The 143,678-nt window shown below is 43.0% G+C and overlaps 3 protein-coding genes across 7 annotated transcripts in view; 2 read left to right on the plus strand and 1 right to left on the minus strand.

Annotated features, from left to right (window-relative positions):
• Positions 1-41,262: 41,262 nt before the first annotated feature.
• Positions 41,263-111,902, plus strand: SMAD3 (SMAD family member 3; the record flags this gene model as incomplete). Of its 3 annotated transcripts, XM_080350928.1 has the most annotated exons (9): positions 41,263-41,468; positions 93,975-94,168; positions 95,043-95,177; positions 95,870-95,944; positions 97,746-97,796; positions 104,645-104,857; positions 106,205-106,342; positions 108,686-108,830; positions 111,779-111,902. In XM_080350928.1, 9 exons carry the CDS (start codon positions 41,263-41,265, stop codon positions 111,900-111,902), a joined length of 1,281 nt encoding a protein of 426 aa, XP_080207054.1. The 3 variants fall into 3 exon arrangements, with proteins under 3 accessions (XP_080207054.1, XP_080207056.1, XP_080207055.1); XM_080350930.1 differs by lacking the exon at positions 106,205-106,342; XM_080350929.1 differs by lacking the exon at positions 95,043-95,177.
• A 6,662-nt stretch (positions 111,903-118,564) lies between these two features.
• Positions 118,565-137,814, minus strand: AAGAB (alpha and gamma adaptin binding protein). 3 transcript variants are annotated; one of them, XM_080351527.1, is made up of 11 exons: positions 137,724-137,814; positions 131,394-131,584; positions 130,357-130,453; positions 129,475-129,564; positions 127,080-127,163; positions 122,498-122,580; positions 121,700-121,793; positions 120,821-120,925; positions 120,255-120,304; positions 119,683-119,771; positions 118,565-119,000 (listed from the first exon to the last, which is right to left on the minus strand). In XM_080351527.1, the coding sequence occupies exons 1-10, from the start codon at positions 137,794-137,796 to the stop codon at positions 119,685-119,687; spliced, it is 954 nt and encodes a 317-aa protein (XP_080207653.1). In that variant the 5' UTR covers positions 137,797-137,814; the 3' UTR covers positions 118,565-119,000; positions 119,683-119,684. The 3 variants fall into 3 exon arrangements, with proteins under 3 accessions (XP_080207653.1, XP_080207652.1, XP_080207654.1); XM_080351526.1 differs by lacking the exon at positions 118,565-119,000 and having other exon boundaries at positions 119,283-119,771; XM_080351528.1 differs by lacking the exons at positions 118,565-119,000; positions 119,683-119,771 and adding an exon at positions 120,496-120,544 and having other exon boundaries at positions 120,266-120,304.
• Positions 137,815-137,938: 124 nt separating this feature from the next.
• Positions 137,939-143,678, plus strand: part of IQCH (IQ motif containing H) — a gene marked incomplete at both ends in the record, with an annotated part of 65,898 nt that continues 60,158 nt past the window's right edge. The window contains 6 exon segments of the mRNA XM_080351017.1: positions 137,939-137,972; positions 137,975-138,036; positions 138,680-138,796; positions 139,131-139,228; positions 139,573-139,666; positions 143,549-143,671. Coding sequence (XP_080207143.1) covers positions 137,939-137,972; positions 137,975-138,036; positions 138,680-138,796; positions 139,131-139,228; positions 139,573-139,666; positions 143,549-143,671 — 528 coding nt within the window.

Consider the following 143,678-nt stretch of genomic DNA (forward strand, 5'->3'; position numbering starts at 1 on the left):
CCCCCGGTTTGAACCGAAGCTTCTGCTACCAGGAAGTTTGCCTTTTGTTTGATCTATTTTGCACATCCCTATTAAATAACTAATTATTTAACATCTTTTAAAGCTTTGCTATATATTACAGCAGGCAGGACACAAATGGCTGCTTTTAATAATATAAAAGCCCATTAGCTTCATTTACTGTTAATGTTAAAATAAACATGAGGCAATTTAGATATACTATTCCAATTTCACGGAAACTTTGATGTTTTTCTTCTCCACTCACATAATTAAGGGAAAAAACTACTAATGATATTAAGTTTGTACAGTGTTAATGACAGAAACAAGCTGCAGTAGAAATTGCAGCCATTAATATGGAAAAATAAAATATTTAACACGGGAGATAAATGAAAGCAATTTTAATAAAGTAAAATGAAGAAAATTAATTCTAGAAACTTTCAGCATTCTTAAAATGCTATCAGCTTATGACATGCCTTGCATATTTTTCTGGTTGGGATTATTTATGGGTGGTATGGAAATTTATCCTTATTACTATTTTTAACTCCTACCTGTTTTCCTATTTCCCATTGTTTTCTCTCAAGGCCAAATTCTGCCCTGATTTACACCCCGCAGTCTGCCAGCAGCTAAAGGTAGGCTCAGCCCTATGGGATGCTTTGCCGTAAGCTTTTGTTGGGAGGCAGAAGCCCTTCAAGCATCTCAGACCTCCAAGCGTGATGCTGAGATTCAGGATTGTGCTGTCCCATCTAGATGGGGCTTCTCGGTTATTTGTCCTTGGTGGCATCGGCAGCTTTCCAGCACGGATATACAACGTCCAAAGGGAGCAATGTCTGTGTGCTGCAGGGTTTATGGGTCTTTGAGAGTTTTTGCAGTCAGGAGTTGTGTGATGCTGCAGGTTGGAGGCACCGGTAACACAGGGAGCAGCTAACAGGTCTCTGCTGCTGGTGGATCTGGACCAACATCTACTTTACAGGGCAAATTTGAATCCTCAGGGCAACCTGGAGCTTGCACAGGAACAAAAGAGTTTGTGCTGAGGTGGGTTGGAGCAGAGATAACCCATTGGGTCGGGTCCAGTAGCTGGGCATCAACCTGGGCTCCTGTCCCCAGGGAAGCCCTGGGGCTCTGTTGTGATGGAGACAAGACCAGTGAGGAACATCTCACCGGTTCCCAATTAAATGTTTCCTCCAGGAGAGAGGCAGGGAGAGCTCATACTGAAGGAGAAGAGCTGTTGCTACATGTCTCAGCCACCCTGTCCCCAGTGTCCCACTCCCTTCAGAGCCCTTCGGTACCTAAAACAAGCCCATTCCCTAAGAAACTTCCCACATTTCCAAGTTTGGAGGAAGGACTGCTGGCATCCACTTAATATTTCAGCCTCACTGGTGTCTCTTCCACGCCATCAGCTCCATCATGCTAACATGTGGCAGCCTTTTACAGAAAATTATTTTTAGAAACAACACAGTGATTTATTTTATTCTGATGTGTTTATTTACAGGAAATGATTAATTAAATAAATTCTTTTCAGTGCCATTAATTGTTTTGCAGACAACCCGAAGAGATAATCATCACACGCTGACAATCACTTGCCATCAGTTATCCACATGCTGCTGCTGTCGATGAATCACAGCCCCTACCTGGTGGGAGAGTCACTGCTGGTGCCACTGAGGCATTTCACCAATAATGTATAACAAGGGGAGATATTAGATGCTTTTTTCAGACAGGCTGAGAGATTGATATGCGAGCCAAAGGGAAATGCATTAAACTATTTAACTGCCTGGAAATCCAGTATAATGAACATCCAAAGGTATCTTATTACTAGTTCACTGTAGCTTGCCTTTATTTATTTGTTAACATTTAAATTTTCTTCAAATTTGTTCTTGTGTTGGAAACACTCTTGCTGCCAGAGTGAGTTCAGCTCTTGCTCTGCTGAAGACCCTCAAGTCTTGTATTTGTTCAAGCCACTGAAACATGGGGTGGAAAGGGAGAGGGGTGGCACACCCTGAGCACAGGTGGGTCGAGGATCGTGACAGCACTTGTGTGGACCCGGGTCATAGTATTTGTGTAGACGGGGTGAGCATGTCCTTGCTTCTGAGTCTGATTGTCCCTTGAAGTGACGCTGCACAAGATGCTGCACTTTGCTGGGGCAGCGTCTGCCATGCTGCAGCTCAGGACTTAGAGCTGAGGCTTGCTGGGCACTGTGATCCTGCACCCAAGGAATATTTCTTCTTGCTGCTCGGGGATGAGGGAAGACAGCAAGTGTCCTGTGCCCTCACGCCATCATATCCCTGTCAAAGGCCCCATGAGCTGGGCTGGGGCTCATCACCACCTCCAATCCCCTTCCCCAAGTTAACCCTGGACTAGTTTTGCTGGTGCTGCTTATCACAGCATCGTGCCTGTGAGATGTTTTAGAAAGGAATCAAAAATTTCCTCCTGTGGCCAGTCAGGGCTGTGTGTCACCCCGCAGGGCAATGGAACACTGGGGACATACAGTGGCCTCCTGCACACCCCAAAGGTCCCACAACAGGGAAAAGTGAGGCACCCAGTGAGCAAAGTTTTTGTGAAACTGGACCAATGTGCTCAGTGTTGTCTGAGCTGCTTAAACATGCCAGAAGGACATTAAATTGGATGTATTCAGTGCTAAGAATTATGGTATCTTTAGAATCTAAAGTGTATAATTAAATTATAGCATCTGAGATTGGAATTGCTTTTTCACTTGTAGGGAAAAAAATAAGATATTTTAATAACATGTCATAAGTTTTACAGTTATTGGATTTTCAAATTGTTTACAAAAGCAATATTGTTAAATTGCATAGTTGTTGGGGTTTTTTTCTTAAGTCTTTTGATAAAAAGAATAAACTAACAATAATGTTCCCAGGAGGTAAAACAAAATTGCATTTCACTTTTGTTATTTGTTTAATTATCCATTCAGCCAGACAATATATAAAACTCATTTTCAGCAGATTCGTTCTGAAAGTCTCCAGCTCCAGCTGTAACTGCAAAGAGCATTCAACTTTTATTTAACATTAATAAGGCAAGAAAAAGTCTGGCAGCTAAGGTACTACCAGCACCTTGCCTGCAATTCCAGCAGCCTTTAAAAGTGATGTTGGTAGGAGGAGACATCAGGCTGGTAATTCCCAATTTTTAGGACTTGCAGGAACTATGGATCACGGTGTCCCATTTATTTTCAATAGGGAACCACTGGGGACTCCTTCCTAGAAATCAACAGTCCATAATGGCCTAATAGCAATAGCGTTTTACAAACCATAATGTCAATTAAAGCTGGGTAAATCTTGAGCAGTTTGAGCAGGTTTGTGAACTCTCTGGCTGTTTTGGGTGGGTGTTAAATGTTTGGTTGGACGGGGCTGCAGGAGGTGGATTCCCTGTGCCGTACCCTGGGCCAGGTTCATGTTTCAAAGGTGCTGTGGCTCAATATAGAGACAGGAGCTGGTTTGGTTCATTCTGTCTTGGTTTTGAGGAGATTTAATTAATAGATCTCTGCCTCCATCGATATTGTGGCATTTTTGTGCAACCATCCCTAGTTAAGTGTGTCTTTTTAGCAAAGGTGGTTTCCATAGCCTGTAAACCCATGATCTGCTTGCCAAGGTGAGGTTTTGGATGGCTGGCAGCCCACCGCAGCACTCAGAAATCGCTCTCATGCAGATGCTACAGGATTAGTTCCCACTGCATGATGCTTCTGTAGATTATTCTCTCTCAGCATTTTATCCCAGAGGCTGATTGTTGCTGTGCTTGAAACATCAATGCTGATGTGCAACATCATCTTCCAGCCTCAGACAACACCAGAGAGCTGATTTCAGGAGTTTACCTGTTCCTGGCAGCTTTGCAGGACACCCTGCTGAAATGAGCTTGATCTTTTGGACTTACCACCACGTAACCCTCACAGAGCAGCACCTGAGCTGGGGGCTGTGGAGGAAACAACCAGAAACAGGTTATAAAGAAGCATAAAATGGAGCCGCCTTCATTCACTGCCTGCAGCCAGTGGGATGAAATGAAAGAAGAAAGTATTTAATCCTTCTGGATGGCCAGTCTGCTCCTCCTGACAAAGCTGATAAATGCTTACCCAGCAGTGGGAGGGAGGTTACTAAGAACAGCGAATGCTTTTGGTAAGTTCTCAAGTCATAAAGATGTTTGACTTCTCATTTTCACATTTCTCTTAGAATCAGTCAAAGAGGAAAAGCCAGAGGATAAAAATCAGTAAGAGAAAACAGGTCTGTGCAAGGCACGGTAAGACATAGATACAGATGTGTAGGTGTAGGGCAATCATTTAGTGCACTAAAAAGTGGGAGGATGACAATTCAGAATTGATCAGATGCTGCCTAAGCCGATGCAGTTCAGCAGCTCCAGAAGCCCTGATCTGGATGATCTCGCAAAGGGATGCCTGGATTAGCCACACAGTTCCCAGCCCACTGAGCTGCAGGTATTGACAGGTATATTTATAGCACAGAGGAAAAGTAAAATGAGACTTGCTCTGGGTGAAATACCTAATAAAGCAAAAGCAGGACTTTGCTAATAAGGGCTCTCACTACTCCAGTAGATATTCATTGCCTACTCTATCTTGCCCAGAATGGATTCAGAGGCTGTCACTGCACCCACGTGTGACCCACAGCCTCCTCCTGCTCTTGAACCTGAACTGTCACCTTCAAGCAAGCTTTACCTCCCACCAAAGCATCCCAGAATATCGGGGAATTAATTTTCCTGACACCCCTGTGGGCTGGAATTGGGTCTATCCAAAAGCCTCAATGGGGAAACCGAGGCACAGGGAAAGTGAAGCATCTCAGTCTCATTCAGAGTGTGGAAAAGACCTGGTTGCTTTTCAGACTCACCATGAGAGAAGTTCAGAAATGTGCACCACAGCTGTTCCCCACAGGCTGCACGTTTTTTGCAGGTTGGTCCCAGGCACAAGGCAAAGCTGGTGTGGGATGAGACAGGATCTTCCTGCCCAAGGCTGCCTTTAAGGGCACAGATTTGACATTCCCAGTAGGTACTTCTGCATGAAACTTAGCTTGAAAACAGGAGGAAAGCCTATGGACCCATTTTTTCCTGTAAGCATGCAATGTGATAAATCAGATACATACCAACTATGTGTAACCTCAAGGGAGGGGATTTTGTGGCAGGGCTGTGGGCCAAACCGTGCTCTGATTCAGGACCCAGGTAACTCTGCTGTTGGATGGTGCCATCCGTGCAATTCATTGGAACAAATTACTCTTTGAGGATAATTTCTGGATGATCTGCCCTTAACCTGAATGGTAGGAAGGTTTTAGCCCCCAAAAGTGCGTGGAAAACCTGTCTCTGCTCGAGCAGCCACCCCACAACAGGAGCATCGGTGTCAGCTGGCTTCTAACCCTGGAAATTTTGAAGCCCAGGTCAGGTAGATGTGTCCAGGAGAGTTTAGACATGGCTGAGCAATGTCAGGGGCAAGGGGGTAGTAGGTGACCAGGCAAGGTCATCCCGAGCCTGTGCCCCTTCTTTGGCTGCAAGGTGCTGCCCAGAAAGAGGATTTGCAGGTGCCCAGGTACCTCGGGCTCTTTCTCTGCCCTGCAGCCAAAGAAAAAGGAAAAACAAATTTCTTGGTAACAGCTGTGTTTCCTTAACAAACAAATGTTCCCTTACAACATCCAGGATGATGAGTTGACAGTAATGAAGTAACATCTGTCCAATCAGTGTACTTTTTGGCAGATCCTGAGCCTCCGAGTGAATGTTCCCTAATGTTCACCAGACACTCGCAGCACCTGCTCTTCACCCCCAGCCTTGTACCGCTGCCTGCAAACACAGAACAGATGTGAGAGCTGAGATAAAAAACTTCCCCAAACAATCTATCAGTTTAATAGCATTGATCAAACAAAACAATCTTGGAACATCAATTGTTTTGCTCCTGGCACCTTCTGCCTTGCTGGGGCATGAACCCAGCCATTAACCCTTGCTGGGATGCTGGGAGGGAGCTCTGGGGCTCTCAGACTATGGCAAGGCACTCAAACGGGGCCTATTATGGACTGTTACCAGCGCTGGGACTGCCGCGCATCGGGATGGGTAAGAGTTGCTGCAAGGGTCTGTTGGGGGTAATAGCGGGACAGAAAGACTATTCATGTTGGCATCAGCTCCAGGAGGCTCTGAGCCTGCCCATGGCTGAGAAAATGCAAAGCATGGACGCATCAAGAGAGAGATTTTCCATGGAGGCAGGAGAATGTTGTTGGCATTGCACATGGTGCTGTGGAGACCTGACATACCCAGTGGGATTCCAGTTGCTCACACCCAAGGCCAATGAGAGCAGCCTGGAAGGGCAGCTTGGACGCTGCTGCAGCTCTGAAGTTCATTTTCTGAGAGGTACCGTCTCCTGATGGCACCCAGTGCAGGTAAGAGCAGTGGTGCAAGGCTGCGATCTGGAGAGAGGGAAGGAGCTATTTGCAGGATAAGGCTGGTCCAGTCTTACTGTCTGCATCCCCCAGCACTGCACGAGGTGCTGCACAGACAGAGCAAAGTGATGCCCTGGCTGCTGGTGTTTCTTGAGCTTCATGGCTCATACCTGCTCCACCTAACTCAGCAACAAAGGTGTTCTGCACCCAGATTTCATCAATAAGCCTACACCAAGCATGTAGGAGCCATAAAGCCGTAGCCAGCACGGTTATCCTCCCCACAGCCAGCCATGCACGGCATCACCACCGACCCCATGTCTCCTGCTGTCCGGTTCCATTTTTCAGCACATGAGCCATTCTTCACGACGGCAGCCAGCCTGCTCGGCCAAGTGGCACTTCAGGCCTGTTTATTTTCTATTTAATTAGCTCAGCTCCAGTCTGCAGCTCAGGGGTCAGCAGGTCCCAGCCCTGAAAGGTTCTGCTGTTACTGGTTAGTTGCTATTCATTTCTCAACAGCCTCTTTCAACCCCTTGGCTCAAAGTCCCTCCGGGCTGTCCTCATCTCTAGTGGGGACACTTTTATAGACTTGCAGAGTGACAAAATGAGCAGCTCACCTCCTCACTTCTTCCTCTGGTCTTGTCTTGAAAGGAAAGAGCAAACTGTGTGCTCCTTCTGAACAGCGAACACATGAAAGAGCCTTGAGTGTGTTGCTGAGAGGGTCCTGGGGACATCCCATGGGTCACCCCATCTCCCCCGGATGGAGCTGCTCCCATGTACCCAAGCCCCATGTCATGGCACAGCAGCACCAACATGGGGCACTGGGGAAGGGGGCTGCACAGGACATGGCCAGCAATGGCATGAAAACAAGTCCCAGTGCAGGTTAAGTAAATGGAAGCCTTATTAGTCATAAAAGATGTGATACGGAAACACTTAAGGCGACTGCTCAAATAGAAAGCGCCAATTTAGAAATCTATTAGGTGCAAAAAGCACAGCATATGTGGTGCAATAAGTGAAAGCGATGCAATCACCAAAGCATATGGACACCTTCCCGTGTCTAAACATATCTATTAGCCCAGTATATCAGTTCCTGCGAGTGCTGTCACTCAGGATTATTAATGTGCTGTCTGAGCACTTGCAGGGAACAGCCCCCGGCTCTTCTCTGGGTCACAGCCACAGCTCGGATCTGTAACCAGCCTGGTCCTGAAATCTAGAGGGGTGGCTGAGGTCAGAGAGCTCTCGAGTACTCTTTGCTGACACAGGGTGATGTCCCTGCCGTGTGTGCAGCAGTGACCCAGTCACAAGTACATCCTAAACGGCATCTGCTCGATTCGGGAGCCCTGCCCCAGGCAGCGGCAGGTGGCAAAGGCTGAGTTGCTCTGCATGATTTTCCAAAGTTTTGCCTGCAAAATGGTGATGGCAGCTGTAGACAGTAGGTCGTTGTACCCACCAGCCACTCATACTGTGTTATTAAGCCTCTTTTATTTGCTGGGCTGTGAGAAGCAGAGATTGACAACGATACCTGGAGATGCTGCCTTTGTTCAGCAATTAGATGGGAACTTTTCCTGCGTCCCGATGCCTTTCTTTCCAACACCATCTTCTGCCTGTGGTCAGACTTGGCACAAAAACACCCAGGACCATGAAAACAGCAGAGACCACAGCCACAGCACGTTATGCCACGACATCGTTTTGTGCAGTTAATGGCCCCGGCTGCCTAGAAGGGCACTAATCTGGGAAAAATCTGCTGCTACCCTCTGCAGCAGGTGCTGGGAAGTGCTGTAAGCAAATGTTCATCCCCACGCTCCTGCCCTGCCCAAGGGTTGTATCTTCAGCAGCATCTCGGCCCCTCTTGCTTTGGGGCAGGTGGGGCTGTGGGTGCAGCCTGGGGGGTGCCCAGCTGCAGGTACCTGTGCTGGTTTGACTGAAATCCAGTTAATTTTCTTCATGCAGTTAGAAACACTTCTTTTTTCATAGCTAGCACAGTCATTGGATTTAGTATGAGACCAAAAACATAACAGCCCGGGACAGAATCAATGTCTTTTCCAAGTAGCTTTCCAGTTGTTTTGAGTCGGAACAAAGAGAATGGAAGAACTTACTGTTATCTTGTTGTTGTGTGGAAGCCACAGTCTTTCTGGGCTCGGTATCTACAGGTGTGAGGCAGCTGGGAAGGGGGACAGAGATGGGACAGACCTTGACTGACATCCAGGCTGATCAGTGATAATATTCCATGTCATTAGCGTCATGCTTTGTATTTAATGAGTTGGGTTTTCTGGCTCGGGAGACCTGTTCTGGTTCTGCTCCATTTCCGTTGAGTTCCCTTCGGGAGTTGCTTTAGTTTGGCCTTTTGCCGTTTTCCAGTTGGGCTCTGGGCCTTTCTGCCTTTTTGACCTTTTTCACTCTCTCCCCAGGGTCGGCTGTTTGGGATCATGGTGTCTCTTCCCAGGACTGGCTTCTTGGCATGGATAGAATTCATGAGGAATTGCATTGAATATAACTTATTTTATATTTTCTTTTCATTTTCTAGATATTATTAGTTGTAGTAATATATTAGTATTATTTTGTTGTTTTACTTATCTGGTTTTATTTCAGTCCATGAGTTTTCTCCTTCCCCTTTTAAGTCCCTCCCCTATTTGGGGGTAGGAGTTGGGGCAAGCGAATGGCTGTTGTGATTTTGATTGCTATCTGGGGTGAAACGCTGACATGTGGGGAACAGGAGAAGCTGCTTTTTGTCTTGTGGGGAAAACAGCAAATCCCAAGGGGATGATGTGTGCACAGAGCTGCCAGAGCCCCCACATCATGGTTTTGGGGTCAGGGGGTTGCCCAGGAGGGCTGAGCACCGAGCCCGTGTGCTGTGCACAGGCAGCCACAAGAGAGAGCCCGTACACCGAGCATGGGCAGCCCAGGCCGGCTGCTGATACCGCATCTGATTTTCCTGGTTTTGTTGTGTTGTCTGAGTATACGGAATGACGCGGTAACTTGAAAGAATTTGGTTGCGAGTTTGTGTTGTCACTTCACAAAGTTCACAGAGTTTCTGACTTCCCAAGGCAGGCTGGTTTTTTGAGCAGTTGTCCTGTTACATTGGCTCCTCTCTAACCGTTATCTTCTTGCTTCACTGTTCTTTGTAACCCAAGAAATTACCTAAACCTGGGCCACTTGTAAAATACATGGATTATTTAAAAATAATACAACCATTCTTTAAAAGTCACTGGAGCCACACTGATTTATTCCAGCTAAAGGTCTGGTTAAGAGCACATGTGTGGACATACTACATTGTCTTTTGAACTGCAAGGAAATTTAATATCGAAATAAAATACCCTGCCAAAACCTCCCCAGCTTCTGGGACAGGGATTGTCCTCCTGGGCTGACCGCAGTGTCATCTCCCATGCCTGCGATGATTAGGTCCATTCTTGGGACAAAAAGCTGAATTTGTTGTCCCGTTAACACAAAGCAAAGATGAATTAGCGAAGGTGGAAGGTGAAAGGTCTGTCTGCAGCCTCGCCTGGAGTCAAATAGAGAGGTTTCAGCTCATTTTGAATGAAGCATAGCAAACTAAATCTTCAGCCCTGGGGTGTACGGCCATTGAGTTTATGTATATTGATTTCACACCTTCACTCATTTGCCTCAGCTTTCTGTAGAGCTTTCATGCGGATAAATTTAAGGCCCAGAAGAGAAGGAACATCCTTAGCTGGAAAAATCAACTGTGGCAAATTTGCGATAAAAGTCAATCTTCCATGCACCTTTGTTTTACTACGTGTTGTAAGAGATTAGACATTTACTTTATCCAGCTGGATTTTCACCCTGGGCACACTGAGCTTTCCTTGGTGTGGATGAAGTAGGAGGGAGGTTGCTGTGCTTCGCTCTCCCAAGAGCCCAGCCCAAGAGCAACCCTGTTCCCTAAAAATACTGATAAAAAGGATACTGGGAGCTGGGTGGTATTTCTTTTTAGGCAAATTTCAAGTGGCTGTGATTTCCAATTGACTTTAATTAGCCATGTAAGTGCATTTTCTGGTGCTGTTCCTAGAGCTGTGGCCCTTTTCATTCCTGGTTCTCCACTGCAAACACTGCCTTACACCTTGTTTACTCCTTCTTCCTGCTGTATGCTGCAACCTGAAACAAGTCATTGCTCTTAACACAGGACGAAATAAAGTCTGTATTGTTTCCTGCATCCTCTCCAGTCCCCATCCTCTTTCCCCAGTCCGGCTTATTAATTTGGCGAATGCAACTTCAGGGCACTTCCAGCATCAAAAACAAGGTGATTTTACCGGCACCAGTGCAATCCTGGGCACGTTTTGCAAGAAGTGTCTCTCAGCACTGCGGGTCCAAAGGTGGGTGCTGTTGGCATGAGCTGGGTCCTGTCCTTGGAGAAAAGCCTGACCTGTCCTTGCAGAGGGGTACAGGCCACCCTCGCATTTGCTGAGTATTTATCCCACTGAATTAGTGCAGCTCCAGCTTGCAAGGCGCAACACTCAAGCTGTTTGTGGCATGTTCATCCAGCGCTGCTTTGTTTGGATTAAGCAGCGCCGCTCCCAGCTGCAGCCTGTTTGATCTTTTCCCAGGACTCAAGGAGATAAGAGCAAAATCATGATGGAGTCAGGAAATCCTCCCTGCTCACTGGAGCTGGGGGTGAGGCAAGTGCTGTGTGCAGGGCTGTGACCCCCTGAAGGACAGGATGGTTTTCTTACAGAACCATAAATCAGGGGTGCAGGGCCAGTGGAGCAGGTTTTAATCCTGTATCTCCTCCGAGAGCCATGAATGTGCACTGGAGAGGCTGAGTTCGGTCCATGTCTGGGGCTCCAGTGTGCTAGCTGGGCTGCTCTGCAGCACACTTTTATTTATAATTAGCAATTAAGATCATGGAAGGTCAAGGAGGAATGCCTAAGAAGTCATCATGCCTTCACCCGGAATAAATACAGCTGGATAGAAAGGGCAAAGAAGGAAGAGGAAGAGTTGACTAAGGGGGAGAAGGAGGTTGGTTAATCTGGAGTAAGGAATGCCCGGGTTGGCACCACGCTGGAGCTTCTTCATTCACAAGCATCAGCGTTCAGAACAACTGTAGGAAAAGAGTGACCCAAACTCCTTCTCCAGACATCAAATGGGCTTGCTTATATGTATCCTGCAAAAATGTGCTTTAATCCTGAAGTTATGGGGGAGAAAGTCTGTGGTTTCATCCCTAGCATCTAAGTAAAAAAATTATCTCCACATACCCATAAATGGCTAATTTTATGAGGCAAGGCTGCGGGAACAGGGTGACCTGGTTAGGAGTGATTCATGCACGCTGGGGCAGTCGGCATTCCTCATTAAAGGTGTTGTTCCCTCAATCTGCTTTGTTGCTGTGTGAGTAACAGGGAACCTCGGCTCTCTGTTATTAATATGCCATTGGACCATATGTTCTCAGCCTCAGCCCATATGTATTTTTGAAAAGAACAACCTGTGAGTAATTCTGCCTTCTCAGAGTAGTGAGGAAAGTGTACTTCAGTGTGTGTGAGCTGTGCAGGGAAGGGGAACTTTGGGCTTTTACTGAATTTGTAGGAATGTCACTGTCTTTGGGTCCTCCCTGATGTGGCTCAGGGGTTACCCTGGTCCCTATGCCACCTCAACCCCTTCACTTTGCAGGAAACCAGCCCTGAACAAGAGGCTGTTGTTGTTTTACAGGCACTTGATGGTTCTGTTCATCTCAGGTTATTTTAACAGCTGCCATAATAGGTTCAGTGAAGAGCTAGTATTTCACCCGGTGCTGAGTCACCTCCGCTGCCAAGGACAAAACACAGACCTGCTCGGGGAGGCCAAGGACGAAAGGCTGACCTGCTCAGGGATGCTGGCAGTGCCCACTTACCCCAACCAGGCAGAGGTGTGTACTTGACCTTGGCCAAATTCTCCCTGTTACGTTCCTCTGCTTCATTTTTAAAGTGGATTGGGTAAACTGAGCCCTTTTCAGAGCTCTCAGGGCCTCTCATCTGCTTCAGCCCTGGGATGAACTGCTGGAGGATACCCCAAAGACAGTCATGACTTTCCCTAACCCCTAACACCAACCCTAACCCTGGACTAAAACTCTAACCCAACCCTAACCTTAACGCTAACCCTAACCCTAGACTCTAACCCTAACCTTAATCCTAACCCCAAACCCTAACCCTAAACCCTAACCCTAGACTCTAACCCTAACCTTAACCCTAAACCCTAACCTTAGACTCTAACCCTAACCTTAACCCTAACCCCAAACCCTAACCCTAAACCCTAACCCTAACTCTAACCCTAACCTTAACCCTAACTCTAACCTTAACCCCCAACCCCTGACCTCTAACCCTAACTCTAATCCCTAACCCCAACTCTAACCCTAAACCTAACCCCTAACACTAATCCTAACCCCTAAGCCCTCATCCCTAATCACTAACCCCTAGCCCCTAACCCATAACCCTTACCCTAACCACTAACCCCTAACCTTAAACCTAACCCCTAGCCCCTAACCCATAACCCTTACCCTAACCACTAACCCCTAACCTTAAACCTAACCCCTAACCTATAACCCTTACCCTAATCCCTAACCCTAAACCTAAACCCTAACCCCAACCCTCTGCTTCATTTTTAAGGTGGCTTGGATGGACCAAGCCCTTTTCAGAGCTCTCAGGGCCTCTCATCTGCTGCAGCCCTGGGATGAACTGCTGGAGGATGTTCCAAAGACAGTCATGACTTTCGCATTTTCTGAGGACATCAGGACAGAGGGTTAAATCCCAGCCCCTCTGAGCTGGTGAGGAGGGCTGGGATGCAGGAGAAAGGCAGAGCTGTTCAGAGGAACAGCTGTCACTCCAAAAGAAAATTCACCTTTTTGGTTTCGGGGAGGCAAACGCATTTAGCAGCAGCAATCACAGGCCAGTGAAAGTCTGGAAGTAGCTATTGTTTGCAGATGCAGGAGAGAATGTTTGCTAAACACGTTATGAATCAGTGTTTTAATGGATTGAAACCACACACTTGTGTTGCTGATGTGTATATTTTTTTCATGGTAGAATGTTAATGAGAAACTTTTGGGCAAGCTGGTTTCAGTAAGCCCTATAGCCTGTGTTTGTGCAATGCTGGGAACGGGTGAGAAAGGACAGATTTACTGCTCCATCACATTTAAAAAAAAAAAAAAAAAGGTGCTGTATAGGAAAGGGTGGATGCAAGAGAAGAGTTGTTTGGCATCCCTGCTGTGCCCTGCCGGTGCTGTTCCTCACCCAGCACACACGTGGCGAAGGGCAGCTCCAGCACCTGGGGTTATTCATATCGCTTCCAGGATATTGCGGAGAGAAATCCGTGCCTGTGGAAAGCTGGCACCTTGGATCACTCCCCTCCGTCTGAGTAGCCTGGCTGGAGCTCACAGAGACTTTTTTTTTCCCCTTGCAGACGGAAAATATTCCTCAGTGGAGCCCCAGTATTTGACTGACAAAACAATAACATTCCCTTTAAGCGTGTCAGGCAGCCAGGTAAATAGACTCTGCTGGCATCACCGGGGATGCACAGATGCCAGCTCCTAGCCCCAAGAAAGGGCTTTGAAGCACAGCACAACACTTTCCCACACCAGCTCTTAGCAACGGAGTTGCACCTGGAGATTGACACCTTGCCCAGTCTGGAAGGAGGAGCAGGACAACGGTGCTTTGCTGGAACCGCACTGCAGCTTGTGCCCAGGTATTTTTCCATCATAGCGTGTGTGTGGTGGGTGGTTAAAACCACCTGAAGTTCACACCCCAGCTTTTACCAGTGCCTGAAATCTCGGTTTAGGGAAAATAAAAAAGGATTGGACAAGCTGTTAGGTTTTGATGCTCCCTGCAGTCAGTCAGTGGAGCTGTTCAGAAAGGCCTGGTGCGAAGTCCTTTAGCCTATGCTTAGTGTCAAGCCCATTCAAGATTCTGTTAAGCACCTTTACTTATTTCAGTGCCTAGATGTGGCTCAGATACCAGATATGTTTGCTGTATGTGCTCATTCCCTTTCTGGACTTCCTTCCTTTCTGCATTATTTGGGCAGCAAGCACTTGCTTATCCCCTTTCTGCTCCAACTGCAAAGTTTCACTGTACCTTTTAAGAAAAGTTAGGAAGTTGTAAATTCTGCATACAGAGTGTGCATGTGTGGTGCGAGAGGTTCGTTCGTTTTAAAGAAAGAAAGAAAAAGCAAAAGAGCCCAGTGCAACTCAGAAAACAGAAGGGGGGAAATAATTTGACTGAAGATGCATTTCAGGCCAGTCAGTGTTACACATCATGTGTCAGGGTCTGGAAGGGGAATGGGTTTATCAGCTCCTCCACATTTCTTTTATCTTCCATCATCCAGGTATTATACTTCCGGTCTCAAACAAAGCTTCAAACTCACTGGGGTCTTGTCCTCACTAGAAGTGGCTTCTAGTGGATGTCATGTGATGGGAAGAGTGTCTAATGGTGAAAGAAATGTTTATTCCCTGAACTAGTATTGTACTGTTAGCATGTAGTCCTCATTAGTCTCTTTAAATAATTTCTTAAATTCCAACTTGAACATGGATAAATATAGTAGTTTCACCTATGCTGAAGTTCATATTAATGAATATACTTGCTTCTAAATGTTCTCTTCATCATGAAGTTAAAAGTAATTTAAATATTCTGCGTAATAGGGGCTCTAAAATTTCATGCTAGTGGACTTGCTAGCACTGAACATAAACTTGTGTGGAATGTTATTAAAAGCTTTCCAGATAAAAGCTACCATTTTCTGTTGAGATCAGGCATCATCCTTCTAGCAGCTGTATATTAAGATTCTTAATGGTTGGACTCGATGATCTTAAAGGTCTTTTCCAACCAAAATGATTCTATGATTCCTTACATGAGAATACCACAAGGTATGGTGGCAAAAGTCTTTCTTGTCCCAGTTGCAAGATGACGTGTGGGGCTTTGGATGGTCCAGAAATGTGGTGGGAACCCATATGCCTGAGCAGGGACGCTCTGCAAGGGCTAATTTCCAGAGTAGAACTGGCTTTTGTTTATGAATCATTGGAACCATTCATTTAATTTAATGCAAAAGGATTAACCCGGTACAGATTTTTTGAAAGGAAGCTTTAGAAAGATCACTCTCATACATTGTGGGAGGTGTTTTAAAGCAATGACTCAATTTAATCTTTTTGGAAGCTATTGTTCAATCCTGTTAGATTCCACAGGATTTCTCACGGGATTGAGGATGAGCGGGAGGTAGACAGACAGCTCATAACCAACCCTGACTATTCCAGCTGCTGGTTTCTGATCAAGGGCTCTCTTTGGTGGGGGCAACCCTTAAATGTCATGCCTTGAACAAGGAGCAGATATTTCAAGGTCCCCTTTCCTGGTGATCTCATGTCAAGGGAAACCTTAATTATAAATGGCAGTAACACCAAGGAGGATGTATCATTCCCATCCCTGCATTCCCAGCTCATCCTCCCGATATGGTCCCGGCTCCAGACGGTGTTTACAGCCGCCTCCCAGTGCCGGCGGTTGGGGCCAAGGGAGGAGCGGGGGTTTTGGCTTTAGGGATTAGGACCAAAAATAAAACCCTCTGCTGAAAGCCACGCAGCACTGGGAATCTTGAGAAACGTTCCCGCCCAAACACACAGACGGGCCTCTTCGGGTGGAAAATTAGAGATGGGTATTGGAGCAGGCGTGGGCAGCAGGTCGCTTATATAGAATTTGCAGAAACTGATGCTGCCTTGACATAGACATCTCCAGAGCTCAAATAACCAGTGACTGACACTGTTGTAGGCAAGAGCCTTCCTGACCAAGCCCAGGTAATCCAGGAAGAAGCCCCAAAGTCACCAGGGATAACCATGCAGGTGAGGAAGCTGGGCCAGTGCTGCTCAGTTTAAGATTCCCTGACTTCAAACTAGGTTATCTCAGATGTCTTATAAATGTAAGGTTTGATTCTGTTCTTTCTTGAACCCGTCTAAGAAAAGAAAGAGTTCTCTGAAGTTAATGATTAGCTGGTACAGATCATTCCTCCCTAGTGGTCCTGCTTGGTGCACTCACCACCTCCAAGATAAGACTCTAAGCCACAACCCCCACCTCAGCAAAGGGCAAACTTTGTGAAAAGGCTTAAAATGCCACTGCCAAATGCAGACATCACTGACCAACCTGGGTAGAGACAACTTTGTCCTGGCACCATCATGACAAAGTGTGTGACACAACAGCCCTTCAGCAGTGCCACCTCAAACCATCCCAGAGCATGGGTTTAACAGGTCTGGCCTAAGTCGGTGGAGGTTCAGCTGATGGTAACTGGCGTTTGGGAAAAGCAAAAAAGGAATCACTTCTGGGGAATTATCTGGTTATTCCTTCTCATAGTGTGACTTAAAACACCCTGTCTGGACAGTTTTGCATAAAATTAATCTAATTTAATTGTGTACTACTGAATACTTTGGATTTACTCTTTAACCTTAATTATTAATCCTAGTTCATTGACCTGTTCCTGTACAAAATGCAGCTGGAGTTTTAGATATTGAGTGCGAGATCAAAGAGCAAACTAGAGGTATGTTTGTATAGATTAAGATTGAAACCAAGGAAGAAAGGCTTCTCAGCTGTGACTGGCTGGCAGGAAGCCTTTTGCCAGGAACTCTATCTGCACAGATCTAAAAACCTCCTCATCTTGCAAAACTACATCTCTAAAATGGGTGAATCACTTATATTCGCTGTGAACAAGCAGCACAGTCATTCCCCTGATCAGGGCATCTCCAGAGCTGCTGGATAGTGTTTTTTCCACCCATAATTTGGTTCGATGCCCATAACAAGAACAGGTCTACTATGTGCTGTACAACTGTGTCTCCAGAAAGGTACAGACCCCAGGGCCACTACAACTGTGTTGTGTGATCTGCTTTTTAATATTTTGAAATCTTTCCTAGAGATGCTCTTCTGGCAGCTACAAAGCCCCATGCTGGACCAAACATCCCACACAGCCCCAGGTAGGTATGTGAAGCCTGCACCCCAACTCAGGCCAACCTCTTTTCTTCAAAGAGAATTTCCATGTTATTGACGTTGATATGTATTGTTTTGGCTTTGGCTTCTGGCCTTTGTCACCTATTCTTGAAAATGTCTGGTGCTACAACACCTTTTTGTGTCACCAGTTTCATAGGCAACACCAGACTCCAATGTGTCTCTCTGTTCAGGTGTGTCCCCAAGACTTTGCCCTTCCATCTGCCTCTTCTGGTGCACAAAAAAAATACCTACAGCTTTTGAAAGCCCATAGAATCAATCCCCAAATTCATATTTGCAGGAAAACATTAATGTTTGCATGTGGTGTCAGAACAAGATAAGTGTCTATGCAATTAAGAAACAGCTGTTGCTGGCAGTCTGCCCCAACCAGTCTCAACAAGGAGCAAGACAGGTAGCCTGCTTTCATCAGACCCTGGAATACCTTTCAAACCACCCCGGCATATTCACACCAAGAAAATAAAATAAGCGTTTTTATTAGCCTGTAGGAACGGCACGTTGGTTTGGGTCCAAAACATGAGATTAAGTTGTTCTGAGACATAATGCGCCGTGGCGAGGACAGCATGTTTCCACAAACAACACCTGGCAGAAGGAATTAAAAACAATGCTGAAATTGCACCAATCTAAAGATTTTCTGAAGCTGATAGCGATGCAAAACGAGGACAGGTGTGGCCATATTTTCAAAATTGCCCAGGGCCAGTGTTTCAGGAACTTGGCAGCGACTGGCAGGACCAGCTTTTCAAAGGAGGTCGGCATCCAAGATGTGGAGCTTGCTTGAAAACCTGTCCCATAATGTCTCACAGAGAAATACATACCTTGAGGGTGTCACAAATGTTTCCCTGCTGCACTGAACACAAGGAGACTTAAGACCCTTCTCCAGATCCCTGGACATGACTCGGCAGCTCTAACTCCCTCTCCTACTGCTGTTCAGGGGCAAATGAGGAATCCCTTTGGATTATCTGGCAGCTTGTGGCTTGAAAGCAGCTCGTCATTTCTCATACAAAACCTGTGCAATTCCCTTCCTTTTGTTTTCTCTCCTTACCGCTTTTCTTTGACTTTTTTTTTTTTTTTTTCTGTAGTTGGCTTGGATTTCCAAAGCATTCTGCTTTGGAATCACGATTCATTAATTGTATTATAGCAGAGAGCGCTTCCAGCTGATGCTCTATAGGAAGAGGTGCCTCCAAACCAGCTCTGTTCAGGGAGTGGGATCTCAGCCCTTGGCATCCTTCAGACTGGGCTGAACCAAACCCAGACGGTGACACCCATAAATTCTGGGAAAGTCTGGTTCTGAACTCTGTGGCTTGGATTCCTCTTTAATTGCTGGTCACTGGTTAAAGCTCGTTGGAAAAAGTTATATATATTCTCTGCAAAAATGGTTGTTCAGTTAGAAATTTTTCACAGATTTCATTCTTTGATTATTGTACTTTTTTACCAAGGCCTCACATATATTTAGTTGTCTATTTTTTACTTAGCTTCCATTTTTCCAAAACAGGAGCAGAATAACTGACAGAAAAATCAAAACCCTCCTGTGCATTTTTGCCCAAAAGCTTAGAAAATTCCAACCAAAACAAAGTAGTACTTTAGCCAAGAGCCATTTTTGTCAATGAAGTGCTCTGCAAAAAGCAAAATTGAAACCAGCCCTGGACACAAAGCTAAACTGGCTGCCACCACATCCCCAAAGTGCTGTTGGAAGATGTCACCCCAGCGTTCGCCCGTTCGCTGCTCCCCAGGGCTGTCATGCTCTGCTGAGAGACCCCATGGCACAGCTGGACATGGTGCAGGTTCTGCTGACCGCCTGCCAGCTTGTGCTCTGGGTGGTATCTTCAGGTTTTTTCCTGTCTTTAGGGATGGAGACATTCGTAGGATCTGCAAAAGCGGAGCCTGTGCACAGCGTGCAAGCGCCGTGGTGCTCGGGAAGATGATCCGAGCAGCCAAGATGTTCCCGGGAAGGGAAGGGTGTGGAAAGAGAATTTCTGCAGCACATCAGTGAAAAAAAAAATAAAGAAGAAAGAAAAAAGGAAAGGAAAAAGGAAAAAGAAAAAAGAAAAAAAAAGTGAAGGCCAAGTGTCTTAAGCAATGGTGCTTCCTGCAGAGCCAAACAGCAGTGAGGACAACCACCTTTGGGAACTGATGGTGTAGAAGTGCCTTTCTCTTGGTGGAGGAAGCGGGAGGAAGCAAGTCAGCAAGAAAGGCCAACACTTCTCAGTGGCTTGACCCACATCCCATTGAAGGCTGCGTTTTATTATTAGCATTGTTATTATTTGTATTGTGGTAGCATCAAGTGGTTCCAACTGAAAGAAAGCCTCATTGTCCTGGGCACTAAACAAACCCATAAGAAGAGACACTCCCTTCCCCATGGGATTTGCTAGCAGAGAAGACACACAGAGGGCTGTAGATGACAGGAAATTATCATTTACTGGCTTTCGTTATTACAGCATTGCTGTGCTAATGAGACTGTCGCCCACTACCCTCATTCCTGTTTAGGGCCTGATCCAAAATGTGGTGCTGTCAGTGGAAACGTGGACTTGAGTACAGCACAAACCAACACATTTCATGTGGTGCCGTCCTGCATGTCCATCCACACAGCTCATAAATATGCAAGAATTCTGGTTCCCAGCCATCACTGGCTGAATAAAGATGCAGCCTTGAGACAGAGGAAAGATGAGGAGTAATACTTACACTCCTCCCAGAGCTGGTAAATCTAATTTTAGGTTTATCAGCTTTGATTAAACCCTTTTAAAGGCTGACCCAGGAGGGAAAAGCTAGCGATGCAGCTGTGCAGAGGCCGTGCACAAGGATCACAAGTCTTTCTGATTCCCCTGCCCTTCAGCTTTGTAAGCTGGAGATTAATATAGCAGCCTCAGAAGGGAAACTTGAGAGTGATCCAAGGCTGACAGGTCTCCCTGGATTAAGGTCACTTAAAAAAAAAAATTATTTCCACATTCAACACTTTATATCTAAGTGGCTGGGAGTTACCGTGTACATGTCCAGGGAGAGTGGGGCAGGAAAGGGTATTCTCCAAGGACCTGAAACCTGAAAGACAGTGCTTGTGCTGCCAGATATGTGACAAATAATAGTTTTAATTTGCACCATTTTTCATCCTTCTATTTTCTTTAACTGACTAGTACCAGGAGTCCAAGCCTGGCAGCTGATAAACACTTTGAAATCCATTTGAAATTATGGGAGCTGCAGATGGAATTTAGCACCACAGTACTGCAGTGAATGTTGTTCTAAAGGAGGCATCACTGTTTCAAAGGCAAGGTCCAGACCCTTATAGTGGATCATAGTGGGAGATTCCTTGCACACCCAGAAGTAGTCTGCTCATGGACTGACCCAGAGGACTGTACATTCCAAATGCTCCTACTGAACCTGACAAAGTGTCTCTGCACCACCCAGCTGCTCCACCACTGCTCCCTCCGCAACATGTGGGAGTTTTGCCATTTGCCATGAGCATGATCAAGGCTGCTCTTGATGGAGGTGGAACAGAGCTACTCACGTCTCAAGCAGAAAAAAACCCAAACACATTGCTGGTGAACTCCAGGCTGTGTCAGTGCATTGCTGATGGAGAAGATGTGGGTCTATTCCTGTCCTTCACACATCTGGCACACATCTGGTGGGCAGTGTTGTGCTATTGGGGCTGGCTGGTGTGGTAGAGCAAGGGCTCCAGCCTCAGTCCAAGGCCATCCCAGGGTTTTGCTGAGTGCAGATGCATGTTCCTACCATCCATGCAGTACTGCTCTTCACCTCCTGTTTGTGAATCCTCAGTCAAACACAAGTGACCCACCACCCACTCTCCCCAGCCCACAGGACCATGACAGGGGAGGAAAATCCCAGCACCACACTGCAAAGCCTGAGCCGTGGGGGCTGTGATGGAAAAGAGCAATGAACAGTATTCAGCAGGTTGCTGCGGGAGCTGCATCACCTGGCAGATGCTCCACAAAGACTTTTAGGCTTGTTCTAGCATGGGCTGAGACCAGGCAGGTCCCCACAGCCTTCCCCAAAGCACCGTTGGGCTGTACCTGCTGATGTCCCAGGAAAGGTGACACGAGTACAGGCAAACACAGCAGCTTCTGCCCAGGTTTGTGGCAGCTCTGAGAACAGGAAACTCTCCAGACAATTGTTGGGAGGGGTGTGGGCAGGGAACCATTTGTGGGCAGAGACAGAAAAGCAAGAAATCTTTTCCAGCCCAAAATGACCCCTCACCCTTTTCATTGTGCACAATGTAGGTACCTTCTCACTAACTTGAACTGCGCTGCTTTTCCACAGGGAGACTTGTTTTGGTACTCAGGGGTCAAAATCAAATACTCACATGGTGATGAAGTCAAGTAGTCAAAAGGCAGGAATTGCCACTGAGGAAGAAGGATGCTCGCTGAGTCTATTTGAGCGTGTATGTGCCCTTGTGTGACTACATTATCTGCTACTATATAACTATGCGCAATTTTCCTCACAGGGCCTCTGTCTCTTTCCATGTACAAACTTGCTTAGTGAACCATTATTCAACCTCGTGTTCCTCCTTGTTGTGCAATGTGTGGCCCATGCCTTATTTACTGCATGCTATTCAAATCCTGCTATGAAGACAGAATTATTCATTTCCTTATGAGCTCTGTTAAGGCACTGATGACAAGCACTAGCAAATTTATTTTTCACCATTCCCCTATGAGATGTGGGGGTGGTATTATGCTTAGTTTATAGAATATATTTGAGGCAGAGAGAAATCAAGTTCAAAAGTATTCACCCATTCTGGTTTTGGACACAATGCATCCGTGATCATGGTCCCACACGACGCTGCAGCGTCTTGGAGCCCGGCTGCCTTCAGATCCAGTCGGGAGTCAGGAACTTAGCGGATAAAGAATGTATATTTAGTGACCATCTGGCAATATTTTATTTAAGTGACTTGCCTAATTCTGCTCAACAATTCTGTGGCAGTGGCAAGGATTTCACAGACATTTTTCCAGGTCAGTTTTCAGCTGCATTAACTCTTTCTAATTTCGTTCTTCATTCACTACATGCTTCTCAGCTGCTGCAACCTATGGAGTAGGGACCCATCAGGTTGTAGCCTCCATCCCCTTGCTGTCCTAATTCACCCCTTAATAGGCTCTCACCTACATACTAGTAGAATCTGAGGGGAAAACAAGTATGTGGTTATATAATTTGTAATAAATGGTTTTGTGGAGGCCACAGTAGGATGACACAGACAGATTATCAGGTCTGTGTCTTCTCTGGTTCCTTCCACAACTCCTACTCATTTCCAGTTCTAGTCTTTCTCCCCACTCCTGTTCTGCACATTTCTCCTGATCCATCCTCTAATCCACAGCCAAGATTTTTGCCCTCTCTTCTCTCCCCCACTGACATCCATTCCTAGTTCCACTGCCAAAACTTTATTTGGCAAGATTTCCACAGCTTCCAGATCTTCTCCATGTGTAATCCAAGTCCATCAGACCCACTGTGCCTGCAGCACCCACAAGCTGTGGTGACAAAGCCAGCTCTGCTCAGCCACACCAGGACATCCATGGAGCACAGGTGAGCATCCCCTGGGTCCCTTCTCAGCTCTTCCAAACTGCAGTTCTTCATAGGTTTATAATATTGGCAAACTTAAGTGTTTGTTTTTCGAAAAATACTTCCTTTACCTTGCCAAATTTCAATTTTCTTTTCTGGAGAATAAGGATGTTTTTCAGAGGAAAAGTCAACAGAGCTATTTTTTAAAAAAGGCAAAATAACCTGTTTTACTCTGTCCTCATTTCAAGAATGGCTGAATGGTTTCACTTGATTCAATTTAAAGCAGAAGAGCAAACAAAACCTCAAGGCAAACCAGACCATGGCAGGCCTTTGACATGAAAAGTTTCAATGTAAGTGATGAAAGTTTGGCAGAGATTTCAGCAAGATTTAGCATCGAGGCAGAGCTATAGAGCATCAACTGCAAGAGCTGCCTTTTGCTCAAGAAGAGTGCAGTGACCTCATACTGTTTTGCAACTAAAGAAAGTGAGACGAGACAGTGATATTAAAGGTATTAAATCATTAAAGATTGCAGAGGTGGTAACCTCTGGTTCAGAGAATTTGCTGCCAGGTAGAGATGGCTGGAGATAGGGCTGAGTGCCACGGCCATCAGCAGAGCCACCACCACACTTGGAGCTCCGTCCTGTCCAGGGGCTGTGCTGAGACTCTCAGAGAAAAAGTTAGACTGAGTATTAGTAGCTCTTCCTTTCGTTTCTTACAGCGGATTTCTGGCTGTGGAAGTATACAACAAAACCGAATCACTCCCAAGTATCTTTTAAAACAAAATAGGCGTTAAAGGGAAAAGCTCTTCTTTTGCAAAAGCTAGGCTGACTTGAGTCAGGGATCCATGTGACGTGATGTGATGTGATCAGTGAAGCAAGGGGTTAGTAAAGGAAATGTAGAGCAAGTTCTGGCTTGAAAAAGCATTGGAAATCAGGGAAGAGGGTACATTTGATCCAAAGTTTTAACTTGGTGGATGGAGCCATGGCAAGAGGAGCGTTCTGATAAAGCAGGATCTCTCTGACTTACCCAGGAGACCCTTTCTGAAGCCAGTCTCAGATGTCAGGAGGAGAGGGGTACTCACCTTCCCCAAAACTCCCCTAGTGACCTACTCACTGTTCAACAGATGGCTGGCAATGTGCTTTGGCTGTATGAACCTACAAAAAACAGAGATCAACTGGGACACAAAATTCAGATGTGATGAGCAGGCAAACCGTCTCTAGCTTCAGGATTTATCAGCATGGGTCTAAGTTCATTATCAAAACCTATAGCAATGGCTCTCTTTCTAGTGGCAGGTATTAATCATGGAAGTCCTTGATCCTACAGGTTCCAAAAAAAATGAATAAACCCTTCAAAGCTATTCTGTGCTCTCCTGTTGAGGCTCATACATGCTGCTTAGTTCAGCTTTGCATTGACACAACTCCTTCCCCATGATTGTGCTTTGGGGCAGGTACCATTAGTGCCCAGCAGTTGTTTTTTAATTGCTGTGTGGTTAAGGAACTTTACACAAGAGGATATATATCACTCATAAACTTTTCTTCTAAAAAGTCTTCTGTTTGGAGAACAGGATAACAGCCATCCCTTAATATAATATATTTAAACATCATGATAAAAATTCTTTCTGGAGAATCTGACAACATGCTATTCCACCAACGTTATAATGGATGGTTTTCTTTTTTTAAATGCCTTGCCATTAAAGTTTAATGAGCAATACTTACTTTCATTCTAAACTTATTTTTCTCCTTGACAGATTGGATACTTAGTTTGGATTTGTTAACATAGCTAGTCATAAAAATGTCTGCTTCAAAGAAACTGATAGATACTGTCTTTAGGAAATTGGGCTTTGATGCCTTATTTGATTTCCATAGTAAAATAAGTTCATATTTTCTTATTTGGAAGAAATGGACATGAAGTGCTATACAGAGTAAGTTAATAAGCTCATGCCCCTTTTATTTGCCTGGAATTTAAGTTTATATCAAGCATAACAGATTGTGTAGCTCAGAAATCTCCTAAGTCAGGACTGTACTTTCTAATGACAAGGGGGGTCATTTGTGGAATTTCTGATCTAGCTTCAGATGTTTGCAGGACTTTCCACTTTCTGATCCTTTACTTTAAAAATATGTCATGGTACAAGGAGTAACCAGAAACGAAATTGCAACTAAGGCTCACATCTTTACATAGAGGTTATTTATGGCATCACACATCTAAACCAAGTGTCTGGTAAATGTCCTTTGTAGTGTTTCCAGTCCTCACAGTTTTACTTTGAATCTCACAATATTAATGTATCTCCTAACTTTTCAATTTACTTCCAAAAATAATTTCTATTCCTACATTTAGAAAGGAAGGACTGAACTTGTGAATTCTCCTGCTTTAGGACAAGTATGAATTTTTTGAACCATAAATAAAAGAAAGATGCAAGGAAGGAGGGATGAGCCTGACTTTTTCTTACATTCAGTTTGTCCTTCCTCTGATATACCTGAACTCTCTCAGAATAGTCTCTGTGATCTTGCCCAGCTTTGTGCTTCAAGAACAAACATTTGAGGAAAATCTCCTTGACCCTCTCAGTGCTGTTGTCCCTAAGGGGTTGGTATATTTTTAAGTTACAGCAGAGAAACAAAGTGAGCGGTTCAAAGACTTGCTAGAAATATTAACAGGGAAAAAATGCTGAGCAAGGACATTCAGAATTTCTTTAGCATCATTTCCTTACAAAAGCTGCCCTAATTAACCTCATCTCCAAAGCTGAGCTATGGTACCTACGGATGAGCCTTTCCTTGCTCAAATGAAGGCAACAGGCAGCCACTTGATATTTGAAGATGCTAAAATCCACTGGAAAAGAAAAAAACAGACCACAAGTAGACGGTAGAAACCCATACAACATCACAGCAAACATTTCCTAATTTACTGCAATGCCAGATGATTCACCCCAGTGTTCCTGTTGCATAATCTTCCCCACAACTCAGGAGAGTGAAACTAGAAAAAACAAAGGTCTCGCTGGGCTTTCAGTGACATTTATGTTTAGACTGAACTTTCAGTTAGGAAAGTGTGAGTTTTTCTCTGATGACAAAGGAAGGGGAACTGATATAGTAAGGTGTTGTTTCAGAAATGATAAACTCCTGAGTGTACCAGATTGTCATCTCCTTTGGCTCGGCGTAAACCCCGAGCCAGACCATAGGCTCTGTTTGCCCTTCTCGACTTTCACACAGGTCCCATCGTAATGACAATTGTCCCATTCAGCTTGCCTGGTCCTTAGGACATCGCAGCTGGACCTCGAGAGCCGCAAAGTCCCTCCAGATAAACCAGGGCCCCCCAAGACTTGGTTATCGGGTTGGAAGGTACTGTGGGGACTCCCCCTGCACTGACCTTTCAGCAGGAGCAGGAGGACTGGAAACTCCAGGCACATATTTGCTCTGCCCAAGCATCGTGCATGTGGTAGGTCAAATAATTTCCAAAAACATCAGGCTTGCTTCATGCCTGTAGGATGTCCCAGGCTTTCGGGGAGCTCCAGGTGTAAGCCCAGCTGCCAAACTGGCTGGGTTGTCACCAGGGTAATTCCACCCAGGCAGCTACTTGTTGGAGAGAGTGGGGAGAAGGGAGTCAGAAAGCAGCAGGCAGCAAGCAACACTGCTTTAGAGCCTCTGACAGGTGTTGTATGTATATAACTATGTATTCGAGGGGGCAAATCTACTATTTTATTCCTTAAAATCAGTTTAAGTGAATCAGCGAATGCTGCACATCCCCAAAGGAATGTCAAGCTGAAGACTCTACATTCTCATTAGGCTCTTATCCTGGGTTAGTGACTGGGTGCCAGGCATTTTTCTGCGCTGATTTGGTGAACACTGTTTCAGAAGAGCCAAGTGTGAGCAGCACACGAGTCCTCCACACCTCAATGACTTTCTGCTCTCTCTTCCACCAGAGTGAACCAGGTTAGTTCCTCCTTCAGGGCAACATTACTACAGGCAGTGTCATTTCTTCCCCTCTCTGCTGAGAACAGAAAAAATTTCCTTTATTCAGAGAAGAAAAAGAAACAAACAAACAAAAACAACAAAAAAGCTGAGTATTCTGAGGGTGGCTTTGTTTTTGTCAGTGTTTCTGTGGGATTTCCAGTGTTGCTATATTTCACATCCCCTCCCTCCAGCTGATATTCAGCATGGTCTGAATGAGCTGCCTCTTGCCGGGTTGTGGGGCAGATAAGACGTATGCTGAGCACTTGTGTCGAACAAATGCCCTTTTCGGTAGGGATGGGTGCTCTTCATCGCAGCCTTGGCTTTGCAGGTGCGTGGCCCTGGTTCATGGGACAGAGCCATCTCTTTTCTGCAGCAGGGAAATTCTCTTGCCAGGTCTGAACGCACCCTCTGCATCTGAATCTGTATCTAAAGTATCCATGAGCTATGCCTCAAGAGGGAAAGTGGGTGATCCCCAGGTGATCATCAACAGCTGCTGTCAAAAGCTACGGGGAATCCCGAAACTAAAGAGGCTTTAGGGTTTGAAAACAAAAGGAAGGACTGAGGGCAACCCCAGTCAAATGGAGAACACTGCGAGCCTTGTTTTAAGGTTAGTGAAATGAAGGTTCCTCGCATTTTGCCGGCGGAGACCACAAACCCAACAGGCAGTTGCCTGTGGGTGAGAAAGGGCTGCCTGACTCACCGCCACTGAACATTTCTTCATGCCACCGTGGGATGAGAGCAGGGAGATGAAGTAGGGCTTTATCCGTATGCGCTAAGGCAAAGCTGAAATAGGATCATACGCCAAAAAAAAAAAGGAACAAAAACTCATCGACTCAACCACAGCTGTGGCTAGAGAAGGGAAGATGGGGTTTCACAGCCTCTCTCCTCTCGCATTGGGACTGTGTGCCGTAGAGGAGGGGTAACCCACATCGCTCCCACCCACCATCGCCTTGCCGTGGATAGGAGAGATTTGCGGCACGATTCCTGCATCCCACTACACTGCTCTCGGCAGCAATGTAGCCAAACAGTCGTGTGGTTTGGATGAGGATGGGGATGAAGAGCTCTGCCAGCAGGCAAAGACATCAAGGTGTAGGTGCCTCCTACATCCCACAAACTGTTGCACTAAAGGGAAAGTCATCCACAAGTGGTGAGCAGAAAAAGAGCAAACTGGGTGCATTGGTGGAAATGCAGATCTTAATTGCTAGCCTGAACAGAGATAAAAAGATGGACCTGTGTTTGTAAAGAAGACACTAAGAGAGCACACAGGGCTTACACATCACTCTGACATCCCCAGCTGCACAATACAGCAGAAGGGAAAATATAAATAAGCACATATTTAGAAGCTACCTAGAGGCCATAATTCATACCATAAACAATTCATTTGTCATGCTCTGTACACTGAAGATTTCACCTCAAGAACACAGCTTTCCTTTGTACTGATGAGCAGGACACTGTCACAGTTTACTCAGACATATGTTGTTGTTTTGAAATGATGGGAATACCCACCCAAAAGGAAACGTTATCAATCATAGCTGTTCTGCCTTAAAATACTTGTGGAATTTTCAAGACTTGTGAGGAGGGAAATGCCTTCAGAATTGCTGAAGGACCGATAATTTTCAATGTCAAGTCTCAGCTTGAAGTGAGTACTTAGGGCCAAGTAATTAAATAGTGTCTATATGGTTTCTAATGGAAAGGTTGGCACCACCATAGCTGTAGTGACTCTGGCAGGAGCTGCTGAGACTCTGACAGTAACATCAGCCCTGGCTGCAGAAATGGGAACAGCCTCGTGTTTGTTCCTCATTCTGGAGCAGGGAGGGCACATGTGCCGCCCATGAAGCACCCCTTCTTCCTCTTATATCCTCTAGTTTGTAATCTTTAATATCCTGTTTTAACTGGAAGTTGAGATTCTAGCTTCACAATGCTGCTCATGTACTGGGAGCATGAAGCTGAAGCACAGCATTGACTGCACAGCAAGTTCAAAGTCCTGTAAAACATGTGTAAGTATTCACTCAAATTCATTCTAAATTGGGAAAAAATATAGATGTTTCAGTGTTCTGATGAGCAAAGGCAGATTTAAGCATACACTTAATTTATTTGCAAAATTAGGGCCCAGGGCCAGCTCCAGATGTGTTATGTGTTCCCTTTTATGGAAGATCTTTCAGAGAATTCTCTTTTCAGAGTGTAACGTTATTATTCTATCTCAATTCATTACAAGCTAAACTTGCCCATTTCCATTAATACACAGCCATGCCTCCACAATGAGCTGAAAATAGCTAAAAGTAAATATCTAATTTAACTCTTAAAACAAAACGAATATTTGGAATGATATGTTAGCAGAGAGTGTAGGCTCTGCAGTGCTTGTTTTCTATTTGATCTGTGTTAACTGCTGCAGCAGTCAGGCCTTTGACATGCATTGTTCACTGGAAATGAAATTGCACACTGTCATAACAGTCTATTAACAGCACTGAATTTCTGCAGAACTTTACCTCTTTTCCAGAAGATAACATCTCTCCTTCCTTCCAAGGATAAAATCGCTTCCTTTCTTGCAGCAGCACATATAATGGTGCTATTGCTTGATGGGCATGTCACATTCCCTTGACTGTTGAGGAGAGGGGAAATGTCTTTTGTTACACATTTCTGTTCTCCTTTTATCCTCTTCAGAGAGGCCCCCAGCTCAATCTAAACAAAATAAAGCCAGGGTATCATTTAAAAACACAACCATTTTGAAAACTCTTTGATCTCCCTGGCTTCCTGTTAAATATACAATCAACTGTTTCTCTACATCCTCAACCACTACAGATCTTATTTTCTGTACTGTTTTTATTTCCTTTGGCACTACACAAAACTAACATGGCATTGGCTATAAAATCTCGTCAAGACAAAGAATTCCAACCCCTCCTCAGCTTTACCTTTGCCTTTCAGTGTCCTTTTCAGTGCTGCCACCCACCTTTCTGTCCAGGTACAAGGACCCTGAGGTTGGTCTGTCTGATCTGCTGAACTCCTGCTTTCCAGCCCTCCTATCAGTCCATCTGCCCTGTTCCCTGGGCCAGTGAAGATCCCGTATACTTCTTATCCCTGGAAAAACCTCAAGGCTTCTTCACCCAGTATCTGTTTCCCTTTTGTATGTACACACTGTTCTGTTGTTTGCTTTAGGATTTTTTGGGAGTTTATTTGTTTGTTTTGGGGTGGTTTTTTTGTTTTGTTCATTTGGTTTTCCTTTTTAATTTTGCTTTTGTTTTCCCCCCTAGAAGCTTCTCCTGCCCTGCTCCACCAGCACTGCTACCAGGTCACTCTGTGGACTTTGCTCAGCACCCAGCTGCATCTCAGCCCTGCCCTTCTCCCTTTTCAGAGTTTAAACTTTGCATTCATAATCCCACTTCCTTGCTCTCAAAGGCTTTATGCCTTCATCATCACTCCATTGTAATTTGAACAATTGACTTTTTTCTCTTTTTGAGGGTGGATGGGAATGAGACACTTTACTGTCAACTTTCAGCTCCTTGAGCTTATCTTGTAACCCTCCAGTGTTCCTCTGTTATGGTGTGTTAATGACTCAGGTAACATATATTAATTATTTAGGATGAGAAGGGAGTTATATCTGATATAGATGAATAGGTGGTAAGGTATTTAGGTCTTACTGTATTTGTGCAAAGCACTGCACATAATCTATTGAGCTCTGCAAGTAGCAACAGGATGTTTAATCCTCTTTGCTGACGAACTGTTGACTTGGTCTCTTCCAGAGTTAATTACACTAAAGAAAAACAAAACATTGTAGCTTTAAGGACTAACTGCTCCATTAAGTGTAACATTTTAAGCAAGAGAAAGGTTTGCACACAATGGAAAGACACAAAATGTTGCTGGGTGCACGAATCAGATAAATTGTTCTCTGGCTTTAGTGACAGCACAGACAAAAGGCTCCGTCCCCCACGTTGCAACAGAAACATCTGGGTGGATGTTTTCAAATTTCTCTCCTTACTTGAGGCTTCTCCATGTTCAAATAGCAGGGGAAAGAATATTGTTTCACATACCTTAGGTGGCCCCAAAACTGACCAAGGCCCCAAGCAGACTGTGGAAGTGTAATGGACGCAAGTTTTGACATGACAGTGCAAAAGTGGGAATTGACTTTGCATGCACAGTGGGGAGATTTGCTGTCAGAATAATAGATCTCATGGGACTTTGAGTGGCTCATCATTATTTCACAACTTACCCGATTTCCCTTCTTGCCTCAGAGGTATTTTATAAAATGAACGCAATATTTCATAAAATAAAGGGCCCAGAATATCAAACTGAATTGCTATGTAGCACAGTTGCTCAAGTTTCCAAGTACCAACCCAATGCAGAGAAAGGCCAAATTCTCAGTTTACCTGAATTCATTCAAATCCTGCCTTGCACCATGGCAACTTTGTGTCCATGCTGCCTTGCAGAGTTCACATAACCCCAGCAGCAAGGGCCCTATTCAGGATTCTTCTCCCATGGAAGCACAAACCAGTGATGAAGAAATTACATAGATATTGGATCATCTTCCTCCCTGCTCACAGCACCCATGTAGCCTCCTTCCCGTTGCTCCCCAGCTCCCAGTTTGACAGCCAGGGGGAACTGGTGGCAACTGGGTGGTGTGTAAAAGGCAACCTCCACACGATGCTGGGCTCCAGACCCAGGAGATCCCTGGGCTACAACTAAATAACCTTTGACGAAAAACTCAAAAGTGTCAAAATTTTCAGAAGAAATAAAAAATGAGCTGACTGATTTCAAATGTGCTTCAATCACCATCTCAGTAAGCTTGGTTAATTTTTTAAAAAACAACCCAGGGGAAAAAAAAAATATCAAAACCAGAAATCAGAGTTGAAAAAAAAATCTTTGTTCCAATTGCAAATTGAATTTCTAGTCTGGCTTCCTTTATTTAAGAATAGTACATCTCTTTGGAAATGATCAGTTCTGTGAACGTTTGTACCTCTGGTTTGTCATCGCCACGTCTGGTCAGAAAGAACGATGGTATAGGAGATGAATTAACCATTTCTCATCTACTGAGTCAGCTTCACTAAAGGAAAGGTCAGCCAGGAGGTCAGTCCCTATAGCCCAGAGCAGAGACACGGGCCAATTGACTTAACATGTGCTTTATCAGTACATTAAATATCCTGTAAGTATATAGCATGGTGAAATTTCTGCATAAAGTGACTGTTACTAATATTTTCTGTACCCTCTCGTTATAAAAATATTCTTACTTTCAGCAATTTGTCTACAAGACTAAAGATCAAGTGTTCTGGGCTTAGGCCATAAGAATTTATGCAGTATTACAAATGAGATGGAAATGTATATGCATTTCTTAATGCGAATGTATATGAGAAAACAGGGAATCAATGGGCAGTTAATAACTGAGTTAGAGCATTCTGTCTTTTTTAACTGAGAGATCTTCGAACTCTTAACAAACCCTGATTTCTTGCCTGTAATGGCTTTTGGATCAGGACCCCTCCAAAATAAAGAAGCCCGTTCTTTTTTATCCAACTCCTTCTCTGCACTGTAGGCGTCAATTACATTTTAGTTTCTCTAAGTGGGGAGCTGCAAACAACTCTGGTGCCTTTGGGGTAGGCGGGGAAAAGAAGTAAGGCTGATTCTAAATAAAAGTTACTTGTCAGATCAACCTTGATAGCAGAGATAATGAGGGTGATCACATGGGAATATAGATTGAGGGTTTAGTTTAATCATCGTTCCATATCAGCTGCACTGATCCAGTGCTGCGTGACTGAGTCAAATAAATGTTAGGTAACTGAAATTATCTCTAGCCTCCTTACTTTTCACTTCCCTCTTCAGTACTCAGAGCATTTGTTTCAGTTACTTTAAAATAGGTAAATCTATACGGACATGAATAAGAGCTGATAAGTAAACTGAGGACAGACTTTTCTTGCAGAGGTGTCTGAAGTTAAGCTATGAAAGAGATTTCTAAAGGAAAAAAATGGTAGTAAGGTCATAAAAATCACATGTGTCTTTGAGAATCTCTATCAAGGCTGTACCCAGGTGCCTAAATTGGCTTCCATTAACTTCACAGGGACTCTCTGAGTGCTGAACCATGTGATTTTCAATTCTAGTCCCAACTCTATGGGAGGAAAAGACCATCAATATTGAAAAAATTGCTCTTTGATACATCACAAAAGGCCTAGTAACCAGTGATGTGGCATTACCACTAAAAAAAATAATCTCAAACCCTCCTATCAAAACCAACAAGAAGCCTTATGTAGGCAGCCTGGAGCTTTGGTTTAAAATCTTGATACAGACCCAAATTATGCTGGTTAGCTCATACTAAAAGAAAGAATAAATAGTGTAAGATCCCAATGTGTTACAATAAAGCTGTACTTGAGGCTTCCTTAATTTGTTCAGTATCTCTGGTAAATTTATAATTAATTGCGTCTTCTCCACAGCTCTGGTTTCTTTTGCACTGTTCCTTCCTCTGACAAGTTTACCGCAAGCCCCACACAGGTGATGTTTCTTAAAGCCCTTGGCTCCTGTTAACGTATAATTGCATCAGAACCTCAGCCTTCATTTCATTTTGTCTCATCTCTCCTGTGGGCCAAGACAAGGTAGGAAACATGAAGCCTTTGAGATGAGCGGAAAAAAAAAAAAGGCAGAAAAGAGGAAACAGCATTATTATTTTAATTTAATTGCTACAATTTCAAGCCCTTTTGATGATATGCTAGCGTTTTGACTGAGGAGTTTTGAATGTTTGAGTTGGTAATTCTGCCTTGAGCCTCCATATCAAGTACTACTCTGTGTGCTTAAGCTGAATTTGATTTGGGTTTAGTTTTAATTTGGGGCAGCCTGCCCAGATTGCTTTCCCTCTCCTGACAGACTTGGCAATGCTTTAGTAGGGCCCTGAGAGTATTTCAGCCTCACTAGCAAAAAGCCCTCACACAAAGCACTTTATTTTCCCTCAGAACAAATAAACAGGGAGTAAACATCCCTCCTCTCACACACACAGGGCAGGAACATTTCTCTGTGATTCTTTTAGTTTTCTGTGCCAGTCTGATAGCCTAAGCAGGACTTGAGGTTTATGGAGAAAGCAAAGCTGCATTTTTTGCAATAGTAAGTACCCAGAAAAGGACTAATTAAAAAAAGAAAGCCAAGGGGTTTGTGTGTATATATGCACGGCTCATGGACTCTCTCCAGCTCAGTTGTGTTTGAGGATCCCAACATTAATGTGACTGAGATTTCTTCAAAATTTAGTGAGATTCCCAGCTGAAAAGAAGAGCAGGCAGATTGTAGTGGCTTGATTTTCCTTTTTTTTTTAAATACTTTTTGGTTTTTTGATCCTGAAGAGTGCACTTTCTTGGGATACATGTTAAACTGTCAGGAGGCAAAATCAACACTTGGGATTCTACATGGAGCTTGAAAAGTTACTCCATGAAGAATGGTCATACAGAGCTTCTCCCATAAACCCTCAAGTTGTTTTTCTTATCTAAGCAAGCTATGTACAAATATTAACATATTATTCATGGGCAAATAATTCCACGCCACTCCTTACTGCTGCTGCCTTAAAGAGGATTCTTAATTCAGATGAGAAGGACAGTCCCTTTGTGGGGCCTCAGCTGCATTTCAGGTTGAAAGAATTAAAACAAAGAAGAGGGTAATGGCACTTCTTAATTAAGTAAACCTCAAAAATGAAAAAGTAAGCAGCCTTTAACTGTTGGTTTTAATGTAGAGGAGCCACCACATAAAAACTACTGGCTGAACCCTACAGTAATTGGAATTAGTGAACTTCCATTCAAGTTTGGTGAGGCAGGGCTGAGCTCCAGGTTGTTCTCTGGTGTGTGTTAGAACCAGCCTCAGCTCTGCCCGGGTTCAGCACAAACTCTGCAGCAAACAGATGGTGTCTGAGCCGCGTGGTTTGCATCTGGATCAGGATCTCCCTGTACTGCTGGGGGGTCAGTCCCAGCACGTTGCCCAGGGATGTTTCTACCACCCAAGGCTGCACCACAATAATGGGATTTCCCCCTGCAGCACAATTGAATTTTGCCATTGAAATTTTGTCTTGTTCTTTGAGAATCTCCCTTCTGCACAACCATATTCCTCCAGGAGTTTATTCTTCCCAGAGAGGGTTTGACATGCCAGCAGTTGTGGACAAGAGGCCATTGCAAGTGGAATATGTGAAAACAAGGGCCTATTCATAAAAATAGTATATTTATATTTACTTGTTAAAGGCCTTTGCTCAGGATCTTTTTTAAAGTTCAGCTGGACATAAAATGCCTACTTCAAAAGCCAAAATGAAGACTTTACCAGATGTGCCCTGGCAAAGAAAAGGGTGTAGACACAGCAAGGAATTCAGAAGGGACAGACAGTCATATACAGACATAAGAATCTCAAATAAAATGCTTGTGGCTGGGAGCTGGAGTTTTCGTGTTACCTGTAACGAGCCTCTGTGTTTGGGGCTCTGGGGCCTGGCCTATTCCTGTCGTTTTTCTGGTTGCGGCTTTTTCACTGGTGCTTTTTGTACCACAAGAGACTATCTGTGTAGTTTTACATGGTCTCTGCTCACTCCAGCAACCAGAGGAGGGAAATGTCTTAAAAGGAGAAACTTCTCTATAACTGAGAACAGCCCAACAGCAGCTACTTGTATGCAAAGCCTGGGCAGTGCTGAGCGTTTGCAGGTGCTGCCTCCCCGCAGAGCCGGGTGTTGAAAATACTCCGTGCCTTCTGGATATCTGCACAGCCTCGTGGATGCCTGTTCGAGTAGACAGTTTTATCTCCAGGTTAATTGAAAGCATATTAATTTCAGGCTGTTAACACATTTGTAAAGATTAGATCAGGCCTTATCCAAGTGACTGTGGTTCAACTGAGGGCTCAGCCTCAGGAGGCTTTTGTGTCCCTGCACATACCTCTCTGGTCCTCTGAGAGCTGTGCAGGGGAAGATGCTGTGGAGTCCTCAGCAAGATGCTTTATTGTCTCTCATGAAACATAAAAAAAAATAACCAACCACCATACTATTGACTGGCATCTCCTGTCATTTACTCGACAAATGTAAACCATGTTAAGAGTTATCATACAAGGTATATTAGGATTTCAAAGCCAAGCCTTCAATGGCCAGGGAAAACCAGAATTAGGATTTTAAAACTGTGCTAAGTGTGTGTTTTTAAGGAGGTCCTCAAGGACCCCGAACCCAGGATGTCCCGCTTTACTGAGCAGAGCTGCCAGCAGTTTCCCGTGCAGCTGCGTGTGCCCTGCCGCAGACCAGCCCAGGGGAGCAGCCAGACCTCCCGGCAGCAAGGTGCACACAAGAAATATGCAGCATTTTGGGTGAATTTACTTTATATCACATGGGAGCAGTGGCAGAGAAGGAAAGCACTCACTGCCCTAACACCACCATTGCCCTTTCTCTCCCTGTACGATCACCAAGTATTGTCCAGTTTGTAAAATAATTGATGAGGGAATCTTACAGGTGATACATATTCCTTGGACAATTCCAGTTCATCTTTAATGCAGCTCAATTTGTGTCCTGCCTAGAACACAGGGGTCTAATGGAGGCCACTTGTGCATATAAGTCAGAAGCAGAGAGGTCTTGGTAAGTATGGCCTATCTGTGGGTTTGGGGAGATTAACCAGTTCAGGAGTGACTACACAAATAATTGCTAAAAATTGGGAAAGTGTGTTAGAAGATTCACTCTGGACATGCTGCTGTCTTGTATTTTTACCTTAGGCAAGAGGTTCTGCCAGGGTTCTAGTTTAACTAAACTTTTGCTCAGAGGTGGTTGTAAGCTTTTTACACTACTGAGCCTCCTGGAACATGCAGGTGAATTAGCTTGTACATCATAAGCATTGTGAATTCTCCACAAAGTAACATTTTGTTGTATGTGTTTTCTCACATGTATAGAATAATTGCTGTACTCTGAAAGGATTTATCTCAGCTGTGTGTTTCACAGTGTTGAAGTTAACTCTGAAGACATTAACTTAGAAGGACCTTGCTTTTTTGGTGACTCACCCCAAAAGTTATTTTCCTGTAGGTTTGTTCTGACTAATTAAGGCAGGTTTACTTGCATGTAAATGCTGTTCTACATATATATATATATTACCTTAACTGATGAAAGCTTCCACACTTTCCCTTATTTATGCATATTATGTGACATAGATTCAAAGTTAAATGTCATAGCCCTTATTTACAAGTTAATATATGAATATAACCCAATTTAAAACCATCTCGTCATTTTTACCGCTGCCTATCTCTTCCTTCAGTGTGGCTGCTACTTGTGGAACATGGAGCAAATGGAGTTGAGGAGGTCACAGCCCTCTTAGGTGCTTTAGTAAATCCCTATTTGTGATAGTCACAGGTTTCCACCTGCTTCTCAACTGTCTTGGTCAGCACCATAGTAAAATTCCCATCTACATCCAGGTAATGTCCACATTGAAAATTATATTTAATATTTTACTGAGTGAAAGAAAGATGAGGGCCATACATCAGAAGCCAGTTCCCCACCTCTCCCTGATTTTCCAACTAGCCACAGAAGCATGTTAAGACAGCCTGGGAGGTGTTTCAGCAGGCACCGGCTCCCCGGGTAGCCAGAGAACATCGTGCTCTTGCTGCACATCCTCCGGCCGGCCTGTCACAGCATGTCCCACACACGGGGTGTTGGGGAGAACTGATGGAACCAGCTTTGTGTCCACCCCAAAATTACCTCGCTCCCTTCTCACTACTTGAAGGATATTAAGGGAACACAGAGCAAAGCATGGGAGCTATTCTTCAGTCTCTGAAGCTGTTAAAAATATTTCTAATAAAGGTACATAGAAGCTTGTGTGAGCTTCAGGGGACACCTCCTTGTTTCTCATGCTAATTTTATATTGCTCCTGAATCAAAGCCAGATTTTTCTCTTTGTTAAAATAAAGTTTAAATTCCATTCCTATTCATTCATTGAGTCCACTACTGAACAAGGTAGGTAGAGATGATTTCTTAGTAATTGTTAAGATGCTGGTGTATTATTAAAAGGTTAAGAAATGCAAGTTAGCTGAAAACAATATGAGTTTTTACTGCAAGTATATGAACTAAGTATATGGTTTTGTCACATTATTGCAGAATACATATATATCTTTAATTTTCAGAAGAGCAAACTGCAGAAAGTGGAGTCCCTGAACCTGTACTATACTACAAACATAATCATTTTTACAAAGAAAAAAAGAATTATATCACAAATAAATGCATAAACTCATCCTGCCTAGGGGTGGCTTCCAAGATGTCAGACAGTTAGTAAACCAGCAAACAGATCCAGACGGTGCAAAACTGGGATGGTCCTGTGTTTTCCTGTCTGTTAATTTGTCCACTATAAGAGTGTTCAAAACCCTCTGAAATAAAGGATTCCTGTCGAGGGGTTCAGAAAGCCACATTTGCACAGAACAGTTCATTCTGCCAGGTAACCCCAGCAGGCACACCAGCTATTCCATAAAATGTAATGTCCCTAATCTTAAAAAGTAATTCTACATTCTGAAACCAAAAGTTTATTTGTTTTTAGTAGTGTTCATAGTGTTTCTGTGGCCCTGAGTTTAGATCAATTATTTAATTGCCTGCATCTCATTTATGATACTGTAAGCAAGTGAGGCCCAGTTTGGTTTAGTGTTTAACAAATTCTATTAATCCTTTTTGCCACTACATCACTGTGCGAGTGTGAGCAAGCCACTCAGCTCTTCCTCTCCTTCCCCTTATTCAAATTTACCCAGTAGATCACTTGTGATATGTCTGCAAGGGAGTGAAGATTAGCTCATGAATATGTACAGAAAATTCTGGAAGCCCTGCTGAACTGAGGTCACAGCGTGAACTCTGAGTGCGGAGATGAGATTTGAGTATTACTGCAAGTTTTATGGATGAAAATAGTATGGGATGGTCCCCATGATTTTCTAGCCAGAAAAGCTAGAAATAAATTAATACGGTCCCCAGCAGAAATCTCTGTCAGGCTGATCTCAGTGTAGTATTGACTTGCCAGGTCTGAGACAGGTCCTTCAGGCTCAGTCTTCTGGGCTTTTTTTTAGTTGCAAAATATGCTGGGCCAAGAACTAGAGAAATAGAAAAAGATTACTTTAAACTTCACCACGTTTAAAATTGTAATAAGTACTTATTTCTACACTAAAAATGTATTTAACTTCACCATCTGTGTTTCACTTGCTTCACGTATTCAGGTTAATCTCTAAAGTTGTGAGGGGAAAAAAAAATAAATGGAAATTCAGTTTCTTAACTAATCACCAGATATCAGGAACTAGGCCTTTTCAGAAAAACACAAATATGCAGCAAGGCAGGAGGAACAGTCAGTAATTTGGGCATCCCGCTTTTAGGGTAATTAGTGTCAAAAATATTTTGCATTGTTTTAGAGGTATTGAGGAACTATTTCCTCAAATGATGTTGGGATCACCTACAGGGTTTCCACATCTCTGTACTTCAGGCATCTCAACCGAGGCAGCCAAAAACTGGGTCAGGGCCATGTGCCAAAACTTTAGTGGTGAGCCTCCAAAATTAAAGACACTTGGGGAATGCATGTTGGGGAATAATATGAAAATGCTGGAGGAAAAAAAAAAAAAAAAAGAGGGGAGTATTTAATTTGTACCCAATATTGATATTTCAAAATTTGATATTGTCAATTTAAAATAAACCAGGCTGTTTGTTTTCAACCCCTGTGAAAGCCAAATCAGTTGCCTCTGAGCGTCAGACACTGTCTGAACCCATAGGTTCCTACCTTGCCACAAGGCAATCTGCACGGCTGGCTGCTTCGCATCCGCAGGCATGGAAACTTTTTGGATGCCGACTTTCGAGGAGTCTCCCCACTGGGTTGTATTGGAACCTGGAATATGAGACTGTGGGTTGGCAAGAACCTGCGCGTCTGGGAGCTGCCGAGCAGCCCCGGAGGCTTCCCAAATTTGGGCTTGCCCTCATCCCGTTTGATAGGATGGAGAAAACCGGGAAGCACATCTCAGCTCAAAACCTCAGAATCTGGGAGCTGGGTCCCCTGGAACTTTTACCCTGTTGTTCCTGGGCAGCTGTTACAAAGATCTGTGAAGCATCTGGGGCTCAGAAATGTGAGAGCCTCAGTGGAGGCACCTGGTGACTCTGCAGGTGGTCCCCAGCCCCCTTGCTGCTTGCCAAGCTGCCACATGTGCTGCTCGGCACCATTTTGGGATGGTGTGTCAGAGAACTGGAGCCCTGAGGAGCTCTTGTTTTTATTCATGTGTTTTTTGGGGTCTGGGCTCGCCTTTGATATGGAGGAGGCAACGGTAGAGACTGGGGAGTGTGACAGTCTGTCCAGTGGTGGAAAGTGAGAAACTGGAAATGTACCTGGATGCCACTGAGTCAGCGAAACCCAAAGCATCTCTACAAAACACCTAGATCTGAGCAAACTGCCATCCTCTGACAAAAATATTCCGTCTGAGAATTTCTGACCAGGTCTGGCAGTAAACATCTCCAGAGTGTCATTTGTGCCTGATACAGGGCAAAAATTATTCGGGTACCTGGTGCTCAGGGTGGAAAGATGAGGGAATGGAATAGTAAATTAAAGGAGCTGAAACAAAAAACTGCTGATAGTCTGAGCACGACTGACCAAGCTGTGTTCAGCTGTCTCTGTGTGGAAACACCTTCCCACAGAGAAAACACCTGTGGTGGGGGCGGCATCCATCCATCCCACCCTGCCCGCAGACCCTCCGTCCCTTCCCCTCACTGAGGGGGATTTTGTTGCTTGTGTTTATTTTTGCTGACTCCCCCTCGATGGGATCTCTCCAGGGCACTGCTCTTTATCTCGCTCCTGGGCTTTTACAGCCCTGTGAGCCCACGGCCCGGAGGAGCACGAACCCGCACCGCGGGTCCACCCCCAGGGGCCGCCGCTTCGGCGGGTGTGGGGAGGCCCAGGGGCCGCGGCTGGGGCGGGCGGAGAGCGCGCGGGTCCCCCGGCGCGGGTTGGGGACGCTCCTTCCCGCCGCGGCGGCCCTGAGGGACCTTCCCGCCCTGCGCTCGGAGCGAGCTCGCGGCGGGAAGGCCACTGAGGGGACTCCGCGCTGCAGCGGGGCCGCGGCAGGGAGAGCCCCGTTCCGCCCGGGGAGCCGGGGCCTCCGCCTGGAGCGCGGGGGCTGCCGCCGGCGGGGAGAGCGCGTGTGGGGGGAGCGGAGTTCCCGGCGGGCCGGCCGCCTCCCCGCCCTCCCTCGGCGGCGTGAGTGAGCGTGTTTGGGAGGGAAGGAGGGGGTGGCAGCCGGGCCGGGGCGGCCAGCAGGCAATTTGCATGAGAGACAGACTGGGAATGAACTGGAGTGGGCGCCTCTCCGCGCACACAGAGCGGGGCAGGAGGGGGAGGAGGGACCTGCTGCCGCTGGGGAGAGGCGGCGAACTCCGCGCAAAGTTTGGTGCCGCGGGCCCGAGGCGCTGAGACACCGGCGGGGAGAACGAGCGGAGCGGCGCCGGGCCAGGCCGAGCCACCGCCGCCCGGGGCCGGGCTTTGTGCTGCCCGCGGCGCGGCGGGGCCTGCGCGGAGCCGAGCGTGGGGCGAGCGCGGAGCCAGCGGCGGGGCGCTGCCGGCCCTTCGCCGGGAGAGCCAGCATGTCCTCCATCCTGCCTTTCACCCCTCCCATCGTCAAGCGGCTCCTGGGCTGGAAGAAAGGGGAGCAGAACGGGCAGGAGGAGAAATGGTGCGAGAAGGCGGTGAAGAGCCTGGTGAAGAAGCTGAAGAAGACGGGGCAGCTGGACGAGCTGGAGAAGGCGATCACCACGCAGAACATCAACACCAAGTGCATCACCATCCCCAGGTAGGGGGGAGGGGGCACGCAAAACAGAGGGTGCCCCCGCCCGGGGACCCCTGCGGGAGGGGCACGGGGCCGCTCGGGGGCCCCTCGGTGGCAGGTTTGTCCCCAGGGTCTCGGCACATGCTCCGGCACAGCCGGGCAGAGGGGGTTGTTTTTGCTTTGCAGCCTCACTGCACTTCGGTGCGGTGTTAAGTCCTCTCCTGCATGCTCTATCTTGGCTATATATAGTTTAAAGAAAAAAACCAAAACAACACACCAAACTGGCTACAGAATTGGGATACTGTCTACTAACAAAAGAGGAAGAAAGTAAGAGGGGAATGTAGGGGAGAAAATGTGTCTTCAACTGAGATTAAAAAAAAAAAAAAAGTTGGAATCGTTCTGGATTACGGTTATACTTATTGTGGATATTTATTGTCAAAAGTTTCAGCGTGTTCTCTAGTGCCGTTACATTAAGATTTTATTGTGATTAATGTATCGGGAAAATGGTTTTGTTTGAGTTGCTTGGTTTCTTCCATATTAGCTGGACAGAATTACTCTGAAGAGGTGATTTAGAGCCCTGCTGTGCGTGTGTTTTCAAATTACTTTTTATATCAAGAATACAAATGGCACAGCTGAAGGGAGTTATTTGGAGGGGAAAAAAAAGCATGTGAGGATGAATACAACTTCTTTTTAATTTATTTTTTAATTAACATAGATTTTATTTTTAGCCTCAATTCCAAGATCAATCCATTAGACCATTAAATCATAAAGGATATATATATATATATAAGTATCCCATCTAAGAAAAATTTTCCAAGTAACTTTCAAATAGCTGGCCAGAAGCGCTTTTTTATTGCTGAAGATTTGTTGATTTCTGTGAGCTCAGCCAGATGACTGCTGATTCTGTTACTGATTGTTGGTTGAGAGTACTTTTTTTTTCTTGAAACAAAGGCCAAAGTTCATCCCAAATATTTGAATGCTGCATAATTGCATGCTTCTGCATGAGAAGATATCTCTCTGTGTGTGTATTCATGCTTCTCTCTCGCGCAAACAAATGTATGCTTTCTCAGTTGTCAGAATGATTTAATGTGCAGTAGCTAACACAAAGCAGCATCTGTTGCATGAAAAAGTGAGGCAAGTAGCTTAGAAATGTGAATATTTGGAACTCTTAAAATTTTCTTCCAACAACTATAGTGGGGTTTTCTTCAAGGAAAAATAAAGTCTCCGTATCCTTTTGGTGGTGAATGACTGTGGCTGAGAATTTGGCCAGTAATTCAGATAGACATCTCAGCCTTTGTTAGAGTTACTGCCTTGGTGGAGATGAAGCAGAAATCAAAACCTGTAGAGCCACCACCTGATGCAAATGCCTTAAAACTTATATTTTTAAATTCTTGGTAAGCAGTGTGCTTTCCACATAGATAATACCCCATTAAAACCACTTTCCTGAAATCCTTAGCATTTCAAAAGAAGAAAATTACTTCAGCAGCCCTGCTGATGTGACCTGGGAATTGTGTCCAGCTGATGTTGACCTGTTAGGGAGCGGGGCCTGAAGCCTCTTGGTACTTCTTTTACCAGTAACAAGGTGGTTTAGATAAAGGAGGAAGGTTTTGATATTTTATAATTCAAAAGCTGTGTGCTTTAATTAAGAAAAATAATTGTAAAGGTTGAAAACAAGTTACAACACAAGCAGATGTCACAAGTCATAAATATTATTGTCTCCAGAGATTGTCCTGGCTGTTCCTACTGTGCAGAAGTGAATGGTTGTTCCTCCTGGACCTTGCTCTGTTAAAGGAAATCTAAACAGAAATTAAAACATTTCATGGTCAGTTATGACACGGAGCCTGTACCCTGCAGATCTTAAGCCTTGGTGTGGAGGAAGTGTCAGCATATTTTGATGGTAGCTCCTTATGGCTCAGCAATAGTTTTTAAACACAACACTTCATCTGTACTTTTGTTGTTGTTCAGTATGTGTACTGCAGGGATCGGATGAGCCTGGGTAGGTTAGTCTGTGCTGGACCCTCTGGAGCAGCATAGGAAGAGATTGATACCTGTTTATCAGACTGGGGAATGGCATGGAAATGTGCAACAGCTTGCCTAGAAGTCCATGGCAGAGCTGGAACTATTTTCAGGCCTTGTGACTTTAGGAGCTCAGTCTTCTCCTCTGGACTGTGCTGTTTGTCCTGATTTATCTGTGAATCTGATTATGGTATAAATCAAAATTAGTGTTGGAAAGAGAATTTTTATATGGTTTTAGTTAATTTTGTGTTGGGTTTTTTTGTTTGTTTTTAATATTTCTACATATGTCCTTTTACTATATACTGAAATAAGTATGTTGAGGGGGAAAAAGGGGGAAAAACCGTCATTAAGGATTAGCTCATCTTGTGCATTGTCTGTAAGGCATCAGTAGACTGAACTGCAGTGGAGTTATGCCAGTGATGACTCTGGCCCAGCAGGAGTAGGGCAAGTCCAAAATTAGCTATTGTATCCATGAGGCGAAGCAAGTTTCAGATGTGCATGTGCTTGAGCTTTGCAAGAGCATTGGTCATGGGAATAATGACTACCTAGCAAATTCCTGTAGTGATCAGGTGGGATTCCTTTAAAAAAGAAGAAGAAAAAATAATTGTTGCAGGGCTAAGGAGTTAGTATACTGATTTGTTCCTGCTGTCGTTTTATCTATGTGATACTAGAAATACACATACTACATTTTATCTCCCCATGGATTATAAAACAATGAATAGTTTATTTGCATATGTATTTGTTCAACATGTGTTACTTTTCCAAGTGCTCCATTTGTAAGGTGATGTGACAGACACCTCAGGGCCAAGGTTTTCTATTGGAAGGACTTGTAGCAACAGCAGAAGGCAAGAGAGACCTTCAGGGATTCCAGGGTAATGCTCTGTGCTGGCAGGATTTTTCTGTCTTGTGGGGGTTTTTTCCTTTTTTTTTTTTTTTTTTCTGGACCAAAAAGGAATTTCCACTTGAAAAACCTCCCAGTCTCAGACCATCCAATTGTTTCTTGGGTGCTTGACAGATTGACATCTTTAGACCTTCCTCATCTTCCTCACTGCTGCCAAAGCCCATCCTTCTCCAGGAGGTAACTGCCTTTAAACCTCTCTGCTAAACTGGTGGGCTCTGGTGTCAAGACCTGACCTAGTGAGTTGTAGCAAGCTGTCTGCATGGCAGTAAGACAATTTTTCATACTGTATTGGGTGATAAAGTTGAAAACACACATTCTTTTGCTCATTTAAATACATCTATTGTATTGACTTTGAAAACTCGGCTTTTGGGATGGTCATTTTAACCACTTTTTGTCAAAGTTTGAGGCCAGTGTGCCATTAGCCCACACCCCAGCACAGCCAGGTGTTGGAGTTTGCAGCCTCTCTGCTTTGTTCCGTGACCAAGCTGAGGTCTACTCCAGCTGCTATCAGATCTTTTTGTATTTTTGATGGCTCTATTTGCTTCGGAGACCAAAGATTACAGTAAGCATGGAATCTGATGAAGCAAAGTCTACAACTGACATTACTACATACCTGCAGAACTCTGTGGACTTCAGCCCTGGGAGAAGAACAGTGAATTTCTAATACTATTTCTGATCTAAAGAGAGGCCATACTGTGCACCTGATAAACCATCAGCGTTTTGCCTGGGAAATAAAGTGTGTTAGGCTGAACCAGGATGAGTGTTTAACTCTTAACGTACATTGAAGTCTGGAGAAGCCAGGAACCTGTGATGAGCTCTTCCTAATTTCTAAAAGCTGTATAGTATATATAGTCTTGATGATATAGGGTGAGGTAGTAAATGCTTTGTTTTTAGATTTTCAGTGGTGCCACACATATTAAGACATAAATCTCATGGCATTTTGTAATATATTTTCATATGCATATTTTTCTTTTGAACCTATTACTGTATTTGGGGTTTTTTTGTATCACCAGTGGTTTTAGGGGAGCCAGGATTCTTGTATGTAAGGAACATCTTCTTTTAAGTGGTATTGTTTTTAATTTAGAAAATAATTTTGAAGAGAAGTGGGTGTTATTGCTTGTGGAACTCATCTGATAAGACTAGAATGTACCAACTGAAATGGAAACATGGCACATCTGCTTTTCAAAAGCAGCTGAACAAGGCGTTCCTTGAATGATTTACATTTTGGTGGGGAAGACCAAGGATAATACCTAAGTGATCTTAGGAACATCTTGGGTGTGAGCATACCTTCTGTTGTGTTGGTAGCTGACTGCACAGTATTTACAATAATTGAGCGTGTTCTTAGGATTGCCTCAATAGCAGGAAAAATGAAAACTGTAAATCTAGTTAGTGGCAGAGTCTGCGAGACTGTGGAGTGTGTTCTTTTGAGACTGGTGCCCATTTGGCATCAGTAATAAGCAAAGGGCTGGTCACAGTTTTGTGTGTCCACGTGCAAATTAGTATAATTTTTTTAATGCAAATTTTAAACTACCTTGTTTTCAATTTGGCCTGTCCCTGTATGTGAGAAGCTTTAATATTGCATAGACTTGTTTAAGAGTATTTGCACTTCAGATCAGGTTGGTGGTGATCAGATGGAGATGATTCTAGTACAGTCCCTGTGTGCAAACACAGTCTTGCTGCCACAGTTACTTGGTGCCGGTAATTTTACTGCCCCAAACCCCTGTGTGCCAACTTGGGCACCGCCCCAGCTTTATGGGCAGGTTTTTACAGCCCTGTCCTAACCTTTGTGCTGCTCGTGGAGCCCACATGAGCAGGTTTCACGGTGGCACTGAGAGCGGCAGGGTAGGCTCTGCTTTACAAGTCTGTTTGTGACCAGGGTTCATGTGAGTTTGCAGATCAGGTCTAAAAGTGAAAATACAGTCAGTGTGCACAGGATTACAGTCAGGTGTGCTTTCTGCCTGCAGTCCTGCTTGTCCATCAGTACCTTTTGCATCTTCCTCCTCATCAAACCCACTCTCTGGGCACAGAGGTTTCTGCTCCCCACCCTTGCATTGAAGTTACAGTCTGGATATCAGAGTGGGTGGGTGACTTCTAGTCCACACTAAGCCATTTTAAAAAAACAGAACGCTATTGTTAAGCTAAAGCACATCAGACCCAGCCCTTGGTAAGATGTCTTCTCAAATTTGTAATTTTTCTGTCAGCAGCCAGTACAAGCCAAAACCTTTTGCCAATATATGTTTGTTTTTATTTTTTTTTTCCCCTGAGATGTCCCAGCTGACATTTTGCGTTAAAACTGGTGGTAAAACTCCTCTTGACTTGAAAGACAACATAGTAATGTTTATATAGAACATTGATGGGCTAAGGGGAAAAAATGTGGTTTACCATTTGTTGAGATGTTTTCAAGTGTTCATATCTCTGCCTCTTTTTCTTCTCTCCTTTCTCAAGAGACTAGAATATTTAAAAAAGCCTCTGAAAAGGACTCATAAGATTCTCATTATATTGTGTAGTAAGTGTTGAATCTTTGTGAAATAAAATGTTTAAAATGGTTGCTTAACTTTCATAGTATTAGGAAAAGACCCTGAACATTGCAGTCATTTAAATATAATGAGAAATAAATGCAAAAAATTGATGAAATTGAGAAATACACACTGTATGGGATTATCACATCAGGGATCCAATTAAAATGAGTTCTTCTAATAAATATTGGTTTAATAATGTAAACTTGTGATCGCTATATTATTGCAACAAAAATAAATTAACAAGATTTAATGGACTGAGCAGCCATTAATTTTCACTTGTTAATTTATTAGGAGCTTCTAATGCTGTTAGATGCACAATAATGCCATTATCCTACATGAACTACTTTATAAAATAAATAGGGCCAAACGGTGCTTGAATTAAATTGAAATCAGATTTTATTCCCAAATTATTTTTTATGGTTTTTTTTAATTATTATTATTATTTCCTAGCTTTCCTCTATTGAGTGCAATTAAATTTTCAGGGATGGGATGCAGCACTCTCTTCCAGTAAGGCTTATGAATAGTCCTAATTAACTTTTGTCCTTCTGTGCCTTGATGTGCTGTGTAAAAAGCTTTTTCCAGTCCACAGCTACTTGTGTTGATTGGCAGTGAAGAGAGCAAGGGGAATAAAGGCAGGGCAGAGGTTCTTGTCCAGACACTCCAGTTCTGGGAGACTGACTCCACCAAGCTCAGCAAATGTTTGCTAATTACACTTTGGTACATGCGACTTCAGTCCAAACATAAAGAGAAGACAGTTGGTAATAATCAAACTCTTGTACTTGTCACTGGTAGCACAACTTTCTGTGCAACTGAAGAGACAATAATATGTCAGTTGTTGGGGTTAGTACTGCTTTTCAAAGATGTTTTGAAGCCTTTCAGACCTGATCCTCATTTGCCATCACTGTCAGAATGATGAGACTTGCCCTTAGGCGAGCAGGAAAATTTGATTGCTGCTGGTACTGTTGCTCTGTAGAAACAGCGTAAAAAGCCAGAGCTTCTTCTTTCTGTATTAAAGGCTTGATCCTTCAGAAGCATAGGGCACAAATGTGAGCAGGAATAAACTACTTGTGCATAGTAATAGGAACCCTATTAACAAAAAAAAGGAACAAAAAAAGAGTAACCTTGATCTTCAGAATAGCCCAGCCAGGTAAGAAAAAATAACGCTTTATCTTTTAGAAGGTCACCCAGGAATCCCATGAGCTCCTGAACAGGAAATCTTCATTGTCAAGTAAGAAGCCCATTAAACCTGAGCTGCTGTGGCTACACTGTTTTGAGTATCCAAATGAGCTCATTTAGTGGCAAGGTAGGTTTCTCTGTCCCACGGGGCTGCGTGTGGTGCAGACTTCAGGCTGTTCCAAATGAGCAGGCAAGGAAATCCATGGGATTGTGTGTCCCGCCGGTTGCTCCAAGTGTCGAACCATCATTCCTTTCTCCGCAGCGGCGAATCTCCATGCAAACAGGCTTGACTCAGAGTGAACAGCAATTGCTGGTACTGGCCTTGCTTACAACAGGAGCACGTTTCTGAAGTAGCAGATGTCAGTGAGTGGGAGCAGCGCTCGGGAAAGGACACTGGGAAGTACGGGGAGGAAATGTTCCATGTGAGCTTGGTTCTTCAGCCTGCTTGCATCCAGAATTGTACTATTCCACGAGGAGTCAATTTCATTGCATTTTTGGGGTATTAGGATCCACTGTTGATATGGAAGATGTGATGAAATTATAAATTTCATTGGTGAGCATCATGAAGGAACACGCTTAAAAATCCAGCAAAACCTACCTGTTGGAAATGTAACCTAAGTCTAGGAAAGGTGGATAGCTGATCTTCATAAATTTTGTTTGTCACTAGAAATACCTTTATAACCCACTTGCTCTTCAGCACTGAGGTTGTGAGGGCAAGAAGTTGCACGCTTTGGGTAGTTGTTTGTCCAACCTTGTCCTCGGGCACCTGCGAACTCAGTCCAGATGGGCTGTGCCTGGCCCTGTGAATGGGAGCATCTGCTTTTTGATCTCTGGAGGAATAGACATCAGTTTATGAAAAGTGAGGTCTGTGAATCCTGGAGAGAAGATGGCAGGGGACAAGGTGTCTGCCTGTCTGTGTGGGGCCCTGGTGTCCTCCAGGCTTCAGAGTTCTCGGGAAAGAACGTCTCAGAGTCAGGGTATTAGGTGGGCCATGCTTAGCTCACTTCATAATTTGTAGTTATCTAATCTGAAATTTTCATTAAAATTCTGCTTGCAAATTTTATCAGAGGAAAGGTTAGAGATCATCTTTGAATTGGTGATGATCATTAACCATAACACGATCTTTTCAAAAAAGGAAGTAAAACCAGAAATTCCCTCCTTTGTGGTGAGGTGGCAGCCAGTAGTGGTTGAATGATGGATGCTGATACTTGACTTTCCTTTTTCACAGTAAAAGAGGAAAAACTGTGTCCTTCCTGTTCTAGTTGCTTGAACATGAAAAGAGAAATTCACTTACTCTTCACAGATGTAGGACAGTTAAAGTTCACAAAAACATTGAACTTAGTAGAAGACATCTGTGGAACACGAGAATGCCTCTTTGTTTTTATGCTTAATGTGCAACTGTTGTTTCTTTATCTACTTAGCAGCTAGAGAACACTTTTTTCCCCGAATTTCCTTTCTCTCCATAACTGGATTTTAAGCATTGCTGTGTGGGAACACAAAGACCCAACTACAAGCACCTTTAATTTTGTTGTACTCGGAAAGACCAGATGTGGTTTTTTCACAGGGATACAAAGTCTGTGGTTTCCATACACGTGGAACTGTACAGAAAGGTCCTTTTCTTCTTACTGTTTGTTGAACAAATTGTTGTTCCCCTTGAGTCAGATGCATAGCCAATTTGTAGCACACGTGTAACAGTATCCAAAAAAATCATATCAGTGTTTAAAAAGCACTCTGCCTAAAAGAAAGGCCAACAAGCAGCTGGAGTCTGAGTCGTTTCCCACTCTTTTGCATTTGTGTAATTACATGGATTTCAGTAAATTTACTTCTGATTTATATCCAAGTGAAAGGAGAGTCAGGCCGGCACAAGAAAGCAGTGAACTGAAAATGGAGGATAGAGGTGTCTGTAGGTTGAATATTACCCATTTTTCTCTTTTAAATTCAGGGGTTTGGGGCTTCTGTGGGTTTTTCTTTGCAAGACTTGGAGTCTGTGAGACCTGAGGGCTCTAGTCCCACCAGGGCTGGACTTGTCAACCCTGGGCTGGAAATGTGGCAGGAAGCCAGGCAGGATTTAGCTACAAGTTTGTTGAAAATGATACTTCTCTGCAAAGCATTTCATTTTCGGAGGAGTTCTCACTCCTGTTTCATTGAGGGTTTTCTGATGGGCACTAGTGTGGCTTGGCAGAGCCCTCCACGTTTTGTAGCTGAGATACCACCGGCAGTGGGTCGGCATTGGCAGCAGCTCCTCGTCTTCTGCGTGCACAGAAGACGGCATTTGGCTGTTCTCACTGTGTTTCTTTTTTTCTTTTTCTCTCTGTCAAAAAAAAAAAAAGAAATAATAATAATAAAAAAAATATATATATATATTTTTTTTTTTTTTTTAACCATCTTGCATACCAGCGGTGAAGCCCTTATAATGTGCTTCTCCCTGAGCCCCCTTCCCACATCCCCAGCCCTACAAACATGCGCAGGAGTTGGGTTTCCTCTTGCACGGCCTAGATAAAGCCCCCCCGCAATTATTGGCCTTGAGCTCCAATGAGCGCAAGGTCTGCTAATAACACTTGTCCTTTCATTTATCCCCCCCATAGTCAGCAGCTGGTTGGAGGAAACGGCTGAAATAGTTATTGATGTTGATCTGAAATCTTCAAGTGAAACTCCAGTGAACTCTGGAGACCCCAGATTAATTACTTTGTAAGAATTTCATAGGCAAAACTTGCATCTGATTTGGCTATTCTTTCTCCATATCTGCTCCTTGGGCCTAAATTTACCTGACTTACTGAACATAAGCTTCACCATAAGTCAAAGTTATCTTATTGGTCTGTTTGAAGTTATTGTTTTCTGTTCAAAATTTTGTGGATTTTTTTGTTTATGTTGTTTTTTGTTTTGTTTTTGTTTTGAGTTTTTGCAGATTAGGGTTACCCTGTTTCCTCAAAAACAAGACCTACCCCAAAAATAAACCCTAGCATGGTTTTTCAGGATTTTTGAGGATGCTTGAAATATAAGCCCTACTCCAAAAAAAAACCCTAGTTACAGCTTGTTAACAAAGTCAATTTAAATAGTGTCCAGGCAGCTGTATGTGTAAAAAAGTAATAAATTTTGGAGCAAAAATTAATTTAAGACCATGTCTTATTTTTGGGGAAACAGGGTATTAAAACGGTGGAAAGTAGAAACCAGCTGGTTTGAAACTACTGTATTAGAAACAAGCTTTAGAAAATAACTGAATGTATTTATTTTTTTTTAAAGTAGATAATCACTGTCTGATTATCAAAGGTAATACTACTCTGTAGTTGATTTCTGCCACCAGTAAAGGTCTCCTGGCAGCCTGCGAATTGTTTTGAGCCTTGTTCTAAATTAGATGCTGCAAGTAACTTGTGTGCAGGTTGATGGTTGATCACTGAAGCTTTTCCCCAAATCTGGTTTTGCTTGTTTGGTAGAACTATAGGCTGAAAGTTCATGTGTAGAATTGCAGTTGCATATTTGTTTTTCCCAGTCATAACTGAATTAAGCTGTGGATTGCTGCATAATGAGTGTACACTGTGGTTAGGGAAGGCTGAAAACACCAGGTTTTGTTTCATACCACTATGTAACGTTGAGCAAAATGTTTAACCTACTTGTCCCCTCCTCTGAACTACCTGGCACATGCAGTACTTGCCCCACAAGGATGCCAGAGTGTTTTATAACATTCATGGACGGCTCTTAAAACCTTGAGAGGTCGACTCTGCAAAGCCCAATACCTTGGTACGTGGAAAAGCTTTCTGTTGCTCTTCAGCATCTCATTTGTACCAAGAAAGCAGTTTTAATTTTTTTGGAAACTTTCTTTGAAAATATGTAGTTGCTACGTCAGTGAGAATATTAGAATTCCGCAGATGTTTCGTGGTAAACCTTAGCTGGGTTTGCATCACGTTTATCTGTTCATCTCTGTGCTGGTGCCTCCTGTGCACAGGGAATATTTTGACTGGTTAATACACATCATTCTACAGTGGTCTGGGACTGAGCTCCAGTTTGGATTCTGTCAGCACAAGTCCAGGGGAAACACTACACATGTAGGCTCATGTTTGCATTTAAGTAATATTGTATAACCATACATTAATTTAATGCAATACAAAATGTTAAATGAAATAAATGCGAGTCTGTCAAGCGATTGTGGACTTTTACAACCATGACTCACAGCAACGCAAGGTGGAAAAACTAAACAATTCTCTGCCTATAGCTGTGTCTTTTATTGAACATTTTGGCAGCCACTGAGGGTGCTGGGCAGTCACTTCTATTTGCTTTAAAACGCCTTTGCAGCTGAAGATTTCTGGTGTATTGTTCCAAAAGAGATGACTGAAAACTAATAGCTGGCCATCTGGCTGGAAACAACATTATTAATTAAGCTTTTTCTTTTAAATCGTTTACAAGTTTGAAGTAAATGCTCTTTTCAAAGGTATTGAAGCAAGTTGAATTTGAATTCTTGCTGTGGGCAACAGTCAGGATTGAGAAGTAACACTTGAGATCGTGGTTACTTAGATTTCCTAAGAGCAAAATAACAGCTGGATTAGTCCTTGTGTGTTTTAAATCATTACTTTCTTTGAATAACAACAATGAACCTCCAATGTGGTCAGCTACACTCATTTAAAATAGTATTTACTATATTACAATACAATATTAATTGCGTCCCTTTAAGGATCTTTTCATTACGGCTTTTTCACAACCTGTTGAAGGACCTGTGCTCTGCTGACAGGGCAGCATTTGTGACCTCTCAGTTTATATTTCATACCAATAAGTTATAACATACTCATGATGTAGCATTGATAACTATGTTTGTAAAACTAATATTTAATTAAAACCAGGAAGAGGCCTCTAGCATATTGGAATTACAGTCTGATGTAAGGGTTTGGGTTGAAGGGACCTTCCCAGCTCATCCGGTGCCACCCCTGCCATGAGCAGGGACATCTTAACCAGCTCAGGTTGTTCCAAGCACCGTCCAACTCAACTTGCAATGATGGGGCATTCACAGCTTCTCTGGGCAACCTCCACACAAAGCAAGTGTGGAAGTGCTGAGGATACACCACCTCCTTGGATACTGCAGAGATGGGATTTTATATTCCTTGCATGTTTTCCAGATCTAGGATGAGTACAGCTCCTTATTGTTCTGATTTTTCAGTGCCTTAAGAGTACCTAGTAATTCTTATTGGGATGTGTGAGGGCCAGAAGAACAAGCTTTAATTCAAACCTATCTTTAATATTCCGGTTCCTGATGATCGCACTTACAGGTGTGTTTTAGGATATTGGAATAACTGTGTAGCCATTTAGGTATTAATACATGGAATGGTGAACGGTCCTGAAGGGGGAACCCTTCGATATTGTTCTGGGCAGCAAGAATAGTTTCATGTAAACATCCCCTCAATTTCCTCCCTTTGCTTCTCCATGTTTTGCTGAGTGCCTGTGCTGTAAACCATCGGTGTGCTAGGCACAAATGAACCCGTAAAAGCAAGTGGAGGCCTCGGAAATAATGGCTTGAAATTGAGTTTTGTAAGTCAGTGCTTTGCATGCCAGGCTCTACTGGTTTGAAAGCCCTGTTGAGATAGCTGCTCTAAACAGGAATAAAAATAGACATTTGAGTGTTCTGATTTTAGAAAAAAAAAAGGCATTTATTGGATTATGATTGGCTGATGACTTTAAAGCTAGAGACAGTTTTATATTACAGAGCTTCTCACTCTGCTTATTCTCTCAGTTCCTGTTCTCCCCCCTTTTTTTTTTGCCTCTCTCTTTTCTTGCTTTCTATTTTTAGGATGGCATTTCAGAGCCTCTGCTGGACTGGCAGGGCAGCAATTCCAGAAGAAAAAGAAACAGGAAAGGTGGGAGGTAGAGCTAATGAGCACTAATAGTCTGTTATTAATTTGGCTTTCAAGTGCTTGCGTTCAAAGTTTATATGTTTCCAGTTTATCTGATAGTCGATGAAAGATCGGCTTGTACTTGAAGCCGTTGATTGTGCGCTTCAGTGGAAGAGAGAACAAGTAGGAAGGTTAGGACTGGAGACAGGCCATTGGAAGTTTTAGGACAATTCTTTATGTATTTATGTTTGTGGGGGTTTTTTGTTTGTTTGGTGGAGTTTTTGTTGATGTTTTTTGTTTGGTTTGGGTTTGTGGTGGTTTTTTTTTTTTGTTTTGTCATAGTTTTGTTTTGTTTTTTTAACGTATGTATATAAATAAAAAAGAATGTGTCCAGTAGAAGTGTGAACCTACATCTCTGTGAGAGAGTACCTGGGAAGTGTAAATGACTTTGTCACACTTTTGCTTTAGAATCACATCTTGATTTTACAAACTGTATCATGTTTCCTCCTTGATTTTGGTTTACAGTCACTGCTACTTGGAGCTCTGAAGGATATTTTTCTAGGTTCATGTGAGGGTTGAGTGTTGTCAAAAGCCGGCTGAAAGTTGGTGCAGTGTAACTGCATATGGAGTGTATTGCTGTAAATTAAGTCACTGAGGAATTATTTTTAGAAGACAAGGCTTATTTCAAAACACAGGCCATAACTTTTCTAACAGTGATTCAGTAACTTATTCCTGTTGGTTAAAAATTGCACCTTGTGTTGAGTTGGATCCAATTCTAGCTTGCAGGATTTCTTTTTCTTTTAGTTTTAGGGGGTTTTTTTTTTAGTTTTTATTTTTTTACAGTAAGCGAGGTTGTTATTCAGAAGAATGCAGGAGACAAATGTGTGTCTTTGTTCACCAAAGCTGATGTGCGTAGTTTGTTTTGTAGCTATCGCAGGAGCTGTGGGCAATCCTTTGGGAATGCAGGCACAGGCTCCCGGGATAACCTTTCTCCGCTTTTGTGTTCTGCTGTTATCTCTTGGCACAAAAGACTGGAGGAGGAGTAAGCAAGTCAAGTGCTTAAATTTTGCATATGTTTATACCTACTGCAATGGTTTTCAGGGACTGAACAAGCGCTGGCTAAAGACACAATGTGTGTTGTGGAGCTGTCAGCATGGATGAAACTGCTCACGCGATCTTTTCTTTCGGGTTAATGATTAACGGTTGGACTCGATGACTCAAAAGGTCTTTTCCAACCAAAATGATTGTATGAAATTTGAAATAAGTTTTCCCCAGGCTGAAGGAGTTGCAAGCTACTGTGAATGCATGCAGTTAGCTGGCAGATGCATCTGTAGATCTGTTGTCCTAGCAAGCGGCGTTATGTTGGTGGAAGCTGTGATAGCAATAACCCTGCTTTTATTTAGCAGTAATTTTTTTTGTCTTGTACTTTAACCCCGAGTATTTTCTTAATATGCCAGTAAATGGAAGTTGGACTCCATGATTCGTAGGGGTCCCTTCCAACTTGAGATACTCTGTGATCCTTTGTCTCATTAACGTTGTTTGGAAGCCAAATTAATTTTAACAGAAATGACAACTCCAAATTATCTCATTTCCATGTGCTTTTATGCTGTCATAGCTCTGCATATTCAGATAATGATACATCAGTAACATAATTTGATTTATGGTTTCCACTTCTACAAGCACAGTTCTTGTTACCTACAAACCACTGCAGGAATATTACTCACTGGGTGAACCACTGGACTTTGAAGAATGTGACTATGATGAAGTATTTTGTTTTCTCACATCCTGCACATGTCACTGGTAGTTTCTTGTCACTGTTGCTACCAGGGACTGTTCAATACAAGCTTATAATTTTCCTAGTGGAGAGTAATGTCATGATTCCCTGGTGAACAAGCATCTAAGCACATGCAAAGCCATTTGGTAACTGTCCTTACAAGGTGCCTCTGCAGTGGCTGTCACTGAAGATGCAGAATCTCTTTTGCCTTTTGGTGTCCTCTTCAAAGAAAAGACTAAACGATGTCTCATCATGTAAGGTGCGTAGCCTTTTAGTGGTCACATCCCCTGAGGAAGACCTTGAGCTCTTGGGGTATCCTTAGCCTGGCACTTTCCATGAGGGCTCAAATATTTTGCATGCTGGAGGAAGGTGTTAGAACCAAGCGAAATGTGGGTGCAAAAGTGGGCATTGCTGGACTCTGCAGGGACCTGGTGTTCGTGTGGAATGTGAGTGGCCATGTGGCCCTTGTGCAACGAGGAGATGAGCAGCCTTTGAAATATTCCTCCGTCTTCCTAAACAAGCCTGGCTCTCTGCAATTTGAGCATTTGTTAGCGCACAGATAAGCTAATTGTACATTATCTGGCAATTGCCTGATCTTTCCATGTGCACTGATCTGCTACGCAGATACCTTGGATAATGCAGATGTGAAGCGTTATAACTTTATGGGACTCCTTCATCAAATACTAGCTAGCTCACCACTGTGTGTTTTGCAAGAGACGAGAATATTTTGGAACATAGACGTGTAACTGTCATCAACAGGAATTGTGCCTGGGATGCATGGGATGAAAATACTCTTCTTTAAATCTTCTCCCTTTGAGTTACATCAAAAGAATCTTTCATAATTTTAACATATTGTTACCATCAGGTGGTGGTGTTCATATGCATCTCAAATCAATGTAGCATTACATCCTCATGTTTTCACCTTAGTTGAAGCCCTTCAAGAGGTTATTTTAGCTAAAACCTCTCACTCTGGCATTTGGTCTCTTCCTCTGCAGTGCTCTAGCAATACTTAAAGTGATAGATCAGCACGTAATAAAAGTGGGATTATCTCTAAGTTGAAAATAAGTAGAAAGAGCCTACTGTGGAAATTACAGGGTTTGCTTGTCATTACTGATTCATCTCGTAATACTTGTAGTAACTAGCGGTGCAATAATCATCAAGGTGAGGGTCTTCAGAGGACTTTGTCACTAACTGTGTTTTACTACTTGCAAACTGTTTAGACTTTGGCTGTTCAAACTGTTCAGATCATCTCTCCCCAGTCATGCAAATACCACAAGCTGTTTGACTTGTTCATTTATTGTGTTGGAAAGGCGGAGGGGGAAGAACAGCTTTGACTTGCACCCTGGAGGGACACTATGCAAAACCAGTCTAAGGTTTCTGGGGCGGGAGCTGTGGAGATTTCTATTCTTTTGTTTATTATACTTTGCTTTCTGTCATCTCTTAGCAAATAATGAATAACAGTAATAGTATGCTGGGAGACATGAAATCTGGAAGTGTTTATTACAAGATGTGTGTGAACCGTAGTCATCACCAGAACTTATTTTCTCACGGACTGGTCTATTAAGTGCCTGGGGGAAGGAGCTTACAGCTATTTTTGTAATAAGGTCTCAGGGACTCTGGTATTTCTGCTTCCCAGGTTCCCTGTGCATAGCAACTACCGTCCATTCTGCAATCAACACCTGTCTCTAATTTCCATCAGTAACAAAGGCCCCTGCCTGCTGTAGAAAACCCTTTGCTGTTTGTGTATAGAGGACTTTGCTGTTACAGTCAAGGGCTCGGAAACACCACAAAAGCAGATAAAAGCGAAGCAAAGCAGTTGATGCAGTAGGCCTAAAACAAACATAAAAATTTGTGAGGTTTTTCCTTCCTTCCCTTTGTGGTTTATTTGTGTCTTTCTTTTTGATATGGGGGTGGGGTAAGTGGAAAAGATTTCTCTGTAAGCCTGAACGCTGAATTATTATTATTTTTTTAATAATCTTCCTCTCCTTTAGTTACTGCTTTCTTTAAGATTTCCATGATCTCAGTGCTGCAGTGAGCTTCCCACCATCGGTCCTGCGGCCATGTGAGCTGTAGGAAGCCCTTCTGCCCTGCGAACACTTGGGATGAGTAATAGCGAGCCCACCAAACTCACACACGCTGGAGGTCAGATGTGTTCTGAAGAGTCTTGCCAGGCTGAGTCTCCTATAAGTCAGCAGAACTAATCGCACGTCTAAGTCCAGCCATACTATTCCCTTCCTGCAATCCGCAGCCGCTCGTGCGTGGCTCTGGGATGGCCTGAGGTGCTGTCAGATCCATGTGTTTCTGAGGGAGCTGCATTGCATGCAGTAATATTTCTTTGATTTTATTTTTTACTTTTCATAGCCTATCTGTTGAACAGCAGGGTTGCTGCTACTTTGTTCTCTGCAAGCAGTCCTCTCCCAAATGCTTTTAAAGTGATTTTTCAGCTCGTGGTGACTGCAGTCTGCTTGCTAAGTATATATTAATATTATTCTTTGGGGTTATAAAGAAAATGGAACATCAGATAATTAGTTTAGCTCCTTGTTTCTAGAAATCACATTTCTACTGGCAGGCAAATGTAAAACACAAGGAGGCATTTGGGGACAGAGTAGGGATAGAGCTTCATGTTACACCTCTGATTTAGTCTAGTAGTAGATGGCCATTAAAAGGCATAATCCCATTTGTGTCTCTGGGTGAGTCTGCTGCCTGCTTGTGTGGAGTTCATTGGAGTTCTCAGAGTGTCTTTTTATTTTTATGGCAACAAGATCATCTAGCCTGATGTCTTGTAAATCGTGCACTTTTAAATCAGGCTTGTGGCTAGAGTTTTGAGCTCTGTATTGAAGTATTGAAATTAGTAACCTATACAAGCGCGTCTTTTAGAAGTGCATCCTGTCTTCATTTAAAGATACCAAGGCAGAGATTCCCCTATGACCTCAATTTTTTTCAATAGCTAATGATCTCCTCACAATAACAACAACAAAGTACCATATTTCAACTGCAATTGGCCTGCTGTCAGTTTATGGCATTGCTTCGTTATATAACATCTCTCTTAGCTAGACTGAAGGGTCCTTCAGTATTCACATTTTCCTCTCTGATAAACATACTCTTACACTGCTGTGATTCAATTTTCACTCGTCATTGTCGCCCCAAAAAAAATAGATTGAAATTCTTAGATCTTTTAGGACATTTTCTTTAGCCCTAACCATTTTTGGGGGGTATATTTTTACCAACTTTACACAGCCAATTGCCTTACAAAAGTCTAAACATATTATTGCTAGAAAATCTACCTTTTATCAACCGGATTTCTCCTCATCTGGCATGAAACTAAATTTGAGAAGAACTTAAAACCAGATTGCCCAGAGCTATGGTGGTCTTCAATTCTGCTTTGGTCTTCTAAATTTTTTCACTGGAGATGAAATTTCTGCTGTACCTGCCTCTAGAAGTCCCCAATCCCTCACATGATGTTAAATTTTGTCCCATGATGTTTGTTTTGGTTTGTTTTCTGTGCCCTTCAAAGGCACTTTCTGAAGAGCAGATGTCCCCAGAAGCACAGATTTTGGGACTGATGGCTGCAAGAGGGCGAAGGTGCTTAAGTAGAGTAATATATTACTGACTTATTCCGAATTAAACTCTGTGGTTTGCCTTATGATTTGAGAAGAACAGGAGAGAACGTGTTGGAACATGAGTGTCCCCATGGCCTGACACTTCTGACTCTCTGGAGACAAAACTGCAGCAATTCCTGTGCAGAGGCAGTGGGAGGTGAGGCAGTTTGCCATGGACCTGATGCCTGACTCAAGAGCCTTGATCCTTGCCACCTGGAGAGGTCCTGTGAGTATTTTTAGTACTTCTGGTTCTGCATAGAAGGAGTTTTGAATAGTGTAGGAAGGTGGGCAAATTGCCCAGGAAGGTATCTGAAAAGGTTTCATTAAAAAAATCATCACCTGTGTCGGTGTAGAACAATGCTGGGTGGTAAACAAGTTCACGTGTGTTATGAGCAACAATGAAGCAAGTCAGAGTTCGGATTGGAGTGTGATTTCCATAATCTTATGAAAAATTGAAATTTAAGATCTGCTATATTCTTTCCAGTTTGCCTTTGTTTTTATTTAAGATGCTGGTACGATTACACAGTTTTCAGGAGGGGTGTGGGAAAGACTTATATTAATAATACTTCAAATATTTCTTTTATGGGTAAACTCGGGACAAAACAGTATCTTGTTTTTTCAAGCCGCGCTGAGCATTTCTGCCCTGAGGAGAATATGATTACACGGTATATAAGGCTTGCTTGGACAAGTTGTAATGAATGTTAAATAACTGTTTGGTAGCAGCACGTGTGCTTTTAACTTAATAAATATACATTGTGGTGATGTTAGAGAAGACCTCAAGATTACAATTATTTGAAATATGCTTTACAAGTGCTTAGCAAAGCAAACTAGTTTGTAGTCTCAGTCAGGAGCACACGCTCTAAGGAGATGTGAGGAATTTTCGTTCAGCCCATGTGGTTTAAACCAGCAGAAGACATCTGCATGTCTTTTGGCAGTCAGCAACTCTGCAAGGGCTGCGTAGTGCTCATTGCAATAAGACTGAAAGATGTATCTACGTGTTTGCCTGAACTGAGGCTTTTGATGGCAAGCTGGTCTTCAGCCAACTGAGGAACCCAAAGTCGAGCATTAAGTCATGAGGATGGTGTTGAAGTGGGACTGGTGCCCTGAGCTCCCTGCACCCAAAAAACTGCAATTCCAGAGAATGATCAGGAAGAAGCATTTTGAGTGATTGACAGGTTGATGCTCTTGCAAAATTTAGAGACATGGTGGGGTGCTGGAGGCTGTTTGGCCATGAGTAGAAGGGTTTAGCATTCACCTGAGCGGTTCTGAGGTCCAAAAGAAGCTTCTCCTGCCTGTTATTTCTTTAACTTTTATGAAAAGTGTCCTTCTCCAGTGTTATTTGTTTGGTTAGAGAAAAAGGCCTCTTTCTGCCCAGCTGTGTGCTGAAGAAAGGTGCCATTTTGTGGAATTCTTTCTCTGCTTCATTCTTGGTTTTACTCCAGTGCAGAATGAACTTTGACACTTTCAGGGAATTAAAGTAGATAGGATTATAAACTGTTGTGGTGGAACTTGTCAAAAGGTGATTAATACTATAAGCTTTTTTTTTTTTTTTAAATTGCTTGGATGGGCTCCAGGGTAGAGCTGCTTTGTTAGTTGCCATGGTCCAAATTCTGTAGGCAAAGCTTAAGGCTGTTGTATTTCTATTCAGGATTTCTTGGACAGAAATGTGTGTACATCTGTAGGATTACACACACAGTAAGTCTGCAGTTTTGGCAAGGTGTTAGACCTGAACTGACTCTAGAAAACATGTAGTAGTCGAGATGCCTCTTCAAAGTGTCAGACTAGCTGCACAAGTTTGCAGTTTGTGCACATGCAGTGATTGTATCTGGACTTTCTGGACCTATGGCACCTGTAGCTTTCACCAGGCTTCAACAGGTCTGGAAAGCACAAAGTAATGTAGAAAATCTTCAGGCTGTGCCTGAACGAGAGCTGGTGTGCCTGGAGAAACCTGGCAAGACATTAGCTGGAGGAAAGCTAAAGCTGTTTCAAGTGGCAATGTGATTAATTTCCACTTCATTTCTTCAGCTAGAGTCAATACTTGGACAAGAGTTGCACCCTAGAACCCAAGCACTCAAATGCAGGCTGAGAAGAGAGGAGGTTGCTTGCAGACCTTTGGCTCATTTCTGCTTACAATAGCACACACCAATGGAAACTGGTGCCTGACTTCTGCTAACTGGGCCCTAAGTGGGCCATGTGCTTTCTCTAGGTGCTGGGGGACTGTTAAGTCCTGTTTCCAGGTAAACCTATAGCAAGATGTGCATTTAGTCACCTTTTGTTTCTCTGGGGAGATTTCATATTTGTCTTTTTTCTGAGAGCACGTCCAGGGTATAATACACGGACAAGGAGACTCAAGCGTTTTCCGAAGCTCTGAATTCCCAGGGCGCACACATGCAGTAGCTCGTGGTAGCTCCAAGTGCTTCGTGGAAGCTTTTTCCTTACGATGAATTCTCTGTACAGAACATGAGCTCGTTTCCTGCCGGCAGCCTGTTCCCCGCAGAGAAAAGCTGTGGTTTTAAAGCAGCCGGCCATTGCATTCCAGGGCAATATTCAGCCAGCTCCCAGCTGCCCTCTTCCCCAGACTCTCTTCAGATCTAAGCAGGGGATAGGATGCAAACGGGATGAATTGCCTTTGTGGCAGCAAGAGGCCATTTCCAGCCACCATCTCTCCTAGGGAAAGTTTGCCCTTGGCCACATTAAAGGGAAGGAGGATGGTGAGGATTGGGCCCAGTTGGCTCTTGGTAGGCAGCACTATATCTGTGTTAAATTCCTCCTCCAGAAAATGTCCAGATTTATCATGCGCAGCAGCAAAATTCATGGGATACTCAGATGTATGGGGTTTTTTTGTTTTTTTTTTGAAAGCAGGATCAGCGTGCAAAACATTAGATGTTGATGCCAGATGTATTTGGATGTGGTTTGCTTTGTTCTTAAACAATAGACGGTTTTAAAAGAAAGAGGAATATTACTTGTGCCCATATGTCCCATTGTTTCCATCATGGGTATAATCCTGGCTGTGGAGTTCAGCATTATCATGCTGATTCTGTTTGTAGCGACTCATACAGTTGAACATTTGTCATCCAGTTTGTTGAATCTTTGATCTCTGCTTCTTTTCTGATCAAATCTGGAATTTGCATCCTGTGCTGTAGTAACTGCGTGGTTTTGTGAAGCAGTTCTGGAGGAGTAAATTCCATCACTGCACACCCACTAGGTGCTTGAGCTGTTAGGTATAAGCATTTAGGTCATTCTGCATATTTCTGTCGTAGTTTTTCACAGCCCTGTAGTTTGCCAGCAGTGATTTCAAAGGGAAATAACATGCAGATTTTAAAAAAGAAATCTTTCTAATGGCAGACTAACAGCATGCATTTACAGTTAATATGCTGAATACTCTGTTCAAAAAGAATCAAGAAGTCCTCCTGAGTGACACTTGCTTTTAATGTAGGCTAGGCATCTTTTTCTTCCATGAGCCTAGATAAAATGTAGTTTGAAAATTATAGGAGGCATTCAGGAGGCAGATAAGGATCATTTAGCCTTTTTTTTTTTTTATTTTGGAATTCCCGGGTCTTAATTAATTTACCTGGGATATCAATGAGTATCTTTAATTGCCTTCAGGGCTGCTTGCTGAATTCAAATAAACAGATACTGTAACACAATTTCCTGGCTGTGTGAACAAAACTTGAAAAACTAAGAGTGATGAAACCGTAATTGGATTAAATGTATTCCTTTACCCATTGGGAATATGGATAAAATTTCTGTCTTTCAATACTTTTGTTTTGACCGTGCTAGTTACAGATCCGAGGCTGATGGCTTGTGTTACAATGCCTTGAATAGCAGATGGCAACTATGGAAGTGTAAATGAGCCAGCAGCTGACATTACTTGGGGAGCTATTGATTGTGTTTATACCATTATACGATGATAAGTGCTAGATACCCAGTCAATCAGTAAGGGGAGGATAGAACTTACTTGGAATCATTTCATTAAGTTAGCTTTTCAAGAGTTCCTTCTTCCATCGAGTTACACAACAAAAACTTTTCTTTTACTCCCCTAAAGAATAACTCGTTGCTTTGAAGCCTGGACTGTCATTCTTTATGGACAAAATTTCCTAGGCTTCACAGTAACAAAGTTTTTTATTTTAAAATATTTTGTCCTTGTCTCCAAGACTACTCACATGTAAGCACACAAAGGTGAGAGGAGGAAGGAGAACGGGCCAGACTTTCCCATTGGAAGAGCCCGGGGGAATCTTTGTTTCTCTCGAGCAATTTCTCACTGTCTTGGGAGCGGTGGTGACAGGTTGTGCAGAAAGGAACATCCGCTGGCCTTGGCCAGCCCGGTATGGAATGTGATTCAAGGTTTTTCAGGGAAACAATGGGTTTAGCAATACAGGATTATCATGTTGGCTCACCAGTTGGGTACCTGCCTTGGATCAAAGCTGGCGTGCGATGCATCACAGGAGTTTCCAGTCCTTCCCGTAAAGATCTTGGCAAAGCGAGAAGCAAACGAAAACAAAGTCTCTGTGCTGTGGTCCAGCACGTGGCATAGGATGACTGACTTCTACAGCAAAAAAATTACTCATTTTTAACTCAGTTTTACTCAGTTACTCAACCCCGTTATTAAATCTTTAGTATTTGAATTGTTGGCTTTTTTTTTGCCTCAACTATACAAGTCCACTCTGGTAAGACATAACATGGAGTAGAGCAGCAAACCCAAAGCATCGGACTCTTTCCCCAGCCTAATAAATAAATAGGTGTGCAGCTTGTGGTACAACAGTGTTTGAATGGTGATGCTTTACTCCGTGACTGCTCCATACCATGGGAATATTACATTAGCACTGGACAAAAGAAAAATACAGGACTTAAGTTCAAGAGAGATACCTGGCTTCCCATTAAAAATCTTCAAATCCAGCTGCTGCCAGAGAGGTGACCAGTCTGGGAATTACTGTCGTGTGGTGCAGAAATTCTTTATCAGGTGCGTTCTCTTCAGCCCTGGGAAATGTGGAGGGTAAACATTGTACAGAATATCAGCATTTACAAGGCATTCCCACCGGTGCCACCAGTTTGACTTAGAGCCAAGTGGAGCAACTGGAAGCTCTGAACTTCATGTTAGGTAAAGAAGTGATTTTAAACATAAACAATTTATCTGCCTATTGTTGAGAATGTATTTGTGGTCTGCTTTCATCGTTTGAGAATATTTCTGGTTTTATTCCGAGGGGACTGGTTCCTGGGGGGCCCTTGGCTTTCAGTGGTTCCACAGTCCAGAATTGCTTCTGCAGCTGCCGGAGGCTGTATGAGCCTTCCAGCCTGAGGCAGGATCCCTTTCTCAGGACATTTCTCCAGTTTTAGCCTGGAGCAGCTGCCCCCGTTCCCCAGAGCTGTATTATATCCAGCAGTGCAAGGAGGCCTCGCTGGGGTGGATGGGCAAAGCAGCGAGAAACGGGATCAGTGCTGCAAGAAAATCCACTGCGGACCCGGGGGACAGGTCCTGTCCCTTTTTGCGCAAACAGGGGACCCAAGCCTGGCACAGCAGACTGGGATTTCTCCCAGTATGGCAGCCCCAAACCAGCCTGTGTGGGCTTTGCAGACCCTTAGAATAAAGTGCCTTTTTCCCTCGGGAGTGAACAAGTGAACTCTGGGTGGGTCTCTTGCTCTTGGACCAAACTGGTGTCATGTTTGGCTTTCGCGCCTGGATCAGCAAGGACACGTATGGCATCACGGGCATCGTTTGAGAACAGAATCGCCCAGGGGTTGCATCTCAGACCTCTTCTTGCTTGCAGTGAATCCAAGACAGAGCTAGGACACAACTGAGGGGATTGGGTTTTTATGCTTTATTTTTCCCTTTTCCCCTTTTTCCCCCCCTTTTTCTGCCTCCCTGCTTTCCCCCTTTTTCCCCCTCATTTTCCCCCTCCTTTTCCCCATTTTCCCCCCTCCTTTTCCTCCCTCCTTTTCCCTTTTCATTTTTTCTTTTTCAAAACTGACAAACTATTTTATTTTATTTTAAGTAATAAAAATCAGTCAAGCCCATCTTGTTTTTAAGCCATGCTTAAAAAAAGAAAAAAGAGTTAAAGTGCCCATGCGAGATGTGCCCCAAGCTGCCGATCTCGCACCAGGGGCAGGTCTGTCTGGAGGTTTGAGGAGCAGCAGAAAATCCCAGTGTGGACTCCAAGAGGCTCCGTTATTCAGCGCTCAGGAATGTGGTGGCAGCTCCAGCCGGGCTGTGGGCGGCTGGTTTGGTTTGCGGTTCTTGCTGGGGGGTGGGAGATTTTGAAAAGCACTTGCTGAATCCGCATTTGGGTGAATAATGGCCACTTTATGTACAAATGATAAATATTAGTCACAGTGGAGCGCAAGTAATTTCTTGTGTTGGTCATGGATTGGGCATATCAAAAACAGGGAGGGGGAGAAGGAATAAAAGAGAACAAGCCTGGGGTTTTCACTGCAAAGTTAAACAGAGCTGCGTTTATGTTATGTGACATCTTTAAGCCTTTGGCTCTCTCAACTTAATGCCAGATATCTAATTTGGAAATATTTATTGTAACTGGCATATCTTTTAGAAGCCTGTCATCGCGGAAGGACTGTCAGCAAACTGTCCTTGCTAACTTGTGTCTGTTAAGTGACTTTTTTTTCAGTGCTTCAGAGTTAGATGAATCATTTCTGCTTTCCGATGTCAAGTAGTGGTGGCTGAAGAAAAGCTTATAGGATCTTAACAGGATTTATTTGCTGGTTGTATTTTTTTGCTTGTTTTCATTCTAGAATCAAAGATTCTGCAAAATGAGATGCCTGAAGCTGTATTCCTAGATTTTTAAAAGTATCTCTGACTGAGCACCTTGATATTTACTTATTTTTTTCCACAAGTGCTGGAGGCTCACCAGCCCCGCTTTGAGTCACGCTTTGCTGACCTGATTTTTCAAGTTAGTTTAGTGCATTAATATGGAATGAGGACGGAGTTCCACATGAAAGAAAAAAGAAAAAGAACAAGTTAGGCATAGAACTCATTGGAGAATGGAATTTTATTTTCCAGCTGACTTTGGTTTGTCAACACTTTATTGGCTTATTGCTTATTTGCTATTATTGCTTATTTTGAAAAAAAGCAAAGCTCAGTGCTCTGCATTAGGCTGAGGTTAATCTCGGTGTGATATTTTCTGGAAATGGCCTTTTGGATCCCAGATTTTCGCACTCCTTTGTATTGGCCCTGTTCTGGTTTAGGTGGGTACAGCTGATGCTGATTTAAAGCAGCATACTGCAAAGCTTTGCTGGTGTAGTTTGTCACTGCTCAGCTCCCAGGGTTCACAGTGAGAATTGTTTAAAACACCTCTTCACTTTGCTTATTTTAAGTTACCATGTATCAAGCGCTGAGGCTCAGACCCAAAAGGAACCAATTCAGAGTGCTCTTGCTGAAGCTGAACGCTGTTTTTTTGCTCTGCTAAACTGCAAAGCCCTTCCTGGGCACAGGGGATTAGAGAAACCCCGGTTCCACCCAAGGAAAAAGGATTTCTCCTATTGACTTCTGTGCTGCAGCTACACAGGGTTGCTGAGGCAAGTTTTTAATTAATGGAGGGGGCAGGAACCCGCAAATATTTCCACGCTTTCTGAAAGATGAAAAGGGGGCTGCATATCACTTTTAACGTCAATAATGTTAATAATGCAAAGCCACAAAAAGGAAATTAAACTTTAAAAACCATGTTAAAATAACACAGAGGATTTGACTGTAGCCCACAGAGGGAAGAAAGTTCAAAGGGAAGACTGAACTTTATCTGACCCTGATGCGCTCGGAATTGCAACACAGTTTCTCTGTAACATGGTCCAAATTTTAGAGTTTTTACCAGGGCAGGAAAAGGAAGGTCAGTGCCACCTTACTTAAACTTGAAGTTCTTTTCTGTGTAGTTCATAGAACACTGAAAAGAAAAACTTTTAATTTAAAACTTAATACATCCAACCTAAAATAATTATATATTTGCGTCTATTTATATGATGCCTGTTGGAAGAGTAGAATCTCCTAAAACTTACTAGTTTTCTGGCTTGTGGTGGGTTTTTATTTTGTTTTGGTTTTTTCCCAGAGAAGGTGTATGAGCAAACTGTCTTCCCCTTGGGATTAATACTCTGTTGTTCCTCTAAACTTCTAGACTTTTAAGTTGTACATCACTTCACTTGATATATGCTGCTTATTAAAAACCATTCAGCTTTTCTGCTGTATCTCCCTGGCTGGTGTTTTTTTTCTCCTTGTTGTGCTCCGGGTATCTTGGGTTTGGTACGCACATGTATGTGGGGAGCTTTTTCAGTCGTTCTTTGTGAGTTTGGAGTTTCGTTACAGATGTTGGTATTTTTTGGCCCGGCACTTGAAATACTGTCAAGAAAGGTAATGCTTAACAAGGTGGGAAATTCTTGAGTTAATTAGTGCTGCCTTTCTCACAGGTGTTGCGACTGTTTCACTTTTGGCTTCCAGAGGAGTTTTTAATCAGAGGTTTGAGTGTTCGCTTGTGCCTTGGCAGCTTCCAGAAAAGCCGTGTGCCAGCTCCCTTACAGCATGCTGCTGTAAACTGGTATTGCAAAGGAGAGGTTAACTTTGTACCGTGACTTCAGTTTTATACCAGCCTAATGAGATGAGGATGTTTGAAATACCGATAGGAGCTTGTTCTCTGTGGTTTGAGCTCCTGGCAGAGGTGGCGTGTCCCTGCCAGAGCCCCTTCACTGACCCATCACCTTGGCTCAGGGGACTCCATGTGTCCTTTGTCCTGCCTATCAGGCCAAAAGCCACATGTCACTTTCCCTCCTTCCCTACTATGATGGTTTCCACTCCATCTGTCTCTGGAGTTGTTTACAATTCTGTCACCACTTTTACCACTTTTCCATTTTCCCTCGTTGCCTATGTCCATCATTTTTTTTCTCTCTTGGCGGGTTTTGATTTTCACCAGCAAGTCCATCTCCATTTATTTACCACGATGTGCCTGACACTCAGTGTGACATTCCCCCTTGCCCATTACAGGGACACACTGTATTTCCATTTCCCTCTGCCTCATTATCTTACACTTTTTCTTTGCCCCTTCACGTTGAGGGTATCACGTCTTGGACCTGCAAAGTCAACACATATAGAGGTTTCACAGTAACATGCTGACATGCTGTTAGCTAGTGCTGTGACCTGCTACAGATCTCCTTTAAGCTCCTGGCACGATACTTTCAGCTTTTGATATCTCGTGTCACTTCCAGCAGCTATTTTGGTTTTCAGCAGAATTAGTGGGAGGGGTTCTTGTTAATGCTCTTAAAAGTTACTGTATTACAGCCAGACACTTTTTAGAGAAAGGCCAGCAAGTTGTGCATCCAGCTGATCAAAGAAAAGCCCAAAAGATGTAAAGGTGTTTGTTTCTCAGGTTGGAATTTGCAACTGAGTAACACGATGTATGAAAGTAGCATGAAGCTGATTTTCTGGCCCCCTGACATTGCAGTTGGATAGTTCAGAGTAACTAAGGTGAGCGGAGGGGAGTCCCCAGGAGATCCCACTGGCACTGGGGTCACTGTGGGCAGTGAAGGTGCTGGGCAGAGCCGTGGGTGCACTCGATGGCCGAGCTCTGCAGTGAGGAGCTGATCCTGCATCCTCACAGAGATGGCCTGATGTCTGCTCAGCTGGGAGGAAAAGGTTGGTGAGAAGAGGTTTTTCCCTGCTCTATCTGCTTTGGTGTTGGCTCTGCAGATCTTTGAACCCCTCAGTGTCAATGGTGCCATTTGGAGGGGGCTGTCAAATGCCTACGGTTTTACTGTGTGCGTACTTCACATCTGTATTTTATTGATTCCTTAGAGGGTGAATTTTGCTGTTCGTCAGTATGAGGGGGAGAGGTTTTTGGTGAAGTATGGAGTCTGCAACATGGGTACTTGAATTTAGTTTTGTATCTGCTTTTCTGGAGAAGCTCCAGTGAAGCTCTTCTCTGAGTAACACCATAGGCCTCCTGCACAGACTAAACAAATGGAATTCCCACAGGAGACACTCCAAATTATTATTTTTCTTAAATAACAGCCAATTAATAAAAGGTTGCCGCTGTATATACTCACTCCATACTCATTCAAAATGTATTCGGTTTTACCAGACCACATAGTGTAGATGAGACGAAGACATTGTAATTTTCAAGAGGGGGATGCTGGTATTTCATTTTTATAGCGACCTGTAAGAGACCCGGAGAGGCTGATGAGTAAAGGACGATCTGCGGAATTCACTGCTGAAGCAGCCTGGGAATGATGTGTAACCCTTGGACTGTGAGAAGATTTTGTTTTATTTTTTTTAAAGTTATACTAAGCAAATATATACCCAGACACGACTAGTTGTATCCAAAGCACGTGTACATTTCACAAGCTCTTCCTAAGCTTTGGATAAAGTCCTAAATCTCTCAAGAGCAACAAGGGAGTTGCTAATTGGGATGATGTGTGTGTGTGTCTGTCCTGGGCTCTGCCTGGTACAGCAGGGTGGCTGTTTTCTATAGAAGATAACAGGGTGTGCATGATGGCGAGGATGACAGCAGGATCACTTCCCCCTGCACACACACAATTTTGGAAGTTTCTAGGCAGGATGACTGTAACATGCAGGGAAACTGCTGGAAATGCCTATATTAGAACAGCACATACAGAGTAAATGTTACTCTTTACTACTATAAATTGTTAAAAAAGAATTTCCTGTCTTACCACTGTGAGATATAAGATAAAGTTTGTTATTTCTTGTTGCAGTTACTTTCTTCAAAGAATGTTTACACACATACGTGACATGGAAACAACATTAAATATTAGGCATAATGGAGGATGGGTGGACTTGCACTCCTGTTCTCGTCATAACTTCAGATCAGTGAGTCTCCCTTTGCCTCAGCTTCCTTTCTTCAAAACTGAGCAAATAATTTTTTTAAGCACTGAGACAAGTACACAAAGTGTATTAGGCACTGGATACTGTGGTAATGGGGACCATATGATTGTGTAATTACATACAAAATGCAGTTTTCTTTTTAGCTTATCATAAACACTTCGTTATGTCATCATATAAGGAGGGAAAACTTGATGCTCTTGAAAGCATAATGTAGAATTTCAGCATCACAAGCAAAGTTGCTATGGTGTAAAGGCTCAATTGCAGCATCCTTTTATTAAGGAGCGGACTGTGTAGTTCATAGAGAAAGCTGATTTTAAAACCTGAACTGGTTCCTAAAGTGGCTGGGTTAGGATTGTTCTGCTGCAAAATACCTCCTGATGCCATATGGAGCCATAGTGGGTCAGTATGTGCTAGGAGGGTTGCTGGAAGTTGGAAGTACCTTGCAGGTTGCATGAGGGCGATGAAGCAAGATTTTCAACTTGAGCTTCTAAGTTACTTAGATTTTTTTTAAAAAAAGAAACTAATCTCAGTTTTCAGGAGAAATGGAATCAAACCTTGACTTGCCAAGAGTCATGAGTAGTAGGAGGAAAAGAGCAGTGACTAAATCTGTTCATTGGGTAAGGTATTTTTAGGGCAAATAAGTACAGCCAATGAGTTACATTTTGGAACTGTGAATCTTTTTAGATTTTTATTGGTGAAACATTTGGTCTCTCTATGACCTCACTCAGTTAATTTTGGTCAATTATCTTGTATAACTCTGTCTCGTGGGATGGTCCCCTCCCAGTACAGAGGATCTTCTATCAGTTTGTATCCTGACTTGCCACTAAATTTTCTGAAAGTTCCAACAGAGACATGTGAGGCAAAGGCATTTGGACTTTACATCTGCTCTAGTGAAAATCTGACATTTCAGGTGGCTCTTGTTTCTGGGCTACAGAGCAATCCAACCAGCCTCAAGAATTTAACCAAGGGTGGAAATCATGCATTTCAGCAAAACCCCAAAAAGCTAAGTTGTACTGGGAAATACTGTGCCTTTAGCAAGGTAGCAAAACGGTCTGCCAGTAGAATTTTATATCCGTTCTAAATGTTAAATAATTTATAATGGTAAAAAAGATGTCTCTTACTGATACCATTGCATGAACAGTAGGACTTTTGGTGAAAAAGTAATTACAAGAATCACGCTGTAATTTACATTGCTGTGCCAATGAAGATTTCAGGCCTGGCTTGGTGAAAACAAAAGATAAAGGAGATGAGGTTTCCCATTCTGAGTCTTCATCAGAGATCAGAGCTGTGCAGAAGCAGACTGGAGCAAACCAGAACTGCACCAGGGTGAGACATGTCTGTGTCCTTGGCAGCAGAAACACCTCACTGGGAGAAAAGGAGAGTGGCAGCGTCGCGTAGGGGATTGCTGCCAGTTTGAAATACCTTCTGGTGCTTGCACACCTACCAGCATATAACGCGAAGCCCGCATCTTGGTTAGAAGTGTAGTTAGATCATGGTAAAGAGTGAAAGGACTTGGTTGCATAAACAGAAACAAAACATGAGTAACAGTTGGTAGCAGGAAGAACAAGGAGAATAAAAAACATCTTCCTCAATTGTTTCAACCAGCAACACCCCACTTGAATGAAGGCTGGTTCTTTGGGAATGCATTCCCACAAAAAGCGGTGAATACACACAGCCCACAAGTTTGATGAGGTCAAAGCATCCATTTTTAGCAAGGCTACTCTTTTTTTTTGTTCTGAGGGCTTGTGTTTTTTTGGCCATGCAAATTGCTTTTACTTTGTGATCTTTGGGAATCATTACTGGGAAGTGTGCTTTTTTCATCAATGAAGAATATACACTTGGATATTTTTGAAATCAAGTCACAGTTCAGCTAATGGTGATACTGACCTTCATTTATCACACTTCATACTTAAGATTTAATTATCCTGAAATGCCACCAAAAAGCATTTCTTAATGTAAATGAAACAAACAAACCCAGCAATGTTTATTTTAAAACTGTGCTGTGGCTTCTGCCGGTAGCTGCACCCTCCTCGGTTAGTGGAATTTAATGGAGCTGTTTGTGGATACAGGGTTATGAAGCCAGAATTTAGCCTGAGAGTTTTAATTCTGCTTAATTCTCCAGTCACATATTTAATTTCATACTTAGTGACAGAACCAATAATCTGTTTAGAAGACTAAAGAGTGAAGAAGAGCTTGTATCTAATGCCAGCGTAGATGCTCTATACCATAACCATTGGTGCTTTTGGATTTGTGCTGCCATTGTTCATACCATAGTAGGCGGGTATGTGCCTCAGCAAACCAGCTTTTCATTCATGGGCCATGTCTGGGAGGGCCCTGGCTCAAGGAGAGTGTGTTTGCTGCAGAAATAAAGAAAACCAAGTTTTAAGGCATCTCCCGAAGTGGCCCAGCCAGGTGGAGGCTGATTTCCCATGAGGCACGTTGGTCGCTGGGCTGAGAAGGTTCGTTCTGCTGCCTCGGTTTTCTGAAGCCCAATTCCCACCACCTTGTTCAGACACCAACATAAAGTCAACACTCATAATAGAGGCCTGGGCAGTAGGTGCCTGTTGTTTATTTGCTGGCTTGGAAAGTACCTCACTAACCGTGGCTTAGTTTAGATTTTTAAGGATTGATTATTCCAAAAAAGTTGAGATTCAAGCTATAAATAACACAAGTAAGGAGGATGCCTGTCAGTATCAACTTACTGAGAAACATTTAATTCTTTTTAATTTGAGACTTCCAGATCTGATCAGAGCCCGTTGCGTTCTTGGTGGAAGCCAAAACACTGATTCGATGGGTATTTTTTTTTTCAGTATAGCAATGAACACAGCTGTTTGTTTTATGAAGCCTGATTATTGCGATGTTCTGGAAGGTGGATACTGGACAACCATGCTGCTAAAATAAACACACTGCTGAAGGAAATCAGCTTGTGGTTAATTAGCAGCACAGTGAATGAATATGTGTCAGTGTTCAGATGTTTGAATTGGAAGTTCTTTATGTGACTTTAGAGGCTTGGATGCCCTAGCTTTTTTTCAAATGCTAAAAAGCCACTGAAAATGTATTTTTGAAAGGCAGCTTTCTGTATTAAGCTGATTGAACTGGGGGCTGGTGATGTCATTTCCCTTATACTTGCTGCAAAACTCTTCTATAAAAGCATAATGTTAGGTTAACTGCAGCAAAATGAGAGAAGCGAAGGCATGTGCCCAGCGAATAATTCCATTAAAGGTAGAGTAACAGTACCATTCTTGCCCCACTGACTGGAAGGGGCTCAGGCAGCATTTCACTGAGGACATGTTTGAAAATCTCCCTTTCTCCTTGGAGCCCAATCTGTGCAATGCTGACACTTCTCAGGATGGGCACCTTGAGGATTCCTGTGCTCCTGACAAGGAGAAACCAGCCCTGTCATAAAACAGCATTTTAAAATAAAATGTTCTGTTGAGAGCGAGTTGGCAGCACGTTGTATGCTTTCTTTGAAATATCTACTAACTTAAAGCACTCTAATTTGTCTGTGAGCTCCTTTGGTATCTTTTTTTCTTTTGTGGCTTCCGTTGGTGGGTTTTTTCGGGTGTGCGTTCTTCTCGGACAGGACTTGAAGCAATGCTGGGAGCTTAAAGCCATTGCTCAGATGCATTAGGACCTGCCAGCAATGCTGTTCTCAAGCAGCAGCACATATGGGAAGTCCTGGCATTTGTGCTGTGAAAGGAACCTTATGTATAGAGTAACTCAGTCTCTGTGTGTGGGGGGGAATGTAATCAAGTTTAAAAAATACGTATCACTAAATTTACCCACACATCTCGTAAACATTCTGTGTAAAGTATGTGTCAAAGTGGTTTGATGTTGTGACAAATACAAAGTAGAACAAAATAATATTAAAGAAGAAATGTAATGAATATTTCTATGTAGCAGTGTCAGTGCCTCTGTTCCCTCCCCAAAATATTAGGAAAACTGTTTTTTGAATGATATAATAGAAATAACCTTGTGTGTTTCCTACCATTTGCTCTGCTAAATGTTGGGCAAAGAACACTTTGGGATTTCACTCGTGAACCCAGGTGGGTTTGGGAAGCTTGGGCCAGGTTTGCTTGAATAGGTGCACGATCAAATTAAGTCTGATGAAGTGTGAGAATAAGTGTCCTGATGGTGGTTTGCTGAGCACCCAGCAACTGCCGCAGAGCACTACAAGCCTTGTTTTCTCTTACCATAGACCTTTTGTGGTGATTTCCAATACCGAGGCAGAAATCTGCAGCAGCAGTGTCTCACACCCACTCTTGAACTCACTGGCCCAGATCCTCAGCTGTGTAGGGAACATCAACAAGCCGTGGTTCTCAGAGCAGTGCTGGAGCTGAACACTCAGAGCCTTCCAGACCTTCTCTGGGTTGGGGACAAGCTTCTTTCAGCTTCCCACACACTGAGATGTGTTCTTTGTGGTGTTGGGAGGGGACTGGCACAGGGCTGTCTGTCCTTCCCTGGGAAATGCCAGGTGGAAGCACCGCTGGCTGTGCCATCCTGAGCTTCCTTCACAGCTTCCCTTGTCTCAGCTGTGCAAAACAGCAGGATGGGGCTGAGCATCTCGTCCGCTTTGTGTGGTGGCTGCACACAAAGGGAGGGAACTCTTGCTGACTTCATGTTGTTGGGTTTGTCCCAAAGGGAAAACCAGGAGACCTACTGGCTAAGAAATCCCATATAGAGCACAGTGGAGTGGAGTGATGTTAACCCTGTATCACTGTGGGTAACAGAACTGTTCCTTCACATAGCCTGGTCTAACTTAATTGGTTATTTTTAGGGGAAAGACTTTTGAAGTTACCTTTTCCATTCACTGAGGTTTGGCTTTAAGTTTTTTCAACTGTTCCAAGAAAGAAAATGAAGTGTTGACTTTAGCCACCTCAGTTAAACACTCCAAACCTGTGAAAGTGCGTATTTCGTAGAAGAAAGTTCTGTTTTTAATGCAGTAGTTTGCATTTATAGGAAAGATAAACCTAGTCTGCAGTAACATTTCACTAGGCCTTTTTTGGTAGGATTTGATCAGTGGTTTAAGCAACTGTAACAGCTTCCAGGAACACTTCAAAGCAGGCACTTCTCATTGGCCATTTGCAAAATCACCTTCTGAGACTGAGGCTCTGGAAATGCATTTATTTGTAGAATATGTCTTGCGTTAGTCCTCTGTTGGCCAACAAAATTATCTAAGACATGTCTGAGGCAGCTACTAAAAAGAAACTTTAAAAGACATTACTGTTCTAGTGAAGGTGATGCAATACGCTTGTACTATTATCAGTCTCAGAATTAAATACATTCAAATGAACTTGTTCTGAAGGGATTTGATTAATATAGAGCTTTAAAGAAAAGTTGCTTTGAGAAAAGGCCCACCCTTCTTCATTTATTGTGCATGAAAGCTTAGGTAAAAGGAAGTGACACATGATATTCTGTGTTATTTTTCCTCATCCCCCAGACAAGGCCTACAATTGTCCAATCTTTACAGCAGGAAGCAAAATGCTCAATATGTTGGCTTTTATTCAGATAGGAGTTTAGAACGGAGTAGGAGCAAATATTGTCTTTAAATAAAAACGTATACTTGTTGCCCTGAGGTACATTAGCCTGTATTGCCTGCTGGGGTTGAAATAATACAAATGAGAATATTGAAGGCCTGTTATTTTATTTTTTTAAACACATTGTTGTCTAAGATAGCAGCAGTGTTTTAAGATTTCGAAGTCTCTTTCATCCTAACTGAGCAAAGCATTTAAGGGCTTCCTCAGTCCACCTTTCTGCAGAGCCCTGTAAGTATTATATATGCTCAGATCTAAGCAGTTAAATTAGTGGAGCCAATGCACAAAGCCTAGCTAATGCTTAAATGTAATGTTGAGGGGGTGTTTCTGGAGCACCGATGTGGATAATGAGGAATTATTCACTGGGGACCACACTTGGAGCTTTCTAAAGCCATCAGCAGGTGAGGGTGGTGGGGACACAGACGGGAAGCAGGTGGCCAGTTTTGCTCTACGCCCCTTGGTGACAAATGGCACAATGGCATCCAAATTTCTGCCTTCCCAGCCCCCTGGAGAACGCAGCGTGGCTGTCAGAAAACAATTAAGAAGCCATTAGGAGGGAATGCGTTTGCCAGTCCGGCAGCTGCGTCAGGTGCCGGATGCACCTGAGCTGACGAGTCAGGAATGCAGCAGCCACAGTCATGAGGATTCCTTCTCCAGCCCTTGTCTTTGATTACTATTTTTTTTTTTAAAACATCTGAAGGATTTGGCTCAAGAAAAAACACTTTTTTTTTTTTCCCACAGTTTCCATCTTATTGCTGTGTGAGAAATAAATACCTTAAAACTCTGCAATTATTCATGTCTAAACTGTATTTATTTGCAGTGCTGCAGTCTCAGGTCCTGCCCACGCAGCCACACATGGGGCTCCCGCTCCTCCCACCCGCGGCAAAGTTACAGAGGTTTTCTATAAGCAAATGTGTGCTGTGTGGTACCGCTCAGCCCTCAGCGGCTTCTGGGGGAAAGTCATTGGTAAATTATGTTTTTCTCTTCTTTGCACTGTGCATCGAGGGACGCTACAGGGTCTTAGTGCCTCTGTACTGCTTTTTGCTTGTGCCAGAGCTACTAAATAGTAGCTGGGTGAGCAGCCAGGGCTCTTACAGCAGTGTGGGAGTGCTTGGCCCTTGTTGGAGTTTCAAAACCGGAGACAACCTTATCTGCCTTAAAAATAGGAGTAATAATAAAAAACTGATTTAAAAAATCCCTAAGAGAGTCATGAGAATTTATCAAGGGCGATCTGCAGAGTAAAAATGGTTGATGCTCTTTCCTTTACTGATATACATATTTCCCTACAGGTTCCTCTTCCTCATGCCACTATCTGATTTTCAGAAAAATGTATATTTTTAGTTTTGTGTGTGTGTATATTTTAGTTTGTGCATTTTCCCCTCTTCTTCCTCTGCATGTAAAAAGAAACAAAATGCTTCCCAGATTTGCCCACCTGGACTCTAGCACACGTGTTTTGAAAGTAGAATCTGACTAATTGCTGGAAAAAGAATGTGGTGGTGATCTTCTTAATTTCTTTCCCCTATGAAGCCACTTTACACTTCTGGTGTATAATAACTGCTCCTGTGATAACTGCTCCTTCCTGTTTGGCCTTTTAATTTACCTGTCGCATCCTGTTATAAGTGGAAATCCCGATCTCTTTGAGTCGGGGACTTTCTCTTTTATGCTGGTTGTGTATTAGCCTTGATATTGGATTGAGGTTTAGCAGGGATTAGTGGATGCTACCATCAAACAATTAACATCCTCAAAAGTCAGTGATCTAGAGGGCTGGGATGGAATTCACTGAATTCATTACATGTGCAAATGAGCGATGCTGTTCAGCTGGAGGGCTCTGCTCATTCCCTCCCTGGAAGGTAACTAACCTGTCAGGTTTGGAGAACCTGTTTTTATTTGCCTTTCTGAATACCCTTTTACACCTTAGAACTTTACATAGCTTGGGGCGAATGCAGGTTCTGAGGAAAGATTAGACTGTCTGAATGATTGTGTGTATTGTTGTACCCAAGGGTTGTTTATGGCTTTTTTGTTTTAGGGACTGTTATGCGTAACTGCATTGAATACTTTTAAAGTCTGATATCCATTCTTGTGGTTTGGAGTCTCTGAAGTGTTTCCAGTGTTCTGACAGACTTCCACAAGAGGGATGTATCACACGTGTGCTATAGAAAAGTAGTGGGACCAATGGGGATGATTTTGATAAGAATAAAAGACTTAAAAGGAACCTGAAGGTCTTGAAAACTGGGGTCTAATTCACCAAAATCTACCTAAAATACATCTACTGGAACAAGAAATGAATCTTACTTTCCTTTGGTGGAGAACTGAGCCTTCAGTGCTTCACTTTTTTTCAATCTGGTATGGCTTTTACCATTCTCTCCTTTACACTAACCAAAATATTCTCCCCTTCAAGCCTAAATTTTGCTAAGGGGAACAAGGAATTAAGGATATCATTTCTTCTAGTTACCTGTCATGCTTTTTCTTTTCTATGAATTCTGCACAGAGAAAGGAGATAGTAACAGCCATTTGCTTTCAGGGACAAGACGGAGTTTTCAGAAGAGTTCAAAGGCATGGGCGGGCGCTGAGTCAGCACATCTCAGGCTGGGTTTCCTGTCACGTGCAGGGCACAGGGTTCCTACAGGTGCTGCTTTTATCAGAAAATGGGTGATAACACCATCTCCTCCATCCACACCTCCTCCCCGCCGTGCCCACAGGATGGGCAGCCCAGCTGCGATCCCACCGCGTTTCTTGTTCTTCCAGTATATAGCCAGATATCTGAGATGAGGAGCGTAGTGGTGCGGGGATGAAGACCGCAGTTTATTACAAACCCCTGTCCTACTTTTCGTATGGGTGGCCTGATTTGTACAATGGTGCCAATTCACATCGGGGTGTTTACAGAGCGAAGACAGGATGTGCGCTGGCCTGTCTCACTGCATTATCTGTTTGTGTTATATTTTTAGGCTCTTGCTTCCATGACAAAATATTCAGTGACAGTATATTTGCCTGCAAGCCTTTGAAGGGCTGGTTTTGCCTCATATAAGAGTTCCCATTGTTTAGGATTCAGCCAGCATTTAAGCAGCAACCTGAAGTTTTACATGGCATCTCCATCACGTTTCTAGAAACAAACTTTCTGTTGCTTTCAGTAAAGCCATGGGTCCCACCTTAAAAATGGTTGAGTTTGTGGCAGGCCGACTGCTGATCAGTTCTTCATGCCAAACAAATTGTGGCAAGTGTTATGAAAGCAATAGGATGTGTGTGGTGCTGTTAATTATAATAAACATAACAGCCTGTGGAGTAGCTGCTCTCAGGGGCTGCTCCTCAAGCTTGTTTTACAAGTAAGCCTGTATTCATAGCATAGAGGAAGACCTCAGTTCATTCGGCAAAGCAGGAGCAAAAATCGTTGTTGCAAGTATTGGAGCTGAAATGTGAGAAAATAGTGCTGGGAGGAGGAGGAGAGATAGTCCTGGTGCAAAGAGCTGGGCCAGAACTGTGGAACTTTCCACCAGCAGCGAGGAGCTAATTCCCCAAGCTCAGCATATTCAAAGCCTAAATGCAAAACTCATCTTTTCCTTGAGTATTTTTTTTTCACAAGCTCACAATGGATAAAAATAAAACCTTAAGAACTAATCCAGTTAGGCTTCTTCTTGCCGGCTGAAAAGAAAGAGAATCAGAAAGAACAATAAATGCTTTGTTTCTCTTCTCCAATATCTGGTCAGTGGTCAGATAGCACGGAGGTAAAGAGGTCACGTAAACACAGATAATTTTGAGCTGGATATGCTGTGTTACTGGTCTGGGTGGGAGATGGAGATTTTGGGGTGGATGGAACCAGGACAAAGCGATGTGGACACAGTGACTTAAAAGACTGAAGAAGACAAATCCTTTCTTTCAGGCTCATCCATAAATCAATTACCATTTGTTCCTTATTAATAATTTAGCTGCCAAGAATGTGCTTATTGCTTTAGAAGGGGGGGAAAAATACAGACTGTCCCTGTAGTGAATAGCTGGCAGTCGAAAAGATGCAAGACAGTACTCATGGGAATATTCAGAGAAAAGTGTAACCATGGACTATATTAATTACTTTAATGTTTTTGCACCATCTCCTCCCTGTAAACCTTTTTGTCTGCTTGCATCACATTGATAGCATGTGGTGCACTCAATTTAACTGGCCTTTCCAAAGAAAAGAGACGGTGAAGGATCATCCTTCCATCTCATGAAGGCTGGAAGAAGAGGGGGAGACATGGGAAGGGAAGGAGAAGCTGAGGGAAGCATATGGGGGGTGTCCAGGCCAAGGAAGGAATCTGGGAGGAGAAGCTGCTGTTGGGATGAGCCCTCAAATGGGATATAAGGAGGCTGGAGTACCTTGAGGACAAGGCTCTAGGCTGTTTGAACTCCATGCCTCTTAGAAGATACCCGACAGATTAAGAGAGGAGTGTGATTGATGGGTCAGAATGATAATTTTAGCAGCTGTGGTTTTGATGGGTTGCAGGAACGAGATATTTATCTGATGTGCCAGAGAGCAGGAAGAGATTGGGTGGGATGACATGAGGCCAGACAAGTTGTTTTGGTTGCTAAGAGGGAAAAGAAGGGGCAGATCTTCATTCGTTATGTGGGGTTGGGTTTGGTTTGTTTTTTCTTCAGTTTTGTGCAGGAAAATGTCTTGAGGTGCAAGTAGTGAACAAAATAGAAAACAACCAGGAAGGCGTCTACTAGAGGTGATGCGGAGCACTGTTTGCAGATGGTGAGTAGATTCCTAGAGTAAGGTTTAACGTTGTTGTTACACAGTGGGTCTGTGCCAGGATGGGGATGAAGTCTTGAAATGTTACCTGCAGTCTCGGAGGTTTGGGAATGGGATAAGGAAAAAAGAGAGCAGTGGGACTTGCTGATGTTTCATGTCTCATTGGGAAGAGGGAGCTGGATCCTGTTACGTACGACGCAGACAGTTGATGCAGACTCTTAGTAAATAGACGTAGTGCTGTGAGGAGGAGGTGTGATTGGTCATTGCCTGTGTGTATTTTAGAGCGATCTAATTTGTGTCGTCGAGTTGGTTTTTGAGGCTGGAGTGGGTGTGTGGACCAAAGGCTTAGTCATGAGGGCAGGGAAAAGAAAAGCATCTTGACTTGTGAAATCAAATATTGTGACTTATCCCATTGTTTCCCTATCTCCGTGTAGTTTATGCCCATATTCACATGCTGTTGAATTTGCATGTGGCTTGTCTTCCTTTTTGGAAAACAAACAAACAAAAAAAGTTTTCAGAGAGCACTGCCCGCTCCACTGCGCCCTTGATCGCGTGTTCTCTCATTCTCACTCGTGCCTTGGACATCCCAGTTAGTATTTAGGGAATGTGTAGGTAGTGAGACATCTCCCAATCAACAAAACCTGGAGGGTGCTTAAAAATGTGTGGATGATTCAGTGAAAGGGCCTCTATTCTCTGAGTCACTGCTGACCCAGGGACCCAGTCAGTGCTTTATGCTGCTGAAAAGGAGACATAAAAAGAAGACGATAATTGCCTTTTACCTCTCTGTGTCTCATTGTGTTGTTTTAGAGAAACTGGGTGGTGTTCCCGGGTCTCCTGTCTGCATTTCATCTTGAGTAGTGATTATGATTTGTTTCTAAAGGTTCTCTCAAGCTTTGATTTGATGATGGTCTTTATATTGACCATGGAAGTGCTGTCGTGTTGCTGTGAGCTCTTAAGCGGTGTTTAATGTTACTCTTATCTTGGCTGTACCACAAAGATGGACAGATCTATTCGTACGCTTGCATAGTTTTGAAAACACTTTAGGATTTGAAGAACTGAAAATTCTTTTGTCTTCTGTGGGTTCCCCTTCCAGGTCCCAGCAGAGGGATGCTGGTCTGCTGCTGCAGGCCAGGAGGGATCTCTGGTGTCTTTAAAGAGCTTCCAGTCTTTATCCAGCATTATTGCCCAGGCTGGTACTTGCGAAGGGTGCCAGATGGCAGGGTGATGTGAGGCCTGTGTGGTTACAGGATGGGAGTGAAGAGTTGTGCTCCCCAACAGCTTTCCTTGACCCTTTCATGAACGCCAAAATCACCCACGGCAGTGCAGCCAGGCTCCTGTGTGGCTGCCGTTACAGGCACTGGCCAAGAGGGGCCGAAAACAGGGAAGAAAAACATCCCTTGTTTCTGGATCGTTTTCTATAATTAGGCTGATAACGGGCGGCAGTGTCCCTGTCACCCTGGACCAGCTGCCAAAGCCACCGGGCGCTTGTTCCCCCTGCGTCACCCTCCCCACCAGCGCTTGAGGGAGGACGGCGTGAAGTTGGCATGAAAATCAAAAGCAGCTTTAAAATGTGCTCCGGCTTTTTCAAGTACAAACTAATATTTACCTGTGAGTCTGCTTCCCTCCTTGTTCGCCTCTCCTTGGCAAGCACTAGATCTACTTCCAGTTTAAGCTTAATGTTTAAGCATTTATCCAGTGACGCTCCCAGGATGACGTGAATGTTAATATTCTTTTTAGTTTGGAGAGAGGGAAGGGGAGATGACAACAGGAAAGCTACTTGAAATGGCTCTCTGTTACTTAAATGTGAGTTTTGATGCAGTTGATATTTTCAGGTGTTCGTTATGGACACCTCATGGAAAACTTTGGAAAAACATCTCATTTGGGAACAGTTCTGTCTCCTGTGGTGGTTGAAGGGTAACTTGTTTTCATGGTTGTTTTTTTTTTTTCTGGACTGTTCTTTAATCACTTGTTGCCTCAAGTTTTTATTACTACTGACATTTACATGAAAATAAGGTATTTGTTTATGCTGATTTCGGCTAGTTGCTTTTTCCTGCTACTTTTTTATGTCATACCAGCTGGATTTCCATGCAAGCAATAGCAGTGATAAAACCTTTACAGGAAAGGTACCGTGCACGCACATGCTCCAGATCCTGTTTGGATGATAAGAATGACTTAGCGTGATACTGAGACGTGCTTTATAGAGCTGTTATTCATGCCGTGCTGCTCTCCCACACATCCTGCATTAGTCAGAGTTCAGCATTGAAGTTCTGCAGCCTTGTTCCCAGCCCCAGCGACGTTTAGGGTAGGGGAGGGTGAAGGATGGAGGGAAAATTTCCTTCAAATCAATAGTGAGCACTGCAGATCTTAACAGGGAAATGGTGCATCCTGATAGAGGGAGCAACAACATGTAAAAGTCTGATTTTTGGTGAGCAAGACAATCCCTCGTCCCTTGTAGCATGGGGAAAATACTCTTCCCCCCTCAGTACTCTTCAGTGGGTTTTTTTGCTTTTGAATTTTTTTTAACAGAATATGTAATTTAGGAAAGCAGAATTGCACTTCCATGAATAAGATCATTATCTTGGCCGAAGGGGATGGCTGAGGGAATGGGTTTCTTTTGCTGCATGGCACAGCTGCTGTGCCATTAGGCTGCAAAAAAATGCAACAAGCCTTTCAAGTGATCTGTAAATTTACTAGAAAAAATGAAGCTTTCAGGTAGGCCATGTACACAGCTTCCTTCTTTGCTCTTGGGAGTTTTTGGCGGGAAAAGAAAATATTTCAGCTGAAGCATTTTTCACCTCCGTGGTACAAATAACCCTCTTATTGAACAGAAGCAGTCCCCCAAAATAAACCTCAAAGCCTGTAACATCACCGCCTCTCTTCTCTCACCTTTCTCAGATGTGTTGTAAAACCTGATTATGAGACAGAGAAGTTTACAAAGATTTTCCTCCAAATACGCACAGACTCTTGCAGAGTCTGGAGTCTCTGATTTCATTAGTAATTACCGACATAAGAGACTGTAAAATATTAACTTCTGTGGGCTTTTAATGAGGCATTTCATCTTGAATCTGCAGCATTCCCTTAAGACATCACACCCTTCCAGGTTTACTTTTTAAGCTGGATTCCTCCTGCATTGCTGGTGTCTTGTAATTAAGGAAGTCAGAGTTGTAAAATTAACACAGCCTTCCACTCCCCTTTTCACCTCTCGCACGGCACACACCTTTGCTTCACTCCTCGTGGAAACTCAAAGGCTTGTTTTTGGTAGCGGAGGTAATTCTTTGTCATCGGGACCGAGGAGGAAAGTCTGTGAGAATCTGCTGGGTGACGAAATCCGCAGCCAGCACATGGGAAATGATTCATGCCCGACCGATTCGTTAACAACTCGCAGGATGCCGGAGCGAGTCGGCGGCTGGGAAGGCTCGGCTGGGAAAGAGAAGGTGGTTAATTGTTTGGGAGAATGGGAGAGACTGAAGGTTAAGGAACCCAGAGTAAAGTTTTTGTAAGCAAGCTGCGTTTCGTTTAAAGTTGATCAGCCTTAATGAAGAACAGGTCCTGGTCATTGAGCTGTCTGTAGCTCTGAGCGGATCCCAAAGGACATCCCTGCCAGGTCCCCTTGTTTGTGGTACGCTGTTAATTACAACTGGTTGTGCAAATAATTATATATCCAAGTGGCTATTAAACCAGCTTGAAAAGTGCTATAATGTAGAGCCAGTGGAATTAATGGAATACTTTAAAGGCCAATGTAATTCAAGGAAAGTATTGATCTACATCTTCAACATCCTGAGCTGCTTTTGGAAATGGGAGATGGTCGCTCTGGAAAATTTCACCCTGGATCTTGTAATCCACGCGGGGGAGGTACAAACACAGATGTCAAATCTTGAAATAGCTGCTTTTCAAATTATAGGAAAAGCAGCAACATTTTCACTATATAATAAAGAAAATAACAGCAATGAGCCTTGAGTAGCCTCAAACTATTCCAAACAAGATAATTGGAGGCTGTGGCACAGTGTATTTTTAGTTATATCTGCTATAAAGTAAACATGTTCTTTGCCCAGGACCACCAAAAATGTTTCCATAAGAAATGTTGGCTTTGTCCCAGCTTGAGAGAATGCACAAACATTTGTCTGAGAAGTCAGTTCCGACTCCTGATATTTATATGAAGTTTCTGTTGAAGGCACTGGCAATTGTATATATTGTGAAGGAGAGTCCAAGATCTTAAAACTGTCATTTTTCAACACTCACTATGATAATCACTTTTGCTTTTGTCAGCAGACATATATATTTGAGGCAACAGTTCTTGGTGTGAGATTTCTATCCAAACATTCTGCACCACATTAGTTTCTTTTTCAGCAATTAAAAAGCATATTTTCTTGCTCTTTTGCTCTGGTTTGATTTGGCCTGTATTGACAGCTGATGATAATTTGCGAAGCTGTCCTGACTGTAGTGAAAATAGGAAGATTTTTTTTTTCCCTACGGTATCAAGAAGATGCATGTTGAACCCAGACATTAAATGTAAATCAGTGTAAGTACCATGAAAGCTAACAGTAAGTTTAGCAGCAGCTTCTTTTTTATTGCTAGTAGGACTGTGTGCTCCAGTTACTCAGTCTTTCTTGAAATACTTTTGTTTGGAATGCACTCTGTGTTATGGAAGATTATCTGAAACTCTTTGGCATTTCCATCCATCCATTTTCCCCTTATGAAACTCCTCGGCACACACAAATACCCAGCCCCATCAGTATGCCTGGAATCTCCTCAGAGAGAGAAAGGAGGTGGTTCGGTTGGATGAAAGTTGTGTTGGGTTTTGGATTTCATGATTGGAGTTAAACATGGGATTCTGGGAAGAAATGACAAGTCTGTATGATAAATGAGTTTTCAAAAAGGCACGCTCCTTTGGAGAGGCTGCTCCCTGTGTCTGGTTTCTCCGCCCCCAGTCCCCTTAAGGCTCAAGCACAAATAAATTTAAATGAATCTGACACACATTTGGGCAAATAAACTTGGCTGAAATAAATAAAAGGACTGGGACTGCTCAGAAAAACTGGATTTAAAATTTAGAGGAGTTATAAAAATCATCCCAAAAGTGATGTTTGCTCCACAAAAGGTACCTGGGAAAAGGCTTGGATGTGATACCTTCAGAAACACTTCTGGCCTCAGATGTCACTTACATCCCTTATTCTCTACTCATTTCCATTCATGGTAAATTAATAGTGAATTACCACATTCTTACCAAAATAAAGCTTGCCCTGTCTGCCTCTTGCAGTAATAACAGGGATAGCTGGGGTATTTTTACATTGCTTTGCTGGCAGCCGTGGGCTTCCCCAGGGTGAAGAGGTGGCACCGGAGACATTTTAAGTGCATAATTTGTGCTGCAGTTATTAGAAATGGTGTGTCTTTGATTTTGTGCCTTGCTGGGGAATTAATTCATTGCTTTCCTTTGAACTGTCAGTAGTAGGAGAACGTAACTTCTGAGAACCGCCATCCACCTTGCAGGTCCAAGTGGAGATGGCAGAAATATTGGGGTGTGTATTAGGAAGTTTAGAACTGGGGTTATGATTAAGCTGTAATTAAGCATTAGAATATATGATGCCCTTTTGGGAGTAGGGGAGTGAAGGACATGCATGGTTGGTCATCTGAAGAACATATCTTGTATGCTACTGGTTATCAGAAAAAGGAGGAGTTGAAAGAGATGTAGGGGCATATAATTAAAAAATGGCTAAAAATAGAGGAAAGGGAGCTGGGTTTGGTAGCCAGAAGCCAATATTCTGTAGCTGTGGCATAAGCCAAAGTGATGTAAATAACAGAGATTAGTAAAAGATACAGAGGAAAAAATAGTTAGATCGTGATACTACATGACAAAACAAGATCTATCTGTAGCTTTTTAAGAAATCTAAATTAAACTAAGCTGTTATTTGTGTGCCAGCAGGGAGGAGAAGTGGCCACAGCTCAGAAGGGAGCTGTGGAACACAGGGCAAGCAGAAGGCAACAACAGACAGTTTATGGTAAACCAATAAAACGTACTTATGTCTGAATCTGAAATTGGACTCTGAAAAATATGGTCTCAAGGCACCTGCTAAAGAGCTTAGCATTACTGGAATCTTAATAAATGACTCATGCTGTCATAATCTGATCCTTACATCAACTCTCTGTGCTGTATTTCTTCAGCTTTCGAGTGGGGGAAGGGGAAGTAAAGCCTTAGTAAAGCCTGAGAGATGTAAATAGGCAGCAGTAAGAAGCCCACACAAGATAAATCAGTAATTTCTGTATTGTCAGCTACTTTTCAAACTCAGAGCGAATGAGACTCAAGTAGAAGAATTACACAGCGTCAGAAGAAATGAGAATTGCTCTTTATCTTTAAAATCTTTACCAGCAGGTTGTAGCAGTCTCTGTTCAAGATTTCATGGGCAGGACATGCCTGGAGCTGGGCCACCCATGGGCTGGGATCCTGTGGGACCTGGCAGTGCCACACAGGGAGTGGGAGAACCTTTCCATGGGTTTCCAAACTCTTTGTGCCTTTTCCACAGCACTTCTGCCCCTGTCAGCAACTCCCTGAGAAGGTCGGAAGCATCTGAAATCACCTGCCATCTGCAAACGTAGAGGAGATGTGTTTAAATCCAAAGGAGAGCTTCAGTGAGAATAATAAGAAGTCCAAATGTGAGAGTTTAGCACAAAATAGCGGTGATCTTTGATAGGGCCAAGGGGGTGAGGAACTCCTTATTCCTGGTGCTTTCTCTGACACAAACTTTTGTTTTACTCTATCATAGAATCATAGAAACATTTCTATTAGAAGAGACCCTCAAGATCGAGTCCAACCATTCCCCCACCCTGGGCACTGCCCCATGGCCCTGAGAGACTCATCTCCACGTCTGTTCAACCCCCCCAGGGATGGTGACTCCACCACTGCCCTGGGCAGCCTGTTCCAATGCCCGACAGCCCTTTGGGGAAGAAATTGTTCCCAAGATCCAACCTCAACCTCCCCTGGTGCAACTTGAGGCCGTTTCCTCTGGTCCTGGCGCTTGTTCCTGGGGAGCAGAGCCCGACCCCCCTGGCTCCAAGCTCCTTTCAGGCAGTTCAGAGATCAGAAGGTCTCCCCTCAGCTCCTGTTCTCCAGGCTGAACCCCCAGGTCCCTCCGGCGCTCCCATCACACTTTGGGAGAATCATTTAACTTCATTGCTTCGGGGACGGTAAAAACTTACCCCCTCCATGGAGATTTGTTGCAAATTAGATGTTTGTTAATTCTTTTAATCTTTGAAGTGCTAAGTAGAAGTATTAGCTATTAGTTTCCTCTCTGGCAGTGTGATACTGAGCATTGCAAACCTCTGTTCAACACAGCTACTTCTGGTTCTAGAACGTGAATGACACAATTGTTAAAACTGCACCAGAAACTGGAAACTTTAGCAATGCCGAGCAAATTGAGGGGAGAGAGATGGCAAGCTTTTGAATTACAAATGTGCTGCATGGGTGGTTTTTTTTTATTCAATGTTGTTCATTTGGCCAGTATTCAGGGAAAGTTGAGATTTTATCCAGCTTTGGTGAAGCCCTGTGGATTTTACAGTGCTCTGCACACAAACCCCAGATGCTGCTACAAGAATAAATACTTACTTTCCTGGTGTAGACCAGATGCAGAGCCAGTAAGGAACTATTTATCATGTTTTGTGCTTAAGGGAAAATCACAGCCTGTGGCCATAGCTCTTGGTGCATTTTTGAGCATACTGGCAACTTATTTGTCATGGTTTTAAAAACCAGCTTCTGCTTGTGGTTTTTAATAAGAACTCCTTGGAAATACATAACAAACTTTTTCATCCTGGTTGTTTTTCTCTTTTCCTTACCCCTTTTTGCACATGCTGGTGTTACTGGATACTTGAGCTTTCAGGCGTTTTGCTCTTTTGGAAGATGAATGACAGGGATATAAAAGGGATGGATTTTGCAAACAGGAGTGTATGTGTGTGAATAGTAAGGGGACGTAAGGGATCTCTGACAGAGTAAATCTGAACCTCGACAACCTTCCCCGTAATATCTTACTGTTTATATCACTTTGCTTAATTTTCACTACTGCATTCCACTGATTTCAACTGTACTTTTAAAGAAGGAGAAGGGGTACAAGGAAGAGTTTCATTACCCATCTAGAGGGAAGATAACTGCGAAGTGCTCGAAGAGGAAAATAAATAACAAGTGTGGGGTTGGTTTGTTTGTTTCCCTTTCTTGATAAAGTATCTTACAAATTAAATCAGGCTTTTTTTTTTTTTTAAGAAAAACAAAAGGAAGCTTCAGTGTTTCTGTCATTTTTTTTTTCCTCCCTTCTCTGTTTTTGCTATTAAGAGTCACTGTTGCCCTTTGTTTTTGGAGCAGCAGCAGTCTGGACAGTCTGGAGTAGCAGTTTCATGTGTTAAACTTTCCTGGTAAATGGCTTGTAACAACATGTAATGATAGATCAGTCCTAAAGGTCTTCAGCATGGGGAGGGGTTATTTGTTTGTTATAGACACCCCAGTTTTGCCCTGCCCATGCCTTATGCTGTTGTGCAAGCAGTTAAATTACCTAGCTGCATTCCTGGAGCCTTGGTCTCCCTTTCTTCATTCAGGATTTTTTAATCTCTGGTTATAACTGCCTGAGGTGTGGAGGTGGAACCTCCTGACCATGTGGGGATTCTCCTTCCTGGTGAGACCCACCTTCAGTGCTGCCTCCAGCCCTGGTTCCCTCAGCATCAGAGCGACATGGACCTGTTGGAGAGGGGCCAGAGGAGCCATGAGGATGCTCAGAGGCTGGAGCAACTCTGCTATGGAGACAGACAGAGAGTTGAGGTGTTCAGCCTGGAGAAGGCTCTGGGGAGACCTTAGAGCAGCCTCCAGTGCCTAAAGGGAATCTGCAAGAAAGCTGGAGAGGGACTTTTTATAAGGAGTAATGTCTGGTTTAGATTAAATATGAGGAAGAAATTGTTCTGTGGGGCTCTGGCACAGGCTGTCCAGAGAAGTTATGGATCCCCCATCCCTGGAAGCGTTCAAGGTTGGGTTGGATGGGACTTTGAGCACTCTGGTCTGGTGGAAGGTGTCCCTGCCCATGGCAGGGGATTAGAACTAGATGATCGGTAAGGTCCCTTCCAACCCAAACCTTTCTGTGATTCTACGTTTGAATGCACTGTAGGACTTAGTTTTTCTGAATCATTGAATTCAGTTCTTTGTTATAAACCAGTGCTAACTGGTATCAGCTCGGCAATCTCACTGTGTCCTGGCTTTGTTTTTGATCTTGCAGGCTCTCAGAGCCTACACGCTCTCACACTCACAGGCAGTGAGAACTGCAGCTCATCATATTTCCCTTAGTAAAACAGGCATGTGGATCACAATATTTTCTCGTCCTTATCCTGCAAGTTCAGGATAAGTGCTAGTTAGGAAAGGTGCACTAGAACCCTCTGGCAGTGAGAGTCTGAACATCGACACTGTCAAAAGAAGAGCTCTTTACAGCCTTTGCTCTTCAATCCCACCATACAGTATTGAGGCACTTGGAAGATGTAGTGTCTCACCAAATAAATGGTGCTGCTTTTGGAGAGAACCATCCAGTACTGAATTTTTGGCCAAAGCAGCTTTGGTGGTTTTAGAAGAAATCTTGTTAGGTAGTATGGAATAATGAACATATCCTCTCAGTTGTACAGGGAGATCTGCTCAACACAGGCTGGTTAAAAGAAAAGTAAGAGGGAGGAACAATTCATTAACCCCATGCAAATTTTGGTGCTTAGATTCTGCAGATTTTAATGAAGCCTGGATGTGCTGAGCTTTCAGATGGTTTTGGGAATACTTCAGCCTTCGAGATCAGACTGTGCTTCAGAACAGGACCAAGCAAGGGTAGAAGTGGTGTGTGCTGTGGAATTTGATTACTCTGCGCATGGATGTGAGGGAGACACCTGCTTGATTTATCCAGATGTGGTGAGGCAGCCAAGTGCATCCTCAGCGTGGTGCCTGCTAACAAAACTATAATATGTACTAACTCATCTTGCACCAGCTTTTGGCTTTCATCAGATTCCTCCAAGAAATGTTCCAGCCTGCTAACCCATGAAAAAGTGGATAATCTTCTGCCAAGCCAGAGACCTGAGCCAGCTTGGGGTGTGATGCGGGGCAGGCAGGAGCCAAGGGAGAAGATGAGATGGGCCAGGACTGTAGGAATGGGAGGAAACCCATCTCCCCAAGGCAGTGCTAGGCCTTAGCTTGGCTTAGCTGCCCTTAAGACTGGAGCCTGGATCATTTGTGAGTCAGATGACTGGGTACTCAAGCCTTGTGCTTGGTGAAGCGTTTGCATCTACGAATGGGCATTCAATTAGCTAATAAAGAAGTGGCAGTTGACTGTGGTAACTGGAGTTATGCATCTACACAGAAAGCTGCCTTTAGTAGAGCACAGTGTTTGCTCATCTGATCTTGTGTCCCATCTCAACCATGCCAGTTATTTGTTGATTTGGAGAAATTATTCCTTGAGGGTTGAAGCAGGACAACAGAAAGAAATAAAGCTGCCCTGTTACTTACCCGTGTTCTTCCCAAGAACATGCAGATGAAGCTGTTTTGTCCCAAGTCCCGTAACAGAGAGCCTGAGGAGAGATTTCCCAATCATAAAAATGTAATTAGCCCCCAGGGCTTCAGGGAAATATAATTTATTTTACCTTATCTTCTTATTGAGGGGAAAGGGGAAGGTTATTATATTTGAAAATAAAACAGATGGCTTTGTCATTTTGAAAAGTCTTTTAGATAAGATTGTAGAGAAGTCTGCCTCTTCCGCCTTAGACAGAATTTGTGCCATGAGCAGTGGCAGATAAAATAGCAAGCACAAGCCATTTGCTACGGCATGCAGCCTCTGCTAACAAAAACAAGTAGCTGCGATTCTGTTGGTTGAGAGCTCTGTTGTGCTTTTAGGCTGTGTTTGGTTTAGAAAAACGTTGAAGCTGTTCAGGATTCAGGGACTGCTCAGACAACAGGGACTTGGTGTCTCTCTCCACCTCTGCTATGCGAACTTGGTTGGCAGAAGGGCTCCATTAATCTAAGGGTGGTGAGGGCCACTGAATTTGGGGCAAAAAGTCTCAAGTTTGGTCCCTGTAGCAACTACGGTCTCTGTGTTTGCCGTATTACTGCATGCCTACCTCCTGGCGTATTTGTTTTAGTGGTGCGTCTCGCATATCACCAGGATTACTAATTCAGGAGCGCACAGGACACGAGGAAGAATCGGGGCGTGATGCCACCTTCATGGATTTGTGGTGACTGCTTGGGAAACGTGCGGAAATGTCTGTGTGTTCCTGCGTGGCTTCCAGAGAGCAAGTCAGGCCTGGAGATGTGCTGCCTCGTCTTTGTAAAGGCTTCATGGCTTTTACCAAGAACCCTGGGGCGATGGGAAGAAGAGTGCTTTACCCTCCAGCTGACTGGGTTGTTTGCCATAGGTGTAGAGATTTTTTTTCTGTTCTGGGAAATGAAGGGAGAGACCCATCCATGCAAGTAATCCCAAAGTTGTGCACACTTGTTCTTAGTTCCCCCATCTCAGTTGTGAACCTCAACCCAAACCTGGCTGTAATGTCCAGCTCCTGATGGTGACTGGGACCAGTAGAACAGTTGCCACAGTTGTGTCTCCTGCAGGACAATTGGAATAGTCTGAGTCTTCTTTTTTCTCCTTTGCCCTCACTTAGCTGCAAGGTATCCTTCCGAGTGGGCAGAGATGTTTAAAAGGGGGACAGAAAAGCAGCCCTGATTTGTTCCTTGTTTCAGCCTGCTCTTTTTTTGTTACATTTAGTGAATATTTTTGCACTTCTGATATATATATTTACTTAATTTTTCCAAACTGACAAGTTTTGGGGTCACGGAAGTCAAGTCTTGGCCGCACTGAATTCATACCAAGGCTTCACCTTCCCAGATGATCAGTTCTAGGTTCTGGTACCCTCCTGGTGAGTCTCCCACCTGGGAAGACCAATTTCTGCTTTTCTGTCCTCAGAAGGAGCTTGGCAGAAGAACACACTTGGAAACTGTGCAACAGACTCAGCTGGTTGGTCACCGCATCACAGAGCAGTCCAAAGAGAATGCGTGACCCATAAATAACAGGCACAATATGAAGAAATGCATACTATAAATATGTACTGTAAATAACAACTGTGGGCATAGTTCGTTTTTCAGGCTGTAATGCACTTGCAGGTTTTAGATGGTTTGTAACCTGTACCAGCAAGTCCCTCAGCGTAGACTCTGTATATATTTCATACGTAGCAGTTATGTGACATACCTTTCTGCTCCTCTAAATCAAGTGCTTGTCAGAATAGCTGGAATTGGTTGCGTTCTGCCTTCCTCGTTGTTGTAGCTGTGTTTACAAGAGGTGTGTGTGTTACCAGGCTCTGCCAGAGCAGCTTTTGGGAAAACTCTCCTAGGGCAACCAAGACTAACGCAACCACTGTTTGAATAATTGTATGTGTGGTTTGGTTTGGTTTGTTTTTTCTAGATTGGCTGCCAACACAAAGAACCGGGGAAATAATTCCAATTAAAATTTCCATTTTCATTTTTTCTTTCCTTGACAAATTTAAAACCAGAAATATTTCACCAAACCCCTGAAGTGTTTCATTTCAGTCATTAAGCAAAGCAAGGGAAGGGTTTAGACGTCAAAGGAGGAGCCTGGGGGCAGGTCCTGGGTAGTGACTGGGGAGCCCTCAGCCTGCTCCAGCTCCTGCCTCTGCTGCAGAGGGTTTGAACACGCCGTGCGTCCCAGGTTTGCTCGGAACAGGCTGTTTTGGGGTGAGGGTGGGATCAGGTGATAATTGAGCTGGAGGAGACATGGACTAGATGTAAAAATAGTAAACAGTGCTGAAGAAAACTTTTTTTTTTTTTTGCTTTCAAGCTGCAATTTGGAAAATGAAACTGGAAACCTTGTCTGTTTGTAATGGTCCTGAACACTGTTTAAAGAAAAGGTACCTGTGTCAATTCTGGGTGATTTTGTCACAACCGGAGTTCACTTCTCTCTGTATTTTAAAAGTCCTGTTTTATTAGCAGATATTCTGAGATGTGATACCTTTATGTGCACAGTAGAAACTGTTGGGAGCTGTGCAAATGGTCTGGAAATGCTTAAGAAGTACCACTAAATGGATGTATTTGTACTTGCTGTAGCTCCTGTCTCTGCCTCCAAATTAACCTCTTTTCAGAAAATTCATAAATCCAGAGCAGGGCTGTTATATAAAACAAACATTTTCCAGTTTTCAGAGATGTACTTCTTTGCCTGAAGCCTGGGACTGGAATGCCTGTCCCAGCGGGTTTTGGTGACAAGCACCTTTTGCAGTTGTGTTGGGACTCCGAGCTGGCTGGGCAGCCTGTGATCTGACCCTCCTGTTCAAGTCTCCAGTCTTCATGTTATGTTCCCCAATGGAGCGTTTGATGGACTGTGGTCACTACTACATGTGTATTATTGACATGAGAAGGAAATTGTTGCCCCTGAGGGTGGTGAGAGCCTGTCCCAGGGTGCCCAGAGAGGTGGTGGATGCCCCATCCCTGGAGCCATCCCAGGCCAGGCTGAACGGGGCTCTGAGCAACCTGAGCTGGTGAAGATGTCCCTGCTCATGGCAGGGGTGGCACTGGGGGAGCTGGGGAGTTCCCTTCAACTCAAACTGTTCTGTGATTCTGTGATTAATGCCAGTCTAAATCACAATCATCTTTATATTCTGCAGATCGTTAGATGGCCGGTTGCAAGTATCTCACCGGAAAGGTCTTCCCCATGTGATCTACTGCCGGCTGTGGCGGTGGCCAGACCTTCATAGCCACCATGAGCTGCGAGCCATGGAGATGTGCGAGTACGCCTTCAACATGAAGAAGGATGAAGTCTGTGTGAATCCTTATCATTACCAAAGAGTGGAAACCCCAGGTACTACTGGCCCTGTCTGCCGGTACCTCCGCTTCTTGCTGCCAGCATCAGGGGTTTCTAAGTGCATTTCAAAATGGAATAAAGCAGCAGACTTAAGGTTTTAAAACCAAAGTGTATCTATTATTGATGATAATCTCTTACTGTATGCAGTAGGATAATTTATGAATATGCACTCAGGGGGAAATATCGTTTTAAATCGATAAAATCCAAGTCAAGTAGGTTGTATCGTTGCCAGGTCCCTAATGCGGCCCTGTGTGCACGTAAACAACTCACACACACAGGAGATGAGATTATGGACTGTGGCAGTGTTCTGCGCATCCCTAATTGTTGGTATTAAATTAAGGATAAATTTACTTTTAAGTTGAAGCGGATCTAAGAATAGCTCCCAACACAACCGAACGTTCTGTTCTGAAGTCTCCTCCTGCCTCCGAAAGAGACTTTCATCTGCAACTGCAGATAGTTGCGCTGCGTGTTGGCACAAATCTGCAGAACCAGTCTGGATGTTTATGCTAATCCTACCTTGCTGCTTCATTTTATGTGAATTTTATTCCTTTTGAATCATATGGTATAACTTCTCTTAAATGGTTTTTCAAGAAGACCTGTTTCTTTGCTGTGGAAGGGGCAGACAGTCTAGGTGTGTTCAGAAAAGCGCTGTCCCCAGCTGAGATCTGTTAAGAATAGCCTCTTTAACTGCTGCGGTTATTTCAGAAGCAAGTATCAAGTTGTGTCCCTTAATTAGCGACTTTGGTGCTGCATGTATTTAAGGATGTTACTCCGAACTGGTTTCTCTTCATTTTCTAGGGTTTCAGTCATTTTATTGTAAAGCTGTTAACATTGCTGTTCTATTTTGTTTTTTTCCTTCCCATTTGTGCAGTGTTACCTCCAGTGCTGGTGCCTCGGCACACAGAGATCCCAGCCGAGTTCCCGCCGTTAGACGATTACAGTCACTCTATTCCAGAGAACACTAACTTCCCAGCAGGTATCGAGCCACAGAGCAACTACATTCCAGGTACCGTATATCTTCCATACAGCAAGCGGAAGGAAAAGGGTTGTATTGCACAGCGAATCGTGTCTGCCTCTGCCAAGCTGAATGACTGGAAAGTTTCTATCGTTGCTCTGAAGCTAAGGAGTGGGAACCTATACAAAAATAGATGAAAGCTATAAATGTAGACAGACAACAGTGCTGTTTATAGTTTTGTTTTCTTTAAACTTACCTCTTCCCTTCAGTAGTACGTGCTCAGTTTATTGTGAAACCTAAAGCCGAACGTTCCCTTAGCAAGTTTAGATTTGAATGGAATTCAGCCATTTTAATTTGAGTAAAACTCTCTAAATTTCTGATGGAATTGAGCTCTTCTATTTATGTATCTCTTTTACAAGCAATTTACACCTTATTTGCATGGACAAGCTGTGCAGCTGCACACCAGGAGAGGATAAATATGTGGACAGAAAACTGTCTACATGGCTTAAAGTTTTATGGGACTGAAAATCCAGATTTTTTTTGTTTCCCCCTCCTCAGTTGTTTACAAATATGCTATGACTATCATCTTGGTTGTGCCAGCTCCTCCTTTCTGCAGCTTGAGGAAGAAAAGTAATAAAAAATATATTTAGCTCCTTGTGAATAACAAAGTAAATGTTTTTGGTGTCTAAAATCCAGACTTTGCATCCAGTTGCAATGACAGTGTGATCATTTTATGCTTCTAGAGACACCTCCTCCAGGCTATTTGAGTGAGGATGGAGAAACTAGTGACCACCAGATGAACCCCAGCATGGATGCAGGTAAGTCATCTTTTGCCATTTGCTGCAGCTTTCTAGTTCATATCAGAGACTCTTTAAAAGTTTTTCTTTGCGGCGCTGAAAATCAGGTGGTGGTTTGAGGTATTTGATCCCTGTAGGAGTGCAGATGTAGCCTGACATCTCACATAAAGCACAAGTCTGTATGTTTTGGAGCTGCTGGTGAAAGGTATAGCATGTTCCTGTTCTCCTCAACCTCCATCAGATTCTACTAAGCAGGAGACTGAAGCACTGGAGACACATCTAAGGACGACAGTTTGTGTTGTATTTGCATCCACACATGCACGTGAAAATTTTGCTCGTAGTTGGCGCTTTGCTTCAGAGGCATTTTTCTGATCGTTTAGTCATTTACATACTGAAATGTCCAGTTTAACTGTATTTGAAATTATCAGTAGGAGATTTGTTTATAAATGGGTTGATCATTTGGTGGATGTATCCCAAAGAAAGTTGAAAGTCTGGGTTCTCTCTCATTGCCAAGCAAACAAGAAACCAGGTTTAGAATGAGCAGCCTTAGTGTTTGTGCTGATCTGTATTGATGCTTTAAAATTAAACATGCAGGTCTCATCTTTCTGGGAGGACTTAGTTAAGGCACCCTGTTGATCTGAGTGGTGTCACTGCTTGTGAGGAAGAACTGCTCAATCAGAGCCCTAATTCGTAAAACTTTTACTTGAAAGGCAAAACCACATCCTTGGTTAGAAGAGCTGATGCTTTACAAGAGGGATATGCAAATGCATGGCACTTGCATAATGATAGACACACAGAACGTAATTAATGCAAATACTGCACATAAATATCTTTGTTTCTGAGCCTGTTTTCAGCCGTAGAGCATACGTGGGTTTCCAAAAGAGGGGTGAGTGATTTGCAGCCTTTCACCACAGTTCCACAGATGGAGGAGGGCGGTGTGGGCTTGTTTGTCTACATCAAACTTAAACCTATTGACACAAACCATTTTAGTGCATGCAATTATTGGTAGTGTGGTTGACGTGTGGAATGTATATATGGCTTTTTGGAAAGTGGACTGGAATGGGATTGGTCTGGAAGATGCTATAAATACCCAATTTATGTTCAAATGCTCTATCCTTTCCTTCAGATGTCATGGACTTCCCTCTTTATAGAAAAACAAATTTTAAATAAACCAGCTGAACTGACTATGAGAAGAGAAGAAAAGAAAAAAGAGCTGTACCACCATGTGGCATCCAGAGCCTGTGGAAATTGCTCTGGACGTCCAAGTGCAGATATTTGAAATATATGCACTAAATTGAAATGACTGGGGATAAAATACTGACAGTTGTTTGGTCAGATCTGTTTAGCTTGATCCAATACTCGTTGTGCCAAAACCAGTAAGATTTTTTGATACAAAGTGGTATGGTTTTGATTCTTACGAGTATGTTTTGTGCCTGGCAATGTAAAATCAAGCTCTCAAATGCCCAGTTAACTGGGTTTGACCTGTAGCTGTCGTGGTGGCAACCCGATTTGTGATAACTGCAAGTGAAAATAAAACAGACAACTGCATACTCAGTTTTGAGCATTAATGGGTTAAGCTGAAGTGAATGCATTATGAAGATGCTTAGCAGTATTGCAGGTGTAGCAAGCTGATATAATTAATAGCATTTGGAAGCTCATGTAAAGAGTAATCAACATCAGAGAAGCTGCTGGTGTCACAAAATGAGACTTAAGTGGGAAGGGAATTATCCCTCCAACAAGCCCGGGCAGCACTGAAGATTTTTTGCAAGAGATTTTCCTTGTGCAGATGCCATCCTAATAATTACGATTTCTTGATTTTCAGGTTCTCCAAACTTATCACCAAACCCTATGTCTCCAGCACACAATAATCTGGGTAAGCATGTGATCTTGAGAGCCGAGTGTAATTACAGTCAAGATAGTGACATTTTAGAGCTGATGTTATTTCTTGAGGTTGTGCGCTTTTCATGAAGTTGTGCGTACCACTGATGTTCCTTTCTGCTAATCCTCTTTGCCGTGATAAGAGTGGTTCGTAGTAACTCTATATGAAAGAAAGAAATCTGAACTTACCTCAGAGTTAAATTAAAAACCAAGAAATGTTGGCAGACAGATAAAGGAAAGAATGAGTGAAGGACTGCAGAAAATATACCCATGTTTGATTACATGAGTTTGAAAGGAAAATATATGTCTGATTTTCTGGTGGGTTTATGTTATTATATTTTTAAAGGATACAGATTGAGGTTAGATTTTGTCTCTTGAAAAGTTACTTTGTAAATTCGTAGTGCTTACTGGTCTCTTTTACAATGTACCAGAAAGCCTTGCAGGTTTTTTAATGTTTATTAACTTGATGTTACATTCATTATGGGGCAAGTGCTGTTAACCATGTATTGTGGACAGGAGACTGAGGTTCAGAGCAACAGGTTTGCTTCATCAGCTCAGTCCATCCTCTGCTCCGTTGAAGGGCAGCCAAGACATCACATCCCACATCCCCAGCAGAGCAAGCATGGTACGCCAGGGGAGATTTAGATTGGATATTAGGAAAAAATTATTCATGGAAAGGGCCTGTCGGACATTGGAACAGGCTGCCCGGGGCAGTGCTGGAGTCACCATCCCTGGAGGGGCTGGACAGACAGAAGTGAGGTTCTCAGGGACATGGGGTAGTGACAGGGGTGGGGAAACAGTTGAACTTGGTCTTGAGGGTCTTTTCCAATCAAAATGGTTCTGTGATTCTATGTGTAAAATATAGTATGAACTGAGCAAAGTGGAGGAGGTTCATTGGTTGGTGTGCAGCTGGAGAGTCCAAATAAATGGGTAGAGGGCAGGAATGTGAGCACGGAGGGAAGCAGATGTCACGGACAACCTTACTTGAGCATCAGAGGTCTTTGTGGGGTCTTCTGCTCCAGCAAATCTGGAGGAATGTTGTGGGTGAGATGCACAAACCACAGATACACTGTGGGATTTTTCTGACCCACCGGCCCATTGGTTTTCTCCAAGCAAATTCAAGTTGCACTGCAGTCTTGAATTATCTTTCCCCTGCCTAAATCCATCCAGGAAGATAGTCCAGGCATAAGTGCTGTTTGAGGCCATTGAAGGCACTGATTCACTCCTTAACCTGGAGACACTAAATAGGAAGAAAGCTGAAGAAGGAATAGCAGTTGAAAGGGGCCTGTGAGATACTATTTTGTGGTTGTCACTGAGCCTCTGTTATCTCCTCAAGTGGCTCTGCTCTTTATTTTCATACTTACAGACATAAAAGGTCTGGTCTTCATCAGTTTGAGCTCTTACCCTATTTGAAATTATTCTCAAAGGTCTGTCATAAAAAGCACTCATAGCTGTGGCTCTGAGGATCAGTTCTCTAAATGTTCATTAAGCCAGCAGACAGAGGCCACTTGATATTACTCTTGAATAACCATAGCCATAAAGTTTACATATGCTTTTAATCCTGGCACAGGGTACTTTGACACTGTTCCAAAATTTGTCAGTCATTGGCTGACTTGTGGATAACTTGGGGCTGTTGGAGGGGGGATTTCTTTTCTCTTCTTTTTTTTTTCCAAACCATGGAATATATTGCCACGGCACCACTAAATTTTTATTTGCTTTAACTGTTAAAGCCTAAGAAGAGAATACATGGCTGACTTATTTTTATTTCCTTTTTTTTTTTTTTTTAATTTGAATCCATTATGCTCCAGTGTGCTGCCTAGGAGTTAATGAGAATTTCTAGCATTCTTTTTCAACCTAAAAATAAAAAGCCAATTACATGTAACAAAACCAACCTGGCAAGTTGACTGTGGCATCTGCCTTACATAAGGAAGGAGGAGTTTCTAGGAAAGAGGCCCCAATGCATATTCCTTTTTAGCAAGGACACCAGTTATTAACACGTGCTGCTCAGCCAATGGGTCTGTTGGATGTTTAATGTGCTGTCTGGTGACAAAAACTAAGTAGGAGTAGGTGAAGCTGGTTAACCACAAGGAATCTCTTTGTAGTCTAAGGAGGAGACATCAGAAAAGCATTTTAGCTTACCAACATTAGAAGTTACCTTCAAGTTTTGCAAACCAAATATTTATTGCTCTTAGGCAAGAGCTTCCACAAATTAAGAACTTACTGTCTCTCTTAAAAATTTTATTGTAATTTTTGTGTGTGAGGAAGCTACAAAATCATAAGTGGAATGTTGTGTAGCTGAGCAACTCTTGGAACTGTCAAGTGACAAAATTGTCACCATCTGTACCTTGTAGATGGTGTATCTAAGGTAAGCAGCTGCTTAGAGCGGTGTCACAAGGACACCAGCAGCCCTTCAGACCTTCCCCTGGTGGTCTCTGCAGCCCAGGGAGGGGTTGCACAAGCAGAATTTTTCCTCAGCTTTGCAGGTTCTCTCTCCAGTTAGACAGCAGTTACTCAGTGGTCAGTGGCCCGCAGTGCTCCTGCTTTTGCTGTGCTGCATAATTCTGTGGATAAGCAAAATACTCCACCGTCTAGGGCTGTCCTTTGATCTGCAGAAGTTTAATTGGGCTTTCCCTGTGCTTTTGTTGAGAAAATGGAATAGAAATATAAAACACACAATGGTGCGCGATGAGGAGAATTATCAGCAAGCTCTTGGCAGTGAAGTGTGGCGGGTTTTTGCAGTTTTCCCATTAAGAAAATAACGTCACAGTATTGATGTCCGTTTATTTGACCAGAACAACCTGAAGCTTTTAAGACAGTTTACTGTGTGTCAGCTGAACTTTGGACTTAAATCCCATGGCCGTATTCCAGAGAATTACAAAGACAATAAACTACCATGAGGCAAACCAACTCAGACAATAGAAGCAAGGTTCGTTTGAGGTGCAATGTATGTATTTCAGCATAAAGCTGTAAGACCGTAACATGGGATTGGAGTAATTTAGGGAGGTTCATCTTTCCATTCACAGTCACAAAAGTGTTGCGAGGTAACATATTGGGATTTTTTTTTTTCTCCTTTCAGCTCGTGCGTTTGATTTGGAAGCATTCTAGTTTTGATCCAAAACTTCAGTTGTCAAGTTTTGAGTTGTCAAACATACGCTTTAAATGGAAGTTATAGATAACCAATGATCTCTTCTGTATTACTGAAATATGAACTGGGAAAAATACAGAAAACAACCCGAATGAAAGGAGAGTTGCCAGCATTATGTGGACATGGGGAATGAAGTCAGGGAGTTTACACTGGCGGAGGGCCAGGCCTGAGGTTTCATGCGTATTGTTATTTTGGAGCGAGGCCGTCCCTCAGTGTACAGGAAATCCATTGTCAGTGTTTGCTCCGCAAAAGCCTTGACGCAAAAGCTGTAAGTGAAATAAGCACATACCCCACGGTCAAATCCATCAGTAACATCAGCCGCTGTTACTCATTGTGTTGAAACACCATTTCCCAGGGCAGCGAAAAGCCCTTCTCAGAGCTCAGAGAGGAAGGGAGTGTGCACGTCTATTTGTCTTTTCCTTTCTGAGGAAGGGGTTAGAATTAATATTCATAGAATCATGGAACAGTTTGAGTTGAAGGGACCTTCCCAGCTCCCCTAGTGCCACCCCTGCCATGAGCAGGGACATCTTCACCAGCTCAGGTTGCTCAGAGCCCCGTCCAGCCTGGCCTGGGATGTCTCCAGGGATGGTTCATCCACCACCATTCTGGGCGACCTGGGCCAGGCTCTCACCACCCTCAGGGGCAACAATTTCTTCCCCATGTCCAGCCTGAATCTCCCTCTTTTACTTTAAAACCATCACCCCTTGTCCTATCACAACAGACCCTGCTCTAAAGTCTGTCCCCATCTTTTGTATGGGCCCTTTTTAAATCTGCAAAGGCCACAGTAAGGCCTCCCTGGAGCTTCTCTTCTCCAGCTGAACACTCCAGCTCTCCCAGCCTGTCCTCCCAGCAGAGCTGCTCCAGCCTCGGATCATTCCTGTGACCCTACTACAGTCAAATAACATATATCAGTAATTTCTGATATATATTGCGTATCAAATGCATTAACTGAAACCAGGATAATGTCCTCTGTTACACTTGCAGCACATGTAGAGACTGCAAGCAGCCAGCAGATTTTTTTTACCTCTCCAGCTGAACAGATATGAGTAGTACTTTCACCTGGGAGGGAAGAAGCACTGTGGGTACCATCCCACTACTCAGTGGATGCTTGTGACAGCAAAGCTGTAGTGAGTCAAGGTTGGAATTGTATGGAGATGATTCAGGTGGGATTTGTTTGGGTTTAATGCGTCACGGTTTAGTTGATTGTGTACCCCCTCAGGATTCTTTGGCTTCAGCAGAACTACATTCTCTTACTTTTCCCCAGATGGTAAATCCATAAATTAAAAGTGAATATTCAGGACAGCTCTAACAGAAGAGGTAACTCACCCATCCCAGGACAGCTTAAGCCGAAGCCTAAGACCACAAATCACAGGAGAAAGCAGCATCATTAAAAGCTCGGTTGCATTTTTTCGAGACAAGTTTTTCTTCAAAATAGAATTTACTGGTTTGTGTCTTTCCTCAAGTTGCAAATAAGCTGGAAATAACATTTCCGTCCACCCTTCAGTGGGGAATCCACAGTTCCCTTGGGTCGCAACCAAGCGGAGGTGGTTTCTGAAGGAAAGGACCACAAAACCATGGAGAGCAATACAGGCTTCAGTGTTTTTATAACTTGCGTAGTACCAATCTGAGGACATTACTTAAAGATCAACAAAAGTTGATCTGATTGTTCTGGATCTGAGCAGCCTTTCATTTGGAAAGGCACTTGCTGTGGAATAAGAGTGCAGTCATGTGGAACACGATCTGTTTTCTCAAGTGGGTGGACACACCTTAAGAGGCTGATTAGTGCTGGTATTTGCTGTACATACAAGAGAAAAAGGCAGAAACAGTAAACTTGTGTGACTGCTGGATGTGTTCACCTGTGGATGTCAGGAGAGGGCCTTGCTGTAAGGTAAAAAATGGTTTAAAACGTGAAGGAACGGCAGCTGTGCTTGCCACATCTCTGAAATGGATGTTCTGCCGAGCTGCCTTCTGTTAGCCCTCGCTACGAGCATTATGTCCTTTTCTGTCAGAGCTGGACGTGCTTTTTCTTTTGTGGGTGTTATGCGGGAGGGAGAGCAGGAACATCAGGCATTGCTTGCGATAGAGCATTTTTCTTTCAGATTCTATAATTAAGGAAAAAGCAAGACTGTGAAAGAAGCTGGGAATGGGTATGAGCTCCAAAATTCGTAGACTTTGTAGATCTGCTGGGGATCATAGAGTTCCCCAGATGCACTTTTATTCAATTCCTTATTTGTTGTCAGTGAAGTTTGTAACAAAGCAGAAACTGAAGTGTTTTTCTTTATTGTTACCTACTTTGGGAACTCCTGCAGCACAGGAATGGAGGGGAAAGCAGCATGGCTTTGGGCTGAAGCCAGGCTGCTTCTACCTGTGTCTAAAGGTTACAGAGTAACAGCAGGTACCAGATGAGAAATGACTCTCAAACTTCTATGGATCCACTCTCTCCAGTACAAGAGGGGGCTGGGATGGTAAAAACCTGTCTTTGATTTTTGGGAGCTGATCTCTTAAGCCTCAGATTCACCTGAGCCTTGCAGGAGCAACAGATGGGAAAGCCGATGGAAAAAACTGGGGTTTGCTGCTTGATGTCAACTCCGTGGCGAGATGGGAAGTTGCTCCATTCTGCTTTGAAGCTCCATTTGAATGGGGATGGGAGTGAGAAGCTGGGGGAAGGACCAGTGGGAATTCTTCTCACATTTTTATTTCTTGCATCAAATGGGAAGAATAGAGCACTTTTCAATTACCTTCGTCTGCTTTCCACTTCCTCCACTCAGCAGATTCTTGGCTTGGAACAGGACTGGGCACCACCTAGTGTGGTATTTCCAAGAATATTCGATTTGAGCCTTCCCCAGCTGAAATCTCATCGGCCCCAGTGGGGGCAGTTAGATCATTCGATGCCATTTGAATGTCCCACCTTTCATGCTATGAAATATTTTCTTCCTGAGGCTGCCTCAGGCCCATTCTTCTCATGAACTTTGGTTCTTTCGCTTTGCTCCACAGCCTGAGTCAAACCGTAACCCCAATAAAAGAGATGTGTCCTCATCCGTTGGGGATTTTCTTTTGAAAATTTTAGATCACATGGACTAGGAGAAAGGACCTGATTTTCTAACTACTTTGATGCCAGTATTACATACAATTTGCTGCTTATTGCAGACAACTCTGCTGGTTTCATCAGCGCCAGAGAGATCGTAACAGAGTCAGTAAGGATGGGAGTGGGGCTTGCTGATCTAAGTGCTCAGAATTAGGGTTCTGTAGCCCTGTGTTAAGTGATTTACAGCAGGTATGTGCTCTGTGGGTTTGTGTCCTGCTCTTTCTAAGGTTTTCTGTTTCTCCCTTTTTTCTGCTTTTCCCTTTTTAGGGTGCTGGCCACCTAAAAGTGATTCTGCATTTCATAGTAAAGCTAGGTTTGTTTTTAAAATTTTCTCCAGGTGTGAAGGTAGTTATGTGACAGCCCACTTGCAAAGTGATTGTCTTTGGCTATTTGTGATTGTTCCATGTGCTAAAAGCTTCAGGGGTGATGTAACTTTCTAGCTGCGGTCCATTAAAATCTGTCAAGTAATTAAAGTTTGGTTGTTCAAGTGAGCCCAAGGAATGCAGCAGAACAATATTTCAAAACAGTCGCTTTTTTTCATCCTCCCTTCATTCCCTTTTCATCCGTCTCCTCCTGAGGGCCTGTGATTCACTTTGCTTTTCATTTTGTGCAGATTTGCAGCCTGTTACCTACTGCGAACCGGCTTTCTGGTGCTCGATATCCTACTATGAACTGAACCAGCGTGTGGGAGAGACTTTCCACGCCTCCCAGCCCTCGATGACCGTGGACGGTTTCACCGACCCGTCGAATTCAGAACGTTTCTGCCTTGGTTTACTGTCCAACGTGAACAGAAACGCAGCAGTGGAACTCACCAGGCGACACATCGGTAATTTCTGTTCCCTTGGTTTAGTTGGTGTCTTTCAAGGTGGGAGGCAGAGACCTGCATATAAAGCTTTTTATTTAGCTGGTCGGTTTTAGAGCACTGTGATAGTGCTCTAGCAAGCTAATCTTCCATAAAGGAACACTAATTGTATTGTTTCATAAAGGTATAATTAAAAAAAATGCACTGAGGAACACTAAAATTGCTGCAAGTACTAGGGGCAGAATTTCAGCTTTTACACGCGCTCTTCTGTATTTGGATGGATGTCAGTGATAGTCTGGTGTATTCCTTTTCCTTCCTGCACTATTTTATTTTCTAACTGACTGTTCTTTTATAAATGGAAACTTAGTTCTTTCATTTTCATCTCAATTTCCATTTTTCCTGCTTATACCGCAAGCTAACATTCCATTTTGTTTTCAGTTAAACTTGTGCTAAGTAGAATATCCCAGATTTATGCAATTTTAATAAAAGACAAAACGGCTTATGTTTTGCTATGCTTTCTGCTGACTTCTGTCAAAATGAACCTGCTTTTTGTCATGATTTTGTTCCCCTTTATACCCTTTCCTGAACATTAAACTTCCATACAGGAGGATCTTTCCTTACTTGTTTCTAATATGATTTGTAGCACCAAAAAAAACCAACCCAAATTCCCCCAAAAATTCAGAAATCAGTCTTTAAATTCAGCAGGCTCCATATGCTCTATGGAAGAATAAAAGCAAGATATTCAAACAGGAATGTAAGACCGCAGCATCTATTTATTTGAGCAACAAAGATGTATTCCTGAAATTTCTTTCTTTATTAACTGAGATTTTAATAATTTGTGTGAACTACTCCTATGGGAAATGTATGTTTGTCCTTGTATACAATGTAGTCTCAAGTAAAAGGCAATGACTTGAAAACGTTGTTTAATTTAATTCCAAATCACTGAGTAAATAAGCAAATGGTTGTATCCAGCTGTGAAGACTTTTCAGAAAAGGCTGAAAACTGTGTGTGAACTGATAGAACATTCATATGGGAGGTATCAGGGATGTGTATCTCTGAAGAGGCCGTGAGGTGGTAAATGTATTGTAGTCCAGGCTGGGACTGATGGTGGGACCAGAGAGTGTGATTCTGACTTCATAGATTGGTCCTCCTGCCATCCTCAGCTTAAATTGCTCACCAAACAAATTTATTGCTCCCAGTGGGATTAACTAGTGGGCCAAAAAAGGTGGTTTTCATTTGCCATCGTTCATAGTTAGCTGCTTTTTGCGAGCTGTCCCATGCAGAGGTTGGCTACGTCTCCACCAGCTCATCTTGCAGTTTTTGCAGATGAACATTCCAAACTAAACCCAAACTGCTCCCTGTGTTTCCCAGGCAGAGGAGTGAGACTCTACTACATCGGCGGCGAGGTGTTTGCAGAGTGCCTTAGCGACAGCGCCATTTTCGTCCAGTCTCCCAACTGCAACCAGCGCTACGGCTGGCACCCAGCAACAGTCTGCAAGATCCCACCAGGTAAGGATTAACCCTCTTGGGATCCTATGCGGGCCGTGGAAAGCGAGCTCTGGGTCAAGGTAGGCGCAGATTTGCTGATCTCTGTTTCTGACAGTAATCAGGAACATCTGCCCTATTATAAGCAACCTGACAACTTAAGCAGGGCATTTTTTTATAGCATAAAGGATGAAGGTGCTGATAAAGGAGGGTGCAATGTCTGATCCAGCAGTTGTTTGCACCACATTCATTCGAGCAGGAAGAAACAAAACTTCAGGATCTGTGCAGAACTAAGAGCAGAATCTGCCTCTTGTTCTGTGCAGCGTTTTGTCGGTCCATTATTGTAATGGTCATATTTATAATTTTGTTTGTACCTTCAAGTAAAAGAATATACCATAAGAAAATTTTCTTAATTTAGATTCACCCATAATACTTTTCAATTGTTACTTTTTTGTGTTCTGTAATAAAACTCCCCCCGCTTTGTGAATTAGTTTTCTTCTAGGGTAATTGCGTTTGCAGGCACCGTGTTGTTCTGGTTATAGCAAATATGTGTCCAGAGTATGCTGAGATATTCCAAGAGAATGTATTGCATCTGTCTAGGAAAATAACACTTTTTTGTTAGATACATGCAGGAGCTAGGATGGAAGGATGCCATTCAAAAAGGAAGTTAGCTGTTTAGTTAACCTTACAAAAGCTATTTTTTAACAGTTGAAAGAATATGTATATATTTATAAAATGAACTTTTTTGTTTAGAAATATTTGAATAAAGATTGTCTGTCTTTTGAGAAGAGATCCATACGCTGCAAGCCCCAGCCCATCGCAATGGGTTTTCTTTCTCAGATGCTTGGGAAGCAGCTGCCAGTGTTGCAAACATGACTTAATTCTCCAGCCACATCAGAAGAGTCCACCCCGGCTGGAGTCAACATCTGAAGACACAAACAACCCACACTTCCGCTGTAGATTCATCTCAGGCACATTTTTTTGGCCTCCAGCTTTCCCCACTTTTGCCACAGCCTTTGGCCGCCTTCTCAGACTCATCTTCAAATCTCTGCTGGGTTTGATGCAGTTTCTTCATTCCCTTGTTGACAAGATCGTGTCGTACCCGCTCCTCCCAGTCACAGCCACGGACAGACCAGTTCCCATCCAGCCCTGAAGCCGGAACAGCCTGGAAATCTGATCCTGATCAAGTTTTTTTGCTCCCCTTGCCCCACAGCTCTTCCTCTGGCTCACTCCGATGCTCTGACCCTTTTTATTTTCCCCCATAGGCTGCAAGATCCCTGACACAGTTGCCCCTCGAACCCTTGGGCTGGGCTCTGCTGCGGGCACAAAAATGGGTCGTGTTTTCTGCAGCTGCGGAGCTGTCACATGTGGTTATGCTTTGCTCGATGCAGTTCGACCCAAACCCAGATGACGGTATGAGTCCAGCCCAAGAGAGTAGGCTCAGAAGTGATTTTTAGAAAAAAATACAATTAATCACACTCCAAATTGGTTGTTTTTCAGGCTTGGTCCATATGTGATGAGTATTAGTTGTGTGCCAAGTTGCAGAGTTTAACTCATTTCTGGTTGTCTGGGAGAAATTAAGCATAGCAACACTTTTTTTAAGAGTTCTGTTTGTATTAATTTATTAAAACTCTGAAGGATGTTGTTATATTTCACCTTCAGAACCTAAAAACTGTTGAATAAATTGTCCTCAGCCTTTTAGCTGGGACTAAAAAAAAAATTAGGGGGCACCCCAATTTTAAAGGAAAACATGATATAGTTGCATTTAAGAGACAATTATAGAAGCAGCAGCTCTGCTAACCAGCCTTTTTAGCCCTGATACCTGGTTTCTGGCTTGCCAGAGTGGTTTCACTTCAGAACTTCTCCGTGACTTCTGCTGACGGGCACCACGTAAACCCAGCACCAGTGAGTTCCCATTTTTAGCCCATGCATTCCTTCCTTCCAGACCCCGCAGCGGTTGCCGTTGTTCAGCGTTATGGTCATAGTTAGGCTTTTAAATCGCAAAATGATGGACATGATAGTAAAGGAGGTAGAAGAAGTTTCCAGATGAGATAGAAGGTTCCAGATGAGGCTCCCACAAGGTCTCGTAGATCACAGCCTGCTGCGTGGGCCCCAACATTTGCCGTTCTCTGTCCTGTAACATGTTTAATTTCCGTTTCAGCGTATGATCTGTCGAAATGTGGCAGCCTTGATTCCTTTTTTCTGAAATGCTGTGTTTAAACCACCTGTGTATAGTATCCTGTGACTTGGGGGTATGGGAAGGCAGCACCAAGTTTCTTTCCATCCTCAGAGGGAAATGGATTTCTTAATCTGCTTCAGCTAGTGCCTTGTTCTTGTGTCACATCTTGTCACGTTCTTTTTCCGCAGGATGTAACCTGAAGATTTTTAACAACCAGGAGTTCGCGGCTCTGCTGGCGCAGTCAGTGAATCAGGGCTTCGAAGCCGTGTACCAGCTGACCAGGATGTGCACGATTCGGATGAGCTTCGTCAAGGGATGGGGAGCAGAATACAGGTCAGGAACTTGGCCATACGCTTGCTCTTGCCATTGCCGCTCCTGTATTTCACAGCTTTTTCCTCAGCTTTTAAACGGGGGGATTCACAGAGTGTCTCTCCGGTGATGCAGGTGGGTTATAGCAGTTGTGTTCATCCCACCTCTTGTTTTCCCCATCCTACCTGTATAAAATACACATCTTGTGATGCACCTGGATGACCGTGTGCATTTGGTCGGTGTTGTGTGAACTAAGAGCTTTACCTGAAGCACAGCAGGTCAATCCAGATGGCCTGTGTAGGAACTATTAGATTTTTTTTCTTTTTCTTAGAATTAGACGCGTATTTGATAGTTTGAGTGTTTTATGACTACCCTGTTATCAGGACAGGATCAGTGTGAGTGCTTCCTAACAGATATGGATTGGGTTTGATTCTTCTTTTATCAGAAACTAATTAGATTAAAATAAAAGCAGGTTGGCTTGAAAATTTGCATTTGGAAGAATCGTGAGAGTTGCTGCAAAATTATAGTTAAATTTCCATATCCTTTCCTCAATGTCTGTCAGAGGGCAGTTGCTTAAATGTGAGCAGTGGCAGTCGGAGAAGCAGGGTGACTATTTTTTCCCAGTGAATATTGAAGATAAAAAAGGAGATGTAGCAGGGTCTGGTGTCTGGGAGTGATGATGTGGTTATTCTGACAACACGGGGACAATGTGAGGAACACAGAACCCCATAGCTCGTGCTGCTGTCGCTCCACCGCGTTACCAAGCAAATGCCTGTAAGTAGTAGGAAAACAAATGTCATTTTATGAGAGAGAAAGCTGGCAAGGATTTAAGCCAAATGTGATTTTTGAAATCTTGACGTTGCACCCTCGAAATCTGTGGCCTTATTTGAAAACGTGGGGGCAGGAGGCTCTGCCGATGCCACGGATCAGGGGCAGCCCGGGCCCTGCACGGTGCTCTCCCACTTTCTTCATTTCTCCAGATGTTTGGAGTCCATTTTGTTTTGAAATCGCCCTGTACCCGGGCCAGAGCGTTCCAGCCCTGGCACGCAGCCACGGCTCGAAACGAAATCCAGATGAGCGTGACTTACGGAAAGTCCACGATCTCATTAGAGTATCGCAGTCAGTGAAACCCTACGCTCGTGCTGACTGCACCGAAGCTGCTCTCCTGCTCCTTCATTTCCTTGCCACAAAATACTATAACACGTCAGATTGCCTTTGTCAGGGCACGGTTATTTGTTGAACTGATTGATATATAAAAATGCTACGGCGGGAGCTGCATCCAGAGCACCGTTTCAGTGATTTCTGCCCTTTGAGCCATCTGAGCGGGGGTGTTTGGTGCTCTGGTGTGCCGGGGATTTGGCGGAGGGAGGGGAGGAGAAGCCAATTTAACAAGCAGCCTGTGACATGGAGGTTTCTCCTCTGGCCAGCGAGAGCCCGCTGGAGCGAGCTGGAGTCACGGAGAGCTTTGAGGGTTTGCCTTGCGGAATGTGCTGGATCGGCTGGAAGGCAGAACGAAGGTTCTTGTGATAGATTAGCAGAGAGAGGCACGGCAGCTCCACAAATGTTGGCTTTCTGTGCCGTGTCGCTGGGACAGTTGGACTGCTCAGCTTACGCTGGTTTTGGGCAGCAAAGAGGAACGCTCTGTGTGAAGTTAAAGCAGACTTTACTTTTTTCTGGGACCTGAGAGGTTTGGATGCTTCAGTGAAGCTGACAGAGCAATGTTGGTGCTCTACTGTCCAAGCAGCTCCCAGGACACCCCTGAATGCCAAACCCTTACCGTGAATTGCTGTGTAGAACAAACCTGCCCATCCACCCACGCTTGGGGCATCGCCGGCCCCGCCAGCTCCGGGATGGGTGGGACCTGCTGCTGTTCTCAGTTCAAAGGATGAGCGATATAGATTAATGAACAGACGGGGTTACAGCCCTCGGCCAAAGCCTTGCAGGGCCAGACCGGGAAGGGCAGCGGTGGCACTGGGTGCATCCCCGGAGCAGAGGGACCAGACCCTTCGGGATGGGTCCCCTTCCCTGCTCAGCAGCCGTTTCTCCCCACAGACTTCGGCTTCTCCCTCCTACAAACAGATTCCAAGGACAGATTCTGTAGGAAATGAGGGTGTAAAACAAGGCTGTTTCCAGGCCGTTTCTCTCAGTAATCCCCCTCCTCCACAGCAGCTGTCCCTGCCTCTCCGCCTGCAACCAGAGTTGTGCTGTCCCTCGGCAGAGCGGGGACAGCCCTGGCCCTGCGCCCTGGCCTCCCTTTGCCCTTCCTTTCCTCCTCATCTCCTGATTTACCATCTGGAGACGTTCTGTGGGCTCTGGCCTTAGAGACAATGACAGAAAGGCGGCCTGGAGAGGGGGCATGAGCTTTGTGGCAAGCAAAAGTAAAAGCATGGTGTGTGCTGACACAGAGAGACATCCCCCCTTCTCTCTGGCCATGGCCACCAACGTGCGAGGGATTTTAAAACACCTGGTTTAATACCATGTTTCTGCTTTTCTGCAACTTTTTAAATGCTGCAGCATCTCTGCTTCTTCTGAAGCAGCTGATCAGATGCAAATCTGTCGGAGTGCCCCATACTTAGAGAAATTTAACGCATTCGGTAAACTGTTTGTGTTGCTATCTAATTAGGAGAGGCAAAGTCTGCAAAATAAAACTGAAGAATTTTGCTTAGGTAAACACCGTTCTTTCTCTTGAGGGAATCAGATGCTGCCCGTTCCAGGAATCTGAGTAGTAAAGGGGTTACACCGCGAGCTGCTCCTCTGGGATCATAAGAAAAGTAGAGAGAAAAGGTCAGGTTTTTAACAGAAGTTGGCAGCACAGGCCAAAAGCGCGTTATAGAGGAGACATTTCTTTGGCCCCACATGCAAGACTGTTGTCTAAGCAGGAAAGAATGCTCCGGTAGCTGTAAAACCTTTTCTCATTTGTAAAGGTTTGTAAGTCACATTTACGTTATTTTTTTCACCCCTCTGTGTCGCAGGCGGCAGACGGTGACCAGCACTCCCTGCTGGATCGAGCTGCACCTCAACGGGCCCCTGCAGTGGCTGGACAAGGTCCTGACGCAAATGGGCTCCCCGAGTATTCGTTGTTCCAGCGTCTCCTAAGGAAACGGCTCCTGGGGCGGGTGGGGGGAACAGAGACTCTGGAAAATGGAATTGGCTTAACCCTTAGCAAAATGCAAAGTGCATAGCAAACAAATTCCCCGTTATCGAAGTGATGAGAAAAAAAAAATCTGCCAAACAGAAAGAAAAAGGTGGGTTTTCCTTTGCTTTTTTTTTTTTTTTAAAACTAAATATCCATTTAAGCCACTTCCACTGAAACTGTCAGCACTTTGGTTACGATGCTCCGGGCCATTGCAGTTAGAATTTGAAGCTGAAGCTTATCGTGATGCAACACCTGGGCTTGGTTTCAGCGTGTCGGGCTGTGTGGCCGCTGGGAGGACACAGGACACACGGACACTCGGGGGAAACTTCACATTTGCCTCCCACAACTCCGGGCTCATGTCACACGGCATCACTGGAAAGACAGATACATTGGGATGACGTTGCTCATGCATCCCCATCTCCATCCACCTGCTCCTCGCCGGATTGCAGCAGCGGGGGGGAAAAGGAAGCATTTAAAGCACACGACAACTAATTCACCCAGAAATGTTCCCAAAAGGAATGAATTTCCCCCGCTGGGCTACAAAGGAGGAGGCAGAGTCTTCGGGATGCAGCTCACGTTCTCAGACTGGATCAGCGTGAAGCAAAAGGCCCAACTTCAAGCTCCTTCTGCTGTTGCTGCAGCGAGTTTTGCCGCTCGGAAACAGACATTTGTTGCATGGGGAGCTCTGCCCGGATGAGTTCAACCTTCGCTGTCATGCGGTCTATTTGCATTAACTACAGAAAGTTTGTGTTTTATTTCCTCAGCCTGTCAAGTGGTGTCTGCCGCTTGGTGAACTCCGTGGCCAGGTCTGGTGCTGGGAGCGAACAGGCCCTGCTGCCCTTTGCAGAACATGCCGTTTGACACCGGCGGGTCAGAGCGCGCCTGAACCAGCACATCTCCGACACAAACCCCGCTGCTTACACCTCATTTCAGCTGGTGAAAATGCTCTGAGATGTGGGGGTGTTTTGCCTGGAGAAATTGGGAGAGTTTTGTATTTGCTTGTATTATAAAATGTTCATTTTCAATAGACATGCTCCAGCCTGTTTAATATTATTTTTTCCCTGCAGCAACTGTCATGGCAAACAACTCCCACAACTGGAAAAATCCCCCAGCACTTGTTTTCATGGTTCAAATTTGCCAAATAAGTCTCATAACTTTGTCAGTGCTATCCAGTTACCTGTTTCTTTACACCTGTATTGAATATCACGTGTGTTTCTGCCAAAATATTAGAAGGGGGAGAGGAGATAATCAGTTTCCTATGGAAATCTTTTTTCTTTTTTTCATATACAGAATGTGATCACACGAGCTGGTTTTCTTCCCGAAACAAGACATGTCATTTTGTGTGTGAACTTTAAATTCTGAGGGAAGACTTTTGGTGGTGGTTTGTGCTCCTGAATGATACGGGCACTCTGGAATGGCCTCTGGCAGCATTTTGCCGGGAGGTTTCCCATGGCTGGGATCCCAGCGCTGCAGCTTTTCTAGGATTTCTTAAATTTTAGTTTAGTTTTTGCAACGTGTCCGATTTTAGTTAAATCTTTGGTTGCACGGACTTGTGCAATAAGATCATCTGTATAAAACAGGATTTCCTACCCACTTCAACAGTAGGTCTGTCGTTGTGGGTTGATTTGGCTCAGACTGTCAGAGGTTTCTAACGCAGTTGCAAACAAAAATTGATCCCGACTTTTGTGGAAGTATTTGACTTGCTGGTTTAGTGAGACAGGGAATCAAACCTGCCATGTGAAATGGCCCGAGTTTCCTCCCCCAGTTTCTTTAAGTCACATTTGCTTATTTTAATGGACAAACTGTTTATCTACATGCCAGTGGAGGACACTGGACTCTCTGGTGCCTTGTGCATTAGCAGCAACATCGAAATCTTAAATTCCTGTGTTGGTGTGAGCAGGACCTGGCCTGACCTGGAATAAACCCCAACTTTAATACCAGGTTTGTGCACAAAACCGCCTCCTCAGCCAGACTAAGAATTGGACCTGGATTTTCTCTATCAATCAGATTTATTTCTTCTACTCGAGACAGAATAATGAATTGCCAACTGTTATTAGTAGATGTCTTTTGAAAAAGAGGATTGAGATGATACATAAAAACTGTGGATAATCTCACCTCATCGTCCTGTAGGTAAAACGATTTCGAATGGAAAACGTAAGCGGGTTGAGCAGCACCGTTAGAGAAAATTTAGATCATCCCCACTAAGTATGAATTTCCTCTCCTCCCTTTGTTCGCTTTCTCACTAATTCTGACAAGCTTTATGTTTTCCCAAGTTCCTTTATGAAGTGAACCGGAAGCGCTGAGCCCTGCGCCGGTGACAGGCTGGAGGTTGGGGACGGGCTGCAGCCCGGGGGACGTTTGGGATGAGTTTCCTTCTGCGTTGCGCAGTTGATTGTTCAGGTGAAAGCGAATTCCTCCGTCAGATCTGAAAATTGCTTAATGACGCCGTTCCCGTGGACACTAAGGAACATTGGGCTGTAAAGGTGCACATGGCTTCTCGGTTTTACTTTTTTTCTAAAACTTTATAAAAGTAGCTTTGATATGTAGCACAAGCGTACGCTGTCGGCCCTGCCCTGCCCCGCGTTACCTGCCTGTACTGGAATAACTTCGCATTTCGTGGTAGTCTTGGCTCGTTTTACCGGGATTTCATACATTTTTGTTACTAGTAGAGAGTCACTAGCAGGAACTTTGACTCTTTTTAAGTGGTGTAGCCGACACAAGGGCCTGGCTGCTGGCAGATGATTTTGTTGGCCTTGTGGTTTTAAATAACTGTGGTGATTTGTTTTTTTTTTTTTTACTATTATTAATGTATTGAACTGAACTGCAGTTTGTATTTTGTGTTAAACTTGTTTTAGGAGTAATCCAGTGCTGTCCATTTGATTTAATCGCCAGGAATCATCATGTAGTTGTACAAAGATGGAGAAATCTAATGATAAGAAATTTCCCCAAGGCTCTGGCTGCCCAGATTTGCTGGGGATGACTTTGAAGAGTTAAAGCAATTAGTTTCTCTCCCCTCACTCTGAACGGCGCAGAGGGCTCCTTTGCAGGGTGATGGATATTCAGGGCTCCATCGCACAGCAAATGGTGACATCCAGATGCGCCTCGTGCTGCCGAGTAACTGGAAAAAGCACGAGGAGCAAAAAGAAGCCGGGGAAGGACTTTGGCCACGTCCCAAAACATCCGTGAGCTTTCCCAGTTCTCTGAGGTACGGGCTGGGTAGGAGGAATGGGATCTCACAGATAAGCTGGTAAGCTAGAATGAGAAATAATTAGTCACTATATAGTAGCTGATTGAGCGGTATGGTTAAGAAATTCAGTATATTTTTTTTTTTTAATTCTGTACATGCTTTTGTATTTATGTCGTCTTTCTCGAATATTCAGATGAATCAAATATTTAATTTTTAACAGAAAGGGCAATTAAGGATTTCAGAATGTTAAATCTTTCCTACGTTCCTTTCTGGCGATCGCTGGAAATCGGGGAGTTACTGATGTGAGAACAAGAGACTCACCCCGGACCTGAGCAACAAACCCGGGCAAACCAAACACACCAAGGACTTCAGCAGGAGCCTTTGCCCGGCTGCTCTTTGATCTTTTAGCAACACCGTCAGGTTCCCAGATGGGCCCTTGAATTGTGCTTTTCAGGTCTTTTCAGATTTATGAGGCTTTAAAAAGACAAGAACACCTTAACTCCATAAACGTTTTGGTTCATCTCACGTTTCCTCCAGTCCGTGGGTCCTGAGATGCACCAGCTGGCTCTCCCGACGTCCGTCACGCTCCATCGACCTGTTCCCCCTTCGCTAGAAATGTATGAGCATGTTTGCATTAGTGGTTTTAGATTTTCTTAACCTGAGATTGTATGTTAACGGCCGGTGATGTCACCTACCCGCTTGAGCTTGTTCAGCATTATTCACCTATTTTGTTACTAAAGGCCTGTACTACGTATGCCCTCTTATTTCATATGTGAAACTGTAAGTTCTATTTTTGACATTTTAATAAACTTTGATTTGAAAACTGAGGTTCCTGAGAAAATAAGGATATTGTAAAATACATATTTAAGGACACAAACTGAAAGCATTCAAGTTTTGAAACCACAGATAATTCAGAGACGGGAGCATCTTTAGGTATGTATAGTGATGGTTGTTCCTAGTAATTCACACAAGATCTCAGTTTCAGGGCTGATCTTCAGTCTTTTTACAGTTTGGACAGTTTTGTTCCAAGAATTTAAAGTCAGGTATAAAAAATAATTTACAAAAATACAACTAGTTCTTTTAACTACCAAGATTCAAAGGTGAGTAGGAGTGGAGCGCTGGGGCTCAAAGGATTTATTGTTGAAGTGCTGGAAAAGTCAGACATAGCTAACAATTTGCTCTTTGCCCACGACAGGACAGTGTAGCTGTATTTTCACCTTCTGGCTGTGAATTAGGAAGCTCCGTTACTGGAAGTGCAGGAGCAGCAGGGCGCTGCTGTATTTACTGCCTTGTCCTCAGTGTTTTTTCACAACACAGACCCCAAAATACCTGTGGTGTCCCCGTGCGGAGGAGCTGAAGTCCTGTGCTGAAAGTGTGTGAGGCCTCTCCCGTGTTGGCTCCTGTAGAACAGAGGAAGGTGAGCGGAAGCACAAACCTGTCCTGGCAGTAGCACAGAGCCCAGCAATGTGTTACTGAAAAATGTGACTTCTCTTGGATCTGGCTGAAAAGTGCCCCGCTATTTCCTCACATCAGAGACGTGATGGTTGGAAGATGCTACAGGAGGTCTCCAGTCCAACCTCCTGCTTAGTCCAAGACTAGCTCAGGTCAGCTGGGCTTTTGTCCAGATAAATCTTTAAGGAAAATCTTAAAGAGCAGAGAATGTAGCCACCTCCTCCCCAGATGCACCGTTCCACGGCTGCACCATCTTCCTGATGGAAAAGTTTTTCCATCTTTATCTCCTAAGGTGGCCAGTCCCTCGTACAGCCCCGGTGGCCGCAGCAAAGGGGACACTGTGGCTGTGTCCCCACTGCCCTTGTCCTTACTGGGACTGCACCCAGGGCTGACTGGGCTGTGAAATGTCCAGCGCAGCTGCTGGTTCAGTAGAAGGCCGGTCACCAGGTGCCACCCTGGGAGACAGAGATGCATCTGCACTGGCACTGAGCTGCTCCCAGGGCATTCAAATGCTTTTCAAACAGCGGCACTGAGCCAAGGCACACGATGAGCTAATCCTGTGAACTCCAAACGTTCCTAAGGTTTCACTAAAATTCAGATTTTTCTTTTGGTGTTGTTTTTCCTGACAGAGGATTTACGAGACTACTTTTTCCACTCAGTTTTCCAACAATGTGGTAATAAAAGGGTCTCGTCCAGGTTTTGTGCTGGGGTTGCCAGAACTCCAGCGTGACGCAGTAAATCAGCTCCGAGTTGCGAGTTCTGCTGATTATCACCTGAACATATCATGGATTTGTCACAGTTTTCTCATCTGCATTGAAAATGGGAAGCTGAAGCAAAACACAGGTTTGACAATAAACGAGAAGTTTCAAAGCTGGAGCAAAAAATCTCTGGGCAGGTGTAGACTGCTGGGGCCCTCAAAGCGAAACTCTCCGCAGTGTGTTTTCAGCAGATCCAGTGACCGTAGCGCTGTGGCCAACACCAGAATGGCCATTTCTAAAGTTCTGTTCAGTTTAAAGGTTTCCCAACCCTTGGAGGGTTCGCTGTGACCCTTTCAAACGCTCTTTGCTAACACAGACACAATCCCTTTCCTTTGAGTCTTCTTGCAAAGGCCACAGCCAGAAACTTCCCACGTCCACTGAAGCAGCATCATTTTCCTTCAGAATTTTCTTAAAATCCCTGTCGATCTGGATGCTCTCGGGACACTTTTACTCAGAAAAGCCGCTACATCTGCCCACAGCGCGTTAACCAGAGCTGTCCCAGTTCAGCACTGGAGCACCAGCCCCAGGCAAGCTCAGACTTCAAACCCACTGCGAGGACATAACAGTGAGAGGGGAATTGGTTTGTTGTTGCTCAGCAATGCTGCGGCAGACAAGCGGAGGGAAAGACACAACACCTTCAGGTTTCTTTTGCCACTAATGCCTCTTTTATTAGTTTTTGTAACATCTACTTTGTAAAGAAATCCCGTAGCCAAAACTGAAACCTCTTTCCAGAAAACAACCTGACCCACAAAACAAGCTGCCAGCAAAGTAAACTTTGATTTAAAAATAGAATACAATACTCTTTAAGGATCATTAAAACTATTTCCTAGCTATACTTCCTACCTCAATGAATTGTGCTTTTTTTAAAGCACGGGCTACAAACAAGACACACATTTACAACAAAAACGTACTTGAAAGAGTTCTTGATACATTAGATCTGCTCCAAAATACCTGTGCAAATGTGTTGTCAACCCTGCGGGACGCCGCGCTCAGGCCTGGCTTCTCCTGTCCCAAACTCCGCGTCCTTCTGCTCCAACCCTGTCCCCACTCCGCGCTTTCAGCCCTGTGCTCATCCCCACCTGCTCCACGAGCTGGATGTCTGTACGTGTAGCCTCGTAAAAGGAACATTGCTCTTCAAAAAGGTAGTTTACTATGTTTGGGCCACTGCTCAGTCTTTATATGAGAAATGCTTTTCAAACTACTTAACAAGGCTTCAGTTCTGTTTTTTAAGAGTTGCAAACGCCACAGTTTTTACCCAGGAAATTATTTACAGCGTTCCAAGCAGCCTATTACTTTAGCTTTGCTTAAAAGAAGAGGCAAGGAAGGTCAAGAACCACAGGGAAAACGCTTTCAAAATTTAAAGCTGTCAAATAATTTATGGAAAGTCGCTGTCTCAAGACTCGCAAAATTTACTGACACAAAACCCAGACACTGGGAAAGTTCATTTCAAAAATCTCTAAATAAGATTGCTCACCATGAAGCAGCAATTTGAGATTTGCACTCTGGTGCCTTCCAAGGAACATACAGGAGCAGGTGCCAGCGCGGGGTTTTAAAACCAGCTTTTCTCTTTAGGTATTTGGGGCGAAATTCCCCAGCAGGTCTGTGCATTCTGCTGGGTCCTGGAGAACACGCACTGCAGGTTTGGGCTGGGAACTTCACCCCTGGAACAGCAGCCAAAAATAAAAATCTGTCTTGCATTTAATCCCAAATTTAATTTCTAATGGAAACCCAGGGAGTGTGGGACAAGCCCTGAGCTTCCAGGGAAGGCCCACGTACTTACAGCCGCAAACAGAACTCAGAGCCTGGGGGCCGTTTTTAGTAATTTTGGCACCCAGCAGGACTAACCTTTCGGCCTTGGCACAGCGTCCCACAACAGGGCACAATTCAGCAACTTTCTCTTCATGGCTCATATAAATCTGGTTTGTTTTAACTAGTAAGTCAGCTATAAAGCCACATAAACCCATCCAACAGGCCGACATCTACGACGTTGAGTCTGGAACTAAGTAGTCACTTAACAACCACCAGCCATATGTAGAAAGAGAACTGGTAGTAAATTGGTTTATTTAAACTCAAAAGAGGCAACAATAAAAATGTTAATTTGAAAAATGTAAACTAATTATGATTTCCTCTAAGTGCATGCATCGCCTTCCAGAAATCTCTGGGAGAGAATAAAAGAACAGGCAGACACAACCACTCGAACCATTAGGTGTTGTGGAATGTGTTACTTTTTACAATTATGCGGGGAATCCCTTAACCAAAGAAAGCAACTAAAGCTAAATGGGGCTTTTTGCAATAAACGCTCATTGCAGGCAAATCCTCTTTCAGGATCGCTCTGTCGCTTACAGCTACAGAATTTCGTTTTCTTCATCTGAGGAGAGCCCTTCGATTTCGTCTCTGTCTCCTCCAATTGCCATCCAGAAGGCTTTGGCCACCTAACAATAGGAAAAAAAGAGAAAGGGAGAAAAATTCCCCTCAAATGACTGAAGATTTTGCATTTACCATCCCAAAAATAGAAACTGAGCAGCAGCTGAATCTAGTAACCACGTTTCTAGGTCCAATGCTAATCCTCTCTGAAGTTATTTCAACACCACAGAGGCGGTTATTTAGAATTCAGGGAGGCAGGTGTAATAGAAAACTTGTGCTAATTAAGGCACAATTAAATGTTCTGTGAGATGAAGGCTCTTCCAGTGTCTGAAGCACAAGCTGGCGTGCACCCTCAGAGACTGCGAGGCCTTCCTAAGCTTTTTCTGGTGTTTCAAAATCTCCAGTTCTTGCGAGTTATCAGACAGTCTTCCCAATGACTGCGCGATTTGTTCTTACTCCTCCTAATGTAGGAACTCTGCAAGTCAAGTAACTATGGCTTAGAAAGGAAAACCCCATTTTTAATAATTTCAAGGCCAATTTCCAAACCTCACCTTTTCCGCGTGTAGTTTTCTTTGCTCATGAGGCAACGTTGCGGCTTTATCTGTGGAAAAGAACATGACTTAGGTTGTCAACCTCAAGAGGGAGCAGGGAGCAAAATGCCTGTTGCGTCTGTTTTTAGGGGACTATGAAGAAACAAGTTTAAGATCATAACAAAAAGAATCTTATTTAGTAAGGGCAACTGCAATTCCCAAACACCAGCAAGACAATGCTGCTGAGCACACTGGATTTCACCTCAAACGTTTGTAGCTTTAGGCGACAAGACTGGCACACAGTCGCAGAGCTGAAAAGAGAAAAGGTTTGTTTATAGAAAATTGTGTAGCGTTAGTTCACGGTGGACAAACCCAATGTGACAGCAGCCAGCTGGGCAGCACCTACTTCCTTCAAAAGCACTGTCAAGATGAAGGACAAATCGATGAAAAGATCAGCTACTGATAAAAAAACCTCCAATGGGAGAACAGGAATTTGTACAATCTTCCCATCTCCCACCCTGGCTTTCCTGGCTTGGAGTGACTAGAAGGGGCGATACAGCTGAGGACATCTCTCCCTGGTAAGTTACCTTTCATTTCTTTCAGCTTTGAAAAGAGCCTTTCGAAGTTCTCCAGGTCACTGTCTCTCGTGGTCAGGTTGGCTAACTCCTGAATGTCCATATCTAACATGGGATCTGAAATAAATGCATATAGATTGGTTTAAGGTAAATTCCTCTGTCAGCAGGTATGGAAGCCTTTCTGATATAAACAGTATTTTAACATCTGGAAATCCCACTTGCAAATTTCAACCCCACAGGAGAGAAAGAAACATTTAATTTACTGTCTGTTCATACAGACGGCTCACGGCACCATTACAGTGGTCATTAATTTTGATACATTACATTGCAAGAGTGTTTTTGAGTTCAACCAATATTTAAGGTTTCTTGCTTATTATAAAATGATCTGTCTAGGAACAGCCATGGAATAAATGAAAGAGTAATGAGACTATGCTTAGACCACAACTAACAACACCAACCCTTTAGGAGATCTCCACATACAACTTCTAAGAAATTCCCATCTCCTGGAAGGGTGCAAATATCTAAGGACCTATAGCTTAAAACACCTGAACATCTGAGGACTCAGCCCAGCAGAGTGTGGTTCATCTACCTCCTGCTGGGTCATACCGTAAGGATTTTTCTCTGCAACCATAAAGCTTGAAACTTGAATCACAATTTATTCTAAATATACACAATACACACATCAGATGTGAATGTTTCCAGGTGGTTGTGCTGCAGGCGCTCTGTCCTGTCTGAACGTGGGCCCATTTTTTCAATAAGAACACCTGCAGTCTAAACAATTAGTCTCTACTGGCTCTGGCAAGCGCATTTATGCCACAGTTTTCATGGAGAAGCAGCCAGTGGCCAGGGGTGTCTGCTCAAACAAACCTGTCAAGCAGAGAGAGATCTCACCTACGGAGCTGTCGATCTGCAGGTCGTCTGTGCCGGCTGCATCTTCTCTACTGTCTAACTGCGATTCTTCTCTCTCTGCTGCTGATGGATTGGCCTGGCAGGAAACAAATTAGATGTCAGAGCATCCAATAACGCACCCAAAAAGCATCATCAGCAAATCAGGTGCTTCCTGGCTTGACTTTAAAAACTTTATCTTAAGCTGTTACTTAATGCAAAACCTGTGTATTATGAAAACCAGATGTATTCTGAAAAGCCACTTTTGCAACGCTGTACATAGGTACCACATGAAGGTTTGTTGTTGTTTTTAAATAACACTATCCAGTGATAGTTTTTGTTTTGCACAAAGTGCTGCTCTTGGATATTAATGAAAACCGACATACTGAATGGAGCTTTTAATAATCTTTCCTCAGCTCCAGTGGGTTTTCTGGGGTAAAACATTTACACGGTGCTGAAGTCAGTGGAATCAACACCCAACAGCTTTATGCACTGAGCACACAACCAGCCATCGCCAGGTAAAATGAGGAGTTCTGAGGCAATATCCCAAAAACCAGCAAGCTCACAGCCACGAGGTCTCAGCTCCTACGAACAACTGTCTCAGGAGGATTTGTAAGAAAAATGCAGATAGTTTTGCAGACTTCAGAGATGTTTCCTTTAAAATCCGCTCCAGAAGGCTGTGAAGCACCCTTTGAGAATGGAGGAAAAAAACCAAAAGCTCCCACTACACCAAGTGTGACAATAGCAAAGAGCAACAGAAGAAACAGTACGAGCAAAGGACAAGAAATAGGAATTACTGTTTACTTGTGTATTTTGGTTCTCTTCTGACCCGATGCTACAGTTCGCACCTGCTAATGAACTGAGGAGACCAAAGCCCTGGGTCCTGTCTAAAAACAAAACGGCTGTTAGTTTGACAGAAAATGCAATATTTATTGCTCAATATTACCAACAGGGAATAGATGTGTAAGCCACAAGAGATGGGAGCTCTTTTTTTCTTCCTATTGGAAGTCACTGCTGTGTTAGGATTTAGTCTGGCAAATTTCTTCTGATGCCAAATGAGGCGGTTTTCAAAATCCAGAAGAGGCATTTGCTGTAAGGGACACTCAGCAGAGCCAGGTTCACCATCCATGGGAAGCGGCTCTGAGTTTGTGGTTAAATACAGGAAATGCATCGTCTCTTTTCTTAGACACATATTGTCTAAACAGGTGGAGCACTATGGTAACAGCAAAGGCCAGGTGTAAATATCTAATTCAGAATTCATGGAAAGACCCAGCCATCAAACCCAAGGTCTCTTGGCACTGCCAGGTGCTTTGGGTTTCCACATCTGCTGCCCTGCTGTGTATTTCAGTGTTATCTTAAAATCCAGCCTTTAAAAAAAAAGTTAATTAAAACCTAAAACTAAACAATCACCTAAGATAAAAGATGCAGCACAGTATTTTTAAATTAAACTGTTAGTATTTTTAAACTTCATTTTAAAAAAATTAAAATATATGCATAATAGGAGTGTTTTGTTTCTAAGCCATGTTTTCAGCTGGCCTTGCATTAAGTACTAAATATTCAGAGTTACACACGGGACTCAAGAGATTTTTCTGCAAATCTTAGTATTTTAGTCAATTAAAAAATAAATAACGTTAAGTTTTTGTACTACAACTAGCCAGGCAACAATGACTTGTGCCAGAAGAATGATTAATATCACTTAAAAAAAAAAAAAAAGTGTTCTGAATTATTACACTAATGACTAAGCTCCAGACTCAAATGTTGAGATGATGTAATTCTTATGCACTGTCCAAACTGACTTGCCATTTATATAAAAACCTCATCTTGAGGAGTCGAACATATAACTACAACCATCAGCTCTCTCGAAAACATGTAAACATGTCCCCATTAGTGAATTACTAAGACCTGAGTTCCTGTTTAATACTGTGTACTTGGGCTCACATGTCCTGTCCCTTTCTCCTCCCCGCTCCTGCTCCCCGAGCAGGTATTTGTTTCGATTGGCTGTTTTGTCCAGTTTTACTGCTTAAACGGATCACTCACCAAAGGTTTGGGAAGAAGTGAATCAGTCTGGCCAGACAAATCGCCTTAAAAAAGTTCAGTGGCAAGACGTGAAAGGCTGTGAAGTCCGCCAGCTAAATTAACAGGCAATTGAGCGATAAAAGATTGAGACTCACAACCCACAACAGAGGAGCTTCCCCGCGTTTCAGCAGGCTGAGCAAAGAGCTTTTGGAAAACTGTAAAGATGGACATTTAGCCAATTTCTGAGTCAGAATGTACTTGAGAGAGAACATTCCCACATTGGCAGGGAGGTGGATGAAGTGAGCTCATCACGTACCTCTTCCATATCTACAATTACAGCTCATCCCATCCAGAAAAATAACGGTGGCTCCATCCCCACCACCACACACATGTAACCTCAGCCAGCAGAATCACAAAACGTTGTCCCAGTTAGAACTGGAATCTACAGCAGGGATTGCTGGAAAGCAGCTATTTGTTTCTGGATCTGTGGTTAGGGAGGTGGCAGACAGAGCACTTGGTTGCAGGCACACCCTTGAAAAAGCCTTCCCATAAACCTTTTTATTGGATGTAAAAGTTATTTCATCTTCTGGGTGCAATTCAGGAAGCGGGTGATGCCTTACACAGTGTTCTTACGGCATCAAAGCCAAACATTATCTCACTCAACTTATTGTAATAGTTGGTGGCTCTGTTATGATGGTTTTTATACATTCTGACAGGTATTACTCATCAATGGCTGCAGAGCTCTGAGCTTGGGTTCAAAGTTCACCTATGTTCAACCCACTGCAAAATGTTTTCCACCGTCTTTATCCATTATTCCTCCATAGTCTGTCTCCAGCTGACCATGTGGTGACCCTGATTTCCACACAAAATTTGAATTAAAAAAGTCAAAATTAATGATTTGTTTAAATAACTAGGTTTAAATAGCTCCCCCTAATCAGGCTAATTATTTGTAAAGAGAGATGGGTTAATTGCTGGGATCACTCACACATGTTTAAGCAGGAAAACAGATCAGGTGTTTCTTTCAGAGGGCAGGGAGTTGTTTCTCTTCTTGCTATCCAGGTCAATCATCTTTGCTCCTTAAGGGCCAGCAGTGAACTGCTTTTGTGGGGGGGGAAGATGTTGGCTGAAGAACTTCTCATGTTTTTCTGCCCAAGAAAACCACCTGAATTCTCATAGTTCACAGAGCTCTGAGGCCTGGACAACCAGCAACTTTGTGCCAACTCCAAAACACAATTTCCCTCTGGAGACTCTCTGGTAAGACTGCTTGTTTTTCTTCTACTAGAGACAAACTGCTTTATTTACTTGTAAAGCATGTGGTGTTGATGTAGAGATGTTTATCATTTAACTACACCATACTTAACACCTATTTTTATGAACTGGTATGAAATGAATGTATTTGCATGCTAGAGGAAAAAAATTGAAAGGTTGGAAATTTTCTTAATAGGTGCACAAAAAAACTACTTCACAACTTCAGAAGAATTGTGTTTGGGTTTAAGATAAAACATCTTAAAATAACAGGGGCTTAATGCTTGTCCTTGAAAGGTGTCATTCCTCCTCTGTCTGTAAATTTAAATTCTCATACAAACAGCTGAAGTAAGGCAGTGCTGTAACACTGCCTTTAGGAATGGCTACACTTGGCAGTGCTATAAGCTTTTACTTCTACCCAAATATCTTATAGTCTATGAAAAAATCTTCACATGAAGTATGACTGCATGTTTTCTAAAGAGCCAGCAGTTATAGGTAGTTTGGTAGAAAAGCTAAAGTTTGATTTACGTGGCAGCCCGTTTCCAGGATCAGGAGGAAGCTGAAAACAAAAGATATGTTACAGGTTGTAAAAAGTTTTATTTTAAGTGCTCAACAATTTCCCTTTGAAGGCACAGTCAGGCTGCAACAGCTTCCAAATATAGTTCACTTCCTCAGGGGTTTGTAGTAACATGCATCGATGATGTGTGGTTTCTGCACTGTGGAGCTAGAAAATGTGGATTTTCAAGGAGTCTGACCTTTACAGAACACACTAATGATGCACAGGAATTTCCACCCATAAAGAACCAAACATGTGACTAAGTTCTGTTCTTCTATAATGTGGCATCTGTCAAATGCAGGAAATACGGTGTTAAGAAAACCATTTTAGCACTAGTGAGATACTTTATGCCATCTCAAATGGCTACGTATTTCTCAACAACAGTTACACTAAGTTAGAACCAACTTTCATCTCATTCTGCTGTGGTATGAGTAACACTCAAAAGGCTACCTTAAAAAAATAAACAAAAAACATTAAAAGTTTATCAGTTTTGCAGTTCTCATAGAGTAACCATCTTCCAGTTAGAACTAGCAGAAGCCTCTTCATACTTGAAATCATCACACAGTTAAAAGACATAGGGAGGAAGAAGCTGCAACAGTGGAAAATGGAATATGAGGGTGCAGAGAGACACTGGAAGGTTGGTAATGGGTTGAGACTTTGTAAAACAAGAAATGTCAGGCCAAGCACTCCACAAGAGTTTAATCTTCCTACATTTCCTGCACCAGCATGTGTTATCAGAAAGGCCATTAAAGGTTTTCAAGTAAATGGAAGTACCTATGCTTGCAATAACTCTGGGCTAGCCACAGCATTTCCTTTTCTATCAAGTCTAATCCTAAAGTGATGTTTGCAAAATTCTAATTCTTCTTGATAACCAGGTATCTGGGGTTGCCTGTTGTTTTTTTCTCTTTGTTTGTTTGGTTTTGGGGGGCTTGTTGTTGTTGTTATATGTTTGCAAAATAGTCTGTGGTCCATGTACTCAAGTGGGGTTTTCTGTAGGGAAGACAGTCCTTCTTGCAGTGCACTTAAAATGTTCTTCAACAGACATTTGAAATCACTTATTTGCTGAATCTCATCTCTGCATTTGCTGTTCTCATCCCTGCTTCAATTTTTCTTTTTCAAAAAACTAAAACAAATCTGGAATTTAACATTTCTTCTACACCAAACCATGTATCAGTCTCTAGATCAACCTGATAACAACTAGCTGTTTGCTGCTAGAGCTTGGTAAAACAAGCTTTTATTTTTCTTTGAAGTTTGAAGAGTTAGTGGAAGATTCAATTCAAATTCCTGGTAGACAGCAAGTTAAAAGTACAGAGGGAACAGGAACAGATGCTGAAACAGGAATATATCTCACTCATTTCCTGTAAGTTTCTCTGTGCATCAAGGGACAAAGAATGCAATACCTGGAACTCTACTATTCTATCTAAAAGGCTGACGAGTGCTCTATTCTCCAGCTGCTGAGGCAGTGGCAGTACCACTGTAGCTGCTCAGTTTAAACTTTTGCCAAAAATATGAAGCCCTCCAGGCCTTGCATTCTCCAGAATTCATGTAAGAGGAATCTGTGTTACCTACCGCTCTTCATGACTACGTTGGACCACACGTTGGCATTTAAAGCTTGTACAATTCGTTTCACTCCAGTGGACTCTGGAAAATCATCTAAAACAAAAGACAAAGACATTTCACTCCTAACAACTAGACCACAAACCATTACATGCCTGAAAGTAAGAAGATGTGTGTGTGAATGCTTGTCCTATCTTATCGCGATATAAATTACTACTTTTGTTTGGAAACACGGATTTCTCGCCTTTGCTTCACGAGAGGCCAAACAAAACTAAATTAATAGCTAACTTCGTAGTCTACGCTTCCAAGTATGAATTGTTAGCCCTCAGCCATTTGTAGAGAAATCTAAATTCTGAGTGGTGTTTTGTTAAATATTTAGCATGAGGCCTACTTTGTTAAATAACATACAAGTACTAATAGGCAATTTTTAAGTTGCTGTTAAAAGTAAGGCATCGTTTACCCCAAGGTCTTTTAGAATGCTATATGACTTCAAAAGGGGGTGTTAAAAATACTTTTCCATTCTTTAGAAAGTAAAGAACTTCGGACAACCATTTTAAAAAGGTGTGATGCTTGTTGAAAATTAAAATGATCACTGTAAAGCTATGTCCACAATATGTAACTCCAATTGTTCCAGTAATCCTGTGAATTACAGTAACTTGAAAGACTAGGAAAAGCATTATTTGGACTTCAACGCATTTACTGAATAGATCTGTCACCACTCTGTATAAAGTCAGTTTTCCCATTTCCTCAGTTTAGTCAGCTTCCCATGTTTGTGCAGGTCTCACAAAGTGATAGGGAAAAATAAAGAAAATAATCAGCCCTTTGGATACGAAAATGAGATTGCTTAAAAATCAAACTCATCTAGGATGACTCAGGGACAGGTGCAGTAATTGCAAGTGCCTTTAAAAAAAAATTTAAAGCTGTCTATGACCTGTTTGATCAAATATTTTGCCCTCTATGACACTGCTGTTTGGTTTTGTCTCAGTTTAGAGTTCTTAGTCTTACTGCACAAACTGTGTAGTCGTAGCAAGAGCTCCAGTTCATTTGTGATGAGCTGCCAGAAAGTGATAATTTTTAAGCAGATACTGGCCCAGTATGTTTACTGTATCCATTTTATCTTTTGTAATTCACACAGCATGTTTACAGGCTAAATAAGTTACTCACTAGAACACATTTCCTCCTATGCATGAGTCACAGTGAATCAACTATCATATTAAAAAACCTAGGAAAGAACACAGATCTTAATACTCCAAAGATTAACATCCTGAGTTATTATTATTCCCATTACTTATATTCTTTAAATAGTAAAGAGCTCGCTCTTTACAACAATTATTCAATAGAAAAATAACTTGATTTAATGTTACTAGTATTTCCTTTTAAAGCACTTCATAAGATAACTTTAGTCTAAGGGGTATCCACTTCTGATTTTTCTGGTTTCTACAAATTAGAAATATGTGTATCCCTCCCTGACTAACAAAGTACCAAAAAGCAATGCACCTTTAAAGACATGGTGGGGGAAGAAGTGGTGGTTTTAACTACTCAAGATACAACTCTTACCTAGGCCCTTAAAGGGGGAAGGGGTGGGACTTGAGTTCTAGCTTAAGACTTAAGACTAAATTATTTTTGGTGACAGCTACATATTTGGTAAACCTGAAATAGAGCAAATGTCAGTGACTAATTCCACCAGCCTGGAAATGGAGTCAGTTGCCTCATTTTGGCTCTGCAGAGGTAAGATGTTAACACTTTTTTGTATCACTGAAATGAGAAGATAAGGCTGATGCTGATAAGGCTGTCAGGAAGTGCACAGTCACCTTTCAAGAGTGGAACATCACATATCACGCTTCTGACTTTGCCTGATGGGTTTTTTCAAGTTATAAACACATGGTCAGCCAGTGATTTTGAAACTGGTTTATTTCCTGTGTAGCAGTACGTGATATTCTGAAATGTTTTAAACAATCTCCCCTTTTCAGCCTATCATGTCACCATATGAATAATGTCGTTCGTTTCTTGGTATGTACAATGGGTTTTAAAAGTCTTTTTAAAAAAAGATGTTTTATTGCCCTTGTGCATCTCTCTGATTCTTTGCTTTTTTTTTTTGCAAAGTAGAATATAAATGCTTCTAATCTATCAATACAGTCCTAGGATTAGTGCCAGAAAAAGCAGCAGAAATTATTTTTATGTAGGTGATACATAAACAGCAGCTGTATTTGGGAGGAGACAAACAGAATTTCTTGCAGGAAATGACCTCCTCCTCCTGACCTTTTACAGCTGAGACTAAGCCTCACCAACTGGGAGCATTCCATGCTGTAATCATGTAGCACATCAAGTTATACCCCTTGCAATTGTTTAGAAGGTATTTTGGTGTGCTCTTGCATTCCCAAAATTAAAACAGTAGTAGCAGTCCTACCATCTTCATCAGGCAGTTCCTCAGGGCTGAGTTCTACCAGTTCGAAGCCATGTTTGATGCACCATTCTTGAGCTTTCTGTCTGTTAACACCTACAATTGGGAAACAAAAACTTGTACTGAACATACACATCTGACACTAATATCAGTAGTTGAATCTTAAGCTACATTCTATTTCCTCAAAGTTGTCTGCTTATTCTGGATTGCATGGGGAAAAAATATATAGTAGCTGGCATGGATTTTCCCTTCACTTTGAATGTGATCCCCAAAACTCCAGTTAAACTCCTTCTTTGAATTGTTTTTGGTTTTGTTTTCAAATACCACAAAATCAAATGGCTTTGCAGTGGGTACTCAAATGGAAATGTAAGTGAAGTGCCACAGTGAATGAAGACTTCTGTTAACTCCAGGTTTGAATCCAAATTAAGTTACAGTGTCACCTCTGCACCCTACAGCTTGCTGTGGTGTTGCATATGCTACTCTAGAACCAAAGCAAACATGTGCCTTTATTGTCCAAACAGTCAAAAAAGATGAACATAGTTTCCACTGTAATTAAGCAACCAGCAGTAATCATTCTTCACCAGAAAGGATTATGCATATCCAGAAATATTAATACCTTTTAATTACTTTACAGTGCACACTGGTACACTAGGAAGGGGATACACAGAGTTCATTTTAAGCAAGCTTGTAAAATTCTGATTCAGTTTTAACCACAACTAGCTTAAGACTCTTCTGTTCCTGGTTGCAGGAGTGACCTGGTTCTTCTCAATTAAATCTCAAAGTTGGTCAACAAAAATATTTTAAGAAACAATTGCATTAACTAGAAAATAAATTATCAGGCAAGGTTAGTAAGTCTAAGTCAGGGTGAAAATTCTTTAGGTTTCATACCATTTTCAGATACTCTGTTACAAACCAGGATCATGACTTCTGGTAACCACTCTTCCACTAGGGGAAGCCATTCGGAGACACTATCAAGTCCAGATTTCTAAAGCGGGGGGGAAAAAAAGGTCTTTGTGATACATCCTCAGATATTTGGGTTTTAAAATCATTACTAGTATTAGAATAAAAGCAATGAAATTCGGAAATATACTAGGTTGCATATCAAGTATGTTTAAAACATTTGTGTTCTAATCAGAGGAGCTGATTTATACACAACTTCCTTCTGATTCTTGACTTATTTTACAGATGAGTTAATCCTATTGCCTTGGACTTCCCTTTCATGTTTAATATTAATTATGCAATCTTAGTGTAGACTAGGAAACAATTTTGCTTAAGGCTAATCCTAAGTATTTAATTTTAAGAATATCTTGGGTTTTAAGGGTAGCTATGCCATCATCTACATTAAAGTGGATGTTATGGGGGCTGGTGAACTACTCCACTTGCTCTAGTTTATTCTGAGACAGCCCTTGAGATGTCTGGTAAAAGGTAACTTTGCCAAATGTGTAGTATGTACCCTTTCCCACCTATGGTATAAAAACAGCTCCTTATTTAGAGTACTTTTTTGTTTCAGAATCTCTCTGGCTTTTGCTGAAGCACTGTTTTCACTACTGCCAGATTAGTAGAAACAATTTTGGGTAAAATGATAGCACCAAATCTTAGGTTTAGCTTCCTCACTCTTGGCTTTCCTGAAGCAGCCTTTCTAAATGAGTATCAGCCAGGAGTGAAGCTGGAGGAGGATTTGCCTAAATTAGTGGCATTTTTGCATCTTGAAAACCTCTCTTCCAGCTGGAGTATAATAGTAAAAGGGAAGGAAACTGCTGCTGTGGTCAGCAGGTATAATTTAACATTGATTTACTAACAATTAAGAGAACAGCCTAAAAGGAATGGATGGCACAAGATGAGGAAAATATAATTTGTGGTTATCACTGTGATAAGGCAACTATATCATACAGACAAAGCAACATAATGAAGCAGAAGAGTCTTACTATTGTGCTGTCGAAGTACACAACAAATGCTTGCACGGATTCAGCAATATCTGCAGTAACAAGAAATGCGTTTGGTACTACACAGAGGTGAATATCTGCAGAGTAATATTTATTATCTATTGTCCAGGGGTAGAAATGCACTTTTCCACTTGTAATTGCACCCGCAGCAAGGTCATCTTTTCCTGTGATACCTGTATAAAAGAAAATTAAAGAGGCAGATGATAAAACAAGCATGAAGAAAATAATTTGTCTAGAGAAGCTTGGTACAGTACCAATATAGGGCCATCTTTATTTACTATAATAAAACATATGTTAAGATCTTCAGAAATTTGAACTCAATTTGTTACTCTGTCCTAGAGTTTACTTAGCTTTTAAAAGAGTTTATTACTGAGCTTTAGAAATAAAATATGGTAAGGGAGCTCTTCAAAAAGCAAGTCTTTTTTTCCTGGAAATGCCTTTAAAAGTGTCAGCCTCAAACTCACTACCTGTAAACAGAATGTATGGAGAGAATACCTTGACTTTATTACAGCAGCAACAAACCCTGCTTGTTCATTCAGATGTAAAGAACCGTTTGACTGTGACCAAAACCTGAAGGTAACTAATGAGAAAATAAACCAAGTTACTACAATTCCGTTGTAATTCCCATTAAATTCCACGTAGGAGTTCAACAATTAAAATCCCCGTCCGTGCTTTGATAATGTGATGTTGAACGCTGCCCTTCGGAGTGCACACTCGCAGTGTGGCAGCCACCCGCTGGAGCTGAATTACGGTTAGAGCAGAGCAGAGGATCCATCTGTATTTAAAATACCTCGCTGGAATGGGCAGAATATCTTGGTCAAGCTGGACAAACCTATGGATGCTTTAAAACACAGGTCAATTTTATATAAAAATAACTGAGCCCTCTAAAATCTCTTTGGGTATATGAAGAGTTAAAAAAGTATATGGATTTTCTAAAATCTTAAGGGTCTTATCTTAAAGGTACTGAGACAGTTCCTGGCGATGCTAGAACAGGCTGCTCCCCAAATAGTCTGGACATGAATTTGAAATTCTGTGTATCTTATCACAAAAAAAAGGCAGGAAAAACTTTCTGTCAAGGTTGCCATAGAAAGGTTCAATGATGTGTTTGGGGTTTTTTTTGTAACTAACTGCAAAGTCTGAGAAATCTAACTGGTGAATAAGCGGGATGCACAAGGCTGCACAAAGCCACCCAAGCAAGAAAACAAAAGGAAAGAACTTCTTACAAAAGATTTCCAAAAGCTGATATGAAAGAACTTTCACATTTGCTTTGTAAGTGGGTTTGCTTTATTTTTTTTTCCTCTACAAAAGGCTCCATGGACAAATTTAGGCCTTAAAGTACTGCTAGAAGAATTAGGACACATCCCATTTCCTGCTACATGCTACAGGTCCTGTATTTTAAGGAGCCTCTGCCATCCTTTTGTGCTTCTGATTACCCAGCATTCATCCCAAGAGATTTTGCCAATCCCCTGTGAAATTTCTCTCCCAGTAAAAATGGATATTGCGCACTAAACTCAAGGGACTGCAGGAACTTTGGGAAAGGATTCAGACTTGTTATGGCTCAGGGTTGTAACAAATTACCACAAAACAGCCTGATTACTCATGGCAGGAAACTAAACACAGTTTAGGTATCTTGTTAATAGTTCTCTTCCACAAAAGTCACTCAGACAAATTAGATTTTGGCCTTTCGAGTAAACAAGCAGAAACTACAAAAGAAATAGAGCCTGCAACTCAAGTTGTCAAGGATATATTCCATGTTGGAACTAGTTTTAAGGATTACATTTGCCACCTCTGGATTCCAGAAATTTATTTCCAAGATAGCCTGTATTTTAACGAGACGTAAATTCAGCCAGAATAGTTCATATCTAATTTAGAGAGTATCCATTGGAATAAACCCCATTAAGTTTTATTTGGATACAGAATAAACTAATTAAAAAATAATATGGCAAAAGGAGGTGGCTTGTCAAACTAATCTCCAGTGACTTACTCATTTTTAAACTCCTGAGTCATTCAAAGTGTCAGTGGTTTGCCATCCAAAGGGCCTGGAAAACCAACTGCGTCACACTCTGACCACAACAGTAGGCAGGACCTACTGGGCTGACTTAATGAGCACAAGTGGCTCATTTGGATGACAGGAATGCAAACAGACTCCAAATGCACCACCATTAAAAACATACACAGAAAAAGTTCATGCCACAAAAGAACGGTGCTTAGCGACATTCAAAAACAGGATTTAGAGTTCAGGATCCTCTAAGAAATACGGCAATTACTAATGCTGGACACATCTTACTGAAATAACTTTTACAGTCTTACCAATAACTGCTGAATACTCATTAAGATATAATGTATTTCAGCATCCCGTGCGTCTTTAGAACTTTAGGGCAATAGAAGCTTCCCCTACAGTGAATTATTTGAGGCCAAGGGCCAAACAGACCATTTCTAAGCTGGCTGTGGTATCATCCTGGGGTCGTTACCTCTTGCATATGTTGGCACCACTCACCTCTGCAACTTTCTGCACTAAAGCTGACCCACAATGAGATCACATTTGGCCTCAGACGATTCTCCTCCTCCAGTTTAGCCCAGTTCATGGCTCACTTTGCCTGCTTTCTATCAGAAAACTATTTAAGAACACAACAGCAACTGACACAGGAGATCAGTTCATGGCTCAGTCCAGTAACCGATAGTGGCAGGTGTCATATGGCTCAATGAACTTCCAAATTTCTGCAAAATGTCTCCAGAGGAGAAGTTATTTTACTTCCAGGCAGTCAGTTACCAACTGATGTTTTTCAGCAGGCTGATTAGTTGTGTCCCTTCTTCAATCACAAATATCTATGATTTTTAATGAAGTGGGCAAAATTCCGACCAATAATTCTGGAAATTAATTTCAGCTATTTACATGAATGCTCATTTTACTGACTTAAACTTGTTGATTTTGAATTTTGTGAGTTTGCATATAGACAAGATAAATCAAACAGTGGTTCAGATGACAAGAGGACATTGCAAAATTGTAAAATCTAACATAATGCCCTTTTTGTAATGGAGGCTTTGTAAGTATTCTCTAAGTGCAAGGTAGCAACTGCTTTTAAAAAAGGAAAACTGGAGACCAGGAGTAACTTTTCAGAAAAACAGCTGAATAATAATCAAAGAACGAGATGCAGATATGTTGCCTCTTCCAGCCATGTTCTCTGTTCTCTAATACTCAACTGATATTTAAGCACTTCTACTATATTGTGTGTTTAAGAGTAATGTGTTTTCAGAATCATTACAACTCCTCTTTGCAGTTTGGTTGTGTGGTTTGTTTTTTTTTTCCTAAGGGGTGAAGGTATTTATCTCTCTTCCTAGTGTTTTTCAGATTGAGTACATGCTATAAGAACATAATTCAGTTTTCTACAATGCCATCTGTGATCACAAATCCTTGTAGTTGGTAGGTGCACCATGTAGTTCCCACATTCTGGGCCTTGAGAGCCACCTGGTGGAAAACACCATAAAAAATACTCCTGCAAATTGCACAAGGAGTAAAGAAAGCCCAGAAACATGCATTCGGTGTAGATATTTTGTTGTGGGGGAGGAGTGGTAAACAGTAAAAAAGAGGAGGAAAAAAAATCACAACAGACAGTATGTATCTGGCCAGCATTTTTAAAAATTAAAACAATCTTATTTGCTCTTTTAATTTGTGATAAATGTATCTAAGAGAAGAGCCAATTCTACTCAGTGCATTTTAAACAGCTTCATTTTGCCACGGTATCTAATGAAATAAAGAACCGGGTATCCCACGGAAACCTGAAAGACTAAAAAATATCAAGCAAATGTACCAAAATATTTTCCTTATCCTCAAGCCATTTCCTACTTAATGGGAAGAAAACACTGGAAAACGCCTTGTAATTAGCCTGGAAAGTTCTGGCAGGCAGCAGGAGAAATCAGTTCTTCTACACCTCCTCACAGTGAAGACTCTACACAGCTTCTTTCTACTTCAAAACAGATTTTCCTAGAAAGAGTACATACCAGGGAAATCCAGAAGCACAGCAGCAAAAGCAGGGCTAACGCTGTTATCAGGCGCTTTTTTTCATGTTTTTCTTATAGGCTCAAAACCCAACTGCTACATGGATCCTACCAAACAACGCAGTATTTAACATATTGTGCCATAATATATCTCAAACACTGTACTGCCTCTCGGGAGCTCATATAATGGTCTTCTTGAACTAAACCATTATTAAATAACTATTTAACCTGGTATGACACTTGAATGCTGTAAAAGCACAAGTTTTGAGAATTGCACCAGCATTTCGTTTAAACTCCCCAAAACCTCTTCAGCCCAGTGTACTTTGGCCTTGTCCTTGAATGTTTTATGATGTTTGTTCTGGGTATGCTCCTGGATTTGATGTAATTTCACTTGTTAGACAAAGTAGGAACTTAAAATTCTCACAGTATTTATTTCAGTAAAGGATCATCTTTCTTTCAGGAAGATTTTAATGTCTTTTGTGAAACAACTCAACAAGAAGACACAAAGATTATCTGTCAGACTCCTATTTTGGTACTGGAAAACAGTGGAAGCCTGGACATGTCAAAGTGAGTACCATTTTAAAAAAAAAAATCTGAAGTTTTAAGAATTTCTCAGCTTAAATAACATTCCAATGAAGCTTTTTGCTCCCCTTTTTTACTTGTTTAATTTCACTATGAGAATTAATCAAAGGGAAGCTGCAGGAACCTTGAATAATTCCTTCCAATTTCATAGAATCACAGAAAGGTTTGGGTTGGAAGGGACCTTACAGATCATCTAGTCCCAACCCCCTGTCATGGGCAGGGACACCTTCCACCAGACCAGGTTGCTCAGTACCCTGTCCAGCCAGGCCTTGCTTATACCTTCACTCAAACTAAGAACAAGATTTTACGCAAACATATTATGCTTTGGTATGAAATCTCCTTAAATAATTCCGTATCAACGCAGCTGCTTTGACAGAGCCATCTTTGACTGCAGACTTTGTGCTGTAATTCTTGTTCCACAACGTGGTTTAATGAGATGGAGGGAACTGGTCCCGGGGGGCAGCCCTGTGCTTTATCAGGCTTCTAAAGAAGATCTCTCCAAAACTGCCAAAACCCCAAAAAAGTGGTTGGGGCTGTTGGTAAGAGATACATCTTAGTGTGTACATCAAACTGTTCATACCAGTTCCCTAAAAAACAAAGCTGTACTAACAGGCTGCAATGGTAAACCCATCAATATCTAAACAGCTTCTTCCTGGAATTCCCCTGATTTCAAAATTACTAAAAAATCCACCAAAGTTTTCTCTACTATCAGGCCTTATTTTCATGTTCCCTTTTTCAGGCCATAAAGGGGGGAAGTGTGTTCCAAGAAAACCACTTCCTATAGAATGATTTCTATGTATGTGATACAGAGTAAGTGTAATCTACAATTCTGACAAGTGCTGAAAAAAAGAATTCCTTTAGCTTTCCCTTTTTGGTGCTTCTGCCTTGGGCCAACAAATGGTCTAATGCATGAAAGCAAGCTGAAGCAAAGCAAGAGCAGAGACCAACCAGGAATTTTAGAAATTCTACCATCCTTGAGGTTCAATGAAAAGATGAAACCAGAGGGACAGTACTTAGTCTGCTTTTGTTTTCCCTTTGCCAATATTCCTAAGCCACTCTGGTTGCTTCAGTTTGTGCCCCTCGTGTTCTAGAGGCCGCCTGGGCCACTGACGTGTCCTGGTGAAACAAAATCGGTTTTGTACCGGATGTGTGAATGACCAGAACACTCAGCATCAGTGAAGCTTTATGGTCTCATGAATATGGTTTTCATTTGTTGTTGAAGAAAGTGTTATTTCTTCTACACTGGTCAGGGTACTGGGCCAGCTTGCCTAGACTATGCTTTGGCAAGAAAGCTTGGACTAGATGATCCCTGTTGTCCCAACCTGGTATTCTATGATTTTGTTTTAGTCAGCCTCAAGGCAATTCTTGAGTGATTTAGTCCAGGTATAACTTACAACTTTATCCACACCTAAGATAGGGCCAGTGGGTAATAACAGGTTTGGTTTCCTTGTTTCCCTGTCGCCTGTGGTGGTGATACCGCCTGCTCCTTGGTGTCAAAGGGCACAAAACACAATCTGCGGGTCTACGACGCCTCTCTTCAATAGCTTATTTCTTTAAAGCAATCAGGAGGCCCCTGACGCTCTCAAGAGTAGATGGTTAAACACCACGGGCCCGGGGCAGGCAGGGGCCCTGTCAGGGACCGGTGCGTGAGGGGGGAGGAGCCGCCCCCTGAGGGCCCGGGCCCACAGCTGCGGGCAGGCCAGGCCGGGGCCCCGCGGCGCGGCGGCGACTCACGTTTGACGAGCTCCTCGGCGTTGAAGCCGCCGGCGCAGCTGGTGACCAGCGCGAAGGGCCCCGCCGCCGCCATGGCGCCCGCCGCCGCGCCCCTTCCGGCCCCGCCGCTACCACCCGGCCGCGGGGAGGGAAGAGGCGGTGAGCGGGCGAGTCCTACAAGGGGAAGAGCGGGCTCAGCCCCTGTTTGACGTGCCCTCCCCCCCGCGGCGAGGCGGATGGTGCGGTCCGGCTCGCGCGTCCCGTTGCCAGGGCGAGGGCGGCAGCCGCCATGGCCGCGTTCGCGGGGCGGGAGGCGGGAGCCGGCCCGGTGCAGGTGGGTCCGGGCAGCGCCCAGGCGGCCCCGTCCTTCCCCAGCAGCCGCGACGATGAGCCCCCGCAGAGCCCTTCTCCTCGGGGAGGGCGCCTCTCCCCTGGGCTGAGGCGCGGGCGGCGCGGCCTGTGAAGCTGCCGCTGCTGAGGGGACTGGCGGGCTCAGCCCCGCGTGAGGGAGCGGCCGCGGGGATGCCTGCGAATTTTGGATAAGGGCTTGGGCTTTAGAAATGTGATAATACTTAGCATCGTGCGACCTTGAGCTTTTTTGGCTAACACACTTTAAATATACATTTTTGACCTGAGTTGATGTGATCCCCTCACAGGCTGCCTCTACTTTTCAGACCCTCATTAATGCTTTCGAGATTTCTGTAGAGTTCAGGCATCTGCACCAAGAGAGATGTTTGAAATGCGTAAGGAAACATCGTTCCTTGGCAAAGGGCATCAGTCCCGAAGTTTATTGCCATTGTTTTGTGAGATTTGTTTTAAAATTAAGAGTTTATTCAGGCTTTCTGCAATCTATGGCTTTAAAACCGTTTGATTTTTATTCTCTTATTTGATGAAGTACAGAAGTATGGGAAATGCTGCTGCATAATCCCACGTGTTTTGGTTATGGGTATGATGTTTTGTCATAACTTGCTTTTTAGGTTCAAGAAGACCTTCACAAGCTTAAAGTGAAAAATATCAACTTGGAAAGAAATGTAGAAGCCGTGGATATTAGTGACCTCGGGACAGTAACTGAGAGAACTGAACTTGGGCTGAGAGTAAGTAAAATAGAGCAGATCCAGAAGATGATTCAGTTTTTGCCATCTCTGTCAGTAATTTATTAGAGTACATGAGGCCATGTATTTGTCATTCTGCAAGATCCCTTCCTGATTACCAATGATGGGATTCACCTGACAGCACGATTCAGAATGACGGTTTCCTTTCGAGTCGTCAGAATTAACTGATCTTGTGCCCATTAGCCAGAATCTGCTTTAGTCCAACAGAAGCACAAAGCCTATCAACTTTTCAGTCAACTGAAGATCTGGATTGCTAAATTAATGGAGTTAAATAGATTAAACAAGTTGTCTAAACATTATTTTTTATCTCTAACAGAAATACACAGAAAATTATTTAAATACTACAAACAGACAAGTGTTAACTATTTCTTCTACTGATAATAAAGAAGTACATTTAAGAGAGTCCCCTAAATGGTAAGTGAAACAGCTGTTTTATTGCAGAGACAAATGTAAGCAGCAAGACAGAAAACCTGTGGTATCAGAATCCTGTAAAGCAAATGGACCAGATGAGGTTATTTTGCTCATTTGCTGTTTTGCTTTAATTTTAAGTTAAATAAAATACAAAAGTAAATGCAGTTCTAAGTAGCTACTACAACCTTCTGCTAACTCTTGTGATTATTTTTTTTTCCACTAAATGCAAATTTAAGTAGAAATGCAGTCTTTTGAATTCAACCAGATGGAAGCAGTATGAGTTTAATAGGTAAACCAAAGGAATTTTAGAAAACCTCACTTTTTTTTTTTTTTCCTTTCTAAATCAGGGGCCTTCATTTTGGTGCTTCTCAGAAACAGCTTATTCTACCACGAGTACCTGTTGAGCCCGTGACTGCATTACGCATTTCTCAAGGTTCACAGGTCTGAAATAAGATACTGCTTATTCTGCCAGAGACCATGTTAAATGTGTAGACTGGTGTCTAGTGGGTTACCGGTTGATCCCATTCTTTATTTCCACACCCCCTGCCCCCAAGCATATTGTTAGAGTTCTGAAACCAGATGTTTGTTTTGCTTTAAGGTCCCAGTCTTGCAAATACCGTCTGCTTAACTGTGATTCTGCAAGTAATGTGTGTAAAATAGATGGAACTATGTCTTGGAATAGCATGAGCACAGATACAAATGTTTGTGGTATTTGAGACTAAAAGTGATTCCCTTTTTAGTTTTTGCATGAAAGACATGCCAGATGTGGGAAAGGTTTCGGTAGGGTGGTCACCTCTCTGATAAATGTAGCTTTTCTCCTTGAAATCCAATTTTTTGCTGGTTTTACGAATGAAATTCCTGTAAAGTCATTTAAAGCCTTCTTAAAATGTTTGTATCTGAAGTATTTTTGCCATTTTAGTATAAGATGTGAATTTTGACTGGTGCGTTCAAGGCGGTTTCCTCAAATATATTTTAAAAACAAATGAAGGTAATTAGTTGAATTGTAAAATACCTGTTTTTACAATTTTGGGTTATTACTGTTTAAATTCAAGGAACCTCTGAGGGAAAATCTTAAGAAGAGGTTCTCTGTAGTTTTAGGACCATTACCAGAAGGTAGGGATGGAAGCTACTTGAAGTGACATAACCAGGATGAGCAGCTTAACACTTATTGCTGATTAGCTTTGGAAAAGAAGTCCCAATATGAACTAGTATTAAAACATTGCTTACTCTTGAAGTGATGGATAAGGCATAATGAGATCTCTGATTGTTTTTTTTTTTTCCAAGTCATATTCCAACCCTATCCTATATGAATACACTTATTGTGAGGAACAATTATCAGAGTTCAGCTACTTTGTAACCTCTGTATTATCGGTGGTCTTTCAACTCCTCATGTACACCAATGAGCTTAATTTACAGGAGAGCACATGCTCTGTCCACCTTGACTTTGCCTTTTTGTTTCTAATATCTATGACATCCACTTAGAAATATGTATCCGGTGACACACAAGTGAGCCCTAATTTCCCATTATACAGAAAATGGCAAACAGTGCTGTTTTGCCAGCTGTTCTACATGCCCGGCATGCCAACATAAAAAGCTTTTATTATTAAATAGTTGTGAAATCCAGCTGGGAAATTGTCACCTACAATCCCGTACTTCTTGTCTTTTCCTTACTTGTAGCTATAAACAGTTCTGGGTTGGTTTTTTTTAAGCATATTTTTGTGTTTTCCAAAATTCCTTTCCACTCAAAAGAAATCTTAGTGAACTGAGTACTTTTCCATTTGCAGACGGTATTTCTGAGTACATAGGCTTGAAGAAATCAACATTTCAACTCGTAGGGGTTCTGAGAGAAATTAATAATTCACATAGTAATATTTTCGTGCTTTGCAGTCCTTAGCACACTGTGTAAGAGTGGAAATGGAGCATAAGTTGTGTTTGTAGTAGTCAGGATAAAACAAGGTTGGAGTCAAATAAGCACAGATGCTATTTTCACATCTGCATTGCTGGAATACTTGTCAGATGGGAAATAGCTTGCCCACAGGTGTCAGAATAGGCTTAAAATTATTGTGTACTCACACATACAGTATTTCTGAGTCATAGCAGCAGCCAGATAAGGCACTGCAAATCCAGCTCACAGGGGGAATTGTGAAGCACTATCCCCGTTTGGGGTGGTTTTTCTTCCCCCCACTATGTCTTGTAGTTGGATTTCTTCTAATAATAAAGCTTGAGAACCATAAAGAGGTGTCTGCCTCGTGCAGTAACTGTAAAGCCTCTGTATAGCAATGAGTGAAAAGACAATTGTTATCCATAACTGCTAAGTGTATGAGTTCAAGTTGTTTTTTTCTTTTTTTTTTTTTAAAAAAAAAACATACTCAATTAAAAACACCTGAACTGGTGCTTGTATAGCTTTGTTCTTTAACTTTTGTCTCTTTTTTAAAATTCTCTTATTGAGCATTATATTGGTAATAATGCACGAATTCCCCACTATTCTCATCATTTTTTTATTTTGCATCAAGATGGTTCAGGGTGGCTTAAATTGAAGACTTTGGGTAGTGGAAGATGGAAGAGACCCCTGACACCATCAACTCCTGCAAATGTAGAATTGTCAGCATACATCTAAGCTGACAAAATAACTTTTATCAGTTTTTTAAGAAATATTTCAATTCTTGTTGTCATGTGTGAAATCTGACACTCCAGCATTGATCATTACACTGTCAATCTGAGTGGGGAGTCTGCATTGTAAGTCATCTCCTATTTTAATTGAGAAGATACTCAGTTTTCCCCCAATTCTTGTTTAATAGCACAAGCAGTTTCCTTTCTGTACAGTGGTGTGTTATAGTAATAAAATAAATACCACAAAATCACTGATGAGATGAAAATTGAACTTTCTTTCTCTGTGCAGCCATGTAGGTAAAAGAGTAATTGGCTTGGATAATAACTTACATTCTTACAACCCCAAATCTAAATGAGCATCTCATTGATACATCTGCTTGTAACTACTATCAAAAGAAGATAATATATTGTGCAGATAAATTAAACTGTTTTTAGTGCTCTCACAAAGTAATAGAATTGTTTAATCGTTCAAATATACCTCTAATGATTCTTACACCTTTTTATGGCATATTTTGCCTTTAAAACAGCAGAAGTCTCATAAATTTCTGGTTTATGTTTACATAATAGAAGCATCAACAGAGAGTTACTGTTTCGAAATATGTTTAGTTGGATCTTACTATGTAAGGGAGCTTTTTGTATCCGTGTATCCACATAACTGGAATTCGGCACATACGCTGCCAGGCCTCCAGCTTCTCTGGATGACCTTGGCTCTGTTGACTTCTCTGCTGATACGTTAGTCTCTGCCATTTGAGGATTATTCCATATTCAGTACTGGTTGATAAATAAACCCTGTAGGATGCAGAGTCCAATTAGTGACGTTATTCCAATAAAAGTATTGGGAGATACTACATTTGATTCAGATTCAGGTGCCAACTAAAGAACATGCGTTAGGATGAGCCAAAATGTCTTCAACTTAAGAAACCTCTACTCTAGTAAAAATATATGGCATCACTTCTGGCTTTTATCGAAAAGTATGTGCTTTAGATACTTCTTATAATAAGAAGAAACTTGAAAACTCTCTTTTCTGTCTATTGGGATTTAAATAATAGTATTTTTATTAGCAAAATAGTTGAATCCATTCCATGCAGATAACACAGTACGTTAAGAAACTGCTATGTTCTAATTCTTATTACTATAAGGATTTTTTATTTCCTCGTTTACTTATAAGCAAGTGCTCTGTCTGCATTGAGTCAATGGGCCATAACGGATTCAAAGAAGCTGTTCTGGTCCATCAGGTCAATGATTCATGAATTAAAGTCTCTGGCAAACATGGCTGAGGTAAACTGGAATTTTATTATCATCCGTGGGAGGAACATGCATATAACACCCTCCCAATAACAAGATGTGTATAAAACATTTGTTGTAACACAGGTATGTGGTATTCACAAATTATCTGTGTTAATCGAGTCAAACCTAATTATCCTTTCCACTTAGCATTTAACTCAAAGGTGCACAAATTTGGAAATTTCAGAGCTTATAATTAAAGTAATTGAACAAATTTTGGCAAATCATATATGTGGGTAGTAGTCGTATACCTTGCAAAGTCATCTGTCTAATCAAAAGGCTGTTCTTAATTTTTGGCCTAGTTCTGTGTGGATAGCCAAATAACATGAATTTTTATCATCATCTTGCAAATTTATGAATGTTAGCCAATTCCTGCTTATAAACACTTCTGTGCAATTATTGTAAGACTATGCATATTATATATTTCAGCATCAGCTGGAAATGGATATGAAAATTGTGCTTGACCTAGAGAACATCAATAATAAAGCTGTTTTAAATAAACAGAGCTGTGAGACCAGGCTGCCACTTATAACTAAGAAAAAATCTGCTCCTGTAAGTA

This window comes from Nesoenas mayeri (assembly GCF_963082525.1).
Source record: "Nesoenas mayeri genome assembly, chromosome: 11".
NCBI classification, from domain to species: domain Eukaryota; kingdom Metazoa; phylum Chordata; class Aves; order Columbiformes; family Columbidae; genus Nesoenas; species Nesoenas mayeri.

Excerpts from the sequence above, each read along its gene's own strand:
- AAGAB (XM_080351527.1), bottom strand. The coding sequence starts at position 137,796 with ATGGCGGCGGCGGGGCCCTTCGCGCTGGTCACCAGCTGCGCCGGCGGC. Across the intron at positions 131,585-137,723 it reads CGCCGAGGAGCTCGTCAAAC|GTATCACAGGAAAAGATGAC; the intron begins GTGAGTCGCCGC and ends TCTTTTATACAG. Across the intron at positions 129,565-130,356 it reads TAACAGAGTATCTGAAAATG|GTGTTAACAGACAGAAAGCT; the intron begins GTATGAAACCTA and ends TCCCAATTGTAG.